At 47.9% G+C, this 141,501-nt stretch overlaps 4 protein-coding genes, 1 non-coding gene and 1 pseudogene across 14 annotated transcripts in view; 1 reads left to right on the top strand and 5 right to left on the bottom strand.

The window, feature by feature from the left end:
* The window catches only part of SRSF10 (serine and arginine rich splicing factor 10), a 13,341-nt gene extending 13,258 nt beyond the window's left edge, over positions 1–83 (bottom strand). For 3 of the 6 annotated variants that reach the window (XM_010957353.3, XM_010957356.3, XM_045518429.2), the window contains exon 1: positions 1–76. This exon is cut by the window's left edge and continues 135 nt beyond it. The gene's annotated coding sequence lies outside the window, so the exon portion shown is untranslated. The other 3 variants (XM_010957352.3, XM_010957355.3, XM_010957351.3) reach the window with 3 other exon arrangements.
* A 17,993-nt stretch (positions 84–18,076) lies between these two features.
* Positions 18,077–19,228, bottom strand: LOC105071119 (RNA transcription, translation and transport factor protein pseudogene; annotated as a pseudogene).
* Positions 19,229–40,523: 21,295 nt separating this feature from the next.
* Positions 40,524–40,629, top strand: LOC123617611 (U6 spliceosomal RNA). The gene has a single exon (XR_006725783.1). It is a non-coding gene; the product is annotated as a U6 spliceosomal RNA (small nuclear RNA).
* Positions 40,630–56,612: 15,983 nt separating this feature from the next.
* On the bottom strand, positions 56,613–101,135 carry MYOM3 (myomesin 3). The gene is made up of 37 exons (XM_010957348.3): positions 100,941–101,135; positions 97,783–97,961; positions 97,477–97,557; positions 96,587–96,746; positions 95,710–95,867; positions 91,707–91,802; positions 90,433–90,521; positions 88,648–88,692; positions 88,020–88,160; positions 86,396–86,557; positions 85,686–85,827; positions 84,402–84,601; positions 83,692–83,745; positions 83,186–83,313; positions 80,288–80,471; positions 78,477–78,651; positions 76,266–76,387; positions 75,680–75,867; positions 75,316–75,442; positions 74,028–74,206; positions 73,505–73,619; positions 72,346–72,502; positions 71,574–71,683; positions 70,038–70,082; positions 69,101–69,237; positions 67,348–67,492; positions 67,160–67,219; positions 66,710–66,777; positions 65,533–65,643; positions 63,876–63,963; positions 63,298–63,336; positions 62,945–63,053; positions 61,445–61,608; positions 61,188–61,224; positions 60,987–61,009; positions 59,299–59,354; positions 56,613–58,312 (listed from the first exon to the last, which is right to left on the bottom strand). The coding sequence occupies exons 2-37, from the start codon at positions 97,941–97,943 to the stop codon at positions 58,052–58,054; spliced, it is 4,317 nt and encodes a 1,438-aa protein (XP_010955650.1). The 5' UTR covers positions 97,944–97,961; positions 100,941–101,135; the 3' UTR covers positions 56,613–58,051.
* A 4,628-nt stretch (positions 101,136–105,763) lies between these two features.
* On the bottom strand, positions 105,764–125,198 carry IL22RA1 (interleukin 22 receptor subunit alpha 1). 2 transcript variants are annotated; one of them, XM_074377169.1, is made up of 7 exons: positions 124,915–125,198; positions 120,660–120,757; positions 119,595–119,773; positions 117,665–117,840; positions 112,421–112,559; positions 108,761–108,882; positions 105,764–107,740 (listed from the first exon to the last, which is right to left on the bottom strand). In XM_074377169.1, the coding sequence occupies exons 3-7, from the start codon at positions 119,701–119,703 to the stop codon at positions 106,787–106,789; spliced, it is 1,500 nt and encodes a 499-aa protein (XP_074233270.1). In that variant the 5' UTR covers positions 119,704–119,773; positions 120,660–120,757; positions 124,915–125,198; the 3' UTR covers positions 105,764–106,786. The 2 variants fall into 2 exon arrangements, with proteins under 2 accessions (XP_074233270.1, XP_010955648.1); XM_010957346.3 differs by having other exon boundaries at positions 120,660–120,792; positions 124,915–125,187.
* A 7,091-nt stretch (positions 125,199–132,289) lies between these two features.
* IFNLR1 (interferon lambda receptor 1) overlaps positions 132,290–141,501 on the bottom strand; it is a 22,128-nt gene continuing 12,916 nt past the window's right edge. For 3 of the 4 annotated variants that reach the window (XM_074377166.1, XM_074377167.1, XM_074377165.1), the window contains 4 exons: positions 138,920–139,062; positions 137,234–137,393; positions 136,797–136,930; positions 132,290–135,688 (listed from right to left, as the gene is read on the bottom strand). In XM_074377166.1, the coding sequence (XP_074233267.1) occupies positions 134,945–135,688; positions 136,797–136,930; positions 137,234–137,393; positions 138,920–139,062 (1,181 nt within the window). In that variant the 3' untranslated portion in view covers positions 132,290–134,944. Of the gene's footprint in view, positions 135,689–136,796; positions 136,931–137,233; positions 137,394–138,919; positions 139,063–141,231; positions 141,309–141,501 lie in introns of all 4 variants that reach the window. The other variant, XM_074377168.1, reaches the window with a different exon arrangement.

Below are 141,501 nucleotides of genomic sequence, written 5' to 3'. Positions count from 1 at the left end.
CTCAGACACACACAGCCAGAAGGCTCCGCTACAGCAACTGCTTCTTCTCGCGAGACTTTACTCCCGCCTCCCCCCACCCCCACCTGGGCCAACGCCGGGACCTGCAACGGTTCTTTCCCGCGAGATCACCCGGCGAACGCCTGCGCATGCGGGTGGCTGGAGTACGTGCTGCAGTCTCGGTCTCATTCATTGGCTTCTGCGCTGCCTCCTTTTCTGCCCCTAGCCCGCTCTTTCTTTCTTTAGTGCCTTATTTTCCCGCCCTTTTCTGCCTTGCACAACTTTCCCCCTCCCTCCCCACCATGCCAGGAAACAGATGTTTTAACCTGTACGCCAAACTGTATATTTGTTACAAGCTGGCGTAGTTTTTCCTGTCTGATCCACGTTATGCCCTAGCTTTTATTTGATCACTGACTCGCAAGAGAAGAATTTACAGCTTCTCCTATTACACACCTGTTAGGAGTGGGTGTCTTTGCAGAGCGATAAGGCCTGCCTCTCCGGTGCTTTCTGCACGCCGCGGCCTCACTCGCTCCCTGAGCGCCTTTGCCCTGGCTGCTTCTTGGTAGTTTCCTCCACCTCTCCAGCTGTTTCTTCCTGATTAAAGGCTCTTCCCAGCCAAAATGGGAAGCAAACCTCACATCTTAGTCTCCATTGTCATCTACAGTGTCTGTTGCTAAAGGCTTCCTGGATCTGCGTCGTTCCTGTATTGCGGTGTTTCTCCAACTTTTTGTTCTCAGAACCTATTTCCGCTCTTATAAATTGTGGGAAGACCCCAAAAGACTTGTTTATGTGGGTTATCACTATTAATGTTTACTTAAAAGCACACATTCCACCACTCTTCATCACATATGAAGCCTCTGGAAAACTCCACCTTACATTTGTGAGACTGAAAGTGAAAAGGGCTTGAATAACGTTTCCATAGAAAATAAGCAAGTTAACTAATTACAGATTTGTGATTTGAAAGAGACAGTAACATGATTCTTTTTTTAAAAAACAAGGTTGCTGAACAAGTGTCTCCCAACTCCCCCTCCCAAGTTCTTTTTAGTGTCTAGAAAACAGACTCCTGTAAGTTACCTTAAGTAATGGAGGAAATTAACATAGTTTTGTGGTGCTCCAGCCAGCGTTTAATAGGGATAAAGATTCAGAACAGAGTCTGGTGCATAGTAAGTGTTCTATAAATGTTAATAGGACTGGCTACATAATTTGGGTGACTCAGTATAAAATGGAAACTTTCAGAAATTAAGATGACAATAATAGAGCACTAAGCCAAGTGCAGGATTATTACCAGTATGGGGCCCTAGGCAACTGCACAGGTGGGACGGCTATGAAGCTGGCCCTGAATGTTAGCAATTATTATTATTACTCACAATGCCTCAAGAAATAATAGAAGCAAGTGAGGTACAAATATTTACTCACTGGAATTGCTTTCTGCCTCACATACCAAGTGCTGCTTTGGTCTTTTGTGCTTTAGGATTCCAGAGTCTTGAAAAAGATGATATTGGGGAAAGTAGAGAAAGTAAGAACCTTTCAGCTGGGGCTTGAGGTGGGCAGTTTACCAAACTATAAATCTGCTGCAGGTGGTGTTGGGGACCAGGGTTGGAGCCAGAGGAGGAAGTACATCAGGAATTTTGGACCTACAACACTTCCTCACAAAAGAGCTGCCGTGTGTGATTAAGAACACTGTATTTCATTCTGACCACAATACCAGGGCTGGTAATTCTTTTGAAAGCCAAATGTTAGTCTCTGAAAACGGTCTGGCACTGCACCTCTTCTTGAAGAAGTTATGTTCTGTTGGGGGTTTATGTCAGAAAACCACTTTCTTTGAGTCCCATTCTCAGAATTGCACAATGAGACCCAAATGTAAAATATATACTTGTGAATTTCCTTGATCCTGAAACTGCTTTTGCCTGGTTTGTGGGTGATGGCCAAGCTTGAGTGGGCTGTGCTACCTGCTGGAGGGAGACTCACAGGGACAAATCTGTGTGTTAAAGCCATGGATTTCTGAGCCTGTGTCCATAAGCAAAACCAAGACCTTGAGTCAGTACATCAAGCTTAATTTTATTGTTACAACTGTTTGATTCAGGCAGTTGCCTTGTTCATGCTAAGCATGCAGGATGATGCTCAGCCCTGTGTCTCTCTCTGTCTCCACCAGCAATCAGTTAGAAACCTGCCCTTAAAATGTGTTTAAATAAGAAATGCCTGTTGTTTCCTGGATGCCTTTTCACTCTAATGATTAGGCAGCAAACTACGTTCCCCAGACCGAAGAGGACTCAGTGTTCCCTTTTAGACATTCCTTACTTTTGGGTCAGAAACTTTTGGGGCACATACACATTAACACATTGTCAATTTACCTGTGTACAAACTGTTCTTTTAACCTCGAGCTCCCACTGGTTCTGCTTTGTGGGTGAATTCACCACTAATGCACATATTTGTTATTATTAGTTTTAACTTAGATGATCTATTCTAGCACATAGATTGCTACCTTGAATCTGCTAAAGGTAAAAATAACTTGTTATATCTTAGCCTTATTTTAATGTCTTAAAATAACATTTTTCCTAGGTATAAATGTCCTGTGTTTATTGTTAACTTTTAAGACATAAAACTAAGAAGACAACAAACATCATCTGTGATTGTACCACTCAGAACTAATTATTTCTAAAACTTCTCTGCGTTCCTAAGCATTTCTATAATTGTTAAAACTGGAGCCATGCCAGCTACACAATTTTATAATGTGTTTTTCTCTCACCAAACCTTTTTTAAAAATATTTTTTCTTTACATTTTCTAGGTGATATTATTTATTTGTTTTGTGTGTGTGTGTGTGGGGGGGTAATTAGGTTTATTTATTTATTTATTTATTTTTGGAGGCAGCAGTGGGGATTGAACCCAGGACCTTGTTCATGCTAAGCATGCACTCTACCATTTGAGCTATACCCCCCTACTTTTTTCTTTTTAATTGAAGTATAGTTGATTTACAATGTTGTGCTGGTTTCAGGTATACAGCAAAGAGATTCAGCTATATATATATTTTTTTTCTTTTTCTTTTTCAGGTTCTTTTCCATTATAGGTTATTACAAGATATTGAATGTGGTTCCCTGTGCTATACAGTAGGCCCTTGTTGGTTATCTATTTTATATATGTTAATCCCGAATGCCTAATTTATTGCTCCCCAACATTTTCCCCTTTGGTAACCGTAAGTTTGTTTTCTGTGTCTGTGAGTTTATTTGTTTTGTAAATAAGTTCATTTATATCATTTTTTAGAATCCACATATAAGTGATATCATATGATATTTGTCTTTTTCTGACTCACTTCACTTAGTATAATAATCTCTAGGTCCATCCATGTTGCTGCAAATGGCATTATTTCATTATTTTTTATGGCTGAGTAGTATTCCATTTTGGTATATATGCATGCATATGTGTGTGTGTGTGTGTGTGTATCACATCTTCTTTATCCAGTCATCTGTTGATGGGAATTTAGGTTAGATTCATGTCTTGGCTATCATAAATAGTGCTGTTATGTGCATTGGGGTGCATGTGTCTTTTCAGTTAGAGTTGGAGTTCTCTCTGGACATATACCTCAGGAGTGGGATTGCTGGATCATATGGTAAGTCCATTTTTAGATTTTTAAGGAACCTCCATACTATTTTCCATATTGGCTGCACCAATTTACATTCCCACCAACAGTTTACCAGGATCCCTTTTTCTCCACACCCTCTCAAGGATTATTATTTGTAGACTTTTTGATGATGGCCATTCTGACTGGTGTGAGGTGATACCTCATTGTAGTTTTGATTTGCATTTCTCTAACAATTAACAATATCAAGCATCTTTTCATGTGCCTGTTGGCCATCTGTATGTCTTCTTTGGAGAAATGTCTATTTAGATCTTCTGATTACTTTTTTGATTTTTTTTTTTTTTGATATTTAGCTGTATGAGCTGTTTCTGTATTTTGGAAATTAATCCCTTGTCAGTCCCATCATTTGCAAATATTTTCTCCTATTCTGTAGGTTGTCTTTTTGTTTTGTTTATGGTTTCCTTTGCTGTGCAAAAGCTTTTAAGTTTAATTGGTCCTATTTGTTTATTTTTGTTTTATTTCCATTTCTCTAGGAGACAGAGCCAAAAAAATATTGCTGTGATTTATGTCAAAAAGTGTTCTGCCTATGTTTTCCTCTAAGAGTTTTATAGTATCCAGTCTTACATTTAGGTCTTTAATCCATTTTAAATTTATTTTTGTATATGGTGTTAGAGAATGTTCTAATTTCATTCTTTTACATGTAGCTATCCAGTTTTCCTAACACCACTTATTGGAGAGACGGTCTTTTCTCCACTGTATATTCTTGCCTCCTTTGTTGTAGATTGGTTGACCATAGGTGCATCCCACCAAACATTTTATAAAGAATAGATTCTCTGGCCATGAGTTAGTTTTAATAAATGTAGTTTTAAATTGCTGCTGTATCGATTATAAGTTGGGTTCAATTGCCAGTAACAAAACTTGAAAAAATAATGTTGATCATTATAGCTAACACTTATTTTTGAGCATTTAAATGCCAGGCATTTTTTTTTACAAAAAAAGCAAGGGAAACAACTCAAGAAGTAGTAGAATGTTACAACCTTAGAGGTCATTCTGCTCAATTTTCAGTTAAGTCACATGTATTAACCCATTTAATCCTCACATGAAACCAATGAGATTGTTTACTATTATTCTTTCCATTTTATAGATTAGGAAACAGGTTTACAGAGTAGTCTAAACAAATTAGAAGTTCACTTATTTGTTTATTTTTTGTATAATAAGAAGTCAGAAATAGGGTGGGACTGGTATGGCAGCTTCTAGATATCCAGGCTCCTCCTCCTTTCTTTCTTCTCTGTTACCCCTACTGCTGGCTTCAATACTCAAATTACCTCATGGTCATATAATGGCTGCTGGAGCTGTAGGCATCATGTCTACATCCCAAGAAAAAAGAAACAGTAGGATGGTGTTCAAAAGGCCTTTGCTAGCTGAGTTACCTCCTATCACCAACACTTTAGGAACTAATTGTTAAGTTGGATGGAACAATTCCCACTGATACTTAATTGGCCAGAACTGAGTCTCATATCCAACCCTATCATCAAGGAAGGCTAACCACTGTTATTCTGAACAAAATCAGAGTTCTCTTTGTAAGGAAGCAGAGGGAAACAAAGGATGTTGTGGATACATAAAAAAGGTACACGTCATTGGTTGTTGCATAATTGATTTATGTAGAAATGATGGTGATGATGATGAATAACAACTAACTACATGCCAGATACTTATCATTTTATCTACATTATCTCATTTAATCTTTACTACTTTGAGGCAGGTATTATAACTCTCCCCATTATACAGATGAAGAGACTGAAACCTTGAGACACTATAAGGTTTTCTGACAATATACAAGGCTGAGGGGATAAAAGATAATTTAAGACAGTTCCTGTGTTTTCAAGGAGTTCTTAAGCCAACAAGGTACACAGTATTTGTAAAATTTAGTTTTAGGTTAGTTTTACATAGTTCATAACTGACTTGTTTTAATTTTAATCAGATTAGTTTTATATCAGCCAAGACGCCCATCAATTATTACCCAGTCCCAGAGTGCAAATGCTTGCTTAAATGTGTCTGCTTCTTTTATGAGTATCACTGAGCCTACAGTCAGAGACTGTGAAACACAACAGACAAGTAGGCAAACACAGTAAACTTAACTGGGCTTTGGGGTGCTAGACATTTGGTCAAACGTTATTCTGTGTGTGTGTGTGGAGGTGATTTGGGATGAGATTAACATTTGAATAGGTAGACTGAGTAAAGCAGATTGTCCTCCCTAATGTGAGTGGCCTTCGTCCAATCAATGGAAGACCTGAACAGAACAAAGAGGCTGGGTAAGACGGAACTTTACCTGCCTAATTGATGGAGCTGGGACACTGGTCTTCTCCTGAATCCTGAAGGCGCTGTGGCTGAGGCTGTTAGCTTAACTTCACACACTGTGATTGGTCACTCTTTTTTTTTTTTTGATATTTTCTTTTAAATTTTTTTTTTATTTTTTGAGGGGGAGGTAATTAGGTTCATTTATTTATTTATTTTTAGAGGAGATACTGGGGATTGAACCCAAGACCTTGTGGATGCTAGGCATGCACCCTACCACTTGAACTATATGATAGGTCACTCTTGAAGGGAGATTTCAGTAGCACACTTCCATGGTGGCCAAAATCCATTCCTTGCTCCGTGCAGATCTATTACTGGGGGAGCAGGTGGCTCCCTCATGGGTCTCTCTTACTAAGGGGCAAACTTGGAAGAGGGAGGCTATTGGGATGAACTACAGCCCCGATAGCTGCACGGGGTCTTGGTCCACAGCTGGCACTCATCCTCTCCCTCCTGAGCTCTCCTCACACTCAGTGTCACTTCTTTAAATCTCGAGGGATTACCTGGTGGTGGTCTGAGCCCCTGATCACCAGGCCCTTCTCAGGCCAGGGTTGCAGCACTTGTCCATTCACAGTACAATTGTCAAGGGACATCAAGGGGGACCTGACTAGATCATCGGGGTTCCATGCACATTCCTCCCAACCCCGGTGGTAAAACAGTAACCCTACCTCTTTCTGCAGAAGGGGTCGGTTGGCCTGTCATGAGGCATTGTATCCGGGAGCTCAGCATTGATCTTTGTACCTGGCAGGTTGGCAGCAGCTGGGTTTGTCCTGGTAAGTGGGAATCTATGTCAGGTGTCAGAAAACTGCAGCCCTCGGGCCAAGTCTGGCTTGCAGCCTGTTTTTGTATGGCCTGCAAACTGAGGATGAATTTTACATTTTTAAATGATTGGAAAGAAATCAAAAGAAGATAATGTTTATTTACTTGTTTATTACAAAACTCCCTCTGAATGTCAGTTTCTTAGAAGCAGGGACTTCGTTTTATTCAAGCCAGGACAGACTCGCATTGCAAAAGCATGTAAAAAAATATTCATCTATGGAACTCTTGAGCATAGGAGTGTAAAATTTTGGTGCAGCCACTGTGGAAAAGTTTGGTGCTTCCTCAATAAATTTAACATAGAATTACTACAGAACATAAACAGAAATACCCAGCAATTTCACTCCTGGCGTATATACATCAAAGAATTGAAAACAGTGTTCAAACAAGAATTTGGACATGAATGTTCATGGTGGCACCATTCACAATAGCCAAACATAGTAACAACCCAAATGTTCATTAGCAGATGAATGGATAAATAAAATATGGTATATTCATACAATGGGATATTACTCAGCCGTATAACAGAATAAAGTACTACAACATGGATGAATCTTGAAAACATTCAGTAAGTGAAATAAGCCAGACACCAAAGACCACATACAATATTGTATGATTCCGTTTATATAAAATATCCAGAGTAGGTAAAATCACAGACACGGAAAGCAGATTGCCAAGCTCTGGGGGAGGGGGAAATGGGGAGTGACTGCTCGATGGGTATGAGGTTCCATTTTGGGGTGAAGAAAATGTGCTGAAACTAGAGAAAAGTGACAGTTGCATGACATTGTGAATGTATTAAATGTCACCGGGAGGGGGAGGGTATGGCTCAAGTAGTAGAGCGCATGCTGAGCATGTATGAGGCTCTGGGTTCAATCCCCAGTACCTTCTCTAAGAATAAATAAATAAATAAACTTAATTACCTCCCCCAACCAAAAAAAAAAAAAAAAAAGTCACTGAATTGCACACTTTAAAATGGTTAAAATGGTAAATTGTATGCTATGTATATTTTAGCACAATAAAAAGGTCATAAAATAGAAAAAAATTTAAAAATTTAAAAAATTCTACTACTGAATATTGGACATTTGCATTATTTCCAAGTTTTCATCATTGAAAGTAACCCTGAGATGAATATCATGGTACAGATTAGTTAGGACAAATTCCTAAGTGTTGAATTGCCGAGTCAAACAATACAAAAAATTTTAAGGACATGACATATGTAATCAAAATGCCCTCTGGAAAAGCTGTACCAATTTCACTCTTCTTATTCATTCAACAAACATAGACTAAGCGTGTGAAGAGTTTATACTCTTGTGACAGGTACGATGCTAGGACTGGGAACAGTGAGGAACAAGTTCTCAGGGTTTGAAATTTAACTGGATGATACAGTCATGTGAGTAGCCAGTAGCACTAAGGTAGAAGAGATGAAAGTTGAGGGTGACACTGAAACAGAAAGAGAACTAAATTCACCCTTGGTTAGGAAGGGAGCTGACATCTTGGAAGTCTAGGTGTTTTCTCAGCCTGGGTCAACCGCCCTCATCAATTCTGGATATTATCTTAGAAAAGAAGCTGCAATTTTTATAGATTTTTTTATACATTAAAACTTTCACTACTTAAAACTATATTTATTTGATTGCTAGTGAAGATGAAGATTTTTCTCATGTTTACTGATCATTTCTGTTTCTTCTTCAGCCTATTTTTCTATTGGGATGGAAACATTTTTCTCAGGATTTTGAAGAGTTCTTTATGTAGTGAGGATACCTCTATTCCAGTTATCTTCGTGGCAAATATATTCATCTAGTTTGTACTTTGTTTTCAAATCTTGTGTAGAGTGGTTTTTTAAGACAGCTTTATTGAGGTATAATTTACATAACACAAAGTATGCCCATAGTAAATGCACAGTTCAACAATTTTTAGTATAATTTTTAGTAAAATTTACTAAAAGCATCTAATCTAATGATTTATATACATATACATAAATTCTCTCTCTCCATATATATATATATATATATATATATGTATACAAACACATATATGGCATATAAATACATAGTAATATCATAGAATTGTGCAGGGTGTTTTAAAAATATTTAAACATATCATTGTATACAGTCATAGTGTTTTTATTATTTTTAAGTTCAAACTATTGTAGAGATGAAAAATACCAGTAAACAAGTTTTTAACATTCCTTTGGGGGCCATATTTCATAATCAATGGCTATTTATTTTCATGTCTGGAACGTGAGAGGAGGCACACAGTCCCGGGGGGTTTTTCTCACATGGAGAGACCTTAGGCATGAAAAGCAAAGATGCAGAGATTTAATTGTTTAGTGCCACTGCTGCTGTGCTTGCGACTGTGTGACGTGGTTAACAGGCAGCCTGCTGGCATGGGGGAGGATCAGATGACTTGGAGCCCTCAGCGAGAAGTTGACGCTGTTACCCAATCCTGATTTAGGGCAAGATGACCTTTGTTTTAGCACTGCCCTATGTTTTGACTTTCCTCCCTCTCTTGGCTCTGTGTGCATACAGCCTCCCACTTTAAAGCATCTTTTTTTCTTTCTTTTTCCTTTCTTTAAGTCTGACTCTTTCTAGAATCTTCTTGGCTCAGTGATAACTGTTGGAGAGGAATGACTTCTGGATGATTCCCACCTTTAGTGGGCATTTCAGCTCAGGTCCTTGCCTTGATCTGAACGTGATCACCTCCAGTCATGTTCCTTACAGCTCATCCCTCTCCTGGGATTCTGTCTCCCTTGGCTCCATCCTGCCACAACCCCGAGACCGGGAGGCTAGGTCGCCTAGGTTGGCCTTTGTCTCCAGGGCTTTCAGTCTGTGAAGTCAGTGTCATTATCCCTATATTCAGTTGAGGAAGCTGAGGCTGAGAGGACAAAGAGTTTCGCCAAGGTCCCTGCCCATGCCCTGTTTGGGGAATCCTCTACTTTCCTTGGCTCAGTAAGAGGCAGTTTCCTCACAGTATAGGTGCTTGTTTGCAGTGATCTAAGGTTCACCAATCACATGCCCCTTTCCCAGACTTAGATAGCAGACTGGAGCCACACAGAAGCAGGGACCACAGAGAATTCTTCCTGGTGGCTGTGGCAGTTACAAGAGTGGCAGAGACCAGTGCCCAGCCACCATGCACCATTCCAAGACGGGCTGCTGCTCTGTTGGAAGTGATGCATAGAACCCTTGGGTTCAGACCCCAAGCATCAGTGAAGTCCTGGCAGTGAGTGAGGTCCCTGGGGCTGGGTTATGAACTGTCATCTTTTTATAGGCCACGTGGTTTTGGGTGATGAGTCTCTTACTGTCAATCTTAATAGACAGAAGGTCAGAGAAGTTTCTCCCAAATTTCAGGATTGCCTAAGTTCCCTGATACCCAAGTGCAATTCTGGTGGAAGGGGAAGGATGCCAGCCTCTCCATATAATGAAGATTATATTTTTCCCATTCAGATAGGTAAGAGTTCAGAGCCAGATATAATATGATATAGACAAACAAAAAAAGTATTATGTCTTGTATCCAAGCGTGATGGAACAGAAAATATTAGCTGTATTTGGGAAATAATTCACACATTTTAATTTTATTCAGATCTCTATTTTCCCCCACCCTCAAAATCATAGTCATAATGATTGTTCATATTAAGAAGGAAAACCTGATCTGGATCTGAAACTTTTATGGTTGCTCATTAGGACATCTTCTAGTTCTACTGAGTGATGCTGAGTCAAAAGACAGGGTCTGTGAAGGAACACAGCATCCATCCTTCCATTTCACCCACTGCTTGACCATAACTCTGACATCAGCCCTCTTTAAGTAGTACAATGCGTGATTCATTGGGAAATCCTGAAAGAGCTGGAGACATGAGAGGGAAAGAAACAAAGGCCGCTGATAATAAAAGCAAGTGTCTTAAAGCCTACAATCTATGTGGAATAAGCTCTCAGAACTGGGGTCTTGAGGATGAGGGGGAAGAAGTAACATGAGTGCCCTGAGGGAAGCACAGAGAAGCAGGGACCACAAGGAGCTCTCCTTGGTGGCTGAAGTGATCAGAAGAGGGTTTAGTTGGGGCCAAAAAGACCAACAAACTTAAAAATGCAGGGAATGCAAATGATTAAATGCTCATTGCTATAGGAATTGTTGGTAGTTAAATATCCTAAAAAAGATCGCAAGACATCACCCCTATTTGACAGATGAGAACACAGGCCCACAGAGAGGTAAGCACGTCTCTAATTAGTGACACCATCAGGATGGAAATGGGTGATGGCTGACTTCTGTCTGGTGTGATTATGTGACATCACTGCTGTTTCCAGTTAATTGAATATTTTAATTGCACTAGTTCACTGAGATCACAAGTGTCAAGCTTGTTGGGGGATTATGGAGCACAGAGAAGGTGTCACAGATGGTGGAGTGGAAAGAGGATGAGTTTTGGGGTCAGAAGTGGCTTTGAATCCTCATCTCAGCCACTTTGTAGCTTTGTTTAGGAGCCCCAGGGGCAGTTTACTTAATCCTCTTGAGCCTCAACTTTCTCATCCAATGGTACAGATGAAAAATTGATCCCTGGTAGGGTATCATAAGGATTAACTGTAGTAATATAGGTAAAGTATCTTACACATAGTACGTGACCAATACCAATGAGTGTATTAATGTTACTATTCTCATCTCATGTCCATGATTAAAAGTTAATCAATAAGAGAGTACTTAGCTCAGTACCAGATATTAATGTAGTTTCATCTCTGCTGGTAGGGACCCAAAGGCAGGAAACAATGGGTATTAAGAAAATAAAAGGCAAAAAAGCTTAAATATTTACAAAATTGAAGAACACAGTCAAGGCTGCTATGTTTGGATGTTCAGGTTGTGCACCACTCAACACAGGGGTATGGTTTCCACAGGCTATAATGTAGATGGTGCCCTCTGGATTTGTTCAGTGTGCAATCTGAACAGTCGTATGTGGTGACTCAGGATAATAGACGATTAATATAGCCTTCAATGGATAATTGGGTGTTTTGTAAAGGGAGAGCACAGGAGCTGGCATTCCAAACCACATCTTAAAACCTCCGAAGAGAAGGAGGACTTATAACTGCTTTGCTTCTTTCCACCTTTGTCAGGAGCAAACTCAGAACGACTAAGCAGAAATTTGTTTAGTTCTGAGTCTTTGCACTTCAGTGTCCTGCAAGTTTTCTCAGGGCACACAATTCCTGTTGAGCAGCATCCACCAAAAGCATTTTATTTGCTTCTGCTTTGACTTGATATTAGCTAGCAAGCTGCGTGGTGTAGTAATACCCTCGACCAGGTTGCTAGCTTGTTAGTAATCTGAGAACAGTGACTCTGGAGGCCAACAGAACTCCTTTGAAGTTTACTGTGGAGAATTGACGAACTGCTCCGAATTATGATTCAGAATCAAACAGGCGGAGCCTTGGTGGGGCCTCTGGGAGGCTGCAGGAAACTGATATTGGGAAGTAAGTGCCTTGGGTTTCAAATTAATAGCTGGCTGTGCGTTGCCAATTGATTTTCCCTATCCTCCACCACCAGAAATCAGCCAGTAAATAGACAGGTTGGAGGCAATATGCCACTAGGTGCACTGGGAATGCCAGGAAGGCTAGCTGGTCTCTGACAGTAGCATAGGCTAGAGGAATTCAGAGACTGGCAAGAGTCCTGAGGGTGGGGGCCTTTGGTAGGGGGCTGTGTGGAGAGACTGATCTGAGCCATGCCGTGAATATTGGGTAGGCTTGGACCAAAGGAGGAAGAAAAGAAAATGAGAAGGCAAATACAATTTGGGTGGGGAAAATGACAAGCTCAAAGCCTTAGAGGGAGAAATATGCAAGGTGTGTTAGGGAAATGAAATATGGATCAATCTAATTGGAGTAGTGAAAGTTATGAAAGGAACCTTGGTCTAGCTTGGTAGGTTCTTTTTATTCTATTTTTTTATTGAAGTATAGTCAGTTTACAATATTGTATCAAGTTCTGGCATACAGCATAATGTTTTAGTCATACATATACATATATTCTTTTTCATAATAGGTTACTACAAGATATTGAATATAGTTCCCTGTGCTATACAGTAGAAACTTGCTCTTTATCTATTTTGTATATAGTAGTTAGTATCTGCAGATCTCAAACTCTCAATCTATCCCTTCCCACCCCCTTTTCCCCCTAGTAACCATAAGTTTGTTTTCTATGTCTGTGAGTCTACTTCTGTTTTGTAAGTAAGTTCACGTGTGTCTTTTTTTTTTTTTTTTTTAGATTCTACATATAAATGACATCATGTGGTCTTCTTTTTCTCTTTCTGGCTTACTTCACTTAGAATGATGATCTCCAGGTCCATCCATGTTGCTGCAAATGGCATTATTGTTTTCTTTGTTATGGCTGAGTAGTATTCCATCATATAATTATACCACATCTTCTTTATCCGCTTGTAGTTTCTTAAACTCCAAGCTATGGGGTTTGACTTTACTCTGAAGATAATAGAGAGCTATGAAAGGTTTATGAACAAGAACATTATAAGATGAAAACAGCATTGGTAAGTAACTTCAATTTGGTCTTTTAGTTTTTTACCTAAATACAGGTTGAAGAATGAGAATGGATGCTGAGTAACCAAGGGGTACGCTGTGCTGGTCACCTGCCTATTGCTCTTAGCCCTTATCTGCCCTTCTGTGCATCAGAGAGACAAATTATATTTTCCAGACTCTCGTATTAGTTGGTTTCTGTTTAGGTTTTGTCAATGAAAGGCACGGGAAGATGGAAGGAGGAGATAATTGACTACCTTTCTGACTCTGGTTTCTTGTGGAATCTTTGGCCTCAGTGACAGCAGTACAGCTGAGATGACAGCCTTTGTGGTGGTGACAGCATTGGCTCTAATGACAATGGCAGCAGTGGTGGCTGCTTAGACAATTGGGCTCCAACAGCCAACAGGAGCCTTAGGGACACAGTGCCCCTGAGCATTGGGTAAAATTTTTGCTCCTCTAGCTCAGAGTGGTGATGGTTTCCTGAAGTTAATAATCTTTGAGTAATTGCTCCTCTCCTCTTTGCTCCTCCAACTCTTCTAATACTCTTGTAGCCAATTCTTTTTATTAATTTCTTCTGTTTGAAATCCCTAGAACTTTCCTTTCTTTCTTACTTCCTTTCTTTCTTGGAGGGAGGTAATTAGGTTTACTTGTTTGTTTTTTCAATGGAGGTATTTAGGACCTTTTGCATGCTAAGCACACACTCTATCATTAAGCTATACTCCTCCCCCCTTCGTTTTCTTTTTGATTGGACCCTGATTAACACAGTATCAAGTATACTTTCTTCACTTGGTTTCTAGGACACCACACGGTTTTCTCCTCATCCTAGTGGACACCCTTTTTCAGTCTCCCTTGCTGGCAGGTTCTCCCTTTTCAACTTGACTTTTCACACTGGAGTGCCCCAGGGCATGAGAACTGTGAATAACTCTCATGTGAATAGTCAGCTTTCCAGAGATCTAACCTTATCTGCATACAGCTCACCACCCAGGAGCACAGGGATTACTTTCACTTTATAGGAGGGGAAATTGAACATTTCTTGCTGTAGGGACTATTTCATTTATACCATCTTTAAAAATTTTTTTACTTATTTAAAAAAAAAATTCTTTGGTGGGAGGTAATTAGGTTTACCTATTAATTTTTTTAATGGAGATGCTGGGGATTGAACTCAGGACCTAATTCATGCTAGCTATACACTCTACCACTGAGCTATACCCTCATTCATACCATCTTAAGAGGTGATTTCACAAATTGCTTCTACCTCTGAAACTGAGGTCCAGTCCCAGATTGTTATAGCTGAAGAAGAGTCAGGATTTGCTCACTTCTGGGTTATTTCCTCAGTAAAAAACCCACAATCCAGGCTCTGGTCATCTTCTTTGCAGATTCAGAAAGTACTTTTTTGTTGAGCCCACCCTGAAGTTAATCAAATTCAACAACATAAAGTATCCAAGTAAAATGCTTACACTTTTCATATGATAGTAATAGAAAATGTAAATCACCATTTTAAGCAATGAATGACTGATAATGGGCTTTTGTTTTAAGATAACTAAAGTATTTCAACAATACTGAGTATTACAATCTATGAACGTGATATGTCTCTCTGTTTAATTAGGTCTTCTTTGTCTTGGCAATATTCTGTCAAAGAGTTTTCAGCATCACAGTCTTGCATGTGTTTTGTTAAATTTAGGAATATGAATTATTCAATTTTACCTCTAACTTGTTTTCTTCTTAGCATTATTTCCAAAGCATTCTATCATGTCCTTTAAGGTTTTATTAACATTTGTAATGGCTGCAATCTAGAAGGCAACTTTTAAACCACTAATATTACTGGTTTTGCTTAATACCCTTTCTTAATGATAATTTTTGCACCATGTTTTATAACATCAGCTTTACTGTATTAAGCAGAAGGTCTAGTGCTGCACTGAGCCCCTTCAGTAATACAGCCCAGAGTAATTGCAGGCTCAGTTCCCAAGCCAACACTTCAAATGAAGAGAGTTTTTAGTGAAAATATCAGTTTACCTTGAATATCTTCCTAATCACATAAACAGTCTTCATTTTCTTTCTAACATTAGATATGTTAGTTCATGATCTCTTAGCTACTTCACTGTGGTTAAAAATTGTCTACATTTTGACCACATCAAACTTAAAAACCTCTGTGCATCGAAGGACACAAGAGAGAGAAATGGCAACCAATGGAATGGGAGAAATTTTTTGCAAACCATATGTCTGATTAGGGATTAATATCTTGACTAAATAAAGAATTCCTAAAACTCAACAACAAAAACCCCCAAATACTCAAATTTAAAAGTGAACAAAAGACTTGAATAAACATTTCTCCAAAGATGATATACAAGGCACCAACAAGGACATGAAAAGATGCTCAACATCACTAATCATCAGAGAAATGCAAATCAAAACCACAAAGACAAACATTAGGAAGGCTATCAAAAAAAAAAAAAATCCAGAAAAAACCCCCCAGAAACTAAGAAAGGTTGATCAGGATGTGGTGAAACTGGAACCCTTGTGCACCATTGTGGAGATTGTACAATGGTACAACCACTATGGAAAACAGTATGGAAGTTCCTCAAAAATTTAAAAATAGAACCACCATGTGATCCAGCAATTCTACTTCTGAGTATGTATCCTAGAGAATTGAAAGCAGGGTTTCAAAGAGATGTTTGTACAACCATATTTATAGCAGCAGAGGCCCAGAGGCAGAAGCAACCCAAATGCCTATCAACAGATGAATGGATAAACAAAATATAGAATATACATACAATGGAATATTATTTAGCCTTAAAAAGAAAAGAAATTCTGTCATATGCTACAATATGGATGAACCTTGAGGATGTTATGCTAAACAAAATAAGCCAATCACAAAAGGATAAATACTGTACGATTCCACTTGTATGAGGTATGTAAAGTAGTCAAGTTCATAGAGACAGAAAGTGGAACGGTGGGTACCAGGTGCTGGTGGGGAGAGGGAAAAAGGGAGTTGTTTAATGAGTACAGAGTTTCAGATTTACAAGCCAAAAAATTTCTGGAGATCTGTTTCACAACAATGTGAATATACTTAACATGACTGAATGGCATCCTTAAAAATGGTTAAGATAGAAAGTCTTCTGTGAGGTGTCTTTTACTAGACACAGAAAAATAGCCTCCACTTTGCTGTATTTTGAGGATTTTGGAGGGGTGAATCCTACCGATTCAATCTTTACTCAAATCTGATCTTGAACTTAAATGTCTCTAATAATACTCTGTATTCCTAGATGGCTGTGCTAAATTCCATCACAACAGTCATTCCATCCAGTAATCATTCAATCAACAAGCATTTAGCAGGCATCCTGCTGGTATGTGCGATGGGCATCTGTTATATGCTGAGTAAACAGTTTTTGTCCACGGACTTCCGGGCTTACTCCTGTTGTGCTGTCTGATTCTGTGAGAAGCGAATCAATATAGGCCATTACTGACACATTCCTGGAGGCCTGAATCGTGTGCACTTTCGCCCTACCTCCGCTGTGTTCAACTGCTGAGAGAGTCCTGGGGACCACGTAAAACTATCACCGGTCAGTTTACCTGGATGAGACTGTCTTCAAAAGCCCAGTCAACTCAGGGGAAGACTAACTTCTTCCAGAATGCTCTGAATTTCTCCTGTCCATCAGAAGTACGCTATAACTGCTTCTATGCGAATGTGTGGCCAAACTTTCCCAAACTCTCTGATCCTTGGTTTAATGCTCAAAATGTAAACCTCCTATTATATATCTTGTTTTACACCCCCGTCTGCATTCTGCTCTGTGTGGCCTCTTCCTGCTGCACTGCTCCCCTGAAGCTTCCCACCGCTCCCCCTGGAGTCTCAAGCTACGCTAAGCAAACCCATGTAGGAGAGTGAGTTCCTCATGGAATTTTCCTCTACCTCTTGGCTAACAGAACTCCTCCAAGAGATTTCCCCGTATCTCTCTAAAAAGGATGCTACTCATTGCTCACATCTCAAATACCTGGAGTCAGGAAGTAGGTTAGGAGCCCTCCTTCCTTCCCAGGGTGACTTCTGAACTATTTCTAGTATTAAAGCCCTTGGTTCCACAACTACCACATAACCCAGTATACCAATCTCTGAACTCCCGTCTCCCCACTTCCTGGCCATCCCCTCTCATTCACTGACGAGTTTTCGAAGGTGTTATCATTAATAATGTGGACTTTGGAGTCCGATTTTCCTACGTTCCAGTCTCAGGTTTGCCACTTACTAGCTGTGTGCTCTTGGGCAAATCACTTAATGTCTGAGCTTCAATTTTCTTAGCTGTAAAATGGGATAGTGATAAAAACCTCCTCTTGGAGCGCAGTTACTGGCATTCAACACTCATTCAGCTACAAACCAAACAGAATAAAATCATAAACTGGTATATGTTCAGTGAAGGCTTTGAGACAGAGAATAAAGGAAGGCTATGATGGGGAAGGAGTTTAAGGAGGAGGTGCTTTTTAAGCTGAGACCTGAAGGAAGAGGAGGATGAAATGAGATAAAGCACGCGGAAGCACTCAGCACTGCGCTGGTCCCCTCAGCACATGGTAGTGACGGTGGTTACTTTTAGCGTTGCTGTATTTGGCACCTGGCTCTGAGCCTTCCTGTGCGTGTTAATGTCCACATAGATGACCCATTCCACATCCACACTGTCAGTTCTCTTTTCCTTTCTCCACTTTCCGGAACTTTATTAAAGAAAAAGTAATGTTGGTAAATCTCTAGACCATTATTCATTTTCTAGGACTCCCCCCTCAAAAATGTGATGTTTGATTTCCAAACACATGTCAGAGTGTACATGGTTCCCAGTTGCACTAAGTAGATGAAAAGCTGAAATCCTAAAATGTTCATCCTCTAATTTGCCCCAGTCTGTGGTCTATCTTTGGTTCAGCAAGAATCACCTAAACAGCCACTGTGGCTGCATTAATTTTTGTCTGCAGCTCTCTGAATTCTTCTCTATACAGCAGAATTTGAGCAGCTTCATTTAGAACTACATTTCCTGTGTCAAAACCAAGAATATGCTTGTCTACAGCAACAGGCAAATCTTCTGTCTGATTTGCTCCAGCAGCTGCATCCTGTGTCAGGAGCTCCTGGACCACAAAGCGAAGTGTCTTAAACATCACCACATTACCAGGTAATCACCGTGACCCTGAACCTGAATAAAGTTAGCAAAGCCTTGCAACTGGGATTATTTACATACAAATTGATCAACAGCTCTGCATTTTTAGTTGCACTGTCTGCCTGTTTTGCATTATCATGTCCCAAGTCCTTGTATTATTCAGCATTATCTCTGTATTCAAGGCTAACAGCTCAACCAAGAAGCTAGTCAATTGCTACTTGGTGAACTTGAATCTTGAAAAAACAGTTAATATCTCTGAGATACTTTTCAAAAGAACTTGGGCCAGTCACTGCTGTGAATGTTTCTTAAATTATTTCCGTCTTCAATCTCAATCATTTTCTGTCTTCGAGCCAAACAATAGTTTCTAAATTCTGTTGCAACTTTGCGGTATAGCTGGCAGGGCTGCAGTGATCATGGCTCCCGGATCTGGTCCCACAGGCTTCAGCCAGGAGAGGAGAAGGTGGTGCCAGCACTGGCAACGTGTTGAGAGCAGCCTGTTGGTTCTTTGGCCTCCTCAACTCCAGTGACTTTCACCTCTGCTCCACCTCAGGTACCCACCACTGTCATGGTCCCACTCTGGACCTCCCATCACCTAGGACTCCCTCATTTCTTAAACCTTTTTTTTTTTTTTTCATTTCTTAAATCTTGAATTCAGACATCTCCCTGTGACCACACCCCCACATCCTTCCACATTTTTTTCAGCCAGCTGCTCCCACTACACCTGTTTTTCAAATTTGTTAAAACTGCCAAGCCTCTGGCCTCTCTGTTGTCTCCCTTTCTATTCACCTCCTCTTTGGTAAGTTCCTCTCCTACCCAGGAAAGACTGAATGCCTTCACCATGTCTTTGCCAATCACTCCTCCTTTGCCCCATCGTCTTGTCATACCTGGATGCTTTTGGTGTTTGTGACACAACAAGGTCATGGTCTCCCTCTCAACTGCGTCTCCATTGCTGCCTGGCAATCTTTCTGTATTTTCCTGATCAGCTTTCTCTTTGGTACTTTAAATCTTCACTCTCCTTGGATGTCCCACCTATAGAAAAGAAGGGGATAGAGAACCTTTCATGTGTTAATCTCTTAATGTCCTGCCAACCCACATCTGGATAGCAGAGGCTGTCACAGCTCTCCCCATGTTGCCTCAGAGTCCTTCATTGTCTGGGGACACACCAGCTCCCTGTGTGCTGTCACTCCCCCCAGCTGTCACCTCTGTCTCTGCCTGAGGACTTCCCTCAGGCTGCCTCAATCACTGTGCCTGCACAGAGAACTGCAGGGAGCTGGAAATATACATCCCACCGCCCCCTACCACAAAGGGCAGCTCTTAACCTTTGGAAATATAAATACCCTGGCAACCTTGCCCCATGACTGGCACAACTCTGAGGTGCGAGAGCTCCCCAGGGAGCGGGCCCAAGTTAGGTACCCTTTGTGGCACTCTGCTGTCATGGCAGTCTTGCTCAGCCCCCTTCCCCTCCTGCTCTCTCTTCCCACATCCCTTCAGGCTATTCCTGGGAATGCTCCTGGGAACCCTCATCTCATCTGCACCCGGCTTTTCCTCCTTCCTCTCCCAGAGGAAGAGGTGACTTCCCTTCAATAGGTCCCCAAGTATCAGCCCTCCATCCCCTTCTCTGCCCTTCCCTTTGAATCAACACATCCTTCTTAGACAAACTTATCTAATTCCATGGCTTAATTTATCATCTGTATTTGTTTCCTAAGGCTGCTGTAACAAAACACCACGGGCTGAGTAGCTTTAGCAACAGAAATTCATTATCTTACAGTTCTGGGCCTCGAAGTCCAAGATAAAGGGATGGTGGGTTGGTTCCTTTGGAGGCCTGTGAGGGAAAATCTGTTCCACCCCTCTATCCTAGCTTCTCATGGTTTACTGGCCATCTTTGATGTTCCGCAGCTTACTGCCTTTATCTTTATATGCCATTCTCTCTGTGTCCAAATTTCCCCTTTTTCGAAGGACACCAGTCAATGTTGGAATAGGGCCCACCCTAGTGATCTCATTTTAACTTGATTACCTCTAGAAAGACCCTCTCTCCAAATAAGGACACATTCTGAGGTGCTGGAGATGAGGATATCAACATATAAACCTGAGGAAGATACAGATCAACCCACAACACCATCTCTATGCTCCCTTGCCTAGGGAGCCCTCCCGGACCGCAGACGGGCATACTCGTCGTCTATCAGATTGCTCCATTCGAGGGCCCCGCATAACCTTTCATGTTTTCAGGCTTCTCAGCACTTTCTGCTCTGTTTGGGGAATTTCCTGCCTCATGAGTCTCCTTTCCTCAGAAAGGTGTTTCCCAGTCTCCTCTGTGGTCAGGCTCAGTCTTGTGAGCTAGTCCCCGGTGCCTATATAGTAGGTTGAACAATGAGAAGCAATTGTGGAAAAGTAACTAAAATATAGGCGGAGACTAAAGGAAGGCGAGTTATTTTGACAAGATCATTTTGTCCCGATTTCTCCTGCCTCAACACCTCGCCCCGCCATCTCTGGTGGTAATAGTGTTTCTTTCCTCCTTGGCCTGTTTTTTCATAGGGGACCCATTTCGTCTCCTGGTTTCAGGAAGAAAAGTGCAGGGGGTGGGAGGTGGGTAGGGGTGATCACAGTGTCCTTTTTGGACCCGCTGTCTTTCACATGTCCTTAGCTCAAAATCATCCATATGCCAAAGTAGCATATTTGGCGTTGGCGTATTTTGCCAATCTTCATCTCTATCTGGACCAGGTCTTCTGATAAGGGTTATTCATCGAACTGAAGCAGATAGAGGAAGCCTGCCAAGATCTTGAAGATTTGGATTGTCGAGGGCCCCCAGGGCTGTTCAGCATAGACTGCAGCCCCAAGGCATTGATGGGGCCTGGTCTACATGGGCAGGAGTGTCTGCTGAAGCTGGGCAGCCTCCAGGAAGGATATTCTTCCCAGCGCCTGTCTCAGGCACAGCTGTAGGGAATATCTAACAAGGAGCATCCTTCCGGAGAACAGAACGAGGGGTGCCGGAGGGGCTAACCAACCAAAGAGTCCACTGCCAGGATAGCGGTGCTCACTGCTCATGCCCAGTGGGATTGTTTGGGCACCAAGGACCAGTGGCAACGGGGTGCTTTCCATGCTCCCCTCTTCCCAAAAAGGGTTTAAAGGAAGTGATTGATCAATGAACTAATCACCTGTATGAGTGATCACTTAAGTTATATGTATGTGTATATGTCCTGTTGGGGAGAGAAACTTGTCTTTTGGCTTATGTGTCCTTACTCAAGAGAAGCAACATCTTGACTAAACCTCTAGAGATTCTGTACTTTGTGCTGGAACCGAGACTAGACGGAATTTTGCAGCGGTATTTCTCAGAGGGGAGGGGAAATGCATTTTATTTATGGGAAGAAGGATGCATTTGAATGCTGGCTAGCTAAAGGGGTGGACTGTGACAGAAATTGTTAGTTTCCTATCCCCAATCTACTGTCTCTTTTTGTTTCTTTCTAACAGAGCCCTGATTATGTTCAAAGTGGCAACATGCCAACTAAAAGTGCTGTCCTCTTCAGTCTCCTTTGCAGGCAGGGTGGCCCGGTGACACACAGGCTTAGAATTTCTGGGATGTTGTTGGTTTTCTGACAGTTTCCTCCTGTTTTCACTTCCTCCTCTGCTGCTTGTCTGTGGTGCTGGAGTTGTACTAGCCTGTAGGTGACCGGGACACACAGACTGGAGGGTGAAGCTTTATACCACAAAGTTGGCAACTGGAAAGACAGAAGGACCAGCTCTGGACTGTGGACCTCTGGGCTTGCTTGTGGGAAAAGGAAACCCCCATCAGTTTAAGCTAGCCTGAGGTTTTTGGTTTTTTACAGCTGAACACATTCCTAAATTGACACACCTCCAAAATGAAACTCATCACCTTCTCCCTGAAATCCACTTCCCTTCCCTTGTTTCCTACTTGGTTCATTTGACCACCATCTATCCAGACATCAACGTGCAACCCTCAACTTCTTATCCTTTATTTGCTCCTCCCTCAAGACATAATCGATCTCTTAGTCTGATTGATTCAGTTTTTAAATCTCTCCCTGTTACAAGCTGAATTGTATCCCCACCCCAACAAAAGAAAGCTATCTTAAAATCCTAGCCCCCAGAACCTCAGAATGTGACTTTTTACAGATGTAATTAGTTGAGATGAGATCACACTGAAGCAGGGTGGGTCTTTAATCCAATACAACTGGTGTCATAAGAACAAGATGTGAAGAGACAGACCCACAGGGAGAACACCATGTGACGACGGAGGCAGAAATTAGAGAGATGCACCTGCAAGCCAAGGATCACCAAGGATCGATGGCCCCACCAGAAGCCACGGAGGAGGAAGTCAGATCCTACCCAGAGTCTCAGTGCAGCCCTGCTGACACCAACATTTTGGACTTCTAGCCTCCAGAACTGTGAGAGAACACATTTCTGTTACTTAAGCCACCAAATTTGTGGTACTTTGTTATGGCAGCTTCAGGGGACTTATCCATGCCCTTAATGATTCACCCTCTACCCTAGGTCACCAGACTCTCATTTTGCTGCAGGAGCCTCTGAACTGATCCCCCAGCTTCCAGTGTTGCTTCCTTTCCATCCCTGCTCCATATAATAGCCTGAATGAGCTTCCTAAACTCAAATGACTCTCCTGTTTACACACGTTTCGATGGTTTCCCGGTACCCTAAGGATAGATTCTGAACTCCCTTACCTGCTACAAAAGACCCTGTGTGCCTTCCCAGCAGCAATAGTGCCGTGCCTTTCAGCTACATTTCCTGCCTGCAATTCCCCAATGTTCCTACCCTGTTTGACAGCGGGGCTTTAATTCCCATTAGACAGCTCTTCTCCCAAGAAGCCATCCTTGTCTCTCCCAACACTGATGGTGCCCCTGCTGTGTGCTCTCTGAAAGCTGGTTCTTACTCCAGAGCATGGACATTTATTACGACTTGTCTGTCTCCTTAGTCTGTAAGCTCCTGGGAGCAGGGACTGTGCCTTCTTCAGCGTGATAACATCAGTGACCAGCAGTGCCTGCCCCATTTCAGGGACTCAGTACATTGGATTGATGGGAACAGAGGGCTGACTGCTTTTTTTTTTTTTTTTAATCTTTTCCTTGGATTTCAGATTTTGAAAGATTTTAACCACTAAACACAATTTATTACTTAAGTTAACCTATTTGGGCTTATCCAGGGTTCATGTTTGGTTTTCTTTTTTCCCCCCTAATATTGAAAATTGCATGAAGAACTTTCAAGCTGTTTTTTTCCTTTCTTTTAATTTATTGAAGTAGAGTTGGTGTGCAATATTATGTAAGTTACAGGTGTATAATATAGTAATTCACAATTTTTAAAGGTTATACCCCATTTATAGTTATTATAAAATATTGGCTATATTCCATGTTTTGTACAATGTATCATTGTAGCTTATTTTATACATAGTAGTTTGTATGTCTTCATCCTCTACCCCTATCTTTCCCCTCCCCTCACCCCTCTCCCCACTGGTAACCACCAGTTTGTTCTCTAAATCTGTGAGTCTGCTTTTTTTGTTATATTCACTAACTTGTTGTATTTTTTAGATTCCACATATAATGATATCATACAGTACTTGTCTTTCTCTGTCTGATTTATTTCACTTAGCATAATACCCTCCAGGTCCATTCATGTTTTTGCAAATGGCAAAATCTCATTCTTTGTTATGGCTGAGTAGTATCCCACTGTGTGTGTGTGTGTGTGTGATTTTTTTTTTTTTTGCAGATGAACACATTCCTAAATTGATACACATACAAAATGAGACTCACCACCTTCTCCCTGAAATCCACTTCCCTTCCTGTAATCTACTTCCCTTCCTGTGTTCCCTACTTGGCTCATTTGACCATCTTCTTTATCCATTCATCTGTTGATGGATACTTAGGTTGCTTCCACATCTTGGCAATTTTAAGTAATCAGGCTGTTTTCTTCATGAGGAATAACTCGGAACCTCACAATCCTGACTTTATATCTATAGTTAATCTCCCTCCATTTAATAGAAAAGGAAACTGAGGCCCAGAGAGGTGAGATGACTCATCTAAGTTGAAGTGAGCTGGTAATGTCGCCGGGCTAAAACTCAAGTTTTCTGACTTCTATCCAGAATTCTTTCTGCTCTTTCACAATAGCTAAGCCAGTTGTGTGTTGATGCAATGTTTAACAACCAGGTCTCTAGAGGGAAAAAAAGAGCCTTGATTTGCAGCATTTCTTGGTTTATGCCATATACTTTCACCTTGGCTAATTTCAAGCTACCTACATGAAGTCACTGAACACGAGAGTTGGTTTAAGCAGAGTCTGAATTCCACGCTCTCTGCTTTTATAAAGGTTTATGGTGTTGGAGGCTCTAGCCCCTCTGAAAGTTGCTGTTGCCAGAACATGCTAAGTTCTGGCAACGAACTGATGTAAAAGGCTATAAATAAAAATAAAGGATCCCAAAGGAGTGTCCTGCTGAAAATATGACAAGATGGAAAACTCATATGAATAGAAAGTGCCGTTCATTGTCACATGTTGGAACCAAAAGCCAATCCGCAAAGATGAGTTAATGAAACAGAAATACAAGTCCCAATGCAATCCCACCTCCTCACTGTAGCCTTTCTGATTATTTCTGGCAGAAATAATTCCTCCTTCTTTAGTAGTTTAAATATGTATTTATATTCAGTTGCTTTTTTTTATTTTTAGAATTGGCTACAGGATGTATCCAAAGTCCCTAGCTTGGCAAAGAGGCCTTTTACCAAATGAGTTTTCAAAGGAGGTGGGGGTGGGACCGCAGGAAGAACACATACTGTGGGGCTTGACAACTCTGGGTTCAGCTCCTGCCCCATGACTTAATGCTCTGAGCCCTCAGGCCAGTGTCCTGAGGTCAGTTTCCTCATTCTTAGATGCCTTCCTTGTAAGGCTGACATGGATGAAAAAACATCAAGATGTGTCAGGTGCCTTACACGCCACCTGGCACATTTTTGGGAGGCAAGAAATAACCTGTTTTCTTCGTTTACAGGTTAAACATTTCCTTCCTGTACAAATGGTCTGTACAGTTTTTAAGACCTTTCTTTTCTAAGAGTGAATTCATTCATTTGCTCAGTCTCCTGAAAATTTTTTTTAATTTTGAAAAATTTTCCTAGCAAATATTTAGAGAAAGAAAAATGCCTCTGTGGATGGAATCGCTGATTCCATAGTCTTTAATATCTAGCGGTTTTGCAGAACGAGGACACAAGTAAGTTCTTGGACTCCGGGGTCAGGGTGGCAAGGTAAGAGCCCAGGAAAGTTGTTCTTAAAAGCGGACCAAAGTGTGGAAGGGTGGTCACGAGGGTCCTGCTCAGGATCAAGCCTCACCAAACAAAGGTTGTAACTGTGAGTTGCACTAGTGCCCCCACTAAGGGCTGGGCACCAAACTCACAGCCTTAAACCCACTCCGTTAACCCTCATGTGAACCCTCTAGGGATAGAATTATTCCCATTTTGCTGATGAGGAAATGGATGTTCAGAGAAGTCCATGCTCTGTAATGTTTCTTGTGCACCTACTATATGCCAGACACTGTTCTAGGCATTGGGGAGAGAGCAGAGATGAATAGACCAAGATCTCTGCCTTGTGGAACTGACATTAACAAGGCAACAAACCAGATGAATAAGTAAAATATATCATATGTCAGGTGGTGCTAAATGCTGAAAAATAAAGCAGAGCAGGAGTTTGGGGCAATGGAGGCTGCAATTTGATGTAAGGTTATCAGGAAAGATCTCATGGAGAAGCTGACCTCTGTGCAAAGATGTGGAGGAGGGGAGGAAGTGGGCCAAATGGACAGCTAGTTCAGAAACTTGCCCGAGGTCACTAGGAAGTGTCACTGAGCACAGGAATGGCTGTTTGTCAGGCTCTAAAGCTAGGGCTCTCATTTCATCAAGCCTCTTTTTCAATAAGCAGCATTGTTGTCCTCCAAGCAGGATATGAGTGTGTGTGTGTGTGTGTCTATGAATGTGTTATATTTCCCTGGGTTGATCCTGTGAGGGGCCCCAGCTCCCCCACTGGCAGCTCCCAGGGCGAGAGACCTCACATTATTGGTTTTCATGGAAACTTGGCAACTTTCTCTCCACTCCGCCCTTTGCCCCACACCACATTCCAATGGCTTTATTTGTGTGCCTTGGAGCCTGGCCAGGGCTGGGCCTGGGACAGGTTGCCATGGTGATCTCCCACTCCTTCCAGATAGAACTTCTCAAGGATGTTGCCCTTGGGCCTGAAATAGTTCAGGCCTGCTCTCAGCTGCAGCCGGAGGAACTGAGTTAGAAAACCTCTTTCAATCAGCTTCTGAACTTGTACAAATCGAACCCTGGGTGGGAAAGACTTCTGGGCGTGGGTGGGTGGGGGTAGGGTGTTCTCCAGGGCACCCTAGATTTGGGATTGGGGATGGTTTCCCTTGGGACACTAGGATAACTCCTTTCAATTGTTTGGTTCCAGATGTTATATTTAGAGTCTGCCTCCGAGAGCCCCACAGAAACAGAATGGTTTTTTAAAAGCTGACTTTACTAAGGAATTTGCATACAATAAAATACACCCATTTTAGCTGTACAGTTCAATGAGTTTTGACAATGGGTTTTGACTTGGGTAAGGACCATTAAAATTAACAAAACTTTTTCATCAACTCCCAAAGTTTCTTCCTGCTGCTTTGCAGTTATGCTCCCCACCCCCCACCCCCATGCCTGGCTCCAGGCAGCCACTGATCAGCTGTCTGTCACCATGGATTCATTTTGCTTTTTCTTGTTCATGTAGATGGAATCATCTAGTACATGCACTTTTGTGGCAGGCTTTTTTTTGGTTTGGCATAAGGTTTTTGAGATTCATCGGTGGGGTTGCCTGTTTGTGCTTTTTTATTGCTAGTGCTACTGTACGGAATGAATGTAACAGGGAACAACCTGACTCCATCTATTCTGTAACTCTAACTCTTGGGCTGTGTTGCCTGCACTTAGTGACCTGGGCTCTGCACCTTTGTAAAACAGTGTTGCCTATAGATTGAAATATGCAGCACAGCCCATTCTCAAGTCTCTGACCTTTAAAGATGTAACACTTTTCCATCCATATAGAGGTAAAAAGTTGCAGAACAGAGACTAACATTTGTGTTGTTGGAAGTTTATAGGAGCACTGTGGACAGCTGCAAGTACAAAGGGTTCCAGTAGGAAGAAGTTTGCAACAGTCAGCCACATCCCCTTCCCTTTTAGTATATAAGAAGCCTGAATTCTAACTTGGGTAAGATGGCTCTTTGGGACGCTAGCTCACCATCTTCTCAGTCTGCTGGCTTTCTGAATAAAGTAGCTATTCCTTGCCTCAATAACTCCTCTCTCGATTTGTTGGCCTGTGGTGTGGTGAGCAGTACAAGCTTGGACTCAGTAACATGACCATAGCTTGTCTCTTCTCTTGTTGATAGACATCTGGGTTGCTTTCCATCTTCAGTTATTGCAAATAAAGTTGCTATGTACACTTGTGCGCAAATCTTTGTGTGAACATATACTTCCATTTCTCTTGGGTAATACCAGGAGAGGAATGGCTGTGTCATGTGGTAAATCCGTATTAAACTTTAGAAGAAACTGCCACAAAGCATGATTTGAGGCAGCCCTGACTGGGTGTGATTGGTTTTTGCTCACAGGAACCAGAGCTACTGAAACCCAGCTCCCCTAAAACTGCATTCCCCTGCCAAGTTTATGATTAACCTCTCTGTCCAAAATGATATTCCCTTTGTTGTCCCACTCTGTCCCCTCAGGATTGAGGAAAAGGGGAGATTGAAATTGAGTAGGACTCTGCCTTTCCAAGTATAAAAGCCCCTCTGTGTCCCGCATTTCCTGTTTGTAGAAAAAGGCTTTAGTCTCCCAGCCCTTCCCTGAGTTCCAAAGAGCAGACTCAAGCAGTTCTTAACTAAGGAAGTGAAGAAATGCAGAAACAAATGAAAAGCAGTCAAGAAACAATAGTTCAGCCAATAAAACAGAATCCAAGTGCCTCCTCAAGGAATATACATAACAATCTGACACAGATCTTTGAATTGTTCTGTAGAATTGTTCCACTCAGATGGAAGATGTTGATTACATGCTGACCACAATCACGTAGACCCCAGATTGGTGGAACCAGGAGATTGATGATTAAGATTCCAGAAACATCATCCTGTTACCACACCACCAACCAATCAGAAGAAAGTCCACGAGCTGCAACCCTCACCCCAAATGTTGCCTTTACAAACCCTTCCCTGAAAGCCATCCTGGAGTTCAGGTCTTTTGAGCATAAGCTTCCCATTCTACTTGCTTGGCCCCCTGCAATAAATACTGTATTTTCCTTCACCACAACCTGGTGTCAGTAGATTAGCTTTGCTGTGTGTCTGGTGAGTGAACCCAAATTGGCTTTGGTAACACTACCAATATCTTGTGAGAAGGGTAGAGTGGGGATTTCAAGGCAACAAGAAGGGGGAGCAGGGTCCTTTATCAGTGAGCAACTTGCCTGCCTATTTAGGGAAGTCTATGAACATCTACCACTAGGTAGCTAAGAACAGGTGGGGAAAGAATCAGATAAGGAAGTGACTGCAAAGAGGAATGTTTGAGGGCAGTACGGTGACGGGGTGAAGGGGGATTGTGGGGACTTTGGAAAGATGTGTGTGTGTGGGAGGGTGGGTAGAGGACTCAATCACAGACCCTAAAATCTCAGTACAAAGTCTGGTTTCCAGTGATCGACAGTTCTCCTTAGGGCAGAGTTCTTTTCTGCCCCATTCTCCACATCTGAACATCCACGACTGTCCAAGAGAAAGGAAGGCAAAAGAGGAACATATACGTGCTGAGTCTGCTCTGTTTGGGCACTAGACTTACTTTTCTCATTTAATCTTCCCAAAGACTTGGCGAGGTCTATGTTCTTCCCCCAGTTTTTGAGACCAAAAATATTTTAATGATTATTTGTAATCATCTAGAGAGGGGGTTAGGTGGAGTCACTGCTCTTCATAAGAAAAGGCTAGCTGGACTTTGAGGGTAAGGCTGGAGAGGGATCAGCAGCTGAGAGGGTGAAGAGGAGCTGGAAGGTGAGAGGCAGAGAGAGAGAGAGAGAGAAGGAGAGACAGAGGAAAAGACTGAGAGAGAAACAACTCTGGCAGCTGCTAAAGGGACAGGAACTTGAGGAAAGAGCTGAAGGGCTGCAGGACCTGCCACCCCAAAATATGACTGTAGGCATTCAGGACATGCCACATCCCAAAGTATGCTGCTTTAGAACATTATTTTGAGCTGTAAGGACTTGAGAAACAAATGCACTGAGAGGCTTTCTCTGAACTCCCTTATCTGCCGTAAGCTAAATCCTCCAAAGGAACTCGATTGTCATAAATCCCTTCCCTGGGAGTTTCATCAATCAGGGAAGACTTATTCTTATCACAGGAGAGGAGCCTGGCTGTCAATACCACACCTGGACAACTTTGTCGCCAACTATCTTACCACCCATATATTCTTCTGAGAGCATATTCATCCTTCCTAAAAATCACTACTCTCCCCTAAGCAGCCTACATCTCCTCACCTCTTTCTCTATTAAGACGATATTTAATCTTGAATTCTAAAGCCATCTCTTTGGGGTACTCATTTTTCCTGGGTATCTCCCGTGTCTATAAGCTACCATGTTTATAAACTTCTGCTTGCTTTTCTCTTTTATGTTTTTCTCTGTCTTTTATTACAGGGGTCTCAGCTAAGAACTTGTAAGTATAAAAGGAAAATTACTTTCTTCCTCTACAAAGCCAAGATTTTTGGAGAAGTTTTGCTATGGCATATGTACTATAATTCCCTCCTGAAAACTTTTGGGAAAAACACTCATTGCTCATCTTTTGTCTTTGGAGGTGTGTGTGCATGAGTGTTTGTGTATGTTTGTGTTTTAATGTGATTATGTATGAAATTGATTTTTAGTCTTGGGTAGGTGCATGGAGGCTCAGTAACTTATAAATTATATGTAAAAGGAGAAACAGAATAATTTGGAGAATAATTTGCCCAAGATCGCATCTGGATCCAGATTTGAACTCAGTTTCCTGACTCTAGTGTTCTTTCCCATCTCGCTGCATGATTTTGCTGACCTTCTAGGAACTGGCCATGGGTGTGTGAAGGAAAAGTCGGGCTGGGCTAACAAGCTAACTCACAAATCTAAGTGTAACAAGTGTCGGATTACTGATTTGAGATCTGCTGGGCTAACTCGTAAATCTAAGTTAATTAGTGTTGGTTTGCTGTTTCCCTGTTCATGTATTTTTTGCTAGCCAGCTGGATTTTCAAAGAGACATATCTGGCCTTGAAATGTTGTTTTGCTGCCTCCCTGCCTCTACTTTTGTGATAATGATGCTGCTAAGGCTGTTTCATGCCTATTGGCCAAATATCCCAAGCTTGTAATTAACCCTATAAAACTTCATGCACACGTCTTGGAGGTGCTCAGAGCTTCGGAGCAGAAGCCCCTCTGAGCCCGCCGGCGTAATACCTCTGAGTACTCCTACCCTCCGAGTGGTGCTTGTTTCTTGGCTGGCCTGTCATTTCCGTAACAGGTGCCAGGATAAGACACTGTCCTGTTTTATAATATCTAATTTTTTTTTCAGTGATTCCATCTACAGATGGGTGGATAGTCCGCATAACTTGTGAAGTAAACCAGAATATGTCAAAATACACCTTTTTAACGTAAGAATAATTTTGAGCTGAAGGCAATTAAGAAATAACAAATGTAGGGAAAGCTCTCTATATCTTCCCCCTCTCTGCCTAAAGGCAGGATATATATTTTCCTTTACTGTAAGACTCTAGACTCTTATCAGCCCAGAGGCAGCACCAGAGGAATCTGCAAACAAACCCTATTCCATTAATTTTCCCCCCATATATTTACCTTCGCACAGTTTGCTGCCCTTTAAAGTCTAAAATTTTTTCCTTTGTCCTGCCATTGCTCTACAGATTTATTATTCTTTGTTGAAGGTGCTATGTATGCCACGTAAGCCTGAGTTCTAAGCCACCTCTTTGAGTTATGCATCTCTGAGTTTCTCCCGTGTTTATATGAAATACACTTGTTAACAAAGTTCTGTTTGCTTTCCCTTGTTAATCTGTCTTGTGTTACAGAGCTCCAGCTGAGGAACTTAAGTAAGATAGTTAGAGGAAACACTTTTCTTCCCTACACCTGACCTCTGAAATTCACATATGTGGCATTTGAGTCACAGAAGACAAACCAATATTTGTCTGCAGAAGTCTGCTTAAGAGTCCTGATTACAGCTCTGTCCACATGTTGAGCTTCCCTGGATATATCAGTTTTGTAATTTTCACTGTGTGATGAATATGCTACCTGAACAGAGAGAGAGAGAAGGTGAAGGAAGGCTAGGGCTTCAGACCTGGTAGTGGTGCCCAAGATAGCTTAGCCCAATTCCCTCATTTTAGAGATGAAGATCCGAAGTCCAGAGTGGGGAAGTGTCACCCCCTCCACCCCTACTCTCAGGTCCTCCCCCACTTATTCAACCAGGATTTACTTATTTTAAAGCCCCCTCTGTGAACTTTTTCAGTCTGTCCTGGTGTGCTCATTCCCTGCCCTGCTTCGTAGGATTGTCCACTTGCTTCTTTGTGCCTTTCCGCTCTCTGTTCAGAGTGCTCTCAGTGGTCTGTTTGCATGGCTGGCACTGTTAGGCTGGGAACTTTCTGAGGGTAGGGACAGTATCTAGCTCATTTTTTGATCCTAATGCCTAGCAGAGTGCCTGGTACATAGCCAAGTGCTCAATGAATTTTCTTTTATTATAAATGTAATGCACATTTGTAAATTCTCAAACATATGGAAGTTACGCTTCCTTCTTCCACAGCTCCTCTCTCCAAACACTATTCAGTCTCTTGTGTGATCTTCCAGACATTTTCTCTGCATATAGAAAGCATACATGGGTATACCCATCTTCAAAAACATAACACTCATGGAATAGAAATGATTATGTTTTTTATTTTTCCCAGTAAGTATTTTGAGCAAATAAAGTGACTTGTCCAAATTCACTGTATCAGTGGAATTGTGTTCCAGGGAGAGCTGACAACACAGAAGAATGAATCTGGCCACGCCAGGCTTAGATATGGGGACTTGGATGGGTGCGTGCAGTGGTCCTCCGCGTAGGGTGAGGCTGTAGCTGGAACACTTTGGTGGTGGCTCCTGGTTATTCTGGAGAAGGAGAATGCTCTGGGTGTAAAACCTGAGAGAGTTGTAGCACCAGAAACCCAAGCGAAAGTTGGGTCCTTCCCCTGCCAGCAGCAGACAGGCAGGCAGCAGGGTCAGATGTATAAGTGGCAACTGGGGGTGGTGCTGTTGGCAGCTTGTGGACAAGAATTGAGGTGGGTGGCAGGCAGGTAAGTGGCAACAGCAAGGTCAGTAGCCCAAGGGTGGCATCTGGGGGATGGTAGTGAGAAATGCAAGGGCTCTTGGCACATGGTGACTGCATCTAAACCCCTACACAAGAGACATGACCAGTCCTAGTGTGGCTTCTGGCAGCGTAAGGCATGTCCCTGAGACCTTTGAGCCTTCTTTTGAGTTCCTGCCTGGAAAAGTTCGGGGCTGTCAAAAGAATTTACTGTTTGTTTTAGCCAACACCACACCTCCCTTTCTTGGTGCATTTACTAAAAAGAGTTTATTCTCCCTCAGTTTCTTTGAGATGTATATGTATCTCCTACAACTCCAGAGTGTCTTTCCTAAGGACTTGAGAGTCATCTCTTTGAAAGGTAATCATCGGGAAGGAGAGGGCCTTCCTTTCCCAGTCTGTCCCCTCCCTACTCCCTCACTCTCCCTTTAAAATGTCCTAGTCATCTCTGTGCAAAGTGGACAGATCTCAGCAATATTTCTACTGTCGGTAGTTACTGAATAAAATCTGTTTTTGCTCTTTTAACTCTGGTCCTGCTTTGTTTATCTTTGTCAGTTGCTAAGGAGTTGGCAATGGGGGGGGGGGATGTCAAAGCTGCAGAAGGGAAGCGGGGCGCTGGTGTCCAGGTCAGTGTGATGATGATCGATAGACTGGTGCCTCAGGCAGCAGTGGTTTGGGCGGCATTTGAGGCCACATTAGGGACTGTCACACGGGGAGACGGGAGCTTTGGTCCAAGAGGGACAACAAGATGTGCAGTTCGGAGTGGTTGGATGTGGGCAGAGAACCTGGGAGATACCTTCTGGCAGCCCCCAGAGAGATACAAGTTGGGGCCAGGAACCCTAGAAAGGAGGCAGCTGGCATCCTGTCCCTTCACACATGTTAGCTGTTGGACCACAATCTTTCTATCTGTTGATGGGACCACATTTGTGCACACAAACCACAGAAGCAAATCACTTCTTACTGTGCATTATTGTGGTAATTCTTGGAGATTCCTGTTCACCCACGAGTCTCTTTACTAAGGACCATTTCTGGAGGTCATGATCACAGACCTCTTGCTGGAAAGGAATTTTATTTTCTTTTTTCCATCAAGAGGGAAAATTTCCTTTTGAGGGGAGAAAACAGTGAAAAGAAAATTCTAGTAAATGGAAAATGATATGAAAGGCCCCTCTTGTACTTGATAAGGAGGTGAATTGGCTCTCAGGATGAGGTCAGACTTTTGGAAAATTAAGGAAACACCATCAGGGAATAGGGCTGGAAAAAGGGCACAAAGCAGAGAACTCAGGACCGGAAGGCTCCCTGCCTGCCCCTTTAGTGACCAAGGGCGGTAATGTCAAATGTGAATTTCAAGTGATGTTCAATTTTTATTTGTGGGCTTCATATTTGCTATAGAATTTGCTGTTAATTAAGTTTCCTTCTATATTTTTGTGTTAAGATGAATCATTATTCCAGATATTTTTTCCCAGATAAGTGGAATGGGGCATAAACTAAGTGAAGTGGGTTACCCCCAAAGTAAATGGTACTTACCTGACTCAAGTAGATGAGTTTAGCCATCCTACAACCTATCTTCAAAAGTAAACTTTTTTTTTTTTTAAGATTTCAAAATACATTTAGGGTTGCACGAAAGAAGCATGATACAAAAGGGTAATACTCTGTATGATTCCACTGATATAAAGTTCAAGAACAGGTAGAAATTAATATATGGTTGTAAAAATCAGAACCATGGTCACCTCTGAAGGGGCTTGACTGTCAAGGGTTCATGAACGTTCATGAAGGTTCATGAAGAAATCTTCTGGGTTGATAAAAATGTCCTACATCTTGTTTTAGATATTGGTATTCTTGTTTCATACATTTGTCAAAACTCATCAAACTATGCACTTAAGAGCTATGTGTTTTTTTCTGCATGCAAATTATATTTCAACAATAATTTATAATAATTTTAGATGGTGAACTAGCTTGGATTACTAGTTCCCTTCCTTAAAATCAAGCCTGGAGAAATTATGGAAGGCAGAGGGAAACATGAATTCCAGAACCAATGGAAAATAACCACAAGGCCACCAAATTAACCATGAGTCCTCTTTGCACTGCCACCCCCACCCCCAGATGGAGGCTGTCTTGAACTTGAATTTGGGAGGTAGGTACCTGCAGCCTGGGTGGAGGAAGCCTGCAGTGGCGGTGGGGGTGGGTCTGGAGGAAAATGATTTTGCTTCCTTTTTTTTTTTTTTGATTTGTATGTGTGTTTGGATAACTGTTTCATCAGGACTTGTTAAGTTTGGTTTATGGGTCTGCTTTGCTTCTGCCTGCACCCTCCATGGTATCTTAGGACAAATCTTCACCTTCCTCTGAGGCAGGTACCTGGGAGGTGATGTTGGCCATACAAAAGCCCTACACCAGGGTTAGGATGCAAGCAGAAACATTTTTTATTCTTATTTTTTATTGAAGTGTAGTTGATTTACAATGTTAGTTTCACATGTACAGCAAAGAGATTCAGTTATGCATACACATACATACGTACATTTTTTTCAGATTCTTTTCCATTACAGCTCATTTCAAGAAATTGAATATAGTTCCCTGTGCTATACAGTAAGTCCTTGTTGTTTATTTGTTTAATATATAATGATGTGTATCTGTTAATCCCAAACTCCTAATCTATCCCCCTGCCCCTTTTTCCCCCTCGGTAAACACAGTTTTTCTATGTCTGTGAGTCTATTTCTGCCAGAAATATTATTTACTATTCCCTCTTTCTCCAAGCCTCAGGGCTGTGGAATCAATTTAGGAAGACTGCCTCCTCTCAGTGTTTTTTCTCTCTAGGGGGTTGAGGGACACCTTGAGCAGTGGAGCTGCTTGGTGGAGTGAGCAGTCACCAGGAACCATCCTTGGTTACCCAGGGTTACCTGGGGATGGGGTTCTCCTGGCCCTGGGGCTCATCCCTTTTCTTCTCCTTAAATTCATAAGGGCTAATGTAAATTTGGGCTTAAACTTTAACCCTTCCCACTACCTTACCTCCAGACAAATTAGTTGGTTGATATCTGATTCGATTCTGATTCCTTAGCCACAGATTGAAACTTTTTCCCATTTCATCAGTCTCACTTTTCCTTTTTTGCTTCCTGCTTAGTTTTGCCTGAATAGACCCAGCTCTTTTCTTCTATTGCATCCTTTATTTTTGGTGCTTTAAAATCATTCCCACTGTGACAATTCCTTCCAGATGCTCATGTAAAATTCTATTCCTCATTTTCTCACTGCTTTTCAAATAAATGTTATTTCTACTTTTGCTTCTTTTGTAATTGTTTGCCTGTTATGAGTGCTTTCAAGATTCTCATTGGCTTTATGTTAATTGGTTAGTATGGAGTTGATAACGGTGAAAAGTTCCTTGGGCACAAGGACGACAACAGTCAGTAATGAACAGTGTTGTTCATTGTTCAATGGAAAACAACCTTTCACTGTAGCCGGCGCCATCTGTTGGTGGAAGGAATGGTTGACATTCTTTTCTCTGGCGTTTTTACTTCTGTGAGTCTGTAAACATTGAAATTTAAGTGGAAAAGCTTCTCTATACGTATTTTTCTGTGGCTTTGAAAATAATTCATTATATATAATAGATATCTTTCTTTGTCAAAGCACATAGATCTACTTCAACTTTGTTGTTCCATTTAGTATTCCATAGTATGGGTACATCATAACTTATTCAATCATTCCCCTATGGATGGACATTTAGGTTGTTCCTAGACTTGTTTTTTTCCCACAGATAATCTTATAAAATACATTTCTTTGAGTTTAAATGTACATTTCTTTGATTTTCATTGAAGCTGAGCATATTTTTATGTGTTTATTGGCCATGTCAACAAGTAGATTTCTACTTCATAATTTTTAAGGGTCACTCAATATTACAAGATATGGCTATATTGCAACTTACCCAGGTAGCCCCTGATGTTGGACATTGTGTTGCTCCTTTACGAATCAAACGTTTTTTATATTCCTGAACTGTCCTTCAGCAGGAGTTGGGGTGGGAGGAACTTGTGTGGCTGGCCAGCTGTCTGAAAAATATCTTGCAGTTAATGAACTGGCTTTTGTCATCAACTTGGTTAGGTGGTTTCAGATGTTTATATTTTATTGTGGAGACAGAGAAGCATAATTTTTGAATTGTTTTCTCAAACACTGAGTGCCAGCCAAACTTCCACATCCTCCTTTATTATTCTAAAGAATAATGATCACATTTCTAGTTGGATAAGCACTATCTCCAAACCATTTGTTTCCTTTTTTCTTTTTGATTTATGTGTATTTGGTAAACTGCCTTTTTGATTAGGACCTGCTTTAGTTTGTCCATGGGGAGATGTACAGCCCCACCACTTGTCATGTAAGACAAAACACAGGCATAAAACTAAGAGGACAAATTTTTAGTATTTCAGGGGTTTTCCTTCTTAGTGTCCATCCAGGGCGCTTGTCCAGTTTGTGGAGCTGACTAGAATAACCTTTAAAGATTTTATGGCAGCTTGAATTTTGTTTATAATTGGTTCATTCTAATGTGTTTCTCTTGGTTGATGAAGCCACGTCATATGTGATAGATTTAAGCACAGAGTTCTCTTTGAGCAGTCAGCAGGTTATTATACACTACTTGATTTCTTACTGTTCTTCCTAAGGAAGGATGCTTGGTCCCCTCCCTTCCTCTCTTTTTCGTTTTTTCTATTAAGGGATAAGCATACATATTACAACATCCAGACCCATGACAATCTTAAATGCTTGATGGATTTTCACACATGTACACATCCATGTGACCATCACCCAGCTCAAGACAGAGAATGTTTTCAGCAACCCAGCCAGCTTCCTCGTGCCCTTCCCAGTCTGTACCAGCCCCTGCTGGAGGAGGTAACCACAGTTCTGACTTCTGTGATCATCAGTTTTGCCTGCTCTTGCATGTATGGTGTGTACTCTTGCGTGGGGCTCCTTTTGCTCAACATTTCTTTTTCTGAGATTCAGTGAAGCTGTCGAGTGTGTTACTGAACCAAACTTGAGGCTGCTTGCTTGTGTACAGTAAAGCCAGTCTACTGACACCGCGTTGTAGCGAAGTAAAGTGCGGCGTTTACTGCAGGTGCCAAGCACTAGTCCAGGTAGCTAGTGCTCAAAAAGCCTAAACTCCCCAATGGCTTTCAGGGAAAGGTTTTTAAAGACAGGGTGATGGGTGTGTGATCAGCTCGTGGACATTCTTCTGATTGGCTGGGGGTGAGGTAATTGAGGGTCAACATAATCAACCTTCTGGTTCCAACCAGTCTAGGGTCTATGTGCTTGTGGGCAGCATACAATTAACTTCTTCCACCTGCTGGGGATTTCAGTATCTGCAAAACAGCTCAAAAGATATGGCTCAGAATATTATCTATACCCCTGAGGAGGAACTAAAGTTCCTGGACTTTGTTTAATGGCTAAACTATTATTATTTTGTCTAGCTTGATTGTGCTCCTTTGCTTCTGCATTTTCTCACTTCTCTGATTGGGTTTATTCTTTGGAACTCGGGGAAGGCCTAGGAGGCTAAAGTTTTTCTACAAACAAGAGGCAGGCGGAGGGCATGGGGTGGTCTGTTCAGAAAGGCCCCCTAGGGTCCTGCTGGGTTCCAAGTGTGCAGACAGCTGCTTTGTTGTTGGTGGTGTTGAGTAGCAGCCCATTGCAGGCCTCTGCTGCAATTTACTTATCTGTTTATCATTCGATAAATTTGAATTGTTCCCAGTCATTGGCTATTACAAATCAAGCTACTAGGAACATTTCTGTGCATGTCTTTTTGTCCAGACTTTCCCTTGGGTATATACTTAGGATTGGATTGCTGAATGAGAAGGTAGCCATATATTTAACTTTAGAAAAATCTGTTCAACGGGTTTCCAAAGAGGTTGCACCACTTTATATTCCCACCAGCAAGATACGAGCATTCCAGTTGCTCCGGATCCTTGTGAACACTTGTTGACAGTCTTTCAATTCAGCTGTTCTGATGGGAGTGTTGTGGTGTCTCCTCGTGGTTCTGATTTGTATTTTAAAGGTATTTGACTCTGTGGGTCATTCCACTCAGGCTTTTACTTTTTATCAGAAAAGACCTTATATTTCATGTAGTGGAATATGCCTATGTTTAAAATGGTTTCTGATGTAACTGGACAGATTTTACCAATTTGTTTATACCCAGCCTTGGCATCTGTATTCTCATAGATTTAAGAATATCTTTGTGCGTGTGTATGTGTTTGTACCTAGTAAGTCTCTGTTTCAGATAAGAAGCTATCTCTAGGACGTTCTTGGAATATGGAGTCATGCCAGGTGACTCTACCTGTGTTAAGTCCCTCAGATCAGGTATCTTTTCAGTATTAGGAGAGGACTTTGTAAGCCCATGTCCCTGAGAGTCAGTTTAAAGCACCTGTTTACATAGGATTAGTAAGGGAAATGTGAGAAACTGGAGCAGTTCTGTCTCTTAAATATAAATCTGGGTAAGAAAAACCTGAAGGAGTGAATTTTGCTGGTCCTGGACAGTGGCTACCTTGAGGGCACCTTGGAGAGGATCCTTGTTAGATCAGTGGCAAATCTCATCCCTCTAAGTTATAGCTCAAATATCACCTTCTCAATGAGGCCCACCCTGATCACCCTATTAAAATGTGACACCCACCCCAGCTCCTGATTCTCTTTACTTTGTTCTTTTCTTCCCCTCGTAGCCCTTATCATCTTCTAACCTAAATTATCTGTTTATTATTGTGCCAGTTACAAGCTATTTTGGCTCCAACTTACCTTCCTATATTCTTTGTGATGCTGGGGCTGGGATTCTGCAAATGATATTTCTGCTTTTCCAGCTGGTCCCTGTTAAACTCTGCATAGACAATGCCTGAAGGAGGTTGCAGGGATGGAGGGATGTTGCAGGGATGGAGGAGGGAGGTTGCAGTGATGGAGGGGGGAAATTTCAGGGATGGAGGAGGGAGAGGGGACTTGCTCCTCCCGGTTTCCCGTGAGCACCTCTCCAGCTACAGATCTTCACCCCAGCAGTGGCAGTTCCTTTCTGTAGCAGCAACCGAATCCACTCTGCAGTATTTTTAATACTTGCAGAAGCAGCTTCAGCGCACCCTCATCAGAGATACCGGCACCAGCCAAGCAGCACCCACCTCCTGTTCCCCTCCCCTCCCCCATCTCCACTACTATGGTGGCTTCATAAGGGCAGGGATTTTGTCTGCTTTGATCATGGAGCTGTTCCAAGCAATTAGTATAGTGCCTGGGGACTTTGTAAATGTTGGGTAATATTTGTGGGCTGAGTGAATGGGTGGGGGCATGGGTGGATGATTGTAGGTTTATGAATTTATTTGAATTACTTATTTGACTGAGTTTTTTATTTAGGTTTTTGTTAGTTCTGAGCCAAGCTTAACTGTGAAATGATGTTTAGTGTATTACAATATTAAAATAAATTAGAATGTCATATTCTTTTTTGAGATAGAGACAGTCACCAGAACTTGGGTGTTTTGACTTAAGGTTCATCCCGTGACGTTTTGGGGACAGCCCTGGATTGGGAGATAGAAAAGCAGGGTAAAGCTACTAATGACAGTGACAGCAGAACATTACTCTAGTCAGTGGTCAGCTCAGGAAATCAACGTATTTAACAAAACAGGCTTTGGGACAAGCTCACTCTGGACCAACGAATAACCTTGCAAGCTGTTTTAGAAACTAGTATTTTACAGTCAGGGCAAGATCACTGGTAGAAGCGTCTGCGTTGTGGAGATAAGACTAGGGAACAATCTCTCTAGCAAGAAGCAACAAGAGCATGTGCGGTCATAGTGACAACTAGTCCAAACAGAATTAATGTGGTGGTTTTTCCATTTGATCAGAGAACAAGTGAGGATTGGGATCCAAATGTGTCTTGGAGTACACATACTGCTAAAATTGGATCCATACAGAGAGGATTAGCATGACCCCTGCACAAGGATGAGATGAAAATTCGTGGAGTGTTCCATATTTTTGAGCTCCCTCACCCTCTCCAAGGACACAGCAGAAGACAGCCCTCTAGGAACCAGGAAGTGGGTTCTCACCAGACACCTCGTCTGCAGACATCTTGATCTTGGATTTCACAGCCTCCAGATCTGTGGGAAATGGAAGTTTGTTGTTTAAACCCAGAACAAAACAAAGCAAACCAAAAGACACCTGCAAAGGTATCCTGGAGACAACAGTGACTCAGAAAGTCACTGTTCATTAAAATCACTTTTTATAAAACCTAAGTTTTTAGTTTATCAAACACCATTTGGATAGCACCAAATATTTGGTTTGGACCTCCAAAAATTATTTTTAAGATCTTATCGTCCATTTTTAGAGAGTTGTAAACACTGTCACAGTCTTCAGGGACCATCTAGACTGAAAATAAATGATCAGCAGTAGGGGTCATGGAGTTCCTTCTTTAAGTTTTGGCTTCCCATGAAGAAAATGAGATTATTGAGTAATTTTGATCGTTTTTTAAATGTACGTATGTGTGAAGTTTTAACTGATAGTGATGTTGCACAGAGAGGTGTTAGGTGCACTCCTTTCTATTACTAGTGTTGTTATGTTTACTAAATGCTTTAAGAAAAGAGTCTGGTCCTCCAAGTCTTTGCTTGTGGTAGATATCTTCCTGGAGGTTGACTTGCGTACCCACACCATAAAGTCCTGGGTGCTTCTCAGCAGTCTATGGACTCAGGAGAACAAGGTAAGGTCTTTTCTAGCATGAATCTGAAGAAGTTTTCATTTATGGGTCTTGAAAGTGGGTCCACCATCTGGGGTATAAATTGATGGCAGAAGCAGGGAGGGATATGTAAAATTATAAGTGCTTTTTAAGGTCTTTTTGGCTTGTTTTCATCTTTCTTATTCTTCTCCTTATTAAGTAATATGGGTGAATCAGGATTTTTAAAATATATCTTCCTCTGATAAGACGGTCCGAGTTCAGATTAGATTCCGGGCAGGAATTCCTGCAATGTTTATTAGCCAAAGGGGAGCCTTTTTGGCTACTTAATGTTTGTGGTGGCACGTATTTTAGCTACATTTGTCTTTTAGAAAAAATTTTTTAAATGCTTCTGACCTCTGGGGATCACAGAGACAATATAAACTATGTTGAATCAGGAAGAATTCTGAGATTTTTAAAAACAATCTTTCATGTGAAAAAAGCAACTCTATTGTTTGACATGGAGAGGGTAGGTCTCCAGTGGAGATTAATATCACAAAAGTGTTTCTTAGCAACAGTGGCAGAAACAATATTTGTGCATAGGAAGGCTTTAATCCTTCCAAGAAAAAACCCTGCAAAGCACTTCACTTAATGATGAAAAAGGATTGATAGAAATCAGCCTTAGGAAAATTGAATGAATGTTGTTTGGAGATGCAGGAAAGGGCCAGGAGGCACATGTCTCATTATTCACCATCTTTATGAGCTAGCCTCATGGTGGGTTTTGCAGACAGGGTAATAAAAAGTCCCAGTCCAGTCTGATATAAAAACTTCAGACTCTCAACCAATTTAAAGTTTCCCTTTCCCCAGGCTCAGAAGCCTGCAGAGGGGGCGGGGTGGAGGGTAGGCATCTTCTCTTGTTCTCCTTCCTCTTCCTCCCCACCCCCTGGCAGCTGTTTTGGGTCCCTCTAGGGCTGGGGAAGGGGGAGGAAAGGTCTTTCTTGGTGGCTTCAGTAGTAATCTGGGGTTGGTGCCTCCAGGGGTGGTGGAAGTCTAAGGATACCTGTCCTGTGAGGTGATTTTGTGGATTCTTTTGAGGTCCCCTTTCTGGGGAGCCCACCTGCAGTTCCACGCGGTGGAGGATGCCTCCTCTGGCCGGCCACCCCATCTCGCTTCTGTGTTTGATCATCTGAAATCCAGCCTTTCTGTTGATGTCATCTGACTTCTGGCAGGACACTCTCTAGGGCAGATTTCTTTGTGGGCATCTCATTCCTGGCAGCTCCCCTTCTCCTCCTCCAGATAACCACTCTCCTGGCTTCACTTATAGTTTTAGTACATACGTATGCGTCTGGTTGTTAGCATAACTGACACCATCTTGGGCCCGTTCAGTTCCTCCAGTCCGTCCGCTGACCCTACATAGGGCTGTACTGTGTTGTAAATCTCTTCTCTGTCATCGGGGGTTCTGTAGTTATAGACACCATTTAATGGTCGTTAGGTCCAGGTGCCCTCTACGCTCTGCTCAATGATGAAGTCCTTCACTGATGGATTCCTGGCGCCCGCGAGACTAGTTACTCATTCAAAAATCTTGATTTAGGAATGCATCCTGTGTTTCCGAGCACATACCCCCATACCCTAGGTTAACTATAAAATTGTCCCTGTGGTCCCTAGGTGCTGCGGAGTGCAGCTGCGAATGCTTCCAGATTGTCATCTGCCCAGTCCTACTCTGTAAGTTACCCGGTAATAAACTGATCCACTGAGTATGGGGATCTGCCTGCCTTGTGTTTCGGCCTCAGGATGCCTTCTCAGTTCAGTGGGCATTTTTCATTTCCTCTGCCTGCCAACAGTATGCATCCTCAAACAATGCAATTATGTTCTTTTAAAATTTTATATGAATACAGCCTTCCTGGATGTGTTCTTTTATAACTGATGTTTGTGAGATTCATCCATGTCATTGTGTATAGTCCTAACTCGTTGCTGTATAGTATTTCGTTGTGTGATTATATAACAAACATATAATGTGTCCATTTTACTGGTGATGGACAACAGAGTTGTTCATAGTTTTTAGCTATTATGAACCATATAAATATGAATATTTTAGAACAAGTCTGCTGCACTGGGCTCCTTCAACTCCCAGAGAGCCCCTCCCTGGCTGTTGTCTCTGCCTGCAGTATCCTCCCCCCGGGACATTCCCTGCATGGTTGGCCTCTCTCACATTTGAAGTCTCAGTTCAAATGTCACCTTCTCAAAGAGACTCGCCTTGATAATGTGTCCTGAAATAGCTCCATCCTCGCCCTTAGCCTCTATCGCCTCACCCCATCCACAGGCTGCTATCTGAGATTGCTGGGTTTTTTAAATTGATTTTTTATTCTGGTAAAATATACAGAACATAAAATTGATCATTTTAACCACTTTTCAGTGTACAATTCAGTGGCATTGTACTTTCACAATGTTGTGTAACCATCTCCAGTATCTATTTCTGGAAATTGTCATCATTCCCAAACAGAAACTCTATACCCATTAAATAGTAACTCCTGTTTCCTTCCTCCTCTCAACCCTTTGTAACCTTGATACCACTTTTTGTATTTATCAATTTGCCTGGTTTTAGTTGTCCTCATAGAAATGAAATCATACCTTTGCCCTTTTGCGTATAGCTTTCAAGATTCATTTATACTGCAGCCTGTGTTAGAATTTCATTCCTCTTAAAGGCTAAATAATATTCCATCATATATACGTACTACATTTAGCTTATCTAGTCATCTGTTGATGGACACTTTGGTTGTTTCTGCCTTTTGGCTATTGTGAATAATGCTGCTACGAAGTGTAGAAGTTTCTGCTGGAGTCTTTGTTTTCTGTTGTTTTGGGTATACATTTATATATATATATATGTTTCGGGAGTGGAATCAATATTCTTATTTATTTGTTCATTTGTTTATTATCTCCCTTTCATTAGACTATAGACCCCAATGCCTAGAACAGTGTTTGAATCACCGTAGGAGCTCAAAACACATTTTTTTCTGTTTACTTTGTTTTAAAATTGAAGTACAGTCAGTTACAATGTGACAATTTCTGGTGTACAGCACAATGTCCCAGTCACGCATATGTGTACATATGTTCATTTTCATATTCTTTTTCATTAAAGGTTATTACAACATATTGAACATAGTTCCCAGTGCTATGCAGAAGAAACTGTTTTTAAAATCTATTTTTATATATAGTAGCTAACATTTGTAAATCTCAAACCCCAAATTTATCCCTTCCCACCCCTTTTCCCTGGTAGCTATAAGATTGTTCACTGTGTCTGCGAGTCTGTTTCTGCTCAAAACACATTTTTGAAATGAACACGTTTCTCAGGTGAACTGAACGGGGCATGATAATAGTGACCTACATCACAGAGTGGTTACAAGGATTAAATGCCACATGTCTTAGCGCAGGGCCCTAGCATCTGGCCGCAGTTCAGTTTGTTAGCTCTAAATGAAGACTTCACTCAGCCCCAGTTCCTGAAGTTGATGACTGCTTTTTTTTTTTTTTGGCTTCTATTTAACTCTCTGTTGCCAGCAAAGCTTTTTTTGACATTCTATAATTTGCCCGATATCATGCAGGCACCAAATCTCAAGATGATCAAGGCCCTGCTCCTGTTCTCAGGCAATTTCTAACTTAATTAAATTCAGAACATAGTCTTAAAAGCAGAAACTAGAGAAACAGTTCTTGAAGCAAATTCACTTGTGTTTTAATTTTAATCAGATTGGTTTCATAATTGACACCGTGACTTGGGAGGCCTATTCAAAAAAGGTCAAAACAGATTCAGAACAACAAGTCGTCCACTCATTTGTGTCCTCCTGTGACCTCTGATGATCCCAGTGCGACCTGAAGTCCTGGGCTAGAAGATGACACTCACCCTTCAGCTTTCACTTCGCCTGTTGTGTATCGGGTAACAAGAAGTTGCCTAAGCTTTTGCGAAACCACACTGTTATTTCATGCTCCTTGGAACTGTACTGTGTGAATCTCTGGGGAAATCCTGGGGGCAGAGAATGGAGAGATGAAGGAAAAGGAAGCAGGGACTATTAATAACAGACTTTAAACAAGTCTCAAACCACCAGCAAGTTATTGCAAAGGGCCCACTATGTGCTTGCTACAGTGCAGTGAGGCTGGGGTTGGGGGACAGAGGGGCAGTAACTGACTGTTGCTCTATCCTCAAGGAGTTTATGATCAAGATGGGGCAGGCCGAACTCCCAGCTGAGAAATTCCCACAAGACAAGGCTGTCAGTAAGTGCTGAGAGCCAAGAGAGTTGCTGGTACAAACGCAGGCTGTCAGGGTGGAAGGGCTCATTGAAATAATCTGATCTAGTCCCTTATGTTAGAGAGGGGAAACCAAGGCTCAGAGAGGGTGAGAGGTTTGCTTAAGACCACACAACTAGATGATCCCAAAGCTAGGACTTGAACTCCAGTGTTTTTACTGTTGACCCACAGATGTCTCTGTTAATTGAACAATCTAGTTTGCCCAATAGACAGATAAAATTCTATTACATGAGCCACATACAGAATTTAAAAATTTCTGATAGCCACATTGAAAAAACCAAAAAGAAATTAATTTTCATATCATTATTATTTGACCCAATGTATCTGGAATATTATTTCATCATGTAAGCAATATGAAAATTACTAATGAGCTATTCTGTATTTTTCTCATTGTACTAAGTCCTAGATACTGGTGTATATTTTAAACTTCTGCACATTTCAATTTGGACCAACCACATTCAAGTGTTCAATAGTCAGTGTGTGGCTAGTGGCTGCTGCACTGGCCAGGGCCAGCGAGCTATTTGAATTTAATGATTTATGTGCCAGATTTTCAGGGGAAATATTGAAGAGTGTGAAAGGTGTCACATAGACTTCATGGTATACAGTCAGGAGAGTCTTAGAGTTGACAGCCTGGGTTTTGGGCCTTAGTTCAACCATTTACTAGCTGTGTGGTCTCAGGTGAATCAATCAACAGCCTCCTTGATCGTCCTTTGGCTTACATCTGCCGAAGGGCAACTGTAAAGATCAGTTGAGCAGCATATATGAAATATATTTCTGTATATGTACAGAAATATGTATGGATGTATATGTGTGTATGTATGAAAATGACCTCCTCGTGTAGCATCTGGTACTCAAAGTCTTATTCTTATTTCCTGGGAATACGAACAGTTTGGAAATATTGTCACGTGGTGAGCACCAGATGGATGAGACCACTTTAATAAGCATGTTTAGTATCCTTTGAAATCAGTACAAAAGCAAGTGGGATATAACTAAAGATGACACAGGATGTTAGAGCTGGGAAAGCCAGCTCGTCTGGTCCAAGTCAGGAGGAGCAAATCTTGCTGAGCCACCAGTCCGTCTGCCCACTGGGCCCGGCCCCAGCTGACAGCCCGTGTGAGGTACAACTGCCGGGGAGATCTGAGCTTGTCGGCCAGCGAGCCGCAGGCTTTTGTAATCTGCCATGTATTCCCTTCAATTTCTGAGTCAGACTTAAATAGGGAAAAAGCTCTGCTGGAAGCTGAATTGCCTCCAAACCGAGCTCCACCCAATCTTCTGAGAATGGAGAGGAAAACAGTCACTTGGCTAGGGAGGCACGCTCGTTGTCACCACTTGGCAGATGAAAATACTGAGTTCTGGAGAGGTTAAATGATTGGGCCAAGATAAGTGAGCTGAGATTTGAACCCATGTAGCCTGACCCTGAGGCTGCTTTAGGGACCAGAGATAGTTATTAGGGAAATACTAAATAGACTAAATGCTATTAATTGCTCTCCCATCTTTGGAAAGTAATCTGGAATTGACCACGTCAAATGGTTCTGCTTTTAGTTTTTCTAATGATCGCCCTGCACCTCCAAAGATAGGTTTGTGTGGTTACTTCTCAATGCATTGATTTTTAGACATTTCTTCTGGCTTCTTGTTGTGCGTTATACAACCTCCATTTCCTTTCTTCCTGTTCTCATTTTGATATGTTACATGCATTTGAGCTTCATAAACGCCTTTCTTTTTCCATCAACTTTCAGCAGTTTTTTTTTACCTCTGTTAAACAGAGGTTATATATTATCATTATATAGGTAGAGACAAGTCATGTGCTAGGATAGCATTTCCTTCTCTACTAATTCAATGCCTTCCTAGGAGAATGTCCCCAGAGCCAATTTCAAATGAATTCTTCTTTCATACACATCACCAATTGTTTAAAATCATGACATACTTTATTTTTTTGGATTATGTCTTTCCCATACCATTTCTGCCCCTCCGGGCACTTCTGAGCCTCTATTTTCTTGTCTGGAGTAGCTAATAAAAATTGCTAATCTTTTTTGAGCAAATACTGCATGCTGGGCTATTGCAAAGTGCCTTACACATAATAATTAATTTAGTCCTCACAGCTACCCAAAGAGGAAAGTGCAGTAGTGTCCCCATTTTATGGACAAGGAAATTGAACCCCAGAGAGGTTAAGTGGTGGAGCTGGGATTTAATGCAGACTCTGCCGGGCGCCCATGTCCCCGCACTTACCTGCTGTACTCTTCTCAAAAGGGACACAGGGACACGTGCCATCTTCACCACATGCCTAATCCATTCTAGCTCCCTGCTCACTCTGTGTATTGCTTCTCTGTTCTAATTTAGATCTGTTTCTTTACATTTGGTCCACGTATTTCTTGTCCAACTATTACAATTTATTTTAAATGGACATTTTGGGGGGTCCATTACTTTGCCTTCATATCTGGGGAGGAGGTCCATGCAGGTCCTGGAAGTGAGTTGGGATCATTTGGTCAGAGAATTCTGGGTTCTGGGTACTGTGTTCATAGTTTGGAAAGGGGAGATGCTACAGACTCTCTGTGGTCATGTTCCTTTGCCTCCAAGGACCCCTTGACCCATGGAGAAGGGTGCAGCCAGCAGAGGATCTGAGTGCCCACCAAAGCATGGGGTTCACAGAAGAAGACCCTCTGCCTTGAGTCGAAGGTCAATACTGTTTTCTCCAAGTGTTTTTTTTTTTTTTTTTTAAACAGGTTTTGGAAATAAACTCATCCTCAAAGCTTAGTGATTTGCTACCACTAAGATGATTAGAAAAAAATGTCCCTTGAATTCTGACAGTCCCGTTGTGGGTAGGCACTTAAGGGTGAAAACTGCTGGGCAGTCCCTGGAATGCCAAGGCAAAGGGTGCCCAAGCCTATCCAAAATCTGATCAGAGGCAGATGCCAGAAATCAAAGATGCATTTCCCAGGAGGAGGGGATGTTCTGAGTGGCACATCCTCTTGGCCATGGGGACTCCTTGTCTAGAAGGGGTTACTGAAGATTGAAGCCAGGAAAGTAATTCACAATGAGAATTTCCACCCATAGTATGCCCAAGTAAGCTCCAACTAGACTGATCCTCCTGCAGGCAGTTATTAACCTCTGGACAAAAAATAAAATAAAATAAAATAAAATAAAATAAAATAAAATAAAATAAAATAAAATATCTGAAGCACTGGAGAATAAACAAAAACAGACAGATTCTGGAGAGGAGTCAACACCTGGAAGAGAGAAATGGCATACGATGAGTTTCTCTCTCTCTCTCTTTTTTAAAATGGCTTTCATCATACTGCAGTCAGCATGATTTGAGGGTGTCTAAAATTTCAATAGAAAACCTGCAGTATTTCTGGCCTGAAAACCCAGGGGACAGAGTTGAGGGCAATCATAGCCACTGGAAAGTGAGGGGGAAATCCTGGAAAGGTGTAAGTCAGAGAGAAAAGTTCTTTATAAACTTGTTATGAATCTCCGGGAAGCTTCTTAAGTCACATGTGTATAGGACAGACTACAAGCAGATCAGCTAAAGATAAAAGAAACGAACTGACATTTGAGCTGCTTACCCAAAGACAGTGTTTGTGTTTTGAATCCAACTAAGTTAATTTTCTGACAAAACAACAACCACAAAAATCAGCACTCTGTTGGGGAATATAACACAATCCAGGGTCATCACAATGTAGTATTCACAATGAAATCCAAAATTATTAGACATACAAAGAAAAGGAAAATGTGATCCATTTTCAAGGGAAAAGATAATCAACAGAGACTGACCCTGAGATGACCAGATGATGATTTCAAAGCAGCTATTATAGCTATGCTTTTTGCTGTAAAGGAAAGTATGTTCACAATGAAAAAAAAAAAAAAAAAAAAGGAAAATCTTGATAGAGATAGAGAAACTATAAAAAAGAACCAAATGGAAATTCCAAAACTGTGAAATTCAGTATCTGAAATTTAAAGTTATTGGATAGGCTTATGTCTCAAAGGATTATGAAGTAAGGGTGCTAGGTAACATTGATGAATGAAGTACAAAAGCAAAATAAACAGAGTCTTGGAGCCAGGAACACAGAGAATAAGGAGAGGCTAGTTTGGTAGAGATGGGGCAGATATTTGTGATAGCTTTTAAACATTCAAAAGTCTTGTTTCTCCTTTCTGTTTTAAATATAATGCAAGTTTATTATAGAGAGTTTACAAATGCAGATAAGAAAATAAACATCAATTATAACCCCACTCCTAGACAATTCACTGTCAATCTTTTGATGTTTATTCTTTTAGTCTTCTAAAATATATATAATTTTAATTTTCAGTAAATAAGATCACACTCTATTAACTGCTTGAAATCTGCCTTTTGATTTTAAAAACCTATCCTGAACATCTTTCCATGCCTCTAAATATTTTTTTGCAACATTTTTGATGATGGCATACCAGTCGTGATAAAACTGGATTGTAATTGTATATTAAATATATTAGCCTTATATTTTTCCATAGGTCACAAATATTTTTCTCAGTTGGTTTTTGCTTTTTAGCTTTATGGTGAGCCTCTTCTTTCATCAGTTGACCATGGTCTGGTAAAAACCAGTTACCATCTCTCTGGGTGGCCAATGGATACATGGTGTTTCCTATGTGGGCAAGACTCATGTCTGTTTTGGTCATCACTATATTGCCAGTGTCTAGCACAGTGCCTGGAGTAAAATAGCTACTCAATATACATGTGTTGACTGACTGACTTAAGTTCTGTCCCTGAGGGGCAGGTCCAGGATACCATCACTGGTTGCTGGCTTCCACTCCTGCCATGTAGCTAGTCTGCTTCCAACCTAGTAATTCATGTCCTTTGACTCAGCAATTCTTCTTCTAGAATCTATCCTAGAGAACTTTGCAGAGATGCAAGCAAAGATTTATATATGAGGATGTTCATTCCAGTCTTACTTACGATAGGGAAAAATTGGAAACTATTTCTGGCAACATGGGAAAGGTAAGTAATTACATTATAGACAAATGCTAATATGAGGTTTTAGAATGCTTTTTTGTGATATGAGAAAGCTTTCATGATTTTATAGCATAGGAAAAAAAAAACCCCACTGAGAATGTAAAATTATTTGTAAGATTTCCCAACTCTGTTAAGACAAGTAGGAAATACACCAAAAAAAAAAAAAAAAAAAGTTAACAAGTGAATTGGGAAAGCTTTTAGATACAAGGATTTGAAAACCTGACTTATGGTGCCTTAAGCATAGAGGGGTTAATTTTTCTCTCGTAAGTTGTCTGAGGGTCTGAGGATCTGAGGGCCTGGCATCAGCTGCTGGGTGATGTCAGGGCTGGCATCTCTGCAGTTCTCTTTTATGGTCACAAGATGGCTGCCCCAGCTCCAGGCATCACGTCCACATTTGAGGAAGGGGAGTATCCTGGTGCCTGCAGTATCTGTCCCTTCTATCAAGAACATGAGGAGCCTACCAAAGGGTCCCAGCAGATTCCTCTTTAGTTCTCTTTGACCAGAACCATGTACTGTGGTTGCCCCCAGCTACAAGGAAGCCTGGGAAAGTGAACATTTCAATTCCCAGTCTCTAGAACAAAGATGGCAACGGGAAAGGGCTGGGAATATCTGTTAGGTAAGTTAATTATCTTCCATTCTACTTATTTCTGGTTGGCAGGCTTATGGATGGATATTTTTACTTTTCTTTTTGGTTCTTTTCTGTCTTGTCCAATTTTTCTGCAACAATCATTTATAATTCCTATTGTTGGAAAAAAATACAACAGATGCTACTTTAAAAATCCCTTGTGAGGTGGTGGGCTCCTATCTCTGGAAGTGTCCGTATTGTTGTCAGTCAAAAAATTGCTGAAAGAACTGTTGAATTCTGTGGGGACTGGAACTATCTTCCCCAGTGACTGTGACCACAGGGAATGGGTGGGTGGGAAAATCTGTCATTTATTTCCATCCTCTCAGGCACCAACGTTGATTACTTGACAAGCGTCCTCTCATCTAATTCTCACAGCCGCTGTCCTTTACAGATGAGATGCAGAAACTTTAAATCGCTTAACTAAATCACACCCATCAAGTCAAGCAAAGCTGGATCTCAGATTATAGCACCCAGCTTGAACTTTGTATGTTCCTGCCACATAGTCAGCTCAGCAAAGCTTGCACTGAATGAATGCAGAGTCAATGAATCATTTGGATGTGTAATTAAAAAAAAAACTACAACCATTACTTGATAATTATTTCCTACAGGACATCTACACTACCATTCATTTTAATTAGTGTGATTGAAAAATAGCAGGCTTGTATAAACTGGCTGCAAGAGATGAATGCTGTGCTTGCTTGCCTGTATCTAACGTCCTGGAGTAATTGCTGGATAAATAACTAATATGACTCCAGAAGAAAAGACAGCCAAGGGTTTGTTTCCATGGAGTCTTTAAATGTTTTTTATTATGAAAAAATTCCCAACATATACGAAAATAGAGAAAATGATAGTGTGAACCCCTATGGACCCATCACCCAGCTTTAAGAATCATCAATATTTTGCTAACTTTTTCATTTATTTCTCTTCCTCTTCCCCCCCCCCCCACCAAACTGGAGTATTTTAAAGCAAACCCAAATACTCATTTCACCATGAACATTTCTATAATTGGAATGAGAAGGCTTTTGTGTGGCCCCGTGTTTCTCTTTCTTTAGATCTGCTACACGGGAAGCGGTGATAAAAAACCAGCCCAGGGACAGGTGGGTTTCTGGGGGGTCCAGGGGAGGGGGGGCCCCTTTCTCGCAGGCTCTGCCACTTGTTTTGTTCTCAACCCAGGGCACTCTTGACTGAAACTCCTCCTGCTTCAGAATTGAAACTTTCTCAAATGCTGAAAATAAAATCTCTGGCTTCCTCTAGCTAGAGACATCTGGGGAGTGTTGTTTCTGAAACTATTTTTGGCATGAAAATGTCACCCAAGTTGCTTGAAGTGGGCTGGAAGTTTTAAGGTATTGAAAGCATCTGACGGGGGGTGGGGGAGGCTGAGTGGGTAGAGGTTAATTATCACACAGGCCGGGCATTTCCCATAGCAGGGTTCTTGCTCCTTGTGCTCTTTCTGTTTACGGCTCTCAATGCTTCAGGCCAAGGATTGCACCTGGGATTGGTATGTGGAAGGTGTCAGCACAGGTGTCTGGAAGGGTGGCTGGGGGTGTGCTAAAGGGGCAACAACTGGCTGGCTGTCCTTCCTTCAACCTGCACACCCTGCCTGGCTCCCCGGGAGTCCAGCATGCCGGGAGCCCCACGGAGGGTTCCTGGAGACTGCTGGGACCATGTGTTTGCTGATTGGCTTCGCCAGATAACAAAGTGCCTGACTTTTGAGTCCCGTGCAGAGTACCAGGGATCAGGCTGGACCAGCTGAGATGCTTCCCAGGATAAGCCTGGAAAAGAAGAACCCAAGGAGCAAGTGGGAACTGTAGCTACAGAAGAACCAGAGGGATTCAGCAAATGGTTTGCCGGAAGTAGCCCAGGCTGGGGCAGGAGTGGAGGCCACTGGGAACAGGTCAAGGAGCGGAGAATAAGGTCAAGGCCAGAGTGTTCAGGCTGCAGAGTGTGAATGAGGTGGAGCTGGGGAGCCTGACTTTGTTGGATGGTGGTGCGCCATCCACACCTACTCTGGGCTCAGGAAATACTGAGATGAAGATGGAAAAGACCCCATGGGGAGGTGGTTGGTTTACAACTCTGAGCTGCTTTGGCTTACAACACTTCTGACACCAAATGTGTGGGTTTTTTCAACACCAACAACCAGCTCTCCAAACCTCCAGATGCCAACCGGGGGTCTTCTGATTCAATTCAGTTCTGACACTGACCACCCAGAGGTAGTCAGATTCCACAGATTTCAGGGCTCAGTTCCACAAAATGGCCTTCACTTCAGACCCCGGTCACAAGTCCTCAGTTGCCACCTGTGCTTCTGACCCATTGGCTGTAAATTGAGGGTTCATATGACTCTCTCCTCAGATTCAGTAATTTGCTGGTTGGGCTCACAAAACTCAGGGAAACATTTTACTTACAGCTACTGGTTTATTATAAAGGATACAAATGAACAGCCAAATGAAGAGATACACAGGGCAAGGACTGTGGGGAGTGGGGAGCTTCCACGCCCTCTCTGAGCAGACCACCCTCCTAGCGCCTTGATGTGTCTGCAAACCCAGAAGGCCTCCAAATCCTATCACTCAGGAATTTTAATGGTGGCCTCACTACTTAGGCACGATTGATTGAATCATTGGCCGTTCGTGATTAGCTCAATCTCTAGCCCCTCTCCTGTCTCCAGAGGTGGGGTGGGTGGGGGCAATTGTGCCTAGGTCTTTCTGGTGACCAGCTCACATCCTGAATCTATCTAAGCACCCCTCCCCTACCAGTGATCTCATTAGCATACAAAAGATGCTCTTATCACCCTGGAGATTCCAAGGAGCTGTGGGTCAGGAACCAGGAACAAAGACCAAATAATAATTTTTTAAAAATTATATCGCAATATCCTTTAGCAAGGTTAGCCCCACTTTCTCCCACCTGAGTGGTACTTGAGGTTTCATTGGGATTAAGTGGGAGGAGCTGAGAGAGAGAACAATGAAAGGTCTTCGGGACCTCCACCCCCTACTGCCCAACCCTTGACCTGCCCTGTCCACAGTCCTCCTAGGTAAGACCCTAGTGGAAAAACCAGCTGAGCCCGGGGTTCTGTGAGATGGGAGCAGGGAAAAGAGAGCAGAGTAAATGAGGGCCAACGGGGATGCTCGTCTTCAGCAAGACTGCTCCATGATGCAGGGCCTTCTGTCCAGGAGGACTGGACAAAGAGACACTGTCTATATGCAGCACAGCAGGGACCAACTCCCAAATTGGCTTGTCACCGAATCAAGAAGCTCTCAGCATCTCCAACCCCCTGATGCACTGCTTCTGAGCGTCTTCTTAGGCTGTAAAACCAACACCCCATCAACAGGGGGCGCTCACACCATATTCCATCAGGGCCAATGGGCAGGATAGCTGCTTCTCAGGGAAGAACTCATGACAAGTTGCTGTGTACCTTTCTCCCCTTCCAACGCCTCCCCGCCCATTCCCCTTGGAGAAAATTTTACCCTTCTGGACACTGGGGCCAAGAAGCCACCTCCATTTACCCGCCTGCTCACTGATTTGCTCACTCATTACTTACAGGGGTTTATTGAGAACTTAGACATAGTTCACATCTAGGCTCCGCATACGGTCTGCATTGATCATGGGCAGTGTGGCAGAACAGAATGTCCTCTGAATCAGGACCCAGGGACTTGTCCTGACTCTGCCATGCACTGCTTGGGTTCTCAACTGTCACATCTGTAAAAATGGGGCCAATGATGCTGCCCTATTTGCTCTGATGAGCACTGAGCTAAGAGAATGCTTCGTAACCTTTTAAGTGCTGCGCCTATGTGACTTACTGTCATCATCACAATCTCTGCCTCCCTCCCTGTATTGGAGTGAAGATCACATGAAAGAGAAGGGGGGTGCTGTGTGTGTGGGGATGAAGTCCATATGTAAGGCTGCTATGGTTTTAAGGGTAGAGTGCATGGAGACTGTGCTTCTCGCTTTCTTTGAAATTCATGACATTTTTCACTGACATGTAGGAGAAGCCAAGTCTCTCCTCTGAGATTCCAAGTATGAGAATAGAAGGGACAGCTAGAGTGGAATCTTTTTCTTCATCACATCATCATAAGAAGAGAAAAGCAAAGGAGAATCAAGTTCTGGGAAGTAAAAATCTTACTGTCAACTGAAAAGGCCCTCATAAATGACCTTTCAGACAAATACTGTATGATATCACTTATATGTGGAATCAAAAAAAAAAAAAAAAAACCACAACAAACTAGTGAATTTAACAAAAAAGAAGCAGACTCACAGATACAGAGAACAAATTAGTGGTTACCAGTGGGGAGAAGGAAAAGGGGTGGGGCAATGTATGGGTAGGTAAAAACTACTATGTATATAATAAGTTACAAGGATATTGAGGTGGGAAGCCTCATGAAGAAGACTGGCAGGACCCCCAGGCAGGGCCACTACTCTCCTGCCAGCGCCGTCCGGTTCCCTGGCCCAGAGGCTCTACCTCACTTTGTGCTTCTGAAACGGCTTACTTCTAGGAAAGTGGAACTTACCCCTAAAATTCTATTGGTTCCCTGAGATAACTCCTGATTGGTCCATTTGTAGTGCTTCATTTGCATGGAGCTCACTCCTGATTGGTTACTTCTCTCCCTCCTGATTGGTTATTTCTATCACTCCTGATTGGGCCATTTCTACAAAGCTTGTTCCTAATTAGTCAACTATTATTATACCTTATTTGCATAAGATGTTGCGTATTGTAAACTGGCAGCCTATAAAAGCCTGTGTAAACCTACAGACCGGGTCCAGAGCTTGGAGTGTTAACTCTTCTGGGCCCGCTGGTGCTGGCGTAATAAACCTGAGTTCTCCAACTCTCCGAGTGCTGCTTGGTCTCTCGCCCAGATCTAGGTTGCTGTCACAACTGAGCTGTAACACTGAGCTGTAACACACTTTTCTGCAACAATATATTGTACAACACAGGGAATATAGCCAATAGTTTATGACTATAAATGGAGCATAAACTTCAAAAATTGTGAATCACTATATTATAAACCTTGAACTTATATAATATTGTACATTTGACTATACTTTAATAAAAAATATAGTAAAAGAAAAAAAAGATCTTTCAGCTTTCTTGTTTTATAGATGGGAAATCAAGGCCCAGAGAAAGAAGAAAAAATGTCCAAGATCACATAGTGAGTGCATGGCTTCAAGTCTGGGTGTATTTGCTTTCAAGACCTGCCCAATTCCCCATACTTCTTGTCAGCCAGGGCATGGTCAGGTCCCCTAGCCTCCCAGCAACCCCAAGTCTCCCTCATTGAACATGTGGCCTGACTGCACCTGCAGCCTGGAACAGGAGCTACTGGGGATATAAATTACCCATCACGCCTTGATGCATGTGTAGGTGGTGGATGGAGCAGTGATTCATTTTATCTTTAAATTCGGAAACCATTTCAGAAACCAGAGGTGGGTGTTATGTTCTGGTGTTGGGCGTAGAGATGATTTTTATTTTCTCCTTCATAATTTTCAGGGTTTTCCAAAATTGTACCACAAACATCTATCACTTTATAAACCCCACCCCCTCCAAATATTATTTAAAAAAAAAAAGGAAACTGGAGGGTGGCGAAACACCCAGCTCTGTATTGAGGTCCATCAAGTAATGCCAACCAGTGTCTGTCATGCTGGCAGAGGCCCTGAGCAGGAAGCGGACCTGAACTCATCCAACTCTCCAGCCTGGTACCCAAGGCTGCCTAGGCACGTTACCCAGCCTCCTCATATTTGCTCTCACATTCCCTGCCCTTGAAATCTCCTCCTCCTGTGACCATCACCAAATCGGACTCATTTTTCAGGGTCCAACACCGATTCTACTAGTTCCATGAAGATGTTTTAAGGCCCAACGTCCCTAGTTGGGAAGAACACCTGTCTCCTGCCTCTGACCACTAGTGGAAGTTTATTTGGACCTGTTTTATGATCCTTGTCATCTGACTTGGCCTGGAATCATTTGCACCCAGGTCCGACTCTCCTACTGCACTGAGGCCTCCTTGAGGGCGGAGCCTGCCTGTTATGTATCTCTGTGCTCCCAAGGCCATCCTCCACTTGGCACATGCTGGACTTCACATGCATGTTTGTTGAACTTCAGCAGATGGAAAATATAGTATCCTAAGGAGGGATGCTGTGATGCGTCAGTTTCTGGCAGGGCTCATCAACCTTGGTGCTGCGGCCATTTGGGGTTGGATGATCCTGTCGATGAGGGGGCTGTGGTGTTTAGCAGCATCCTTAGCCTCTACCCACTAGATGCCAGTGGACACCCCTAGCCCTAACAACCAAAAATTTGGACTTTGCCAAATGTTCCCTGGGAGATAAAAATTTCCTCTTGTCGAGAACCACTGGTGCATGGCTTTAAAGGGTTTTCATGAACACTCCCTAGGAGTAAGAATTCCCATTTGATGGATGAGAAAGACAAGGCTCACAGAGTTTAGAGTTGAAACAGTTTTGCACGTAGGTCGCCCATTCCAAGTCCAGGGCTGACCCCGCTCTTCCGGAGGCTTCTCAGGACCCCAGCAAGGTCTTTACTTCTCCACTTCAGTGTGTCGACTCCACCCCACTCCCATGTCCCAGGTTCCACCCTGTTCCCTTCCCCCTGACTCAACCCAGGGCCTGTGCCAGTCTATGACCCACTGGTTGGCCCTACTGGTCCATGCAGACCAGACCTCGGGCTGTGCCTGAACCCGTCCGTCACATCTCCAGCACCTTGACCTCCTCCCCGGTCGACTCCACCCCACTCCCATGTCCCAGGTTCCACCCTGTTCCCTTCCCCCTGACTCAACCCAGGGCCTGTGCCAGTCTATGACCCACTGGTTGGCCCTACTGGTCCATGCAGACCAGACCTCGGGCTGTGCCTGAACCCGTCCGTCACATCTCCAGCACCTTGACCTCCTCCCCGTGCTTGAACACGCTGATGGTGACCTGGCCCGTCTCGGAGCCATATTTGTTCTTGACAAAGACGCCGTAGCGCCCGCTGTCCTCACTGGTGACCCTCTCGATGGTGATGGTGACCTCTGTCCCCTTCACCTCCATGTGGTAGCGGTCAAGGAAGGTGACAGGCTGGTCATTCTTCAGCCAAGAGACTTCGGGTATAGGATCTCCTGAGATGACGCAGGTCAGGCACAGGGTCTGTTTGAAGGGACAGGAAGGGAACGTTCAGTCTTACCTCCTTGTAATCCCCATTGGCACTCACCTCCACTCTCCCAGGGAGCCCCCAGGATTAGTTGTGCCTTGTGATAAATTCATCATGTGTGTTTTATTGTAACCCATAAAGTAATAACACTAAAGGGAGATGTTTTTCTTTATCCCCACATCCTCCATCCTCAACTTTTCTGACTACTCACTAATTAGAATTTCAGACCATTATTACTCTAGCAATCACCTGCCCCAGAACAGCCTGAACTTTGTCATTTATTGCTTTCAGTTGTACATTTCATTATAATTTTACCATGCAAATAAGGCTATATTGCTTTAACATAAAGATTTATGAACTGAGTTTGAAAATTCTGGAACAAGCTCAATGCAGAGCACTCTAGTGTAGTGATCAAATACTCAGAGCCTGGAGCTGGGCTGCCTGGGTGTGAATCTCAGCTCTGCTCCTTTAAGCTGTGTGACCTTAGGGAAGTCCCTTAACCTCTCTGGGCCTCAGTTTCCTCAGCTTAAAGGGCCTCTTGTGATAACACACAATTTCATGTGGTTGCCTTGACGCTTAAAGAATGGAATAGTGCCTAGCACAAAGTAAACAACATAGAAATGTGAGCTATCATTTTCTGGAATATTAGACTTGCATAATTGCAGTACTGAAGGGGCTTCTAGGGATCATATAGTCAAACTCCTGTGGAAACTGAAGTTCACAAACAGAAGTCCATGACACCCAGAACCGCCCAGAGAGATGGAGTAGAGCTGGGAGAGCACCCCCGGGGGCCTGACCCCAGGCTCAGTGTCCTTCTTTCATACTGCACGTGACCAATGAGGTGTGGTCACTTGGCCAGACTCGGGTGGATCCAGCCCCTTTGGCTCCGGAATCCACAGTGCTTCATTGTTTGGTGCTCTTTGAGGGACAAAGGAGGGAACCCACGTGGGACTGCTGGCTGTAGGCTGAGGACTGTCAGTACCTTATCTTCCATGATCGTGGCCACGTCTGGCAGGCCCCTCACCACTTTGGCACGATCTGGAAGGGAAAAATGAGACCCTTAGTGATGAAGGTTTTTCCCACCAGCTGCTTCCCACAAGCCGGTTCCACAGAGTTGAGGTTTATTTTTAAGCAATGCTTCTTTTTCCTATTTTTGTCATTTTGCGTGGAAATCTTTAAACTTGTATTACGTATTTCCTTGCCTTCATAAACACAGGATAGGGAACATAACGTGTTTCTGTCATTGACTTGAGTTTATTGTCATGATTGGTGATAACTAGAGGTGACAGTGAGGTGCCCTCCCCTTGGGAACTGGGAAAGAAGGTAAATATGATCCTCTGAGCCTTAAACTTGCAAAAGGCTCATAATAGGTGTGACAAACCAGCTAAGGGAGCAAGCTTTTGGGACCTGACTCTGGCCAAGGGGGACCTGGTGGCCATGGCGGTTGGGCAGCAAGAGAATGTGGTTGCAAGTCACTAAGTAGGAAGTCTATATACTTTCTGTATGTCACAATCAAGGTTTGGGAAAGGACTCTAGACCATGGATCAGGGACACGCAAAAAGCCGGAAGGGGGTGTTGGCTGTGCAACAGATGTAGGGGAACAGGACCCTGAAACGGGTCTCAAGGTGGGGAAGACCCAGAGATGGATGCTGTTGTGGGCAGAAATGTATACAAGGCCCTTCACAGTGGAGTGCTACGATCCGTTTCCCTTGACTTTCAATTCCACGAGTCCCACCAACCAGATACGGTGAGTTCAGACCTGCTCTGTTAGGGTCCTGGAGGGGGCATTCTGTCCAGGGCATTCCAGGATGAGGGGCGAGTGGCAAGTGTTTAGCTGGTGGTGTAATGACAAGGGCGGTCTCTGGGCTGAGCTCCCCCCATGGTGGCCACGCCCCCTGCGAGGGGTCCTAATGCACTTAGATCCTGAAAGCCCCCTTCTAGATCTCAGTTACAGACGCCGAGGCCTGCACTTCCTGCCAAGGAAGGACATTCAGGGACAGGACGCCATATAGGGCGAATTTCCTCTCCCACAAAAGGCCCTAAGCTAGCGGGGTTCCAGGTCTGTTTCTCACAGTGTGTCAGTTTCCTTCCCCGTTGTCAGGTTGTCCTGGGCTGCTTGCTCTGCTGCCAGGAGTCCTTCCCGCATGGAAAGTCCTACACTGAGCCGCTGGGTCCGTGAGACCAGAAAGCCAGCCTCCTAGAACTGCGTGGTTTAGAACGGGCTGGGGGAGACCCGGTGAAATCCAGCGCGTGGACTTGGCGGTACCCCCAGGCAGCTCAGAAGCTGTGCCCTGCGTTAGATGAGGTTCCAGTGCCCTGACAGCCAGAACTAGCTTTAGCTTAAAGTCGTCCCCTCCCAGAGACACTCAGAAAGTCCAGCCCAGCCTGGGTTCTGTCTGTCCCCTGCCTTTGGGGTCTTACTGACGTCGCCCACGTGCCTACCCAGCACCAGGCCCACGCTGGGCGCATCCACACCCATGGTCTCAGGTATCCCGGGACTCCTAATCTTCGTGCTGCCACCACCCAGGGCTCCAGGCATCTCTGTGATAGCCCAGAGCCACACAGACCCCACCGGGAACCAGGACTCCAGCCACCTGCCAGGAGGCATGAATTCCTTGGAAGCTGCCCCAAACTCAGAAATGGAAACAACAGAAATATGGCTGGACTTACTCTTCTCGATGATGGCCAGGGCTCTGAAAAACAGAAATGGGAAAAAGGCTTGGGGTTCCATCTGTTAAAGGACAGTCCTGCCCGGGCGAAGGTGAGGGGGTGACAGGGAAATGGTGGGGCTGGCTGGCCTCCCAGGAAGGGGTCCTGTGCTCGTGTACCCAAGGGGCTTGCTTCACACTGAGAAATGCAGAGGGAACTTACTTCAGTCTCTGGTGCTCGGCCATGGCGTCCTCAAAAGCTGTGAGAAGGAAAAGGGGAAAAGGAGCATCAGGGCATCTGCACCCCCCACCCCCACCCCCGCAGGTACGGGGACTCAGCGCTGACTGTTCCTCCACTCTCTCCATTCTAGCATTCTCCTGGGGCAGTGCCAGGACTGGGTGGGGAGATGGGAGTCCCTGTAAAAGACCATGGGGTTTTCTATATAGGTTTCACTGAGGGCAGACGGGCAGAAAGCTCACCTTGCCCTGAGAGATCAGTTGAGAGCTGCCGGACTTCCTTCCCAGCTGCTATCTCTAGGGTGTATTTGCCCTTGTCTGAGTCTTTGGGGTCCAGGATGTGAAGCCAGATCTCATCCAGGGTGGTGCCAGCCCTCACCCGATCACCACTCTCCAGGCGTTTCTCTCTACATGTGAGGGCAAAGAAATGGTTAACGTGGCTCAGCCCAGGACAGGTTGGCTGTCTGCCCATCTTGCAGGCACCACTGCCCCAAACTCTTCTTCTGGGGTTTTATTTCCAGATATGTGGGCTGAAAGCAAGTGACCTTCCATGAGATGTTTGAGAAACGTCCATGTACTCATCCATTTATCATGCATTCATTCATCAAGCCTTGTGCCAGTGTGGAGCCTGTATTTGTGACATGTTCTGCAGGCTGGGACTCTGAGGAAATGGTGCTTCAGGGTCAGTGACCACCTTCCCACCCCCCACCCATGGGAGTCACTGCCTGACTTCATCCTTTTCCTCATCTTAAAACCTCCCAGTACTAGAAATTGACACCTTGTAAACTGACTATAACTTAATTAAAAAAAAAAACAAACCTCTCAGGATTTATTCCCACAATCACTCTCCCTTAGCTCTTAGAAACTACATAAATTCCTTTCCTTCTTTACTTAAATTTCATTCCTGGAGACACCTGGCCCATGTCCTCAGCGTTGTGTTGCAGAAGTGACAACTGGGCTTAGTCATGGGGCTCAGAAATTCTAGAGAAGGAGCCTCGTTGTTCTGAAATTCAGATTGGCCTTGGTCTCACCCATATGACAAATCTGACTAAGTCACTCTGGCCTTCTCCACAGAGTGAGTACAGTAATGTCTGCTTCACAAGGCTGAGGTGTGCAAATAAGAAGCTTTGGGAGGTGGTGAGGGTATAGCTCAGTGGTAGAGCAGGTGCTTAGCATGCACGAGGTCTTGGGTTCAATTCCCAGTGCCTCCATTAGAAAACAAACAAATAAATAAATAAAACTAATTACCCCCCCCCAAAAAAAACCCCCACAAACAAACAAACAAAAGAAGCACTAGGAAATTTTGCTCTCAAACTCTCTGGGGTCATTTAGCTCCTGGCTGAGTCTCTGACACCCGATCCTGCCTTCAAGCCCTGGCCCCACAGGTTCCTCTGCCCGAACCTCTCCCCTCAGCCTGGCTGCCTGAGTTTCCTAAGGCTGCAAAGACCCCAAGGGCACCATGACCCACATGACCTGGTTTTCCCTGGTCCCTGCATCCTTCCCTCCCCTAGTTCCCAGATGCTGCTGTGAGACAGTGGTCCTTCTGTGGCCATGGATATTCTGGAAAAGTGATCTCAGCACAGGGTTCCCACCTTCCCTGGGAGCCTCCTTGCTGTGCCTCTGACAGCTGTTCCCTGTCCCTGACTCCATCTGTGGACAGCAGGTCTGTTCTCTGCCAAGCCCTTGGGACTGGACGCTGGGCCCCTCCAGCCTGGCTAGGGCTCCAGGGCCAGGCCAACCTACTTGTGGAACCAGGTGGTCTTCATGTACTTCCCGTTGTAGTACTTGACCCTGCTGAAGATCCGGATCCCCTCCTCAGTCCCCTGGATTTTCAGTGGGGTCGCAGAGAGGGCTGGGGAGGCAGAGGAGAAGGGTGAGTCTTCCCTGAGGCCCTTGGGACAGCACATGTGAGGGGCAGTCAGCTCGCCCCTGCTCTGGGGCATGGTGGGGGGATGCAGTGTGGTGAGGAGTATGAACGTCTCCCCCAGTCTTTGAGGTGGAAAGTAAACCCACCCCTGGCAGCCAAGGCTGGCTGGAGGTCCCCTGGGGGCTCTGTGGCGTCAGGACAGGGCTGGGCAAAGAGGGGGCTTGCTTACCGCCAATCTTGCCCAGCTCAGTGAAGATGTCGTCCAGGGCTGGAGGGAGACAGAGAATGGTCAGTTGATGGAGGGCTCCCCTGGGGAGGCATCAGGGTGGGGACGGCCTTGGAAAAGGCTGGTGGAGCTTCTGAGCAGCACTCGGGGCACAGGCTTGGGGGCAAAGGGGATCCGGGGCACTCCGTGACTGACAGGGCTCGGTGGGGGGAACAATGGGCAACATGGATGGGGGACAAGTGGCCGACTTGACAGTTTTCTTGCAGGCTAAGCCAACAAGCCTGGTGAGGAGCCTGGGGTCCACTGTGGGGCAGAGCAGAGAACTCAGGCTCCAGGTTGTGAAGCCTGGAGTCACTGTGGGATATTGCAGTGAACACGGGTGTCAGTGTCACACAGACCAGTTCCCGGCCACTGACCAGCTGTGCAGCCATGAGCAGGTCACTTAACCCCCTTGTGCCTCTGTTGCCCCAAGTGACATGGGGATCCCATAAAATTTCCCGCACAGGTCATGGCACATCTCCCGGTGCAGTGGGAACCCCCTGAGGCCCTGCTGGCCCATATCTAACGTCTCCGGCTCCTACCTTCGCCTGTGAGGTCCAGGATGGTGTCGTCCTCCCCTCGGTTGTCGGAAACCTCTGCTCTGTAAATTCCCCTGTCCTCTTTGGACAGCTGGAAAGGAGGATGAGAGACGGTGGTGTTGGCATGGATCCTAGAAGGAGCGCTGGTCAGCAAACCACGAGGCCTGGTGCCAGGCCTGCCCCTGACTCTGTGTGTGACCTCAGGCAACCCGCTTCTCCTCCTTGGGCCTCAGTTTACCCTCCTGCAATGGGTGATTGCTAAGGCTCCTTCCAGCTCCACAGCCCTAAGCTCAGGGCTTGTCTGGGCCTGGGGGTGTGTGGGGGTGGGGAACTGAGGGCAGAAATAGACACTCAGCACGTGGATTCTCAGGCAGCTGCTCTGAGCAGAGCAGAGTGAGCCCCCCTTGCAGAGCTGGGCTGAGCAGGATGCACCCTCCAGCAGAGCTGCCCTGCTCCCCAGTGCCCTGGATGGAGGGACCCCTCTGCATCTCTCAGAAGGAAGTGTGCTCTCTTTTGCTCAGGACAAAGTCCTTACCGGCACATGCTTGTCAACCCCACATGAAGCCTGAGTCAACAAAGCAAGTACTTGGATTATACTTTGAAAGCAAGGTCAGAGGTCAGCAGTGCCCTCTTGTTACACGGTGTCTCCTTCAGGGCCTGGGGAGAGATATCTGCTTCCCTGTTCCCTCAAAGAGCTCCTCTCACCCTGACCATCTCTACATAACCTGCTTTGAGGCAAGAGTCAAGGTAGAAGCATCTCTGAACACGGGGATCAAAGAGCTGAACCCCAACAGTCCTCTCCTACATCCACTCCCCGCTCCCTCAGTGAAGGCTCCAAAGTCCCAGCCAGACTCTGGGGAGGGTGATTGGAGAGACTGTGGCCCCACTCTTTAAACTTGTATTTTGGTGTTTAAACCCTTTGAGCCTCAGTTTACTCATCTGTAAAATGGTGGCATAATCCTTGCCCTGGCTACGTGCTACAATTGCTGTGAGGATCAAGGGAGATAACTCTTGGGAAGCCAGAAAGTTCCACACCAGCAGGCGGGATGATTATGGCAAGACTCAGTAGCTACTAAGCACCTAGTTGATGCCAAACCCTGTGCGAGGAGTTTGTACTGTGATGACAAAGGCCAACTTGGCATCATCTTGGCTGGGATTTGGGAGAAGATCCTGAAATCATTATTTCCTTCCTAGTCAGCAAACTGCTTTTGTCTCTGTCACACAGTGAAGCTACAGAAATCAGCAACAGGGCAGAAAAACACTGCCTATTTAAGAATAAGCCTTGCGTTTCTATCTTAACCAGGTCCCACTCCTCCGAGGGCCACGGGAAGGACGTGGGTGGGAGAAGTGAGCTCCAGGCCCACTTTGCTCTGCCCAGACCTGCCTCTCCTGGAGACAACCGTCCTGTCCCCAGTCTGAGACAACACCAAAACAATACCAAATTTATTTAAAAATTTGATGTTGTTTTCCCCATGGTCTTTTTTGACATTAACTTGGATTTTTAAAAATACTGCATAAAATATTATTTATCTTAATTATTGAGCTATTTAGTGCCCCCTTTAAATCTTGTGCACGAGATGCGTGCCTCACTTGCCTCACCCTGGTCCTGACTCCCTGCCCAGTGCCCCTGGCGCTGCCCTGAAGTCAGAGCTGCACTTACCTCTTCGATGCGGAGAAGCCCTGTTCCCGTCTGCGGGTCATACTGACCGTTTGGGATCTCTTTCTTCTGGAAGAACCACTGGAAGCGGGTTTCTTTCTTGGTATTGGTCGCCTGAGGAAGGTGGGGAGTGAGGAGTCTCCATCAGGCTTTCTCTTTTAAGTGAAGACTCAGTTCATCAGAACTTTTTTTTACAAACATGACTTCTTTCCCTGCACACACACTCTCGTGCTAAATCTCAGCCAACTCCTTCCTCACCATATGTCTCCCCTGATGGCTTCCGGACTCTGGACTTTTGCTAATGGTATTCCCTCTGCTTCTTGATCCCTTTCCTATCCTATTTTTCCTTGTAGATACGTGTGTCACCTCCTCTAGGAAGTCTTCCTCCATGCACCCCAGAGTGCCTCCTTATCAGGAGTAATCAATTTCCTGCACATCTCCACCACAGTGGGAGGCACGATGTTCTCTCATGATCTTGCTTTGGACTGTGGGATCCTAGAGGCCTAAGGAGACCACTTTTTCATCCTTGTGTGCCCAGTGCTGGCAGTGTCTAGTGCAGAGTAGGTGCTTTGAGTTTGCTACAGACATGCGTCTAGGAGTGCACCCTCCCCTACATCGTCCTCCAGCTATCTAAAAGGCTGCAGGGTGCTGAGAAGGAGCGCCAGCTTTGGTTAAAACCCAGGTTCTTGGCTCTACCTTTTACCATGTGGTCTTGAGCTACTGGTCCCCACTTGCTTTCTCATTTGTAAAGTGGGGACCATAATGCCCATCTCACAAGTGCTGTGAGGCAGATGAGTAGAATGCTCTGAAGTGCTGAGCACAGTGTCTGGCAGGGCTACTAACAGAAACAGGGAATCCCCCTCGACATATAGAGACCCCAATATCACAGAGACCCCTGGCCCCTAGAGCCCCTCCCAGAGCAGCTGGGAGATCCAGCTCAGGGCTGACCCAGCTCACACCAACTCCGCTCCCTGAGCCCCGCAAGGGAAGGCTTTGTTTTCCAATTATAAGCAGAATCCCTGGTTAAACTCCTCCCCACCCACCCCGCTGTGGGATCAGCCAAGCGTAGGGTATGGGATTTAGAGGAGTGGGGCAAGGACAGCCACCAGGTTTGGGGACATCCACAGATCTGGCTCCACTGGGCCTGGGGGCAGGGCTGGAGGCGGGGGGAGGGATTTGCCTTGCATGTCAGCAGCACTTGGCAGTCCTCCGTGACCTTCCACTGCAAAGGCTCCTCGAAATACGGACCTGGGAGTGCAAAATAAACACGCCCACCGGTCAGAGCGCCAGGTTCGGCTGGGGCGCCATCTGGTGGCAAGACGAAGGAAGGCAGCTGGGGAGGGGCACCTAAAGACCAAGGACCCTTCAGATTCTGTCCCCATCAGGGAGGATACTGGGGTGAGGCAAGGGAAGCACCTAGGGTGTAAAATTTAAGCTGACGCTCACTCTCGGGGTTGGGCAAATGCTGTTTCGTTCTGGCACGGGGAAAGCCTTGGATCGAATGGCAGTGGCCCTCCCTCAGGGGCCCAGCTGGGTGGAGGAATCTATTAACCCACAGCCCAGAAGTTGCCCAGCACTGCACGCTGGCCTGGTGGCCGAGGCTTCTGAACTTCATCCCAGCAGCTCTTACCCTGTTTTCTCTTCCAGTCTCTTCTCTTAGCATCTGCCTTCCTCAGAAGTTTGTCGAACTCTGTGAACACAAAGTGGGGAACTGGTGTGAGCCAAGAGGGGTGCAGGTCCAGAGGGGGGCTTCAGGATGGGCAAACACCCCCGGGCTGAGAGCTGAGGCCCGGTGCATGGGGCGGGGGCACGGCTGACCGTCATCCACCAAGGCCAGGGTGATCTGGTTCTTGGCTTTTCCATCTCGGAGCTGAGCAGTGTATGACCCTTTGTCATCTTCAGACAAGTTCTCGATGATAACTTCTACCAGGCCCTTCTCTGGGACAAAATTGATTTTGCGGTTCTGGGGAGAACAAACACAGAGACTCTTTCCTGACCTTTTCCAATCCCAGGGAATTTGTGTTGTGGGGCGCAAATAGGGGTGTTGTCAGACTTGGGGGTGATACATGCTGAGTTAGAAGCCTTCAGAGACTGGGGAGGGGGGCCCCGGGTAGCCCTGTCCTGTGTATAGACTGGACTCTCCCCAAACCCAGCCCCTAAGAACACCCTGGGTCCACGCAGGCACGAGAAGAAGTCTTCCGTGCTTGAATCAACTGCAATTACTAATAATCCCGCAACTCTTCCTGCACCACATTTTTAGGTTATTTTCTATCTCTTTTGCAATTTAATAGGGAAAAATATCCCATAAAACTATAAAAGATAATATAAAAAAGCCTAAGTACCTACTACTCAGAATTAACACTCATTAACATTTTGTCATATTCTAGCAGTTTTCAAACATTTTATTTTCCACATTTAGGCCCTTACGCCTTCTGGATTTATTTGTATGTATGATTTGAGAGAATTGCCTAGTTTTGTTTTTCTTTTTCTATAGGGGCATCTGATAGTCCCAATGTATACTAAGAGCCCAGGCTGTGTAACACTTCTTCTACCATAAGCCAAGGTCACACGTAAGCTCTATGCAGAGATTTCAAGTCTATTTTCTCAATTGCTTCTCCTGATCCTCAATTGCTTCTCCAACCCCATTGTACAGATGCAGAAACTGAGTCATGAAGAGATGAAGAGACCTGCCCAATGGCACACAACCCACAGAGGATGGACATGAGCCTTCTGACATCTAGCTCTGAGCAGTTTGTCCTCTGTCTGAACAGCTCTCCTCTTTATAACACACATTTAGTGATGGCCACTCGGCCCTCTGGAGATTAGACTCACAAATAACAGAAAAAGAAGACTGAAGCTTTCATGAGATTTAAATTGCCATGTTTGTAAGTAAAAATAGTTGAATGTGGGCAACTCCTATGGTTCGACTAATATAATTTATCTGTACACATGATTTTTAAAAAAGCAGTGTAATACCCCAACTGTAATAGGAAGAGGAAATGAAAGTAGTGATTTTCAATATGCAGATGCTCTGACACAACCCCACGCATGCCGCACTGATTTATAATGAATTGGTTTGAATTTAAGAGAAGTAAGAAACGCAAAAATATCAAGACTATTCTGTACAAGAACAGGAAAATGAATGAAAGTTCATAGGTAATGTGGCTAATAGAATAAAAACTCTATTCAGTGTATATCAAAACTGCAAAAAATACAAAAAAATTCCTTGTGTTTACATCTCAGTTACGGTCTAGGATTGCATAATTATAAGCATGAATGTAAGTTTTTTCATCTTAAGAATGTCTGGAAGAACATTCAAAAATTGTGGGGGCATGGGAAATTCTCTGTGGGAGTGTCCCTTGCATTGATGAGTGTCTAATGGCCCTACCACCTGCCCCCCAGGTACTAGAATCCAGGTGTCCCCACCCCTAAACCATCACCGTGACAGCCAAAGCAGGTGGCAATTACTGAAACGTCCACTAGGGGGAGGTGGTGGCCAGTGGAGACCACTGTCCATGAGGCCACCTCCTGGGCTGGGAACCTCACTTAGGAATTCTGAGCCCCCAGTTACCGGTGAGCTGAAGATTTCCTTCTCGTTGAAGATGAGATGCAGCTCAGCAGCCGGAGACAACTTTTCTACTTCCAGCCAAAGCCGCACTTCTCCTCGCTCGAGGATGTCAACGTTCCAGCCGGAGATCAGCTTGATCACTGGGAGACAGAGGAAAGGAATGGGTGGGCAGGGCACCCTCCTCCCTTCCCGATCAGCCTCGCCTTGACCACACCGTGGACATTTGACGTGCAGTGCTCCAGAGTCTGAAGGGGACACTGCTGGGGTGCTGGGGTGAAGGCCTGGGGATGGCTTTCTGCATTCAGTCACCCCAAGTTGAATTCATCTCAGGGAAGCGTTTCCTTGTCCCATGGCTTTGAGGCTGTACTTCTCGCCCCTGGTGGGGCACTGAGCACTGGCTCCCTGAGGCCTTTTAAACACCAGTGTCTTGGGGGAGGGGACAGCTAAGGGTAGAGCACGTGCTCAGCATGCACGTGGTCCTGGGTTCAGTCCCCAGTGCCTCCAGTAAAATAAACAAACAAAACAAACAAAACAAAACACCCGTGTCTGGCTCCAGTCCCAGTGGTTCTGGTTTATCTGGGGTGTCGCCTGGGCATGGGGATTTTGAAAAGCTCCTGGGGTGATTCCAGTATGCACCCCAGTTTGTGCCCCTGCCCTGGGGACAGCACGCTACTCCTCGTCAATGGAGGGAAGCAGGGGTTTTGAGGATCCAAACTCCAAGAAGGAACCATCCACTCTGTCCTCCCTCGCACCCCAGGTGCTCCCTGCTGGCTGCTCGTTTCCCTGCAGGGATGGTGGACTCCCTGGATCTCTGACCCTCCCCGACGCCCCCATCCTCTGCCCCTAGGCTAGTTCCTGGCTCTTGGCCAACTCAGCTCTGCTCAGGACACCCCAGTGGGCCTGGCTGAATTGCCTACAGCTGGCAGCTTGGAATGCTTACCTGGGTTTCTGATCTCATGACTCAACTTCTTCAGCTTGTTCAGCTCTGGAACAGGGAAGAGCAAGGAAGAAAGCAGAGAGACTGAGATACCTGGGCCAGCGGGGTCTGTGGGAGCCACCCCAGCGTCCATGCTGGGGAAAGTCCCGAGAGGCTCCCCCTCAGCTTGGGGCCACTTGGCTACTGAAGGGTGGATGACGAGCACTGGGGGCCTTGGCTCTGGGGCACTGGGTGGGGGGTGAGGGGGCTACCACAGGCCACCCTGAGATTGCTTATTCTCCCTGTCCTTCCAGGCCTAGATTGAGTGCCCCTCCCCAGAGAAGCACCTACTGTGTGCAGGCTCTGGACCCTCTCAGCAGTCCTCACACGATGCTATGGGGTGAGCATTGCTGTCCACCTCCTGAGCATGTTGGGCCCCTTGTTCCTAAGCCTCCTCGTTATCCCGCTGTAACGTGCTGTCCTAGGATCTGAGGGTCTGGTCCCCGCACTGAGCACTTCAGTCTTTGCGTGTCTAGGGCAGGCCTGCAGGTGCTGTCTCATGGCTAACTGCTTCCATGTGTTAGGTTGGTCTCTCCTGCTCAGCTGAGCAGACCTGAGTGTCTGGCACACAGCAAGTGCCCAATAAATGTGTGCTGTGTGGATGAACTGGCAGGGCAGGGCCCGTATCTCATTTTCCCTGGTAAGCTCCAGAGTGCTTAGTAGGATAAATCTGGACTCAGGGCAAACATCCAGTCCAAAAACAAAAAACAAAGCCCATTACTTTTGTGAATGGCTTTAGTTTGCACAGACGCATCTCAGTGTGTCCGCATAACAACACCCTTACACTTGGGGCAGCAGGGATTATAATCCCCCCTTTACAGATGAGGAGGCTGAGGCCCAGAGAGGTGTCATGACTTGAAACTGTGGAACTAAAATTGGAATCTGGACTTATCTGGCTACTGCTTCTTAATGAAATCAAAGGGCTTCATGTGCAATCAGCAGGGAGGACAATGCGCTGTCCCTTAGCTGCTAGGGGGATGGCAGAGGGCTGGTCGTCAGCACCGATTCCACTTCAGTTTAAATCATCAAACACGGATGACCATTTAGACCTGCATCCCTTGTCTGGTTTGCCACAGTCCCCACTGCTCCCTATTGCCACCCTCATTCCTCAGACCAACTGCCATTGGCAATTTACACTTACACTGTTGTTCTTCTTAAACTACGGAAGTAAGTGAAATAATTCACTGGTACCTTTGCTTTTCTCAGAAGTAGATAAAAAGAAGGAGAGAGAGAGATGAGAAGAGTGTGAACTCCATTCTGCCTGTGTGAGGATGTCTGCCTGTTGAGCTCACAGGTGTAATCAGGCCCCAGTGCCTAGGACAGTCTCTGGCATATGGCAGATGTATTCATTGACTGAATGGGTGGATAAGGACCTACTTCCCTGGAAATCTCTGCTTTACTTATTTTTGTTGCTTCTGCTGGCCTCTGGGGTATTTGTGTTTGGGACTCTTGGTCTGGGTCTGTCTCTCTGGGGAGGCGGCAGTGGAATGGGGGCATCACCTTCCTCAGTCAGTGTGTGGCTGGCTGAGATGTCTTCATCAGCATCGGTGACCACCACCGAGTAGGTGCCCAGATCCTCGAGGCCGGGATCGTTCAGGATGATCTTGGACCTGGCAGAGACAGGGAAGCAGAGGGTCCTTGTGCCTGGAGGCCTGGGAGCTGGGGAGTCTCCATCGTTTTCAGAGGCCCTACACCCCTGCCCCAGGCCCCGGCCAAGCAGAGGTGGCTGCCTCCTGGAGTCCCCCACCCAGGGCGAGCTTGGCCTGCCACCGTCAATGGCCCCCGTTATCTGGGCTTTCTGGAACAATCTTCATACTGCCTGCCTCTCCCTCCAGGGTTCAGGTGATCAGTTGTGTCTCCTGCTGGACAGGGCTGAGGCCAGAGCTGCTGGGGCCGAGGAGTGGGACCTGGGGGTCCTTGACACCCTAACCCCTCTTTCACTGATGGGGAAGCTGAGCCCAGAGAACTTGCAAGAGCAAGTCGCTGGCATGCAGGCTGGAAACCATGTCCCAAGTGTCCCTTCAGAGGCACCCATATTGGGTCACACGCGTTCCTTCTCCAAAAGAATGCCAGCATTTCAGCTGCTCAAATACGCTCTCCCTCACTTCCCCCCGACGTGGCAGTCAGCATCCCTTGTGAGAGACCAAGCAGCCCTCACAAGCTCATTATCTGGGGGTCCTGCTGGGGGGTCTCACCCACGAGCTTCTGCAGACTCATCCGACAACATCTGGGACCCGTGGGTTAGTGGGGCTGCCCCGCCATCCCCACTTACTTGTTAGGTTCATCCTCGACCTTGACCCTCTGTGGGTCCGGTGGGCCCTTGTAGTCCTTGGACCACTGAAACTCTGCGGAGTCGGGGGCCTCAGGGGCTTCGAAAGCCATGTAGATAAAGCCCTCATCATCCACACCGACCTTGATCTCCCGGGCATCTGTGGGTGGAATCCAACACAGGGCACCGGACATTTAGAAATAATAAACCAAGTCAGGCCCCTCCCCTGCTCTAACCCTGCAGTGGCTGCCCATTGCACCTGAGTGAAATAATAAACCCCACACTCTTTGCTGTGGCCTCCAAAGGCCTGGCATGATCTGGGTCCTTCTTAGCTCAAAAGTCACCTCCTCAGAGAGGCCCTCCTTAACCGCTCTGGCTAAAGGAATGCCCACCCCAGCCCATCACCCTGTTTGATTTTGTTTACAGCACTTGCCACTGTCTTCTTCACCATTTACTTGTTTACTGTTCATTCGTCCTGCCCCCCCACCCCCAGACTAGAGCAGGGACCTAGCTTTCTCCTCACTGCCGTGTCCCCAGTGCAGTGTGGGCGTCACCAAATACTTGCTGAATGAATGAACAGTTAGAAGAATGGAAAGAAGAACAGGCTTTATAGAGAGGAGGGCTGAGTGATTCTGTCATATACTAGTTGTGTGACCTGGTCACTTAACTTCTCTGAGCTACAGTGAAGTCAGTTCTAAAGTGGGGACAATGACGGCGCCCTCGGGGGCTGGTTGGGAGGGCCAGGCAGTGTAAGGACCTAGCCCAGCATCAGGCATGTGTGGTAGGAGGTGACCCTGGGAGTGGTGACTGCAAGACAGGCAAAGCCATGTGAGGTGTCTGAAACGAAGCTGGATATTATTTTAAATATCCATGAAGAGCTGTATGAGTTTGTGCCTGTGGCATATAAAAGATGGGAGATCCCTCAAATAGATGGAAATGATATGTTCATATCTCGGGATCCCACAGCAGTCGACGAGAGTGGGAGGTGGGCGAGAAACAGGCGGGAGGGAAGGAGTGTGGGGTGGGGGCGGAGAGGAGGCCGCAGGTCCTGTCCTTCTGCTGCAGATCCATATGCTTCTCCGTATCCCCTTCCGAGCCCACCCACCTTTGCCCTCGATGGCACGGCCCACAGGGGTGCCTGGCATCCTCTGCCCGCCCCTACCTGGCTTGTCCTCCAGGAGTACAGGGTCAGTGGGCATGGACGGCTGCCCTGGACCAGCTGAATTCACAGCCTGTACCTGGAATATGTAAGTCTTCCCCGGCTGCAAGTCAGAAATCTGGGGGAAAGGCAGGGCAAGGGTGAACATTGAGGACGGCAAAGACCCACCCTTTCTGCAACCCTAGCCGAGGAGTCCAGGGAACTGCACATTGTGGACCCCTAGAAGGGCTAAGCTGCCCTGAGGGGGGACAGGCTTGGAGCACGTTGCTCTCCTGGGTTCCAGTTTCCAGTGTGCCTTTCCTTTGATAGTAGGTCTGGCTGGTTAGTGGTCTTAATCTGCTCCATGTACCTACTACCCAGTTGCTGTGTGACCCTGGCTAAGCCACTCTCCCTCTCTGGTCCTCTCCTGCCATTCAGTGAGGACAGTGATCCCTGAGGGTCATTCCCAGTTTTGATGTTCTATAGTCTTGCCATCTCCTGTGGCAGGAAAGGCTTAGGGTTAGAGGATGAAGGGGCAGGGACTCACCCTCAGGTGGGTGCCAGAGATGGGGTCTGGAGTGACTGGCTTCCACTGCTCAGAGCCTTCCTCCTGGAAACTGATGCGATAGCCGGTGATGGGTCCAGCTCCTTTGTAGAGTGGGGGCTCCCACTTCAGCATCAGGGAGGTGGCCCGGACCTCAAACACCTGCACGTCATATGGGGGGCCTGTGGGAAGATGGGCAGCTGGGCAAGCAGCCGGACAGCCAGATGGCCAGCCAGACGGTCAGGCAGTGAGCTGGGTGCGAGGTCAGCAAGCTTGTCAATCTTTCAGTCCCAGCCAGGCCTGGAAGTGCCTGCTCTGGTGGGGACCTGGCCGGCCTTGGCCTCATGACAAAGCTAGGTCTGAAACAGTTAACTCTTCAGAGTGTGCTCAGTGTCAGTTCCTCTCGGAAACATTCTTAATCCTCCCCACCCCATCCCAGGCAGCATTAATCCTTCTAATCTCTTTGCCATTTCAGTGTTTAATGTCGAGGCTAAGGGTGTGACCTCCAGAGTTGGGTCACCAGGGTTCATGTCCCTGCTCCGCCCTTTCAGGCTATGGAGACTCTGGGCAAGTTACTTAGCCTACGTGTAAAATGGGGATAATAATAGAGTTTATAAAAGAGTGCTGTTGTGAGCATTAATGACATAATTTATAGAAGGTGTCAATACACAGTAAGTACCCAATAGATATCAGTTGTTTGTAAGTGGTTTTGCCTAAAGCATCACACACAGTAATGATCTGCCATTCAGGTAAAGGTTTTGTGCAGAAAACAGAACTGAGTGGAACGGAATGATGGAAGTCTGTGGCCCCTCCTTCCCAAGGGGGAGGTGAGGGCCTCGTGGGGAGAAAGCTAATGGGGCCATCTGTGGGAGTGGTGTGTGGGCAACCAGTCCACCCTGTGTGTCCAGGACTGGGACATGGGACTTTCAGTGGTAATACTGGGAAAGTCCTGGGCCAACTGGGACAAGTTTGTATGCCTTTGGGGTTTGGGATGAAGTCTGTGGTGAGAATCAAAGCTCAGATGGCGTGTTGAGCTAGAGGGTAATTTGGATGGGGGTTCAGGGCCAGTTCAGTGATCAAGATCGGGGCTCTTGATTTGGCCAGGTTAAGACTGTCTGTGTCAGGGATTACAGGGTCAGTCGGTGGACGGGGCCAGGGGTCTGGGGTTCGGGACCAACAAAGCAAGCCTGAACGCACAGAGAGCTCGGTTGTGTTCATCTCATAGGTTAGATCTGGGGAGGGAGGGAAGGCCAGGGCAGGTGCTGGAATTTGGCGGCTCCCGGCCTCTCACCTGGCTGGGGCATCGTCCACTCTTCACACTCAAACAGGCCGCTGGGCGCCGACAGCTCGCCAACACCTGCCCAGTTTACTGCCCGGGCACGGAACTCATAGAAGTGGCCCTCATGAAGGTTACTGACCTTGAAGAGCAGAAACAGACTGTGAAGGCTGAGGCTGGGGGGGGCAGGGGGCGAGATGCCCAGCAGTGCCCAGTCTATGGGGGCTGTGAACAAAATTGGTCCTCAAGTGACAATTAGCTGGATTATCAGAGGCAAGGAAACTGAAGTTCTCTGAGCCTCAGGACCTCCAACCCCGATCTCTGGTCTCCCTGCCATGCAAGTCAGGACACCAGGCTGGTGGCCACATGCTAGCCTTACCTTGCAAAACTTGGTGGGGACAGGCTGCTGGTTGACTGCATGCCAGTCCAGCTCCTCCGAGTCGTGCTGGTCCAGGAAGTAGCCCAGGATCTTGCCGCCTCCACGACGCTTGGGGGGTTTCCACCCAATGACCATATCATCTTTCCCACAGCTCAGGAGGATGAAATCATATGGGGCAGATGGTGTAGCTATGGGGAGGCAAGGAGGTGAGGGCCACTGCTCCCTAGTGGTGGCCAGACTGGGCAGTGTGGCCTGAGGGTGGCAATGAGCCTCCCCCGGTGGGTGCCCACCCTGCTCTGGGGGTCTAACAGCCGGTGGCATCCACTGGTAACCCTGACTCTGCCATGTGGAGGGCACCACCCTGGCCTCCGAGCTGGTCAGGCTTCACCCCATGGCTTCAGGCCATGGTTACTTCCTCCCCAAAGGAAGGGGTGGTCAGGTTAACTACAGATTCCCTGAGGAGGCTTCTGCCCCTGTGGCTTCTGGAATTAGACTCTCCAAGAAGTGGTCTGTAAGGCCCTGGCTCTCTGCCCAGCCCAGGACTGCCCCCAGAAGCTTGCAGGCTACACCCATCCCGGAGTCTTACCCAGAGCCTGCTTGACCCTGATGGGTTCAGTGATGGCCGAGCTCTCGCCCACTCCAGCCTCGCTGACTGACCTGATACAAAACTCATACTCCTTCCCCGTCCTCAGCCCAGGAACCGTAAACCTGGGAGAGAAATGTGCAGCCTTCAGGGATGACCAAAGAGCTCAGAGATATTTCTGAACTTTCTAGAACCTTGTAGGGTAAGTGGCCACCAGTATGGTAGGATTTGAGGCCTCTGGGGCAGTTCTTACCTAAAGACCTTGTCCTTGGCCCCAAAGTGATGCCTGCACCCTGGAGGATGAGGTCCTTAAGGTTATAAAGGATGTGGCTTCTGGAACCCATCATTAAAATGCATACACTGGGAAAGGTACCAATTGAAGGCCCAGGTGGCCAGCTCCTGAACTGTGCAGCCTGGTACATCTCTAGGACTTTGGACCTTGTCCTTGAAACACGACACCTGGCTCTTCCTATCTGCACAGGTGCTGTGACTCTAAAACACAGAGTCCTTTTAAAGATCCCCCCAAAGAGAATTGTCAGCCAGAGACAAATAAGGACACTCTGGCTTAGAGAAAAATGTCCTTCCCATCCGACGCCTTCTTCGTAAGACCCAAACTGTGGGTTTCTTTTTCCCTTTTCACTTATCAACATTTTCCTGTAGCAAATTTTGTTCTACAGGGAGCTTCTCTGGGCCAGTTGACCCCGAGGGGTCCCGAGGACTTAAATCAAGTGTTGATGGCTGACACAGTGTCAGGGACATGCACACGTAACGGGCCAGGCCTTTCTGGGAGGGACGAAGCACCGGGCAGAATGAGGCTGAGGGTGACTTCCCAGACCAGCCCCTGTTGACAGAGATGAGTTGAACCGAATGCTAGAATGTTGGAGGGGCCTTCATGGATCAAACCGCCCAGTTTCTTCATTATAGAGGTAGGGAAGGGCTCCCCCAGAAGGAATGAGCTGAGCCCACAGCACAGGGCCAATTAGGAGCACAACCTGGACCGCAGCCCCGAATCCCAGCACAGTGCCTGCCCACGGGTTATTCATTCGTTCTTTCAGATCTTTTTGGAGCATCTCTTCTAAGCCAGGTTCTGTGGAGCTCGTGGTCCAGGGGTGAACGGGACCGCACTGCCCAGCCAAGCTCCCTTTGCGCCATCAGCCCGGGCAGCGCTCCTGGGCAGCAGTGTTTAGCCTCCTTTCAGCTCGGACACATGTAACTGATGGCATGCACACACGAGACAAGTTCTTTGGACATACCAGAGGAGCGTGCCATGCCCCACGTGTGACACGTTCTTCAGACGTGCCACTCTCTTCACGTGGCTCTCCTCAACCCCTGGCCCCCACTCAGGGAAGGACCTCTGAATGCAAGTCAGGGGAGAGATGTCGTTCCAGGGAGAACCTGGACTCTGAACTAACTTGTCCAAAACTCGATCATTTTCCCACTTGAGAACTTTAACAGCGACAAACTATGAGTGACCATGAGGCACAAGGTCCTGTCCCTTTTTCTGGGTAAGATGATCTTGGGGCTTGGGGCGCAGGGTGAGGGGACCTCACAGATGTGCTCAGAGCTTGGCTCGTTGTCTGATGTAAAGGGAGGGGAGGAGTGTCACCACCCAAGCCCCTGACCCCATGGAGCCTCAACACTGAGAGACGTCCTGAGCCCAGAAGCCTTGAGGCTTCTGCCTGCAAGGACCAGGGCCACCGAGTGAGGAGGGAGACTCCAAGGGGAGTGGGAGCTGGAAAGGCAGGAGGGGCTCAGAGAGGGCATGTCTCTGTGCAGGGGCACTGGGTGAGTGAGAGGTGGGTGTGGAGCCTGAATCACAGCCTCCCTGGCCGCACTTCCTGCCTATCTCTGTCTCTAAGCTCCTGGAGGGACAAGACCTAGCCAGTCACTGCTATCTGCAAACAGCATGCCCTTAGCAAGCGCTTGCTGACAAAGAGGTCACCTGGGTTAAGTCTCGGCTCCTCCACTTACTAGCAAAAGGAGTCTAGGCAAGCCACTTACCTGCTCTGTGCCTCAGTTTCTTCATCTGTACAACAATAATGAAAGTAGTAGTCCTAAGCTCATAGGATTGCAGCTAAAACTAAATGACCTAATATTTGAAAAGAGCTTCAAACAGTGCCCAGTGCCCAACCAGATTGTGAACGGGAGGCTTCATCAAGATTGCGGCCCCTCCTTTGGGGTGGCCTGCTGCAGGAAGGGATGGGGCACACTCACCTGTTGCCCTGGATGGGTTTGTTGTTAACCGTTTGCCACTCGGATGATCCTGCTTCCCGGGAGTAGATGTAATAACCCAGGAGCTCTGGGCTGTCCTTCACAGGCTCCCAGGTCAGGGAGACAGAGGTCTGTGTGTCTCGGAAAGCTTGAACTTGAGTTGGAGGAGGGAGAGTGGCTAAAAAACAGAAATGTGGGCTGAGTGAAGATGATGAGTTACGGGGCTGGGGAGAGGGTGGAGTGTGTGAGAGGCGGGGAGGGACCCCCCACAGCAATCCAGGGCGGGGCATGCATTCCAGACATGCCCTCAGGCTTTGGGCAGGTCTTTCCTAGTCCCAGAGGTGTGCCCCAGACTCCCGGATTCTAGAAGTCCTCTCCCCTTTTACCTCTAAACATCTTCCCTTCCTCACTAAAATCCCCATTCATTAATCTTTACAATCCACCTCCCCCCCTTTAGAAGTCACCAAGTCTGACAGTTTTCCTGTCTTTATCTTCAGTCTCTGGGAAACTTCATTTTTTTCCTTGAAGCTTCAACTTTGGCTCCCTGAGACTATGCTCCTTGAGATAGGGGCTGCCATGGCTAGATGATGGGTGGATGGTTGGATGAATGGCAAATACAGGAGCTTCCTACTTCTCTTTTTACTTCCCTTCCCTTCCTCCCTCCCTCCCTTCCTTCCTTCTTTTCTGTCTCACTCTCTCGCTTCTTTTATATTTTCCCATTTTTGTACAATCATTTCACTTTTATAATACAAGTAAATGCCTTTTCTTTTTTCCTCACCTCTTCTTTCTTCTTTTTCTCTCCTTTCCTTTTCTGAACTGTACCAGAACCTTGCCCCAAGGCTGCCTTGTGGTCCAGAGATTGCCACATCCAATCACAAACCACTCACTGGCCCCTGAATCAAGCCTAAACGTTAACCAAGTCAGAATTAAAGAAAAACACCATTTGCCCACCAACCTATTTATACTTGAGATATCTATCTATCTGTCTGTCTGTCTGTCTGTCTATGTATGTATGTATGTATCTATCTATCTTTTCTACATTATTGAAGCAGTGCAAACAAATCTAGGACTTTGAAATCTTCTCCAAATGGGCCCTGCAGTGTATCAGGCTCTTCTCGGATGGGTACTGCTACAGCTGGGCCCCTTAAAGGACTAGTTGGTGATGGCAGCTTCAGGGAACCCTCTGATCTGATCTGATCAAAAAGGGAAGAACTCCAGACCTCAGAGGCCTCAGAGGAGAGAGGGAACCCTGGGAAGTCAGGACCAGGATGGACCTGCTGCTGAGAGACTCAGGAAGGAGCCAGAGGTGGGGCGAGGAGGACACCAAGGTTTGCAGCACAGAAATGACCTGCCCAGGCCCACGCTGTGTGGATGAGAGGTGTCCCACCTACCTGGTGAGCCAGGCTAGGGACTGCTTAGCCTCCACCCCGAGAGGGAGGAAGAGGGTGGGAGGCCTGCTCAGGGGCTCCCTCCTGGCCGCACCAGGCAGGATCAGGCTCTGGCTGGAGACCTTTAGAACTGAGGGACGGCTTGATCACCCTCGGCTCCTGTGCTGGACCCAGCTGGATTCTGCAACTTGTGAATTGCTGATCTAGAAAAAAAAATGTCTAGAGCTTCCTGCCCAGAGAAATGTGATTCCTGATGTCCTAAAACTTTACAGGCCTGCAATCATGTTCCTTTTCAGCTTCATGGTAGATAGACGTGGTCGAGGACAGAGAAATGGGCGTGGCTCTGTCCCTGAAGCCATGGGGTCCTGAGCCTGGGTGCTGACAGCCTGGCCTGGCCTGCCCCCGTCTCCGGCATCACACAGGTACCTGGCTTCCCCCTCAAGGCGATGGGCTCGCTGGGCTCCGAGGGATCGCTCATGCCATACTGGTTTATCGTTCGCACTCTGAAGACATACGACTTCCCTTTCTCCAGATCCATAAGGGCAAATCTCGGGGATTTCACAGGTGTTTCAGAGTTGATGGCTTCCCAGGTGCCACTACCTATGACCGACTGTGACAAAGAGAGAAACCTGCATTGGTTAAGTGTTGCCTGGGCCAGGCTCTGGGCTGGGCTCTTCCCACACGTTTTCATTATCTTTTCTCTCTGGCCCAGGCTGCCCCTCACCACCGGAGCTCTAGACCCACTTGCCTTCACCATGTCTCTACCTGGGTGCCTGCTGAGCAGCCCACATCCAGCATGCCCAGAACTCTACCTGGGTGCCTGCTGGGCATCCCACATCCAGCATGTCCAGAACTCAGCCCTGGAGCTCGCCCCCTCACCAGCGCTGCCCACATCCAGCAAGTGGCTCCAGATCTTCCAGTTGCTCAGGCCAAAATCCCTGGAGCCATCCTGGACTCTTTCTCACCCCTGCCCCCTCACAATATGTGCCATCAACAAATCCAGTTGGCTTTACCTTCAAAATCTACCCAGAATCCAAGCAAGGCTTACCACCCTCATGCTCCCCTCCACGACCTTGGTCCAAGCCACCATCGTCTCTCACCTGAGTTATTTCAATAGCCTCTTCACTGCTTGTTTCTGCCTTTAGCTTAGTCTTTCTCCAAATGACAAGCAGAGGGAACCTTTTACAACATGTCAGATCACATCCCTGTCTGCCCAGAACCCTCCCAAGCCCCACATCTCCTCAGAGCCTAAGCTTCTCCCTGGCCTGACTCCTGCCACCTGTGTGGCCACTATCCATGCCCTCTTTGTTCACGCACCAGGCTCATGACCCGCTGCTGCCCCTTGATGGTGCCAGGCCCAACCTCTGCCTCTGGGCCTTTGTACTTGCTGGTCCCTTATCCTGGAATATTCTTCCCCCAGAAATCTCTGGCTGGCTCCTCATTTCCTTTAGGCCTTTATTCAAAATGCACCTTCTCAGGGAGGTCTCGCCAGCCAGCCCCCATCTAAAATGTCAGCAGCCCCTCACCTCGACACTTCAAATCACCTCCAGCCTTTTTGTGTTTCTCATAAGCACCTACCATTTGTGAATGTGCCAAATACTTCACTGATTCATCTTTTTTGACATGCGTCCCCCACCCTCTACTGACATCTCAGCTCTGGAGGCAGGGGTTTGTCTATTTTTCCCACGTCTGAGAAGAGTACTGGCACGTGGGAGGTGCTCAGTCTGTTTGTGGGACGAATGCACGAGTTCATGGCTGAAATCTCACAATAACCCTGCAAGGTGGGTGTTAATTTCCCCACTGATGAGGGAACACGGGTCCAGGGAGTTTTGGTAACTTGGCCTGCTTACTCTGCACCACATCAGGGGCCCCAAAGGCAGCCATGAGTCCTGGGTCTCTGGGTAGGTCGAGGGCAAAGAGCTGAGGGTGGTGAGGTGAGTGAGGCCACTTCTGCTGAGTCTGGGAGTGACAGTTAAAACCTCGAAGCACCGGGGGACCCACGGACCCTGACCTTGTGCTTTCCCCTCCCAAGGCCCACCTGGCTGTCAGTAGCCTAGAACCCAGCTAGGCTAAGAAACCGCTATAAAATCCAGTGAACACTGCTGAGCACCCACCGGGAGCAGGTTATGTTCTAAGTCCCAATGTGCTTTGGGTAATCCGATCCTCACATTAGCCCTATAGGGTATACAATTATTTCTATTTTATGGAAGAAGAAATGGAGGCTCAGAGAGATTATATCTTGGCCAGGGTCACACAGCTAGTAAGTAGCAGAGACAAGGTCAGAACCCAGGCAGTCTGACTCCAAGGTCTTAACCATTGTACTCTGCAGCCTCCCCAAACAGATCTTCAACAGCTTTCCCATTTCGGAGAAATACGATCACCTGTGAATGTGCAGAGAGGCCCATTGGGACAACCAGAGCCAGAAACTCCTCCCTGGAACTTCTTCATTTGTTGATTCACTAAGCCTGTACTGTCCACCTACTATGTGCCAGGCTCCGTGCTGGGCACAGTGCGTAATGAGAAGATAAACCTGGTCTCTTCCTTTAGGGAGATCAGAGTGAAGAACATCTCCTTGGGAAGGGTTTACAGTCCAGGGCTGCTGGCCCTGGCTGTGTGAGGCAACTTATCTCATCCTCACAGGGTAGGGTCTCCGTTTTATGCTGGAGGAAACCGGGGCTCAGAGAACTTAGCAAACCAGCTCACACAGCAGAAGCAGGATTGGAATGGATTTTAACACCATGTTGGTTTTGACTCTGCCACACTGCCTCCTGTCGACTGTGAAATCCATTCCACGGGAGCTGCCCCCCCCACCAAACTCCTGCCCCCAGTTTCCCAGTGAGTACCCCTTCCTGGTGCTAACTGCTGCCCCCAGGCCCTATAAATGCTGCTTCTCAGTGACCCTGGGGTGTAGGCACCAGCCTAGCTTGCCTCCCACTGTGACCCGGGCCAGGAAGAGGTGTTTGACCCAATGTGTGACCAGATGCCAGCCAGACTTGGAGTGGGGAGGTACCCAGGAAATGGGGATCTTACTGTTGTTATTGTCTGTCTCTTAATTTTGTGTATTTCCGTGAACAGCTTCAGAAATTGCCATCAGTGACTGGCCTCTTGGGGTAGTCTCAAAGGTCATTTAATCCATCCTCTGCCACTGTGGAGGGCTCTGCTCAGGCCCTTCCAGGCAGAAAATTCTCTTCTCTTCTCTGAAGGTCTCCCAAGCAGACACTGCTGGGCTCTCCCCTCACCTCCCTGAACTCCCCCACATCCTTGTCCCACAGCGTGTCTATTTCTCAGGTGGGCCTGGGCCTGGGGCCCCTGGGGTCTCCGTACCTTCTCCAGGAAGTACGTCAGCGGGGCTTTGCCCCGGGGTCTCGGCTCCTCCCAGTCCAGAACCACGTAGGCCTCTTTGATCTCACTGGCATGGACATTGGTCGGGGGTGAGGGGATGGTCACAAAGTCTGGAATCAGAGCCATCCGGGGCAGAGATGAGTGGGCCCTCAGAGACCCCGAATCTCAGCCCCTCACTTCATAGAGGAGGGAACTGGGGCCCAGAGAGGGGCAGGAACTTGCTCCAGTCACCCAGCAAGGCCAGGCAGAGCTGGGGCCAGAACCCGGGTCTCCTGATGTCCTGCTGGGGAGCTTCCCCAATATCTGCCTTCTCCACGAGGGGCGTAGTCACTCACCCAAGAACCTGGCCTCCTCAGGATGGATCCCACCCACACTTGCCTCCCCACACCCTGCACACGGACAGCTCCTGTCTCTTGGCCAGTTTGTGTCCCAGAGTTTCTAGCACCACAAAGAGGGCTGGTGTCTGGAGGCAGGAGGTTCACACGTACCTTCAAAATCGTCTGTGCTGACGGTGATCGTTCTTCCCAGATCAAAGGGGATCTCTAGGGTGGAGAATGGAGCCCGTTGAGGGAGAAGTAGGGGTGAGGGGTGTGTGTGGAGGGCTGGGTCAGGAGGGGACGGGCGGGCCTGCCCGGCTCTGGGTGCTGGTTTCTCCCCGCTCCTGGTCCTGGCCTTCTGGCCCCTCGCTTTGTGTCCCCAGGCAGGTCCACTCTGGGCCCCAGCATTCTCAGCGGTTCAAAGTGCTGCAGGGCCACTCTCAGACCCCAGAGATGGGACAAATGCGGACAGAGAGGAGAAGGGATGGGGTCAGATCTCTGGGGCACAGTGAACCCAAGTCAGGCTGACTCCTCGGGGCTGAGAGGGCTGTGTCCTCCACTGCCTCCCAGGCTGGGGGCTCCTGAGGCAGGGCCGTTTTATTCCTTCAGATTAAGGGCATCTGAAGAAACTGCTGTGGTTCTTGTGTGGACAGGTTTGTGTTTCTTCCATCAGATGAGCTGTACCTTGCCCCTCAGGCTAGGGGTAGCTAAAGACAGCACTGTCTCCTCCATCAGACTAGGGGTTCCCGAGGGCTGGGCTGTGTCTACCCCTTGGAACAGGGCTTGGAATGGGGCCTGTTCTGCCTGTCTCCTGTGTGAGGCAGTCCTGAGTGTGCCCCGACTGATGCTCTGGAGTGTCCCTTCAGGGCCTCTGTACCCACCTGTCTTCCTCTGGGCTTCATCATGGTCGCTCATGACAACTGGTTCTGAAGCCTTGGAGGGGAGGCTGCTGCCTGCTCTGCTTATGGCTCTCACCCGGAACCGATAGGTCTGGCCTTCGAGGAGGCCTTGGATTGGGCACCGACAGGTCCCGCCGGGGGCCTGGTGGCAGGGCACCCATTGCTCAGACTCACCCTGGCACCTGTGGGAGAGGCCCTGGCTTCAGCCCCTGCCCACGACTCACATCTTCCCAGTCTGAGCCTCTACCTGGGCTAGTCCCCAGCCCTGGGCTGCTAGCCCAGCTCATCTCAATTAAAGTCCTGCTTTCCATTTAAAAGCCCAGCTCCAACCTCAGGCCCCCAGGAGGTCTTTTCACCATCCTCCACCAACCATCATGCTGATCAGAATAGCTAGTGCCTTTCCTGGAGCTCTCCTGTGTGCCCAGAACTGTGCTGGGCCCTTCACCTCCATCATCTTGTTTAACTGAGGCAGTCCTCGTCCTTAGGCATGATCACTGTCTTCACTCTACAAATGGATCTGTGATCTGCGTTTACAGAGTGAGATGGATTGCCCAAGGTCGCTCGGCTTGTGAGTGGGAGAGTTGGAATTTCACCCAAGGGCTGTCCACTTCCTGTTGGTATGCATTCCAGAGTGACCCTCAGAGTCTCTTTGCGCTCTCTGGGCACCACTGTCCTCCGGCAGTGCCCCAGCACACAGTACTGGCTGGATGGGGCAGTGGTCACGTATGGGTCCAAACCCTAACTCTGCCACTGGGGGCATGTACCTCAGTTTCCTCATCTGTAGAATGGGGCATGAAGGATTCCCCCTCCCCCTTAGCTAGGGGTTGTTGCAAGTATGCAGGTGGCTGGATGAGGTGTTACCTCCAGCTAGGACCTCGGAGCTGGCAGCAGGTGAAGGAGGCGGGATGTCCCAGGCTCCCCCCTTCCTCATGTGCCCCCTCCGTCCTGAGTCAGTGCTGCTCTGTCTCTGTCACTCAGGGAGGAAAGCAGCCAACAAATCCACACGTGCTCAGATTTAAAGTATTAATGTTTGTCCCTCCCATGGTCAGCTTGTGCTGTAAAGGGTCCAGAGGGCAGCAGCTGACTCCCGCGGTGGGGTTCCAGGTATCAGTGGACACACTTCTATGGCCCCTAAATAATATAACACAGTCTACCTCCTGCCCTGTTCTGAGGAGAAACATGGGGCCCCCTTTATCTTATGGTCCCACTCTTGTCCTCACAGAGCCATCTGCACCCATGGGCTCTGCACTCAAGAGACCGACTCACAGCTCGATGGAGTAGCCAGTGATGGGATTGCCCCGGGTGTCGCTGGGTGGAGTCCATGTCAGGATGAGGCAGTCTCTCTTCACGTCCAGGCATCGAACATTCAAGGGGGAGCCTGGAGCCCCTGGCTTCTCAGCTGCAGCATCTGAAACCCAGGATGGGGCAGAGGGAGGGAAGAGAGGTGTGGGGAGGACCCTTCTAGTCAATGTCCACTTGGCAACAAACTCCCTCTTACTCCCACCCAACATCCTCTTCTCATTAACCCTCCAGGAGCTTGGCTTTGGTCTTGAGGACCAGGACCAGGACCAGGACCTCTTTCTTTTAAACGAGAGAATCTAGGGAGGTCATGGGGCCCTGTTGTTTTTAGGGACCTATTCTGTACCACACACCTGAACAATCAGCACAATTAATCTGAGTCCCAGAGCAACCCCCTCATTTGGCAGATGGGAAAACTGAGTCTCATAGAGGAAAAGTAAATTGCTCAAGGTCGCCCAGCTAGTGAAATGACATAGCCAGGAGACAGAAATCAATCAGGGACTAGAATGATCCCAGCCCACAGGCTCTCAGGCTCTGTCCTTTTGGAGGGTCATAGGATGCCACCAAGGCCCCAAGGAGCAGGGGACCTGCCAAGTGTCCTTTAGCCAATCAGTCAAGGGCAGAGCCCTGGTCTCTGGGCTCCAGCTGCGCCCCCTGCCCCCACCCCACCCTCTCACCTCTCACAAACACATAGGCGCTCTGCTCCCGGAGCCCAGAAGGCGAAGGCACCTGGACCGTGTACAGCCCTTCGTCCTCCTTGTAGGCACAGGACACCTTCAGGGATGCCTGGCGGTCTGCGTAGAGCATCTGCCGGCGGCTGGAGGACCTCAATAGCCTCCCTGCAAAGAGAGGGTCTGGTGTTAGCTCCTGGGGGATCCGGGCCTCACTGTGGATGCTCTGAGGATCTAGGTGGAGGTAGGGCCAGCATGGTTATAGCCTGAGGCTCTGCTGGGGAGTTGGGGAAGGGGTGGTGACCTCTAGGACTCTCCTCTGCAGAAGGCTTGGGGTAGGGGTGGGGCAGGGCCCAGGGAAGGGGCTTGGGGCTCAGTGAGGGAACGAGCATTTAGGGAAATGGTCGGCAGCTCCGTGAGGAGTGGGAGGTTCTGTGTGGAAGTAGGAATGATAGAGATGGGGTCTGGTGTGAGGGTCAGGGGCTCTTTGGGAGGTTGGAGGCTCTAGGAAGGGGGTAGGGCTCAGTGGGTGGGGACTGTGAACTAAATGAGTGGGGGGTAGTTGTTGAGGAGGGTGGGGATGCAGGAAAGGGCCAGGGGGGCTCATTGAAATGGGGTGTCAGGGAGGGTAGAGGGGTCGTTGAGGGGTCGAGGTCGGTGAGGACAGTGGGGACTCAGTAGGTGGGACCTTAGTGGGAGGGATGGGGCTCAGTGAAGGGGCTCTGGGGCTCTAGGCCTCCCCCCGAGGCCATGCTGTGGGACCATCCTGCTCTTTGCCCCAAGCAAAGGCCCCTCCCTCCTGTCAGCACCTCTGTTCTGGAAGATCTACAGGTTTGGGCAAACATCTCGGTCTGTAATTGCAGCTGTTCCTCAGGGCTCATGGCTTCCCCCTCCTCCGTCCCCAGGCCCGGCCCAAGCAGCCTCCCCAGGCTCAGGCAGGAGGGTCCCCGGGGGGAGAGGGGCTGTACTTCTTGTCCTTTGGCTGCAGGCCTGGTCATGAATGGGGCAGGGGGTCCGGCCGTCCTTCTCTGCCCTGCCTGGGCCACCTCTTCCTGTGTTAGCTGCCCCGGCCCAGGCCTGTGATCCCCCAGCGGTCTTCCGGCTCATGAGGAGCAATTATTTATTTGCACCCACAACCCTGACTCTGAAAAGCCTTTAGGCGACTGTCACCACCTGCCCTGACACTCCTGGGCTGACCTGCCTCCCGGCCTCTGTTCTCATTGCTTCAAATGTCATCTCTTACCCTAGGGTGCTGAGGGGATCCACAGATATAAAGGGCTGAGACAACGCCTGACCAACTGCAGGCTCTCAGTGGGCAGTGGCTGCAGTTCCAGACGGAGAACCCCATGAGCTCCTGCGTGTCTGTGCCCACCCCGCCCTGGCACAGGGCCTGGCACTGTGGGTGCTCAGTGACCCTTTGCAGGTGACTTGATCTGACCCCACCTGGCTGTGTAGCTTCCTTCTGTCTCCTCAGCACCTGGGACTCAGCTCGCAGTAGTTGGGGGAGAGGCATATCTGAGTTCCTCTCTCCAGTGGAGGTCCCGGGGTTGGGGTGGAGCCAGGGTTCTAGCCCCTCTCTGGCTTCCACCTCTGCCTCTGAAGGCTGGGGGCCAGGACTAGGGGTCCTCACCGTCTCGGAACCACTGGATGTTCTGCTCGGCGTCTAACACATCTTCCGAAAATAGGCAGGACAGGGAGAAGGGTTCCTTCTCACGGGCAAAGACTGGCTTCAGCACTGATGTGAATTCCACGCTGCGGCCAAACATCAATCCTAGGTGGGAACAGAAATTTAGGGCAGAAGTATTCTGAGGCCTCCAGCCTAGCCTGGGGCTTGGATGGGAGCGAGGACCCTTATGGGGCAGCCCCACTCCTCTGGGTCAGGATTCACAGTGCCTGAGGTGATCTTAACAAGGGGAAGAGGGCCTGATCCTGGGGCTGGGGCTGGGGAGATTTATCTAGGTGGGACCAGATGAGCCAAAATGGCAAATATCCAAAGGGCCATGTCTGTTTGTCTTTTTGGCTTTGCCTTTCTTATTGTTCCGGCCACTGGACAGCTCAGTATCTGGTGGCAGCTCTGGGGTGCCTACAGACCCCCAGGAGCCAGCCTACAAGTATTACCAGCTTACAGGCAAACCCCATGTGGACATCCCTTTGTGCACAATGGGTGGCTATATTACAAAGGGGGCTATGTGGGTGCCCGACGAGGAGTCCCAGACACTCTCCTCCCCAAAGGCCCGTCCCTCCTCCAGCCTCCTTACTTTTAAACATCTCCGAATCAAAGCCAGCATCCTTCCCCAGGTAAGCTGAAAAACACAGAGCAAATGGAGTTTGAAAAGGTTCAGCCCCTACATTCCTATTAAATTTGGGAGGCATGACCTTTGGATGTGGGTTTGAGTCCTGGTCTATTAGTGGCTCTCCCTTTGGCTTGGAGAAAGTTCCCTCACCTCTCTGTGCCTTGGTTTCTTCATGGGTAAAATGAGGACAGTGATTCCTACCTGATGGTGGTGGCAGGGTTTCAATAAGTAAGTTCACGTGAACAAAGTCCTCAGCTGGAGCCTGACAGTCAGTGCTCAATAAAGAGTGGTTTCCTTCCTTTACCCAAACCCATCGCCAGATCCCACAGTCCTAGAGGTCGAGCCTAGTCAGACTGGGATTTCTGGTGGGGTCGGGGAGAGCTGGCAGGGCCAGGGCAGTGCAAGAGGGCCTCCTGGAGGCTTCAGTGTGAGATCCAAGGTGGCGTGGACACAGACCACCAGGGAAGAAAGAGAATCGCTTTCGTTCACAAAGTGCACACCGTGTGCTGCTTATTAACACATTTAAACCTCACAGCAGCCCTGTCTGTTGCTGCCATTATTATCCTCTCATGAACAGATGAGGAAACTGAGGCCTGATCACCTAGCATGCCCCCTAGTAGCCTGAAGCCATGACATGACACCGGTCCCTGGAAAGACCTTGATGGAAGGAGGCATGGGGACGTGGATGAAAGGATGGGAAGGATGATGGACAGAGGGAGGCAGGCCCCCATGCCTGACCTTGCTTCTGACTCTGGGCACCGCCTATAGGGACAGCTCAAATTCTGCAGAGAGCCTGGCCTGGCAGCAGGACAGCTGCCTCTCAAGAGCTATTTGGGGAAGAGGGCAGAGGGGTGGAGAGGCTGTGAAAGACATTTTAACAAGGTCTGATGAGAGGTGGGAAGAGGGTTGGACTCCAGCCTGTTAGCAGCCCAGTGTGTGCACGCACGTGTGTGTGTGTGTGTGTGTGTGTGCATGAACCCTCACACACACAGCGTCTCTCTCAGGGCCCTGAGGGCAAGACCCTCATTCTCCAGGGCTCAGAAGTGAGGCCTCCTGGGCTGGGATCTGCCCTGGTCATGGGGTGGGGGAGGGAAAGTTATCCTTCCCCAAGAGCCTGCTCCAGCCAAGCTTTAGCTAAATCATCTCATTAAATCAGCAGGAGTGTCAGAGGGCAGGAGTGGGATTCCCGCTTTGCAGGTGGGAGGCTCTGGGAAGTGGGTGGCCCCCAAGCTCATACAGCCAGTGGGTAGCAGAGCCAGTGTGCAGACTTGGTCTGGCTGACTCCTGCACATCTTCTGTGCACTAGGCTGTGATTTCAGATGCCCCCGGGGAACCTCCAGGAGGCGCCTGAACCAGCTGGGAAACACTCACCAGAAGCCAAATGGGGCTGTGGGGTCAGGAGGGGAGTTGGTGGGACTCAGCCTTTGCCACTGAGGACCCGTGGTGGCCAGGTTGCCCTCCCAGAGGCCCTGAGCTGGATTTGGACCCAAGCCCAACACGATGGGATGAGCATTCTCTTTGGGGATAGGGAGGTGGGGTCCCCTTGAACAGGAGTGTGGGTTGTACAGTCTGAGAGCGGAAGGTCCCAGGGAGGCGGGAGTCCCCAAGGCTGCCCTGGTCACTGGATCCCAGGCCAAATACCCCCGGTCTGGGAGCCCCTCCCCAAGTCTGATGGCAGACCCATGTCCTCATCTGCTCATCCTGGGTTTGCTGTGGGCAGCCTGGCCTGCTGGGGGCAGGGGGACTTACTGCGGACAAGGACTTTGGCGAAGGCGGAGGCCTGGCCGAAGGCGTTCTTGACCACCACGGTGTAGGTGGCTGCATCCTCAATGGTGCATCTGAAAAGGAGAGAGGGAGACGTTCCCCCAGAGACTGCTGGGCTCCAGGGAAACGCAAGTCTCTGTGTAGACACAGAGGAAAGCCTGGGGGAAGACTTTAGGTTCTAGGCCAGGGCCTGCCTCCACAAAGCTGGGTGCCTTTGGACTGCCACTGTCCCTCTCCATGCCTCCATGTCCTCCTCTGAAAAGCTCAGGATATAACGAGCCTAACCCACCTCAAGGGAAAGGCCTTTGCAAGTATTGTTGTTACTGCCCCTGCAGGATCAGAGAGCTTAGGTGACTTGACCAGAGTCACAGAGCAGCTGGAATTCTACCCAGCTTCAAGGTGACAAGCCCTCTCCCAGGCATGGCCTCCCGCCCTGTCAGCACCTCCAGGGCAGAATCCTGGAGCAGGAGTTGCCCAAGGCACGCGGCCAGTCTGTGCCAGCGCTCGGCCAGATGCCCAGGTCATCTCAACCTCAGGCCCAGGTCTCACCACCAGCCTGGCCAACCCTGTCTTGTTCCCAGTAGAGGCCTGGGCCAGCTCCATCCAGGGACAGTGTGGTAGCAAAGAGGGTAGATGGTAGCACGTGGCACATTTGGTCCCATCAGCAAGCAGAGAGGCCCCTTGGTGCCCCCTCTCCTCCCCTGGATGCTGGGGCAGGAATCCCTCTTGTTTCAAAGGCCTACCGCACCTGCCCCTCCAGGCTGCCTTCCCTGACTGCACAGCCCCCATGCTTAAGACTCACCACCTCCTGAAAGGCCTTTCTCACTCTCTCTCTTCCAACGGCTTCTCCTGGCATGTGTGTTTGTGTGTTTGTGTGTGTGTGTACATGTGTGTGTGTAAGTGTGTTTTCTCTCCCCCAGCAAGGAGTTCTCCCAATATGCCTAGCTCAGCGTGCATTCAGTCTTGGCTTCTAGCCTCTGAGTCCCAGTTCCTCACTGTGTGTTCCAAGGCATTGGAACCACATGGGAGTGTCTGTTAAATACCCGTTCCTGGGCCCCACTTCAGACCTATTTAATCAGCCTCTCTAGGGGTGAGAGGAGGGTCCAGTCCACGAATCAGTATTTTCACAAGCACCCTAGAGACTTCTGAAGATGAGCTGCCTGGGTTAACAGCTCTGAGGAAGGGTTTGGAATCCTGCTCTGGCCTCAGTCGTGCTGGGGCCTGGAGGCCGTGGGTCCCTCTGAGGCTCATGGTCTTACCTCCTAATCTCCAGCGTCAGCAGCCCGTAGTTGTTGGTGATTTTGTACTTCCCGGCGGGAAAGAGGCGGGGATCAATTCGCATGTCATTTTTGTACCTGAGGAGACAAGTAGTCTGTGGCAGGCAGTGTGGTTCCGAGTAGGAAGGATCTGGACCCTCACTTAGGTGACCCAGGGCGGCACTTTCACTGCTCTGAACCTCAGTTTTCCTCATCTGTGAAATGGGAGTAATAATTGCACTGTTCTCTAAGGGTTGCTGTGATAATCAAATGGGAGAAGGCATGTAAAGCCTGAATGCTGTAGATGCTCAAGGGTTCATTCCCTTCTGAGGAACAGAGCAGAGGGAGCCCGGAATTTGCAGTAGCTGCCCCTCCTCCAACCACCAGGTCCCAAATTTTTCCTCCTCTCTGAGGGCGATTGCCGAGGAGGATTCCCCATCCCTACCTCCTTTGTCAACCCCCGGGACAGAAGTTCTTTATCTTGGCTCCTGTTAAAATCACTAGTGGGGAAGCATTAAAAATCTCTATGTCCAGATTTTGAACATAAGCCTTTGGGAATTTGCATCAGAAACTGCTAATTGTTCTCTAATAACCATTCTCCCTCTGATGCTAAGGTAATAGAATTTGTCACTAAGCCACCTGACATAGAGCATGCTTCCTAGCCGCTCTCTCTGCGAGGTGTGGCCATGTGACTGATCTAAGTCTCGTCAGCAGAAAGTAAGTACAAGCATCATGTGGCTGCTTCTGATAACACCTTTTGCCCTTGTTTACATCCTCTTTCCCTCCATCCTATGGCAAGAATATGACCACGACGGCTGCCATCTGGAAGTGGGAAGAGGCCTGAGGAACCTGCGGGGTGGAGTTGCCTTAGCAGCTGTCTACATCAGACATTTACATGAAAGAAAAAAACCTTCTATTTTAGTTAAGCCATTAGACAAAATCTCCATGCCCAGGCTGCAGCCCAGATCAATGAAATCAGAGTTTCCGGGTGTGGGACCTGGGTATCAGTGTTGTTAAAACTTCCCAGGCGATTCCCAGGGATGGCCCATCAGTTTTCCCCGCCCCACTGCACCCTGGAGATTTCCTTCTGTTCTCTGTGAACCCTGGGTTCTTGATCTCTCTGCCACAGGCACTGGGCAGTGAGGTGGCCTTGCCCACTGAGGGATGTTCTGGAGGCTTAAGGAGTCAGGGCTGGCAACTGAATGTCTGTGAAAGCTAGGTCTGAGTTCTTGACACAGCCTGCTGTGTGACATTGAGCAAGTAAGTGCCCCTCTCTGAGCCTCCGTGTCCTTGAGGCCTTTGCATGGACAGTCAGCCTCAGCGGTGGCTGAGATTGAAGAGGAGGACTTGGCCAAGAAAGGGCACCCCAGCTTCAGTTCATCACCTTCCTTGGACCCACCCCTCATGCCCGGTTTGTCTCCATGGCAACCAAACAGTGCTGAGCCCTCTTCTGAAAGTCTCCTGTGGGGAGGGTGGTACCTAATCTGGGCGCCCAATCTTTCCACCTCTCCCAGGCCTGGGGGCCAAGGTCAAAACCCACCCCCACCTCCCAGCTGTCAGGAACATTCCAGACACCTCAGCCTGGCCGGCCTCTGCCTTTTCCAGAAAAAGCAGCAGCTGCAGCTCTGGGCACAACCTGGGCAGCCTCTCATCTTGTCCCCTCTGGGTTTCAGTCTCCTGCCTGTACCGGACCTTTGAAGGCATGGGCGGTGTGGATGCAGCTAAGAGGCAGCCAATCAGAAAGCAGCATTAAATGAGACAGCTGAGGCGAAATGCCCAGCCCAGAGCCTGGCTCAGAGACACCCATATTAAAGAGTGAGATTATTGTTATTTACCTAAATTAATTTTCCCCTTACATATTGTGGTGTTAGATTTTACTTTTTAAGGCTGCTTGGCCTGGGAGATTGATTCTGACATCGATGAATCATGGCCAGGGCCCACTCTGCAGTGTGAACTTAGCCAGACTGGGCCTTGCTGAACTTGCCCTGTTGTTGCCCCTGCATTCAGCAAGTGCTCAATAACTGCTGAATGAATCGACTCCTCAGCCAAGTGAGCCAGGATCTTCCTCCTGACCTGGGGGCTGGGTGTCTACCAGGGCCTGGGCAGAGCTCTGGAGGCCAATCCTAGGATGATATGTGGCCCTCCGGGTGGTGATTAATGATGGAAAACCCGATCCCCAGGGGCCACCTGAGTCCCTCCGGCTGGAGGCGGGCCTGGCCTTGGCTTCTGCCACTTACAAGGAATGCTCAGCTCCTTGTTGTGGAAGCCTTCCCCGGAGGCTTCCATGGAATGCCTGAGATGTGGGCCTCAGCGCCAGTGCAGGGCAGGGCTTGGCTACCAGGCCGGGACAGCTGAGGTGGTGACCCCCACTTCACCCAGGCTGGCTGGTGGGAGCGGCCCTCTTACCAGACCAGCAATTTGCAGGAAAGAACTGCCCTGGTCCCCATGGAATTTGAATGAATGCCATCTGGCAATGACCAGCCCCAAAGCCACCTCCCTCAGGACACTTTTCTTGAGTGCTCCTCACCTGAACTCTTTCTCTTTCTCTGCCTTTTTAGTCATTAAATATGCTTTAAGGAAAAGAACAGCTAATGATTATCTTCCTACTCTCTCGGCCAGTAAAAGGAGCTCTGGGCTGGGAGGCAAGAAGCATGAGTTTGAATCCTGGCTCACGCTGGCTGTGTGACCTTAGACAAGTCACATCACCTCTCTGAGCCTTGATAGCCTCACCTGTGAAATGGGATATAGTCCCAACCTCATGAATGGCCCTGAGGCTCAAATAAGAGGAAAGTGCTGGGTCAGTGTAAAGGGGGTTCAAGTATAAGATGTTGCTTTTCTGTGTGGCCTCAGTTATTTGTGTGCTTATCTTCTCTCTGCTACCAGACCATGGTCTGTTCACTCTCAAGAGCAGGCGTACATGTCACCTCCTCCAAGAAGCCTTCCTGGATCCTCCAGGAAGAGGCAGGTACTGCTTCCTCTTCACTTTCACTCTTTAATCTCAAATACCGCCCAGTGAAGGTACTTCTCTGTATGTTAACGTTTCTCTTCTGGGCTGAGGGTTCCTTGAGGCCAGGTTGTGTCTGGGTCATTTCTATGCCTCAGTGCCTGAGTCGAGGCCTGGGACAGATTACACTCCTGGTAAATATTTGTTGAAATCTCTTCCTCATCTCCCCACGTGCCTGGCAATGGGCCTTAGACCTCAGGGAACTCAGTGAACAGTGGACTCAGCTGTGTGAATGACAGCCGTCCGTCTGTGGTAGAACTGAGACCCAGACTTGGCGGTGCCCACCCCTATTTCCTCCACACCAGCTCAGGAGACACCTGCCTCCCCGCCCCTCAGCCAGCAAGGCCTCAACTCCGTGGCTCTGTTATGGGCAAACTCCCAGGAAAAGCACCTCCTACTGTCCCAGCGCCTTTCAAGCTCTGAGGGCTTCTGTATTTTTGAGGTATTAAATCCTCAACGCATGCAAGTTGGACAGGAGATCTTCAACTCATTTTACAGAACAGGAAACTGAGGCAGGATCAGAGAGGTTAAGAGATGTAGTTGACACCATACACTGAGTTAGTAGAGAGCGTGCGAGCTAGGCCTGGGGTGCGGGGCTCCCACTGCAGGCCTGAGCTCCTTCGCGCTGTAGGGCCCCTGCCTCTCTGTCTCCTCTCCTGCACACCTGCCCTGACCTTTCTCCCACTACCATCCCGCAACCCCGGGGGTGCCCAGCTCAGAGCAGCTGCCTTCTCATGACATCAGAATCATATTTTCACAAGTGCTGGCTCCCCGGGGCCCAGTCCTCCAGCCCCAGGCTGGCTGGGAGGCAGCTGAGAATAGCCCCTCCTGAGCTTCCCAGCAGCTGCTGCTCTGTTTGGGGGTGGGCGGAGCTCAGGGTCTGTGGGTCTGCAGCTCTTCTAAGTCAGAGAAACTTCTAGGGGAGGGACTGGGCCCCCGGAAGGGAGCTGTTGGGCACTCACGGAATCCTGGAGGCCCTCCTCTCCTGCCGCAGTGGCTTACCAGGTGACCTGGGGTGGAGGCGAGGCCTTGACAGTGCAGGTCAGCAGGACCGTGGTATGTTCCCAGACAGCGTGGGAGCGCAGCGGGATCCAGAACCAGGGCCCCCGGCCGGCGCACAGCTCCCTCAGCTCCTTGGCCTCCCGGACCTTCTCCTCTGTCTGGAAGCGGGAGGGGGTCTATGACTCCCTTGGGCCAGGGCACCACATCTTCCCCATCTTTGCTGTAGCCTTTCCCCTGACACCCAGGCTCTGGAGTTGGACCCATGTGGGTTGGGGCCCCCTCACTGGTGGCTGAGAGGCAGTGTGACGTGGCCCAGAGGGCAGGGTGTGGGCTTTGGAACTGGCTGGCCTGGGGTCAAAGCCAAATTCTGTCACTTACTAGCTGTGAGACCAAAGGCGAGTCCTCCACTTCCTTCTCTGTAAAATGGGGATGGTAATAACATTTCCCCCTCCTGTGGGGTTGCAGTGAGGACTAAATGAGTTACATGTGAAAACGTGGGTGCTGATAAAGCCCAGGTAAATATTGTAGCTATTGCTGTCCTGCCCAGGGAGGGGTTATGGAAGTGGCTTAGATCCCTGACATTTGTCAGGAATAGCATTTCCTAAAGGGCATCTGTGTTCTAAGCACTGGGAAAGTGACTTGACAAGCCCAGTCTCATTTACTTCCCACCTCAATCATGAGAATCGATGCCACATCTACCCATTTTACGGATGAGAAGACTGAGGCTCAGAATCAGTTGCTTGCCCAAGGTCACACAACTAGAGGGTGGGGGCCCTGGGATGCCCAGCTCTTTTTGAGCCAAGGGTAGGGTGAGGTGGGCGGCATGTGAAGGGTCCCTGGCTCCAGGGCCCAGGGAGCCCCATTCCACCCCCCTCACCCGCCGTCTTAGCGCCTTCCGATCTCGTCTCTGGCGCAGCAGCCACTGGGTCCGTAGGAAGGCGATCTCTGTCCTCTCCCACTCGTTACCGAAGCCCACCCGCTTCTGCCCTCGCTCCTCCAGCTCCACGGTGTGGGTCTGGCGCCTCAGCTGGGCCTCCCTGCGGTAACAGAGGCCATCACAGGTGGAGAGCATGGGGGTGGTGTCATGGGGGACATCCCAGCCGTGCCTTCCCTGCACCCAGCAATGCCAGCTGCACCTTAAGCTTCTTGAGGACAAGAGCAACCTTAACCCTCTCTTGCGTCCAAAACACCCTGAATGGGTCTGGCTTTTAGAGGATGCGTAGTAAATATTATCGATATAGCTCATAAGGCTCTCAAACCCTTGTTCCTCTTATTTTCACTACAACCAAGTGGACAGGCCTTAGTCTCCCCCATTTTACTGGGTAGGGACTTGAGGTTGCGTGACTGGCTCCAGGCCAGCCAGGACCAGAACCCCGGCTCCTAGCCCCCTACGCGGCTTCCGGATGCTCTCGAGCTCAGAGGCCTTCCCACCTCGGGACTCACGTCCAAAACTTGGGCTGGTTTACTTGTTCTTCCTTTCCCCACCCCCTGCCTCCTCCCAGACCATGTGAAGCCGGGTGGTGATGTGCAGACCCCCACCCTCTCCCTTGGGGCCAGGGCCTCACTGCTGCCTGTGGGCCCATCCAGAGGGTGGTGCAGTGAGTGGGCTTTGTGGTCAGACAGCCCCAGGCTTGAACCTCCAAGGAGCCCCTCACTCCAGGTGTGTAACTTTGGGCAGGTTCTTTCAGCTGAGTGTGGGAGCCCAACAGGGAGGCAGGGGACTGGACAGAATGACCCAGGGTTCTCTGGAAAGGTCAGCTGACTTACCACGATGTCTCTGAGGAGGCCGTCAGAGCCAGGGCTGCAGCCAGCGCGTAGTCTGCGTCGCTGAACTGATACTCTTCCTCACTGGCCCCAGAGAAAGAGAGAGAACGGCTCCTGCAGGTTTGGCTGGGGGATCTGGCTGGGGGCTCCCAGAGATCAGGGCTGCATCAACCCACCTCGGGGTACTAGCCCGCATGGCCGTGCCTCCCTCCTCACACTGGGGTCTCAGAAAGCAGGGCCAGGCCTCCCCCTTCAGTCTGGGGGCCCTGGGGGTAGGGCAGTGGCCGGGGTGGGGCCCTGACGCCCCACCTGCTGCGGAAGGTCCGTTTCCGCGTGGAGGAGCCCATGTGCAGGCTGTGCTGCCGCTCCTCCTTCTGCTCTTCCTCCTGGCGGCGCTCCAGCCTGTGCACCTCCATGGCCTGCGCCGGCTGGGGCTCCCCTACGCTTCCCGAGCTGCGAGGCAGAGTCATGGCTGCGAGAGCAACAACCTGCCAAGCCAAGGTGCACGGTCACTCCACCAGGCGTCTGCCTATCCCTTCCCTGTGTGGTCCTCCAGCATCTCTGGGAGGTTTGCCGGTCGGGGGTTCTCTCTCCAGTGGGCAGACAGGGTCACTCAGGCTCAAGGGAGAGAGGGACCTGCCCCAGGTGACGGGGCGGGCTTCACACTCTCAGCCTGGCTTGTCCACCACCCCACGCGCTGCCCCTGAGTGTGCAGATTTCTGCAGTGGGGAGCAGCCCCTGGCTGCGGGCTCACCCTACCCGTGTCCCTCCGCGTGACCCGGGTGAGGCCTTCCCTTTTATGTGCCTCAGCTTCCCAGACTGTGGGTGATTGAACATTGTGATGTCCAGGGATATTCTGTGGCTCCAGACGGGCCCGCGTCCTCACTCTGCCTGCACATGCCACACTCAGTCCTACCTCTGAGCCTGTGCCTGGGCTGCTTTCCTCATCTGGAGACCCCGTCTCCTCCTCCTGGCCTGCTTAATGCTCTTCATGCTTCAAAGCCCGAGCTGAGATGCCTAAGTTAGTGCCACGGTTGAGACTGGAGACTCTGGGTCCCATCCGTGGGGGTGAGCCCAACTTCTCATTCCAGTTTACAAGTGTATGATCTTGGGCAAGACTCTAGGCCTTGGTTTCCTCATCTATAAAATGGGCCTGCAGACCCCTAGGGTGGTCATAAAGAGTAGATGAGTGCCTGGCATTTAGTAAGTATTATATAAGCATTAGACATTAACGTTATTTTTCTAAGCTCTGCTGAGAAACTACAGGTCACCTAAAATTCTCCCTTTTTTTAATTCCTTCTATATTTTCTACCTGCACCCCACAATTTAGCTCTGATTCAGAAAATGCCTCCTTTTATTATTTAATTATGTCGTATCTGTGTATCTTGACTCTTGAATAAAAGCATGAGTGAATTAAAAGTCCCAACAGTGAGTGTTTGCTGTGGGCCAGGTCCCGTGTTAGGAGTTTTCAAATGCATTGACCCTGGTTCCTACAATGACCCATCTGACACAGTGCCATTATTATCCCATTTTACTCATGAGGAGGAGGAGTGCTGGCCCAAGGTCACCAAAGCTGGCTGGCGGTGGGGTTATGACTGGCACCCAGGTCTCTTGACCTCTGTTTCGCATCCACTCCTGGCCAGGCCATGGCTGAGGCCGGGGACACAGTGCACAACACTTTCTTCACAGCGATGGGACCCTCCCTCATATTCCTGAAGCTCAGGTCTGGGCCCCCCAGGTGGTGCCCGGTAAGGTTGGATCAAATGGGTCTGGAGCAGGAGCGAAACGGTGGACGTGGGGAGGGAGGTGAGGAGAGTAGGGGCCCTCAAGCCAGCCAGCTTTGTGTTCTTCACTAAGTCCTTTCCCAGATCTGGGGCTTGGTGTCACCACCAGGCCTCTGAGGCCCCCTGATGCTGAAGCTCTGGGATGCTGGGTGGAACCCCTGGAATGGCCCTGACCTGGGAGGGTCCTTGCCGGACTTGGCCCTGACGTAGACCCTGGGCATGAAGAAGGAGGCAGAAGAGGAGACCACCGCCTGAGCACTGTCCTGTCTGCTTCTGTGAGGTCCAGCTCTGCCCAGGCGCCTGCTGGCTGGGCAAAGTGTGTGTGTGTGTGGACTGTGTTCTGACCTGGGTGTGAACATGCACATGGGGGACCATTTCTCTAAGTCCATGACGTGGGAGGTAGGCCCGCTGGCCTCGTTGGAGATCCGTGGCCCAGAAGGGCCTGTTTTGGGGTGTTGGGGGCTCAGGATCTCAAGGGTCAATCTTAGTGGGAATTTGTTCCTTCAGGTTCCAAAAAGTTTGCCCTCTTTGAGTGTCCACAAAGGATACCCAAGGGTTACCGCAGAGTACTAGCCAGGACCCAGGGCTGCCCCTGAGGCTCCCTTGACTTCCTGAGAGATGACCTGGGCAGAATGTAACGGGACTGTCACTACTTGGGCTTCCCATCTGGTCCCTCCTGAGGAAGAGGGTCTGCCTGCACCCAGGGAATGACTGGCCGGCTCATTCTGCTCCTTCCTCCTCGCAGCCCGAGAAGAGAGCTGCTGGGTACCACCCTAGGTGGGGAGGCCCTCCAGCTGTCCCGGGACGCCATGGCCCTGGCCCCAGCAGCTGAGGGTTAACGTTCTCTGGCGTCAGCTGCTGGCTCCCTTCTGTGGATGCTCTGTTCCTGATTAGCACAGCGATGGGCCTGGCGCTCATCCCTGACCTCCTGGGCCTCCCGCAACCAGAACCCTGTCTTTAGTGGATGAGCCATCGATTCTTTTTAAAGCACTGACTGAAGCTTGGGATTAAGCAGTGAGGAGATCGCAGCTTCCCCTGTCCTCTTTCCAGAACGCCGTGTGTGTGGGTCCGAGTAGGCCAGGACAGGCTCTAAGTGCCCCACCAGATTCTGAGGCCGGAGTTCTGAACCCACCACTGAGGAGGTGAGGCAGCTCCTTCCCTCCTGGGCCTCGGTTTCGTGCCGGTGAGCTCAGCCTGGATAAATGCCCTCCCTGTCCTGTGATGCGGACCCTGTAGGTTTGCTCTTGTCCCCTGCCTGCTGGGCCAGCCAAGCGGGGCTCTGCCAGCACTGCTCTAGGTTTGCTGGACCTGCCAGCCCCTCTGTTCCCTGCTGATTCCTGCTCGACTGCAGGAAAGCCTCTACTTCCTAGGACATCCCTAAATGGTTTGGGTTTTTTGTAGCTTTCATATCTCAGAAGGCTCAGCTCAGAAGACACTGGGCCACAGAGAACAGTGAGATGGGGCAGGGATTTTTTCCTAGAACCCTCTCCCATTTCCACTTGGGGTGATGCCGAAGCACGTCTACTTCTTCCCAAATTTTTTAGGATCCTTTCCCAATATGTGGGCATGCGCACACCCACACACACACACACAGACACACAAACACTATTTCCCAATGGAAAGCCGAGGGTCTCACTGTCCGGAGGTCTCCCTCCCCAACCCTGATCCCTGGAAGTGACTCACAGAAGCAGCCGTGCCCACTGAGGTGTCTCTGGGGAGAAGATTCCGGAGGATAAGAGGGTCCTAGTTTTCTTCTTGCCCTGGGCTCAGCAGAGACTGGGAGAAGAATGTGATCTTGGAGCCTGCACGGGCCTTAAATATAGCAGCGCTGAGACAGTGTGATGACAATGGATGAGAACTATGGGGAGGGGGGTGGAGGATAGGAGGGGCCGGTCCCTGGGTCCAGCATAGCTGAGGCGGCAGCAGCAGGTGGAGCTGTCCCCACCCCGACCCCACCTCCCCAGACAGCTCCTCCCCTCAGCCCTGTCCCTTCTGCCCAGCTCGAGCCCCTCGTTAAAGTGGAAAGAAGGTCACAGCTCAGGCCTGCTTGTATGGAAAACAGATTAGGGGTGGTTTTCTCAGCTGCTGGGAATTCTGATCTGAATTCTTCCCCCAACTGACAGGTGCCTTGGGGAAGACACTCAGTATCTCTGATCTGACTCTTCTGAAAATGAAAACAGTTAGGCTGGGCACCCAGACGTCATGAAGACATGGAAGGGGTGCGACTTAAAAATAAGAGTCTTTAGTGCTTAGAAGTTGTCACTGGCTAAAATGGAAGTAGGTTTCTTCTCATTTCTACAACCCCCCCCCACCAGCAGTTGCCCACCAGCCCTCGCCCAGCCACGGTCACGTGTGTGGGGGCATGGCACAGGCAGGAGAGGAGGGGAAGCCAGACTTTCTTCACTGTCCTAGTTTCTCAGGCTTCCGGAGTGGCCACCCTGGGAACTTTCTTCTTGACCTTTGCTCCCGCCTCCCATCTCAATTCTTTCCCCCACATTCATTCAAACCTACCCTCTGCCAGGCCTGGTGGGCACTTGATGCAGAATGGAAAATGTAAGACCCTTGACCTTGGAGAAGTTCTGATTTAGACAGGGAGACTGGCAACAGGGGATGATCAGGAAGGTACAGGGGAGCCAGGTCTCAGAGGATGAGCAGGTTTGGGGAAGCCTGTGCCAGCTCCAGTCCAGAGATACAGCCCACCCTCCCCTCCAGGGGACAAGCAACACTGTGCCTGTCATTCTTCCTAGTGCCTCAGGGACTACTCATGAGGGAGAGAGAGAGGGAACACACAAGTGAGCTCTTCAGTTAAAATCTCAGTCTCCTAAAAAGGAACCCTCGTACACTACTGACAAGAATGTAAATTGGTGCAGCTGCTATGGAAAAACATACAAAGGTTTCTCAAAAAACTAGGAATAGAAATACCATATGACCCTGCAATTCCACTCCTGGGTATATACCCTCAAAAAATAAAAACATTAATTCAAAAAAATGCATGCACCCCAATGTTCGTAGCAGAATTATTTACAATTGCCAAGATATGGGAGCAACCTAAATGTTCATCGACAGATGAGTGGATAAAGAAAATGTGAGATATATATATATATATATATATATATATATATATATATATATATATATATAGATATATATATATAGATAGATAGATAGATAGATAGATAGATAGATATAGATATAGCCAATGGAATACTACTCAGCCATAAAAAAGATTGAAATAATACCATTTTCAACAACATGGACGGACTTGGAGGGTATTATACTAAGTGAAATATGTCAGACAGAGAAAGACAAATACTGTATGATATCACTTATATATGGACTCTAAAAAATAAAACAAACTAGTGATATAACAAAAAAGAATGGGTGTGGAGTTCCCAGGTATCCCTCCCCTGACCAAGCCCCAGGGATGCCCTAATTCTTCCTGATGTGCCTTAACATGAGGCTATGTTGAGTAGAGTTTGGACTTGGAGCTATATGAACTTTAGTTTAAATCCCAGCCTCTGGCACCTGTTCTCACTAACAGGGGGAACTTGGCCTCCTTTCTGGGCTCCATTTCTTTGTCTGTAAATTGTATGTAGGCTCTACGATGAGAGGGAACTTGTCCGCCTGTTTTGTTCACTGTCTCCTTAGCCCCAAGAGCAGTGCCTGGCATACAGCTGGGCCCTTGATCAATGCATGTTTAAAAGTGAATAAATGAATGCCTGTCTTGCAGAATGTTTGTGAGATTCGAATGTGGTTAAAATGGGTGACGTGCGTGATAAACTACCTCGCTCATGGCTAGTACTTTTCAAAATGTTTCCTTATTTCTCTCCTTTCCTTTTCCCTTTCATTTCTCTCTTTGGACTTATGAATATGAAGGACAGTCTCTTGAACCCTATTTCACCTGCCAACCACCTTGAACCTCCACACCACTTTTTCAGGCAGCAACCAAACTGTCTTTGGCTACTGACTCCACCTGGTGGCCAAGTGGAGAACTGTCTGGTCCAGTGCTTTCCCCCTCCACCACTACCCTCCTTCTCTCTGCTTCAGTCTCCCCTCCCTTTGTCACTCTCATACTTCAGTTAATTCCAATTACTGTTCTTCTCGTACTAAGAGGTCAAAATGCACCTTCTTTATGCCCATTCCTCCTTAGAATGGGAAGAGGGAATTGGACTTGAGCAGCCAAGTTGGGGTATCAGAGCTATGTCCCACCAGCACCAGCGCCAGCAGGTGAGGCAGGGGCTGACTGTATCACTCTGGCCATTCCTGCCTCAGCTCATTGTTTCTGTCCTACTTTCTGTAAGCTGGGGCAGGGTTGGGGAGGTGGATAGCAATAGGGGACAAGCCCTGGTGGTGACACCTGGCCTCCTTGTCCAGGCTGACTCAGACTGGGGAGGAGCAGAGCGATTCGGCTCTCGGGGACGCTGGGGGACCCCTAGTCCTATTGGCCCTATTCTCTGGGTGGAAACTCAGGCAACCCCTGTGTGCTCCTGGGGTGGGGGCTTGGGAGGCCAGGGGTCTGCTGGCATCACAGGTTGAAATACCACCCCTACGTGCAGCTCGCCCACCCCCATCAGGGGGCAGATGGGCGTGGCTCTAGGGAAGTGATATGAGGCCAATGGATAGGAAAACTGCTGCAATAAGAGTATGGGTCTTGCCACTTGCCTGAGAGGATTCACCAAAGGAGTTTATTACAAACCCAGATTCCCCAGGAGCTGCGGATGCAGCAGGTCTGGGCTGGGGTTGAGGAAGCTGTATTTTTAGGGAGCTCTCCAGGGGATTCTCACGGTGAGGCAAGTTTAGGAAACCGACTTGGGCAAGAAACCCTTTGGCCGTATTTTCCTCCTTTGGAAAATACCAGTATTGCAGCCTGTCATGGAAGGTTAACAGAAGAAAGAGTGATGAAGTGCAGGAACTCTCCAGCAGCATGGCTGAGTTCCTCCTCTTACTGCTCCCAGTACTGCCACTGCTGCTCTGCTGGTCTTCCACCCCCAGGCTGGGCTCTGTATGCCCTGGAGGCAGGTGACGTCTCGCAAGACTCACCTGACTCTGGCTGGGTGGGGCTGGGCTGTGGAAAGTCCTGGAGTGGGGTCAAGGCCGAGGACACTCAGGAATGCCAAGGCCCTAGCCCAGCCCTGGGGCCTTGGACACCCTGCCTCCTAGCTGGTTCCAGCCGTATCCATAGCCTGGGCTGCCTGCCTGTCTGGGAGAGCTGAGGAGGGACGCAGCCTGGGGTCTGTCCCTTAGTGGGGACAGGGCCAGTCCAGCGAGGGTCACAGGACTCAGAGTCATGGACTGGTAGGAACGTCTATCACCTGAGGACCTTAGAGAGCTCTGTGGACTTGTGAGTTGGAAGAGATGTTTATGGCTTTTAATTAAAAAAAAATAAATAAAAAGCTTTGTGACAGCCCGTCTCGCTTACCTGGTGAGAACAGTCCAGCTGTTAAGTTGCTTTCCTTTACGAAACAAGATGAACCTTTGGCCAAGTTCACCCCAAGTGACAGGAAGCAGACTTGTTTGCAGTGTGCGGGAAGGGAGCAGCCATTAGGGCCAACTTAGCAGCTGCTGGGAGGAAAATGGGCCCCCAGGTGCTCAGGAGGGCGGCCCACCCTTCCTCTAAGGACGTGTTGGGTCTAAGTCAGTGACCCTGAAGCGATGTTAAATATTAATTACAAGCAGATAAGGACAGCACTACCTGGTGCTGTGTCGCAGGGAGGGGAGGGGTTAGGAAGAGAGGGGCAGACATACTAGGCACAGAGAAGGGGGACATTGCACACTGCGGAAAGGGGCACACTGAGGCCACTGGACTGTGACCCTGTTTCTCAGAAATGTTCAGACAGGGCTTTGGGGCAGGAGGGTGATGGGGGTGCCTGGCCCCCAAGGACCCCACTGGGGTCCTCCCCTCCTTATGCCGCCAAGAATCTCATCTTTTGAGAACCCAAACTGGTATGGAAATTTCCTTACCTTGGTGAGGAGAAAAAGTGCTAGGTTTGAGCTCCACCTGTGTCAGAGCCTTGGTGGAGGCCCATGGGGCAGTCCCTTCTCTTCTCTGGGCCTCGGTTCCCTCATCCCTGAGGTCACATGAGAGGCAAACGTTGCAAAGAATGTGACAGCACACGCTGAACGCACAGACAAGGGCCCTGCCTTAATGTCAGAGCAGACACAGGGCAGGAGGGCAGGGGAGCCCGGTGCTGCCTCTGGTGGGCTGTTGGGGAGGCGGGCCTGGGGGGCTTCGTGCAAAGCAAGTCCTCCGACAGTGCCACCACCTGCCCCAAACAGCTTCCACCTATAAGCTCAGGGAGAAGATTCCATTTGTTTCTGGTCCCTATTTCCAGAAGGCCCTTCCCTCGCCCCCTCCTAGACAGTCGCATCCCTCCGGCTTGGTCTGGAGCAATCCTGAGGAAATCAGGATAATCTGAGCCCATGGGAAAATGATCCAAAACCAACCTGAGTTGAGGGAGTGGGTCATTCCTGTACCATCAGATTTAAAAAAAAAAAATCACAACAGGAAATAGCTACTGTTTATTGGGCTCTGCCCAGGTGCCAGCACTATTAAATACTTTATAGACATGATTTAATTTCATCCTCACCATCCGTGAGGTAGGTGTTACCTCCATTACACAGATGAGGAAACTGAGGTTTTGAGCAGGGATTCATCTGCTTGAAGTCACACAGCTGGTAAGTAGTAAGGTTGGAATTTCAACCCATATGGGCTGAACCCAGGGCTGAGCTTCCAAAGCTGTGAAGTAAGTACAGTTTATAATTGTGTCTCCTTCAGGCTCCACATGGCCCCGTATTTCTTTCAAACCCTGCTCCCAGGATAGAGCCTGAAACTCCTGCCAACAGTAAAGGGTCATGTGTTCTCCCTCGCTGGTGGACCTGCGCTTTATGTGGGGTAAAGCCTCAGCCAGGGAATGAAGCTGACATGGTGCCATGTTAGGCAGTAGCCTGGGTTGGGATGAGCCACAGGCTGCACCCCACCCTGCAGTCTTGCCATTCTGCTGCCCCTGGTCTTGGCAGACATGCAGGTTGTTCTGGTTCTGCCCCATCTGCTATGAGGCATCCTTTCCCAGGCTCCTTTCTTCCTCTTCGGGGAATCACCGAGGAGGCAGAGACCTCATTCTGCTGAATTAGATGATGAAACTAGCCAGGAATGGAGTGCAGATAGGTGGGCCCCTGGAGAGCTCTGTGTCCAGCATAGTAGGAGCTGGGGCCCTGGATCCCTGGGAAGTCTCCCTGCATTAACTCCTGCCCTCTGACTGTCCCATCCTGCCCTGCAGGGCTTGGTGTGCACACGCTTATTTGCACAAACTCATGTGCACAAGATACACTTCAGTATCCCCTCTGGCTGGCGTTCTTCTCATGCCCTTTTGCTGCCATGGGAGCTTGGCCACAGCAGGGCCCCAGGGTCCTCCTTCTGCTGGTTCCTCAAGGGCACGTGCCTGGGGATGGGCAGCAGAGTGTGGGAGGGGTGGCTGAGGATGGAGGCGGGTGGCGGCAAGAGGAAGCCCCAGGCCTGCCCAGTTCTCCGTTCAGGACTCCCACTGCACAGTCAGGGCCAGGCCTCTGAAAAGAGAGTCCAGCTCCGTGGGCGGCTCCAGGTCTGGGGCCTGAGGGCCTGGGCTCTTGACCTCAGTCTCCGACACTGGACCCTCATCACTGGGACACACAAGGGACTCCAGCAGGCCCCAGGGCCTTGGACTCTCATTAGTAGGGGAACATGGTGGGGAAGGAGTGTGCAATGGGAGGGACACGGGGTGGCCCTCGATCTGGACAGAGGAGAGGAGGGGTAGCTGGCCCTTTAGGTACCTGGGTGTCCCTGGCTCCCCTCTGTGTATGACGTTAGAGTCAGGTACTCTGTCCATGTGAACCCCCAGATGCTGGTGGAAGGGTTTTGCTTCTTCAGGGTCCTCCAGAGCCAAGGAGGTTACCTGCTGCAGAGAAAGGCCACCGGAGATGCAGCTTCCAGCTAGTGCCTCTTTCTGGGGCTGACCTTTGGTTCTGAGCTGTTTGGGACTGGAGAATGTCACAGGTGGGGAGTCGCTACCAGAGCCTTGCAGGCATATCCCGTAGGAAGTGGGCCAACTGTCTGGAGCATCCTGAGGGGTGTAGGAAGGAGGCTGGACCTCAGAAATGGCCTGTGGAGTGTAGAGCGGGGGCTGAACTTCAGAGGATACCTGAGGTGCATAGCATGGGGGCTTGCCCTCAGAGGCTGCCTGTGGGGCATAGGACAGTGGGGGGACAGTCTGATGAGCTTGCCCTCTGGCGGGCTGGAGGCTGGAGAGGTCCGGCTGCCCGAGGTAGGTGATCTCAGATAGGCTGGGCTGTGGTGGGGCTCCTGGGGACTCCCTGGGCCCAGAGACCTTGACTTGGGAGTACCGGACAGGCTGGGCCAGACTGCTGGGGCCGCCGAGGTCAAAGACAGGGATCAGGACGTGCTCCTGGATGAACCGCAGAGGCTGGAAGGTGAGTACACGCTGGACATCCTGTGTAGGGGGAACAGCCCACCCATTAGAGCACATTCTAAGCTCCCGGCAGTGCCTCAGTCCTCCACGGCGGGGAGGGGAGCAGAGGGGAAGCGGTAGACCATCTGGGGGTTTTTCCAAGATGTATAAGCCCTACATCCCCATTGCTTCCCAAAGATTTTGCTAAGTGCTGGGGACTCCGTGAAGGGTCGGAGCTCCCAGCCTGTTAGCCGAGAGCCACTTCTAAAGTCTGGGTTATCTGGGGAGAGAGATTTGGGCTGTGGACTCTCTAGGCGGTGGATACTCAGAAACTAGTTGACTCAGATTTGGGGTTGCATTGGAGGGGGGTGCCTTCAAGGTGGTGGTTCAAGTGCTTTTCAGCTCCTGGGTCCCTAAGGGCCTAATGTAGGGGGCATGGTGGGGATGAATGGGGGACAGGGGGAGGCCCAGAGAGTTTTACAGGAAATGGCTCTTTGGGCTTTGACAGTGAGCACAATGCTCTTGGAGGGGCAAGGGGCATGAGCCGGCTCCTGGAGCCCCGGGCCTCTGGGCTCTGCAGCTGTGGCCAAGATGCAGCGCTGGTGGCTGAACTCAGGCTGTGGGGACTTGTATAGTTTGCTAGGGCCTAATTTTTACAAATTAGTTGCCAAGATTTGGAAAGTGGGAGATTTCAAATTACAATCTGAAATCCTGACTTTGCTTGTGAAGATGCGGCAACACTGGGCCTGCGTTTCCAGGTGGCAGTACCCGGGCTGCCCGTTTGGACGGGGTGTGTGCCCCTAGGCTCTCCGCGGTACCCACCTCTCCTTGGTCCCTGGCAGTGGCCGGCTCTCTCGGGTCCCGGTCACCTGCCTGGCCTGGATGCTTTCAAGCCACATGGGATTTCTATTCCATGCCTACTCCTCCTGGTCACCTGTCTCCAGTACACCCTGACCTGCTGGCCAGGTCTTTAGTTTGGAGGGGAGAAAGAAGAGCCGGGGTCCTCCCCTGGGCCCGTGTCCTCCCCTTGACCTCTCCTCCTGCCCCAGGGCGCCTGCTCACCAGAGAGCTGGGAGGCGGTGGCGGCTTGGTGACGTATCTGTAGCTCAGGTAGCAGAGCCCTGCGACCAGGAAGCCCATGGAGAACAGGAAGGCGCCGGAGAAGGAGTAGGTCCACGTCCGATCTGGGTGAGCAGGAGGCCAGAACAGAAGGGGTGAGGCTGCTGCGAACTCCGGCCTCTCCCTCCCCTGCCTCTCGGGCCAGGCTCCGGAAGGCCTCTCCCACCCCCAACACTGTGCTGGCAGGGATGAGGACACAGATGGAGGGCCACACACCATGTCTCTAAATATGCAGAATTTCTAAACCATGCTTTCACATTGTTAGGCAAATGCTCCCACCTTGACAAACATACCTTTCATAACAGCCTGAGAGGCCAGGTTTGAATTTTGACTCTTGGACTCCTTGGGGTACTGTGCTGAGATGTGGAGGTGCAGGGAGAGCCCGCCACAGCCCCTCACTCAGCCTGGCTCCAGCCCACAATGCCAAGGCCTCATGCACATCCAGTGTCTTCCCTTGGGAAAGACCCAAGGAAGAGCTCTGCCTAGGCTGGACGTGGGCTCTGGCCATTTGTACAGGGAAATTCAGGGTCACAGGTTCTCAGGGGGATCTGCCCACTTGGACCTAAGGACTATTCATCTTGTGGGGAGGGCCATGGCCAGAGCAGGGCCAGATGGGGCCTTCTAAAATGCGGGGCTCAGACAAGGACCACCCTTGCCTGGGTCTAAGGACAGTTCTGCCTTCCTGGTGGGGGCAGGGGAAAGAGGCAAATGGGAGGCAGATGGGACAGTGGGAGGGGCCCGTCCTCACTACCTCTCTACCCAGGTGTGAGCTGGGTATCCGGAAGACCTCACTCAGGAGGGAGCCTGGGGAGGGGCTACACTTTCTAAAAGGGAAGGAGAGGATGGCTCAGGGCTTCAGTGCCGAGCCTCCTCCCTATGGTCCTGCATCTCTGGGGTGAGTAGATGCAGCCAGTTCTTGGCATGACACGCTTCCTGTTGCCGACCCAAGTGGGACTGGCCAGGGGCTTGGGAAGGAAGAGGTAGCTGGAGTTTTTGTTGAAACTGGCGATTTGTTTTACCCAAGGGTCTTAACTCTCAAAGTCACCCTCCTTCTATTCCTGGCCCCTGTATGGCTTCAGCTTGGGGAGTTGATCACCAGTTGCCAATGACCTTGGCAATGGCCATAAACCCTGGGAATCGCTGGCGCCTTTGCTCCTAGCTCACTCCTTGCTCCTCCCCCAGCCCTTGTGGCTCAGGCCTCCCTGGGTGGGCTTCCCACTTTAGGGATACCCTGTCCCCTGTCACATGATACTCCCATCGCTGTTCCAGGGAGAAGACACGACCCAAATGTCTCTACATGACATGCCTAATGTCACTGGAAAAACCACTGCTCCCTGTTCCAGGACAGGACAAGAACTTGGAATATTTTCCTGCCATTTCACTCATGGTAAAGCAGGAAGAAATAATAGAAACAAACTGGAATGTGGGGTATTAGAGGTCTGGCTCAGCCACTGATATGCTGACCCTTCTCTCTTCTGCATGACTCTCTTTGGTCTACCATTTATTCAATCATCAGGAATGACTGAACTCTTACTATATGCCCCGCACTGCATGGGGTACTCTACCAATGTCATCCCATTCCACCAAACAGAGGGCCAGGGCCCTTCTTACAGATAATGAAGCTGAGTCTCAGAGAGGTTAATTGAATTGAACAAGGTCACACAGCTACTCAGTGGAGAAGCCAGAATTAACGTATACAATGCCAAAGCTCATCCTCACAGCCACTACACAATGATGCCTCATCAGTAAAATTAGGATATGGGGTGAGGTGACCCCTAGAGCCCTTTCCAGTGTCAAGATGCTAGGAAGATGCTCCACCACGAGGCAGATAAAGGAGGGATTCTGGGCTCTGGGGATAAGACAGACCCCAGGATACAGGGTCAAGGGCAGGACATTTCATTCTGAGGTGGAAGTGAGAGGAATAAGGGATGGGCTGTAAACACAATTGCAAAGTGGTGGTTAGAGCCCAGGCTTCAGGTTCACTGACTAGCTGTGTGGTCACCGGCAAGTTGCTTAACCTCTCTGAGCCAGAGTTCCTCCTCTATAAAATGGGAATTATGTTACCCAACTTGCATCTTATTGTTATAAAGATTCAATGGGATAATATATGTAAAGCCTTTAACATAGTGTTTGACAATAGAACAGGTACTTAAAAATGAAAGGAATTGTCATTAATATACTTGATTATAAAGGATATGGCGTTTTCTATGTGTCACCAAGAAATAGCCACCAAGAAATATGATTTATATAAAAATAGCTAATCTTAGAAAAAAATGGTATCATATCTTGGGCTAGATCAGGTAAGGACAAGCCAACAGCATGATACGAGTGGAGTGGTCTGCACATTGTCAATAAGCAATAAGTTTGGGGGGGGCAGGAATGGATGAGCTCTATCTAGCATGGTCAGGGGAGAGGGTCACAGATCACATATGCACTCCCAGCCCAGTGCCTGTAGAGCTGGTTTCCTTTTTCTAGCTCTACTCTTGCCAAGTTCTATTCTGGTCTTTGCATGTGGCCATTTCCCCGGGAAGGGCATGCCCCATACAAGTGGCCAGTGCTGGCCGCTCCACCAGGCAGAGCTTCCCATGGAAACACATGCGCTGGGACTCGGGTGGAGAAATCAGTCTCTTGTGGGCTCTTGAGGAAACTGGCGAGTTGAGTTTCCAAACAAAGCTGAGGACTGAAACCTACCCAATGAGGATTCTACCAAGCTGCAGTTATATCCTCGGGCCCAGCCTCCAGCAACCGCCTCGCCTCTATTCCTCAGAAGAGAAATCACCTACTGACATCACCAACCTAAACATGATGACTAAGTTGGAGACTGTTTCCCCAAATCCATCCAATCCAATGCTATCATTTTCATCCTCTAAATTTGCAGCTTTGAGCATTAGAACATTTCTATCTCTGTGAAAATAAACACTAGTAAAAATATCATGATGCTTATGATGAGAGTCGAGTTTCAAAGTGCTGGAGGAAGGGAGCATGGGACACCATCTCACTGAGCCAATGACTCACAACTGTTTCTATAGTAGCGCAGTGATGAGAACATGTTCTCCGGAACTCGGCCTAGTTCTCTCTCTCCTCACCTGCGCTATCTTGGGAAAGTTACTTAATCACTCTGAACCTCAGTTTCTACAGTGGAATGGAGATGCTTCATTGATTGCTCATGAGGACTGTGTTTCCTATTGCCTTGGTCCCCGGTTGGCACCGGAGAAATGCTATTATAATCACTGTAATTTTTATTTGACTCTGGAAGGTATTGAGGGATCTTTTTATCTTCTCCGTTCACCCATCTGCAGATTATTTCCCAGGATATCTCACTTGAGTTAATATTAAGGTGAATTTGCTTTGCCAAGGTACACACACAACTTGCTGGAGAGAGGAAATTCAGACATACGCTGGAGGGTGGAGTCAAACATTTGTTATAATAACCCACCAGCTAACTCGTTTATGGATAAACAAAGATTGACTCTAATAATACACTAATAACCCTTCTGTAGTTGTTTAGGACACTGCCAAGCCTCACCATGGTTACAGGGAGGAAAGCACAGTGAGGTTTGAATTCAGGAGTCCCAACCACCCTCTGGATTCAGCTGAACTTACCTGGCAGCGTCTTCACTCGGCACATGTAGGGGGCACTCTCCTTGGACCAGGTTGGAACCAAAATCATAATGGTCCCAAGGTACTCTGTGTCAGGGGTCAGGCCAAAGAACTCAAATTCTCTCTGCTTCCCTCCGAGGTGCTGAATTTGACAGAGAACCCAGAGTAACGTCTCTTATACACCAACCTCCATATGGAGCCCAAGTGAGCCCGCTTACACCTCTGGCTAGGTTACTGCACTTAATAAAACAATCCCACCAGCTGCCCAAACCATAAACCGGTAGATCAGTCTGCAGTGCTCCATTCCCATTCCTCTACCTTCTGCTTTCTCCCCAAATCCAGTTAGTTGCAAGCTTCATGTACTTTCCCTTGGAACAGTGTCTGGTACATAGTAAGCACTCTATAAATACTAGCTGCACCAGCATCAGCACCACCACCACCACCATCACCACCACCATCACCACCATCACTACCACCACCACCACCACCACCATCAATACCACCATCACGATATCACCATCACCACCACCATCACTACCACTATCACCATCACCACCACCATTACTACCACCATCACCGCCACCACCACCATCACCACCACCATTACCACCACCATCACTACCACCACCATCATCATCATCACCATCACTACCGCCATCACGATATCACCATCACCACCATCACCACCACCATCACTACCACCATCACGAAATCAACACCACCACCACCACCACTACCACCATCATGATATCACCATCACCACCACTATTCTTCCTTCTTCTAGTTATCTTCTGCCTCCTTCTTCTTTATCAAATATCAAAAACCCTTTGAATATCTATCCTTGTCTTGAGTCCTCATTGTGTCTACCCTAACTGGGCCTCAATATCTTCAATTTGGACTCTTGCAGTGGCCTCCTTACTATTCACCTGTCTCTGGTTTTGTTCCTGTCCACTTCCATATTTGTCCTAGTGCCACAGTGATCTTTCTAAAAGATTAATACACTTACAATGCTCCTGTACTCAATATCCTTTGATGGCCCGGCTCATACTAAAGGATAAAAGCCTGGTCCATGATCCCTTGTTCACTCATTTCTCCCTACAGCCCACTTGGCAATGTGGAATGACTGTCGCTCCTGCAAACACTTTGCTTCTGAAATAAGCCCTTGCTCCTTTGCTTCTGCTGATCTGTCTGCTGGAGCTGCTTGTCAGGTCTTGCCCTCCTGTATGTCACTAAACTCTTTGACCTTGAACTCCCCTCTTGGCTGCCTCATTCCATCATTCTGGTTCTCCTCCTACCTCTCTGATTGCTGTAATTGGTTTCAGGCCCTTAGTGTTGTTGTTCTGCAAGATTCGCTCTTTATCCACTTTTTTTTCCTTCTCTCTCCACTATTTTCTCACTTAGTGATCTTTTCTGGACCCCTGACCCCTGTGATCACCAATGTGATAACTCCCAAACTGATCTCAGTAAGAGCTATGGGGTTTCTGATGCACACTGCCAGATCCCTGCTAGACAGCAGTCTGTGGGCATCTCTAACTCAACATGTCCAACCATTCTGATCTCCAACCTCTGGGTCCTGCCCATGCCTAACCCCAAACTCGCACCTGCATTTGATCCCCTAATTCTGTTAAAAATATCTTTCTTGTTTTAATATCCAAGGCCCAAAACTTAAAGCCATTTTTGACAAACTCTGTTTCATACCTCATGTATCTAATTGCCCTGAAAGAATCCATAAACTTTTCTTTAAAGATCCAGGAGCTGTATTCTTGGGAGTTCGAAAGCTAAGAATTTTCTTCTTTGGTTCTTTGTGTTTCAGCAATGCCTTCTCTTTTCTAGGCACACAGAGGCTAAGGTTTAGGATTATTTGGTAGTTTTTCTTTTGAAGGGAGTGAAGATGTGCATAAATGGATTTAACAACTTATTGTTTTGTGACACTCATGTGGTTGAAATTACACCCAATAAATATCAGGTGATACAACTCCAGTAGGGTTGTCAAGGCCCCAAGACCCTCCTTTCCTCAATTTTTTACTGCCTCCATCCTGGTTCAGGCCCTTATCATTTCCAGCCTATACCATTGCAATTGCCCTCTGACTTCTCACCTTGATTGCTTTCATTTCCACAGTGATCTCCCTGCTCTCTGCTCCCAGAAATTTATAGCTTCTGTTGGACCAAACTTCCTTAAAATAACAACTATCAACTCTGGTCAAAATAAAAATCACCTACAAGCATCGGAAAGTAAGTAAAAAGCAGGCAGATACTGGAGAAGGGAGGAAAGGAATGGCACTGAATGAATTTCTCCCTCTTTTTAAAAGTCTTTTAGCCTGAAGGCAGGCCCCTATTTATACCACGTGGGGTGGCTAAGAACTAGATAAAAACCCTGTAATCTTACTGGTTTGAGTAATCCGAAGACAGACACAGGGCAATTATAAAAGTTGGAAAGTAGGGTAGAAACCACAGGTAAGAGAGGTTTATAGAGAGGGAGGCTTGAATTCTGCATAAATTCCTGGCTGGTGCCTAAAGGCTGCATGAATGGGGTAGACTCCCAGCAGCCCAGGAAAAGTTTCAACTGAACTTTACTGAACTGAGATTTTGAACTCTGAAGCTCAGTCAAGTTAACCGCCTACTAAGACAAACAAACACACACACATACACAAAATCAATACCCTTTGGAGGAATAGAACAGAGTCCAGAGTCCTTTCAACATATCGTTCACAGTGTCCAGGATGCATTCCAAAATTTTTAGACATATAAAGAGAAAATGTAACCCATATTCAGGAGAAAAGACAGTCAATGGTAACCTACCCCAAGATGACTAAAATTTTTGAATTAAAAGATAATGATTTTAAAGTGGTTAGGATAACTCTGCTCAAGGAAGTGAAGGAAAATGTGCTTAGAATGAATGAATGACTAGGAATTCTTAGTAGCATATAGAAAGTATAAAAATTAGAGACTTTAGAACAGAAAAATACAATATCTAAAATAAAAAATGTCACTGAATGTCTTACCAACAGGTTGGAGATGTTGGAAGAGTCAGAGAACTTGAAATGAGATCAATAGAAAGACAGAATTAGTGGTGATGGTTGGACAATTTTTGACTATACTGAAAACCACTGAATTCTACACTTTAAAGGGGTGAATTTTGTGGTATGTGAATTATATCTCCATTTTTTAAAAAGGGAAAGATTGTCAGAATGCTGTCTGCAAGATATACTTCAAATATAAAGGCATAGATAGGTTGAAAAATAAATGGGTGTAAAAAGATACACCATGAAAATTCTAAGTATAAGAAGGCTGGGGTCACTATATTAACATCAGATAAGGTAGAGTTCAATAAAAAGAGTATTACTAGAGATAAAAAGGGACATTTCATAACCATAAAAGGGTCAATTCACCAGGAGGCTGTAACAGCCATAAAGGTGTATGTGTATTTGTCTGATAATAGAGTTTCAAATATGCACAGAATTAAAAGGGAAAACAAAGCCATAGTCAAAGCTGGAGATTGTAACACTCTGATCAATTAAAAGAACAATCGACCTCCCTCGAATCAGGAAAGACATAGGAGATCTGAGTAGCACTATTAGCCACCTTTATCTAATTGATATTTATAGAGCACTCCACCAAACACCTGCAAAATACATATTCTTTTCAAGTGCACATGGAACATTCACCAGGAGAGGCCATATGCTGGGCCATAAACAGGTCTCCATAAATTTAAAAGGACTGAAATCATACAGAGTATGTTCTCTGACCATCAATTGAATTAAATTGTAAACCAATAACAATAAAATATTCAGTAAAGCCCCAAATATTTACCAAAAATTAGCTGTGATTAGGTCTCTCCCGGCTCAGTAATCTCTAATTGCTCCCCCCACCCCACCGTGACCACTGAAATAAATAAAGATTCCTCCAGCCACCATCCAAACCTCTAGAGCATGGCCCCAGCCTGTCTTCTAGGGTTCATCTCCCATTGCTCCTCTCCACCAGTATTTCTCAAACTTCAGGGTGGGTAAGAAGCACTGGGCTGCTCACTAAAATTCAGATCCTAAAGATGCAACTCTAGAATTTGATGAAGCAGATTATAAGGGGGGCCCCAGAACCTGCATTTTAAACAAATGCTGCAAGAGATTTTGCTGCTGTTGGTTTGGGACTGTATTTTGAGAAACTGTTCTGTATGTCCCTGTGCTCCAGCCCAAATAGGCAGTTTTGTGCTTTCCAACAATATTCTCTCTCTGATCACAGTGGGGCAGTGTAGGCCAGTGTGGGGACATGGGGTGGGGGTGGGGAATCTGGGCTTGGAGCAGAGCTGGATTTGAATCTTGATTATGCCATTACTTGCTGAACAATCTTGAGCAAGTGACTTAAACTCTCTGAGCCTCTGTTTTCTCATTCAGAAAATGGAGATAATAACACCTACCTCATAGGGTTGTGGTGAAGATTAAATGACATATGAGTATATATCCCCTGACACACCCAGGAATTGGTATTGGCACCAGGAAGTTCTGTTCTTAGAGGTCTTTCCAGAAACCTCTGAACTGACATCTCTCTCCCCTCCTGGCTCTGCTCTGTCCCACACAATACCCTTATTTTCCTCTGCCTATAGCTGTTTGAATTCTTGTTTTAACTCTCTCCCCATCCATTAGATTATAAGCCCCTTGAATGCAGGAATTCAATGGAACAATGGATCAGTGGCACATGCTGGGGGGCGGGGCGGGGAACACTCTATTTTCTGAATACAAAAAAGAAGCAACTTGTAGATCATTTTACAATTTACGTCCTTGCCTTCCACCTTTCATTACTGATCTTAAGACACTACCGGTATCCAGTTCCTACAAAAAGTGAAGAACCAGCAAAAAGAGTTACAACAGTAGAAATTGGTTCCAGCATTTTCCAAAGTGGACACCTGAGGATGTTAACAGAAAATTTTCCCCAGGATGTTAGAAGGCAACAGCCAAGAGAGGGGGAAAAATAAATATATATATATATATATATATATATATATATATATAATGCAAAATAAAAGGAATTGTCTGATCAAGTAAATGTGAGAGAAGTTGTATTAAACATATTGAAACTGAGTCTTGGCTTTGCAGGACTTGACAGAGCTTTAGCATGTTATTGTATATGTGACTCTACAAGAGGGAGGCTGATTTATATAGCACATCTCCTTCTACTTAATGCAATGCAGAGAGGAAAGTGGGTTTCTGAGTCAGGGAAGGACCATGGTGGCAGATATATTTACCATTTATTTACCATTTGGTAGGTGTCGTTGATGTGCAGCTCTAAGCGGTAGAAGAGGTCCTGGAAGATGTCCTCCAGGGTTAGCCGGTGGCCATTCTTTGCATGGATGGGCGTGTAGGTGGGATGGACAATCATCTGGATGGATCTCACCTTGGGGATACAGGTCACATCGGGTGGTTTGATGATAGCTGGGAGAAGGAAGAGAAAAAAGAAATGAAAAAGTTGGAATCAGCCAGAAGTGGCTGAGAGGCTGCCTTGGCCCAAGGGAAATGACTGCTTTCCCTCCCTTCCTACCCCAAACCCAGCTTATGCTTCTAAAGGCACCAGCCAGACAAACAGGTGAGAAGAGAAAAATTCTGCACGCAACTGGTGTAGGGTGTAAGGCTGGCAAAGGAGTTACCAAGGATGAGTGGGAAGGGCCCAGGGAGAGGGGCCCTGGCCCCCCAGGTTGATCACACCCTTGCCCCAGCATCCACGCATCCCCACCTAGAGTCTTCTGGGAGCACCCTAACCCCTAGTCTACCGGCAATGACAGCTTTGGGGACTGATGGCTCAACTACATATCCTGAATAATGTTTGCAGTGCCCAATATTATTGATTCAGCCTCAAAGGCCAGGCCTCAGACTTCGGTCTCTCTCAAGATGGAATTTTCTAAATAACCACATGACCTTTACTGGTTTCTAGACCCCTTTGGGAATTTGATGAATGCTCTGGCTCTTTCCCCCCAAAATGTACATATACAAAAATCTCGCACTCAATTTCAGGGATTCAGGAGCCTCATTCTCCCTGAAGCTAATTTATAAAAAGCCCTCAAGGGTCAATTGACCTCCAAGATTAAAAGCATCTGACTAGAAGAATGTTTGCTTCAGTGCTGTTTATAAAATTGGAAAACTGAGTTAAATGTCCTCAAGAAGGGAATTAGGGAGGTTAGAGTCCTCCATAGAATGGATTATTTTTGCAGCCGTGAAACATCATGTTGTAGAAAAATATTTAATGACATTAGCAAATGTTCATGATCCTATTACATGAAAAGCAAGCAACCAACCAGATTACAGAAGAGTAGATACTTTTTTGTAAAAGCTCTAGTAACTGTGGTTATGTTTAAGTGTTCAAGTTATTGGGGCCTATTTTATTTTTCTTTGTGTATTTCTATGTTTTCCAAATTTTGTACAATAAACATCCATTAACTGAACAAGCCAAGGAAAAATATAAAATAATTTGCTTAATTTTATTTTTTATTTTCTTAAAAAACCATGTGGCGGTTAAGTCAGTCAGTGCACATCATCACCTGCTTTAACTTGTGTGGGGAGTTTGGTAACTCATGCATGCATGCATGCATGCATCCATACATTCATTTTTTTCCTTCATCATACATATTGAGCATCTCCCATGTGCCTGGCGCTATGCTAAGGGGCTGGGAATACAGTGGATTCCAAGCTCTCACACATCTTCACGGAGCTTATGTTTCAGTGGGGCAGGCAGATGATACATATGCAAGCAAACACAGTAATTGCAGATTGGCATCTGAGCTCTGAAGACAGTGAATGGTTTATTGTGATGGAGAACAAGAGGCAGTGACCTCGTGAAAAGGGGTTGTTGGGGCTGGGAGTAGGGATGCTTGCTCAGGAAATGATGTTGAAGCGGAGACCAAGACTGAGGATTGAGGAAGAGTCGAGGGAAGAGTAGGGGGACCGAGTTAGGAGGCCATGGTTGTAGTCAAGAGGCGAGATGAAGGTGGTCTGAATAGGGAGGTCGGGGTGGAGACAGAGAAAGATGAACAACTGCGCTGGAGATGCTGTCTAGTCGGGGTACCTTCCCTAAAAGCCACCTCCCTAACTGCCCCTGGGAGGCTGAGCCCTTCTGGACCCTCCACTCACTCTGGAGGGGAAGAGGCCATCCTTCTCCTGCCCCTTGTCCCGGGCACCAGGGGGCTCCCACTCACTGTGCTGCAGTGAGTTGAACCGGTCGGTCATCTTGGTGGCTGACTGGCCTTCCCCGTCGATGGCCGTGACCTGGGCGTAGTAGAACTCCGTGAGGTTGCCTGTCTCCATGGTCAGGTTGCAGGATTTCCTGGTGATCCGTTGGCAGCCCTCCTTCACCAGCCACTCTCCCTCTCCGTAGCTGCAGACAAGGGAGGGGCCGGAGCACACCTTTAATGAACAGGCTTGGCACCAGGCCTGTGGTTTATTAACAGTGATAACGTTATCTAATATTTACTTAGCACGTGTCCCTGGCCCTTTACGCGGGTGATCTGTTAGTCTTACAACAATGCCGTGAGGTTCATGCGTTACTCTCTCTCCTTTTCAAGTAAGGGAGCTGAGGCTTAAAGAAGTAAAATTTGCCCAGGTGTTTGAAGCACACAAGTGGGGAGCCAGGATTTGAACCCAGTCTGAGTCCGCGTTCTGGGCACTGTTAGCCACATTTACACATGAGGGAACTGGGGCTTGGAGAGGGCAAGTGGCTTGCCACAGGATGAAGGGGCAGGACCAGGAACAGAACCCAGGTTTGCAGACACCTGAGCACCTGCTACCCTCCTCCCCTGCTTGGGAAGGGAGAGCAGGAACGGAGTGGGGGGTGGGCTCGGCTTTTTGTTGGCCTAGTCTCACCAGAATAATAAAACAACCATTGGGAGCCGACTCATTGCCAGGCACAACTGCCAATGATTATTGTCTTGAACCCACCTAACAACCCTATGAAGAAGGTACTGTGGCTGCCTTTACGTCATGGATGGGGACACTGAGGCTTGGTGAGGTTACCCAACTGCCCAGGGTTATAAGGTGAGAGCCTGAACGCAAGCCTGCGCAGTCTGACCCCAGAGTCCACACTTGTAACCACTACTTTAACCTCCCTCTGCAAAAGAAACATAAAGGAGCTCAGCTTTATCTGGGGAGGGCTGCCGTGTAACACCCGCCTGGATAGAGGGGGGGTGTGGGGAAATAGGGAAGAAGAGGGATCGTTTTTGGTTTCAGAGCAGAGTCAAAAGAGGTCATGTTGCCAGGAAGCCTACGTCTTATACTGGACGCTGTAGACGGTGTCTGGGGAGCTCTCCAGCCTGCTGTCCCACGTCAGGATGTTCTCAAAGTTGCTGGACTGGAATTTCACGTGCTGAAGGAGATTAGAGGTGTCCTCAGTGTTGTGAGCTGTAGGATGTGGGGGCAGGGTGAGCAGATGGACACAGAGACCCCCTGCCCTCTGCCCCAGGCCTCTAACGAGCTGTCCACTGAGGGCGCGAGAGGCAGCACCCACGCACCGAGACTGCGCTAAATGACCAGCGCCACTCCCCTTCATTTCTGTTTCCCCTTTTTATTGAGCTATGATTCACAGTGCATAACATTCACCACTTTAAAGCAAACAATTCAGTGGTTTCCCAGTATATTCACCAAGTTGTGCAACTATTACCACTATCTAGTTCCAGAATGTTTTCATCACCCCCCCAAAAATCCTTGTATCCATTAGCAGTCGCTCCTCATCCCTATCCATCCCCTCCTCCCAGCCCCAGGCCACCAATACTCTGCTTTCTGAGTCTATGGATTTGCCTATTTGGACATTTCCTATACATGGAGTCATGCAATATATGGCCTTTTGTGTCCGGCTTCTTTCACTTAGGGTAATGTTCTCAAAGCTCATCCATATTGTAGCATGAATTAGTGCTTATTTCCTTCTTATGGCTGAATAATATTCCGTTGTGTGGATAGGCCACATTTTGTTCATCCTATCCTCAGCTGATGGACATTTAGGTTGTTTCCACTTTTTGGCTATTTTTTTTATTGAGGTATAGTCAACTTACAATGTTGTATTAATTTCTGGTGTACAGTATAGTGATTCAGTTTTATATGTATATATATATATATATTCCTTTTCATATTCTTTTTCATTATAGGCTATTACAAGGTAATGAACATATTTCCCTGTGCTATACAGTAGGACCTTTTTGTTGATCTATTTTATATATAGTAGTGTGTATCTGCAAATCCTGAACTACCAGTTTATCCCTGTCCCCTTGTATAACACTGCTGTGAACATTTGTGTACAAGTTTTTAAGTGGACGTGTGTTTTCAGTTCTCTGGGGTATACAGCAGTGGGATTGCTGGGTCCTATGGTGATTCGATGTTCAACTTTTTGAGAGCTGCCTAACTGTGTGCCACATTGTTTTCCAAAGAGGCTGCACCATTTCGCATTCCCTCCAACAACACTCGAGTGGTGCGATTATTCCACATCCTTGCCAACACTTGCTGTTGTTTTCTCATTTATTTCTCAAACCCACCTGAAGTGAGTGTCCTCACCATCGAAATACTTTAGATAGTCAACTAAACATTGAATGTCTAAGAAGTAACTTGCCCAGAGTCAGTAATTTCAGACAAGGGTGGAGAAGATGATTGTGAATTCCTGCCTCTCTGCTGATCAAACCGACCCCTGCTCACCCACCACACGCCTTCGGAGGAGGGCAAAGGCAACTTCTGCAGCCACATGGCTTTTATACAGAGAGGATGCTGACTGAGACCACATATGGGCAGCCCGACCATATCTGGGGAGGCTGTTTAAACAACTAGAACTTCAATTTCTTCATCTCTAAAATGAGAATAATTGGACTGACCTAAAGATAAGCAGTAATGACAACAGCAGCAGCTGATACTGCGACATGCACAGCAAGTGCCAGGCATTGGGCTCAGTCTCGTCATTCAATTCTCCTGACAACCTGATGATGCAGCTACTATCGTTACCCCCATTTTATGGATGAGAAAAACCGAGGCTCAGAGAGGCAGCCTGCAATAGTCATCACAGTGCTAGACTGCTCAGGGGGTGGATACAATGGAGCAAGGAAGGGGCAGCAAAGGCCAGAGCCCCAGGAAGAGGACCCAGGAGGGGCCACTGCCCCTGAAGCAATTTTCACTGTAAATCTCTTTTCTCAGGCCTCCAAGCTTGGTCTGTGGGAAGGAAGAGAGTGCAGGCGGCCAGAGCTGGCAGCTGGCCCTGAACGTGCTCAGAGGGCCTGGCTGGCTAGGGTGGGAAATCAACAGGTGCAGACCCAGTCAAGACCTTGAGGCCTTGTGTGTACAGGCATTTTTGATGTGATGTGTGTGTTGCCTCCACTCCACCCCAGTGTGACCGTGACCACCAGCAGGTCCAGAGTGTGAGGGAGTGGACAGCTATTGAGTCTTCCACTCCGAGTCCACATATAGTATTTCTGCAAGAAGGGTCCATGGGCTTCGGAGGCATCTGTGGGGCTGGGGAAGTATCCCCATCAGTATTAGGACAGCCTGGCCCCGCTGTGCATCCACTGGCTAAATCTAAGGCCATGTTCCTCTTTGAATCTGGGTTGGTCAGGCCCTGTAGCTGCAGAAATCTTTGTGCTCCAGGCTTCCTGGAGCCTCCAGAATGAGGCCAAGGGGACTAGGGGGTTCTCACTGCCCAGCCCCAAAGTGTGGCTGATATCTTGTTTGGATCTGAGTCTGGGCAGAACTGGGGTCTGTTCTGGAGGGAGGGGGCCTGGATTCAGGGCTGGCCTTAAGTTGAGGGAAGAAATCTCCTTGAGGTCAGAACTGAATGGTGGCTTTGGGTGAGGTGGTGAGGTTCAGGTAAGGCCAGAGAGAGGGTGGGATTTGAGATGGGCCAGGGTGATCTGGGGGTGGACTTGGTTAGGGTCTGCAGTGGGAAGGTTGCTGGGGGGGGGGTCAGTGTCCTGGGTGGCCTACATGGGTTTGGAGGAGCCTGGTGGCTGAGGCTGGCACATGCTTGGGAGATAAAAGGCCCAGGTTGGGCAGAGTTTGGCACCACTTTTCAGGAGGGAACTGAAGTTGGCTTCTTGATGTGGAGTAGGTGGACCTTGGCTGGCCCCCCTCTTTTAGAGGGTGTCGAGGGCTAACGAGATCTTCCCTCTCCTCTTGCCTGCTCCTGCCTCTTCCTCCTCAAATTCATCACCAATTCTTCAGACTGCGTGGTTTCTGCACTTCCTGGGTGAAAGTCTACATTGTGAAATCCTGGGGAGACGTGTATTATCTACAGACTGACAGACTGGTACGCCTGATCAAAGGAAGTTTTCGCATTTGCTTGGAAAAACAATTTTATGTCACCCAGTTGGGAAGCTAAGGACAAACAAACAAAAACAATTCAACATGCTCTGGAATCAGCCTAAGAATGCTAGGAGTGAAGGGACCTGCGTCTCCAGAGTGACCCTACCCACTCTTAACAATCTCCTAAGGGCTGGTTACCCCGGGGCCCCATTGTAAGGGGCTGACAGCCTCTAAGACTTCCAACTAGAGTGGGTGGAGGGTCCAAAGGGCCATATCTTGGGATCTCCTGGGGGAATGCATCAAGTCTCCCTGGCTCATCATGAGTCCAGGGTGCTGGGGCTGCCCTGTTTGAGGCCAGGGGGAGGACAGACCGAGGGCCCGGGCGGCAGCTGGAAGTGCTGAGGATGCAGGCAGCATCACAGGGCACAGCCACAGATGGGGCTGGGAAGCTCTGGCCCTTTATGGCCTTCATCCTGCACTTGAGCTAGAAGGGGCCTTGCAGCCCTCCTCCTTCTGTCGTCAGGACTCTGCTTTCACTTCCTAAGAAAGTCCCCTGATTTTTATTAAACATCTCAGGGAGCAGAGAGACAATCTAGGACTTCAAACATCAGTCTGAAAGTTCTCCATAATGACACATCAAAAAAGCCCACTTTATTCAATTTGAAAAGGACATATTCAATTCAATATGTCCTTTAGTCCCATTTTCAAAAGAGCGCTGGTGTTTTAAGACCTACTGATGCAACAGACCTGGCCATTCTGGGAAAGTGCTCTTTCAAATCTAGCACAAAGGACTGGAAGGTCTCTTCCAGGCAATGGCTAGAACCAAGCTTTGCCATCTTGACGCTCCCTCGCCTCCCTACGTCAGGACAGTGCCAGCCAGAAGCAGAGGGACAGAGGTACTACTTCTACCAGAATGATCTGAATGGTCAAAGGATGTCCATCTCCCTTAGGCTAATTCTCCATCCACTGGGGTGGGGGTTCCCAGCACTCTCAGACAGGTGGCTGCATCCCCCAGTCTTCAGGTTCAGTTTAGTCTCTGGAAGAACCCAGGGTCTGAGGGACCCCCTTGTGCTCCCCAGCAACCTGAGCTGGCATCTACTTCACCAGGGAAACCCGGCACCCAGTTTGGACCAGCAGAGAAGAAACTGAAACTGGTAGTGCTGGGGCTGGATGGGGTTCCTGGGGAGGTGATTCTGATCATAGGCTCCTGGGGTCAGGGGGCGTTCTGACCACCAGGCGACAGGGACTTACCGACCAGGGATCCCGCAGCCAGGATGGTCAGTAGGGTCCTCATCGGGGCTGGGCACAGAGCCCTCTTTTGGCCTCCAGTCTGGGCTGAGCACAGAGGGAGGACTGGGAAGCTTTGGCGCCTTGGCAGCTGGCTCCACCCAGGCACGGGGCGGGGAAAGGAGGGGAAGGTGGGACCCGAGCAGTGGGGAGCTGGGTACAAAGGTGCCTGGCCGGTGTGCTTCGGAATTCCAGGTCCTGGGCAGGATCCAAGGGAGTTCCCTTCTTAGTTGCAGAAAGCAGCAGTGGTGACAGGCCGGCTTGTTTATCTGGTCTGGTGGCTGACTCACCCCAAGGCTCTTCAATGCTTTATTAGGGAGCCGAGAGGCAGAAAAGGCAAAAATAATCCATGATGTACAGCCTTATCAGAGAGCAATCTGGCTCTATGTATCAGAAGCCTGCAACCCACAATAACTTTTGCTCCAAGTATTCCATTTTTAGAGATTCACCCAAGGGAAACAACTGGAGCAGGTGAAGAAGCAGAAAATATATTCCAGAATGTTCCTTGTGGCAGAGGAGAAGCTAGACTGCTTGGCTTTGTTCTGGCCGGAGCAGACAGAGGGTGTCTGCTGCCCCTCCTTGTGCCCCACACTGAAGTAGGTTGGCCATGCTGGGTGGTGGGCTTGGGGATCGCTTTCCTCCTACAGAGGCCGCTGGGTGAGACACTCCCACATCAAACCTTTGGGGTCTAGGACCTGCAAAACATTAGGAAAAAAAAATGGATCTGAAATTTCAGTGACTCTTTCTACTGTGCTAGAGATGGGGGGAAAATCATGAATGGGCCTTTGGTTTGGGACAGTGAGGATCTGACCTGCTCACCCAAGCGGTCCTGCCTTGTAGAACTGTATCTACAGGAATAATAGGAAATCCACGGGGATGAACATTTAGGAAATGATTTTCCCCTTCTCGCCTGGCCTCAGAGAAAGTTGAGTTGAAGGGGCCTCGACTCTGGTGAGGGTGGACATGATCAGAGATCTCTGCCCCTGGGGAGGGTCTGGCTGGCCCCAGTCACAGCACAGCAGGCTGAGGCCTCTAGCAGGAGAGCAGGCTCCTAAGGGACCTGGCTTTAGGATGTAATAGGCTGTGATATCCAGGGACCTGTATTTCAGCTTTTCTTTTCTGTGTTGTAATTGTTTTCTGTCAGCTCTGAGTCTCTGGTAAAGTCAAATTTGAGCTGTGCTTTGGGGAAATTAAGGTATGGCTGGTGCCAGTCCTTTCCTGTTACTTGCAGGAAACTACATTTCCCAGGCTCCTTCGTCAACTGCTTCCTGATAGGTTCAGCCAGTGGGAGGCACTGGAGGAAGACTGCTGAGCAGGAGGAGAGACGCCAGGGTATTTCTCCCCCTCTTTCTCTGCCTTGAGTGGACCCTGCACAATGGCTGTGTCTCCTCTGGAGCTCCAGCTCCCTCCCGCCAGGCAGACGGCACCATCTTTCTGTCAGGTGCCCTGAGTTCTGATAACAACATCTCCCATTTTTCCCTTTAGCTCAAAGGATGGAGCCACTTCCTGGTGAATCTCGAGGCTGCTCCCCAGGCCCTGACTGGCTTCTCAGCTCTTCCATCACCTGAGTAACCAACTCCCTTGTATAAAAGTCCCTGGATTTGAAAAACTTCAGGGGTTTCTGTGCTCCCGAATGGACCATGATGGATACAGGGCCTTTAATGACTTTAGGGACAACGGGGTGTGGGGAGATCATGGCCAGAGAAACAGTTACAAAATACCAAGAAGGGACCACAGGGAGAGGAGCAGTCGCTGGAGCAATCTGGGCTGGCTGGGTGGGAGGACAAGCTGCAGCTCCACAGATCCGTGGAACGTGGGGTCTTCCTGGGGCACTCTCAGAAGCACCTGGAGGAAGGTACCTGGTAAAAGAACAAGACTCCCTCTGGTTATGAGGGACTATGATTATGGGACTATTAATGAGAAGGAAGACACCTGGATTGTTAAAGAACTTGGGAACATCCAGACATCATTTCTAACAGTTAAAAAAAAAAAGAGAGAGAAAGAGAGAGAACAGCATCCTTGTCTGACAATAGGGGTTTGGTTAAATGCATAATGTCCACTCAGTGCAAGATGAATGCAACCTTCAAAATAATGCTAGAGAAAACTGTTTTGTGGCCTGATAAAGATTCATCATATTCTGTCAAATGCAAAGAAGCCTGACGCAAACTACGTACAGTACAAGCGTCATTAAAACACATACACACGTAGAGAAAAAAAAGTCCTGAGCGATATATGTGAAAATACTCATGGCGTTATCTCTGGGTGGTAGTAGAATTACAGGTATGTTTACTTTCCTTCCTTTGCTCATCTGCATTTCCTGAAGTTCTTATAGCAAATGGATTATTTTCAATTAGGGAAAAGTAAGATCACTGAATAAAACAAGCTGATGCTGAAGACGTGCCTTTGTCTGGGCTGTACCATCTCTGGGAATACTATTTCTTCTCCCTCTGCCAAAGTCCCTCTTCTTCCAAGCCGGCTGGGATGGTTTCTCCTCCTGTAAGAAGTTCAGGACGACTGCAGCCCACCACAGATTCGCTCTAACAAGTCCTCCTGGAGCTCTGGTCTGCAGTGCCTTTGGCATCACCCAGTGTTATTCCTCAGCTGTGCTCACGTTTACCACGGGAAAGGAGAGACCTGGGTTGGGGGCAAGATGAGGTATCGGCACCATCTTCCAAATATTGGAGGGGCTGTTGGAGGGAGAAGGGTTGAGCCCCCTTTTATGCCATTACCTCTAAACAAAAAAACCACAGGGGTTGGGGGAGCATATTAAGGAGGCAGATTTCTTTTGATTTAAGGAAACAGCTCTCTCTACAAAAACGTGGCTGACTTCAGGATGGGCTGCTCTTGGTTACTGGGGGTATTCAGTGAGAAGCTGTGACCATAAGTAGATGTCCCCTAGATAACCTCATGCTCTGCTCCCCAAAATTCAATTGTTTTGTCTCCCCAGTGAGGAGGACATGTTCTGAGTGCAAAGAGCACCCCTTGCTTTTCTCTGCACCTCCATGTGGTTGAACACAGAGCAGCTGTCCAACCCTGACCATGGAACTGATCTTTATGGCAGCAGATTGACCTTGCTCATTCTCCAGTGCAGACTGCCAGGAAAATGTACTTGTTTTCGCTCTGATAAATTTTTTCCAACACACCTTGCACTGTCTTGCCTCTGAGCCTTTGTACAAGCTGTACCCGCTGCCCAGAACACCATTTCCACCCCCTTCCCCCCTAATTCCTATTCCTTCTTCAGATCACTTCTCTAACTCACTTCCTCCAGGAAGCCTTCCCTGGGTGAGCGCACCCGGGTGGGTGAAGAGCCCCAGCTCTGTGCTCCCGTGGCCTGCTGTCTCTCCCCCATCCCAGTATGTATCTCACCACATTCTTCATTTCCCACTTTGGGGGACAAAGCATGTAACTTGCTCTCTTTGAGATCTCAGCATCCAGCACAAACTGACACAGAGCGGGTACCCAGTAATATTTTCTGAATGAATGAGTGTGCTGGAGGGAGCTGGCCAGGGCATCAGTCCTGGCTGTGGAACATCCCTAGGCTGTATTTGTCCTAAAATGACAAATACTCAGGAGTGTGACCTGCTCCTGTCCCTTCTCTCAGCACCCAGGGATGCCAGAACCTGTTCTACAGAAGCAAGAACATCTGAAGGCAGTGGGGTGTGCTTTGGGGGAGGGCAGAGGGCTGTTTCCTGGCCGGTGACTCAGCAGTGAGAGAGCCTGAGGGGGGTCCCTGGCCATTTGAGGATAGGAGGAGCAAGGAATGAGGCTCTGACAACTCGGGCCAGAGCCTTTTCTTAAAGAAAAACCTGAGAGTCAGATTTATTCTGGAGTCCATCTGACTCCAAGCCTGGCTGTGTCAGTCAGGGACATTGACTTGGATGGTCCAGGCTGGGAGCCTGGGTCTGGCCCGAACCCTGTGTCTGACTCCAGGTGAACTTTGCAGGGTCTTGGTCCTTCTCAGAGCCTCAGTTTATCTGTCTGTAAAGGAAGCTGGGTCTGGAAGTCCTCTAAGGGCCCTTGGAGCTCAAATGGCCTCTGCTTCTATGTCGTTTTGGGGTTGGAAACCTCTCCTGACATCCTGGAAATCCCTGCATGGCTGTTGTCAGTGACACCAGCACAAATTCAGCTCAACATTCATTGACTCTGCTTCAAATTTCAGGTCTCTCTCAGGGTAAGGAGGCCCAGAAGCTTATTGCATGCTTATACGATCATGCTTCCTTATAAAAACATTAAGAAGACCCTACGTCTCTTGCCAGGATTGGGGAAACAGTTTCATGTATACACTGGGAGCCAGGAAATGCACAGATTACTGGCTTTGGGCGTGAAGACCTGGGTTCGAATCCTAGCAGAGCCACTTGCCTGCAGTGTGCAGGTGGCTTAATCTCTCACCCTCAGTTTTCTCATCTATAAAAGTGAAGTAACAATCTCTACTCCTCAGTGTTGCTGGCGGGATTAAACAAGCTGATGTCTCTGGACAGTTTCCGAGGAGGAGACCTCATACAGTGAGTCTCCTCTGTTACAAAATGAGAAACCAAGGACTAAGTAAGGTCCCTTCAAAACCTTTGCAAAAACCCAGCCTCCTGGGTGTGTAGGTATGGAGGTGGCAGGAGGTGGCAAGGAGGACAGTGATAAGTGTGCCCTTAGAAGTTTGAGTTGGTGGTAGTTTTCTGAGACCAGATTCCAGGGATGGGAGAACTAAGGGCATTGCATTGTGCAGTTTAGTCTTTGAGGCTGGTTGAGAGCTATTTGGAGGAGGGGCGTTCCCTGAAAGGGCCTGGAACTCAGAGATGGGAGTTAGAGTGGGGGATTCTGAGCCCCTGTTGGAATCTGGCTTCCAGGACATCCATTTAGTGCCCAGAGAAGCCAAGGCTTGGAGCGGGGTCGCATATGTCGTGTAAGAATGGATGAGACTCACCCTGGAGGCATAGACTCCTGGAAGAGGGCCTCCTACCACCTGCTGATAGTTTTTTTCACCAGGATGGGCTACTCTGAGGCATTCTTACCTTGGGATCCCCACCTCCTCCTTACCCACTTAGGCCGTAAGGGGGGAAAAGACCCTTGATAGTTTATAAAAGGCAGTCACACTTCTGCATCTATATCATCGCATGCCAAGGGGTGGGGCTCCCTGGGCTGGACTAGGTCCTGGCGCCAACCAGTATTTCTTGAGTAATTGACTCATGGAACTGACTCACTCATTTAAATATAGCTATAACTTCTGGTCTGTTTTTTTTTTTTAAACCCCGACACGGTCATCACTTTAGCCCAATTTTGTGTACACAGGAACGAGCTCAAGGAAGCTGTAAGCAAGCAGTCATTGACCAAGTGCTAAGTCATACAGAAAACAACGTGTTACAGTTAGAGGATGAAGGGTCAGTTTGTCTCCCACTTCGGACCCCTCCCTCGCCATTTCACTTACTGAGCAGCACTGATTCCCCGCCCCCAAGCAGATGCTGGGTTGAGAGAGGGCAGCCAACCACATGCAACAGGATTTGGGATCTGGGATGGTATCTAATGCAAGATCTCTGGCTACTTTATGTGTAAGTCAGCCCCAGCCAGCCCCTTACTGACTCCAGTTCATACATCAATTCACTCATCCATCCATCTATCCATTCATTCCTTCATTCATTTATTCAATACCAAGTTTCCATCCTGTGCCAGATGCTGGTACCAGGAGGGAAACAGTCCCTTCCCTAAAGGAGTTCTCCATTACCTCAGTGCTGCCCACCGTCAGACATACCCTGAGCACTGTTCTAAGAACCTATGCCATGTGGCAGCCCTACCATCCCACCACTGTCCAGAAGGTGGCAGAAAACAGGCCAAGAGGAGCTCAAAAGGTGACCTGGCATCAAAGGGCAGGGTGGGAGACAGTTGGGGATCACCTGGAAAGGAAGTTCTGCCCACCTCTCTGAAAAGGACCTACTGAACATCCATTCGAGAGGGCAGATGCCCCAACCTGACCATAAGCTGCAATATGCACTCAATGTGAGCTGGCAAGGATACTGGGTTACAAGTAATAGAATGCCCTGGGAGTTGGCTTAAAACTAGGATGCAGGGAAGCCAAGGACAGGGCTGCAGGGGGGCCTCGAATGGACTGGGTCCGGAGTTTATCATTTCTCATCCTGGCAGCTCACATGGAGGCCCCATTCTTGTCTTGTCTGTATCCTGGACTTTCCTGGTCCTTGGGGTGGGAAATAGTGTTATAGCAGGTGGGATTCCAGAGAAAGGGACTTGTTAGATCAGCTCATCTTGGGTATGGAGCTTGCCCTGGCACCAACCAGTAAATGATGACAGTCTGCAAGCACAGTCCTGGGCAGTGTGAAAATTAATAAACAGAAACCTCATTTAAGCTGGAGTTGGGAGGAGAGAAGGGGAGCTCTCATGCCCTCTAGCTGTCAATTGCAGACTCAACAGTTAGAGACATACCTTTGCATCTCCAACAGGAATAGGGTTACTACCTTACTATCCAGCAGGAGGAAAAAATTTCTCCTTGCCTGGCAACAGCCTAGCCAATGAGACACTGTCATAACCCAGCCAATGAAAAGCCACTACACTTCGAACTCCCGGTTTCCTCCAATGGACTCTTGGTTTATAATAGCCACTCCCAAACCTCATTTCCCCTCTGAAAGAACTCATTTCCTCTTCTCTGGACTTGCCTGTGGCTCACCATAGAGTGAATGTTCCGAATTGTAGTTTTTGCTGTTCCCGAGTAAACTGATTTTGCTGGTAAAATACCTGGCTGTTTTATTTTATTTAAATCACCAGCAGTTACCCCATGGGAGAATCAGTGGGAACTGGGAGACCCTTGGGGGTAGAGAGCTACTAGAATGAGTTTGGGTTTGCAAGGCCTCTGCATAGAATGTTCTGTATCCTTCCATAGACCTCTGTTGCAAAAGGGTGAGCTGCCAGGGGTGAGGTTCAGCTCTGGCCTCACTGCAGCACCTTTCTCCTGCACTCAGCTTGATGGATTCCAACTGCTGGTACCTGCGACTCTGTGGAAGGGAGTGGCCTTCTACACAGGCCTGATGGGATAAATTCCCAGCTCCCGCCCCTGGCGCGGGAACAAATCTGGAGGGTCCAACGCTGAACTCCCAAAGCTCCCCAGGAGGACTGAGTCCCAGTGGCCCAGAGCGATGACCTGTTTGATTATGCCCCTGGACTGGCTGCCTCCCCTCCCTCTCGTCCCACTTTCCTAGCAATACTTTCTGGAATCGCTGTGCTGCTTTGTACCCCGCAATTGTTTCTGGGTCTGCTTTTGGGGACCCAACCCAAGAGCCTTCTAGTCTTAACAGTGAGATGAGTGGTGAGACGCCTTTGAGAAACGAGAGCACACACTTTTCCATTCAATTCTGCCTTTTTTTTTTCTCTAAAAATAGAGCTCTTTATTAAAAATGGTTTAAGGTAGGTTCCAACAAGCATTAGAAAATTATTTAAATATGGTATAAACATAAAATAAAATTAGAAATAAATATAAATATCCAAGAACAATATGCAGGCTTCTCAGTACCCTGAGGAACTGTAATGTGGCTTTCATCTAGGGTGTCACCCGCTCTCCCCTGATGCCCTTCAAGCGTGGCCCTGGAGCTGGTGCTAGTTCCTGGCTGCTGGGGACGGGAAAGGGCTTTGTAAACAGTTAAGTGCTGAGCACACCTGACAAATGATTCTACTGATTGGCATGCTCTTTCCTAATGTTTCCCACAGTTTTTTATTTATAACTTAATGACTATAAAGAAGCTGGAATTTAGAATTAATAGAAAGCCCCGCCTATGTGAGAAATTAAACTTTGGAAAAATGCTTTAAAAAACCTCACAAGGTTTCCAAATAGAGATAAGGTGGTTCCTTCACACAAGCCGAAGACAATAGAGCTGATAGCTGTTAGTTATTTGGAATTACCTCCTTGAAGCAACTTGGCTGGTTCCAGAAAGGACATTAGGCTTGGTCTGGGTAAGGGCATTTTCCTGGAAACTGGCCCTGAGCCACAGCCTTCTCCAGCTCCATGGTTTCAGTTTGTTCTTCCTCTTCTGCCCTCAGTGATGTATGTGGAACAAGCCTCACTGCAGGCAGACCCTTGCAGAAACGCAAAGTGTATGCACGGGTGTGTGCTGTCATGTGCCTGAGTCCCAGCGGTGGTGAAGGCCCTTTGCCAGCCTAGTGCCCCTTGGAAATCCTTGCTGAGAACTCGGCACTGTGTTGACATGGCCGAGGGGACAGGGGCTGGCCCAGCTGGTGAGACCAAAGATCTCACCTTTAGGGACATACGCAGTAAGTCAGCATTTCAGCTCCTTCATTTGAAACAAAAGGCAGGTGTTCAGTTTCAAAAGGGGTTTGCTCACTTTTTCTTTAGCAGTGGGAACTCCTAAGCACAACGTCACGGGGGAGGCCGCTGGGGAGTCAGGCCACAGCGAGGCTGCTCTGGGTGAACCGGGGGCATCCGACAGCCCATGGCTCCCCCCTAAATTGAGACTCCTCCCGTGAAGCCTGGGGCCTTTTTGAGAGCACTGCTTGGGAACCGCTAGACCAAATGCCCTGGAGAAGCTTTTCCAGATCTTTCCCTTTATGCTGTATCCTCATGTTGGCTTCAAAACAACACAGCCCTGTGGCTAAAATGGCTATGAAGATGCTTTTTACACAAATGGAAAAGCGTTAAGTCCTGGCAGGTTAAGCGGCAGACCCCAGGTCATAGAGCCAAGGACTGACTGTTCCGATCCCTGGTCACAAAGCTCACAGAAAGCTTGGTCTAGTGGGGGAAAATTCAGCTATGCTCATCCACATACTGTTGGGTGTAGGTTAACAAAGCAGTTGTTTGAGAACATCGATCACGACCCCCAGGGAAGGACAGTCACTTGTTTCCAGGAGACACTGGTTTCTCACTCCTGGAAGGGGAAATGGGACTCCTTGACAAACACAATGTTCAACCGAAGGGTCTACAGTGCTAAGATGGGGATCACAGGCCCAGCCTCACGAGTTAATCAGACGCCCTGGAAGGTGGACCGTTAGTTCTTGCTTTGCTGGGAAAAGGGAGAGGGACCAGGGTCCCCCTTGGCTGGGCTCTGGCTCTGAGAGTTCAGTGTCCTGACCAGGAGGCGGGGGCAGCGAGGGCAGGAGGCAGACCAGAAGTGAGAAGCTGACAGGTGGACGCTTCCAGTCGCTCTGAGTTTAGGGTCACAGGTGGTCCCCTCAGAGCCTGGGTGGATGGAGAGACCTACCAGCCACCAGGTGACATGTGCCAGTGGTGTGGCAGGCATGGCGCTACACACATCTCTGTGGAAACCCTCCCCTTGCCCCAGGTGGTACCTGCAAACATGGAAACTCAGGTAGAGAAGGAAGGTGTCTCCCCCAAGGCCACACAACCAGTAAAGGGCAGCGCTGGGATTTGGACCCAGGTCTGTCTGATATCAAAAACTGTGCAACATGTGACTCAGGACTGGGATTTGAATGATGACGCCCTCCCACATCCTCTCCAACACCCTCAGCCAACTGGGTTTTTCTTCACCGAGGCCCACCGTAGGGGGCTTATAAATCAGGATGCTGAGACTCAGGGAGGAGGGAGCCCAGTGGGTGCTGGAGAAGGGTGTAAGACTCTGCTATACCAGGTGTGCCTCCAGATTTCCTCCCCTCCTCCAAATCCAGATGGGCCCTTATGGTATCAGCCTTCAGCGTCCACTGTGGCCTGACCTCACCTGCTTCATGTTGTCCAGGGATGATTTTTCCAACTGGCTTGTCACCCCCGGGACAGTGGGGGTGATCTGACACCCAACCAACCTCTGACTTCAGCCCATCCTCAGCTCTACACTTCTTGGCAATCAGCCCAAAGCTGGCAGGTCACAGGACAAGGGGGCTTCTGGCTGCTTAACCTAGCAGACAGCCTCCAGCTGGGGTTCCCCAAAGGGCTGCAAGAACTCCCTGCTGCCCCAGCAATGATGCTCTCAGGCTTTCAAGTCTAGGGGGCTTCTTGAGTCCCCAGGAAGCTTGGCAGCACCAAGAAGCCAGGGGCAGCTCACCTGGCCAAGTAATGCCCCAGTGTCTGACCTCTGGTCTCGGCCCTCCGGAGGCTCTCAGCTGCCCAGGTGCTGGCTCGGCTGTCCTCGCTTTCTGATTCCCTTCCATCTTCTTCCTCCTCATCTTCCTCCTCCTCCTCTTCCTCAGGGCTGCTGTCCCAGCAGAAGGTCAGTGTCCGAAGAGAAACTAGGGGCTCTCTGGGGACCAGATTCAGCCCTGATGATAAGCCCCAGCTCGCCCAGGAGGAGAGGTCGTCTTTCAGGGGCTCTTCCAGGGAGCTCGAATCCTCAGGGAACTCAGATGATGGGAGAGGCCCTTGGCCTGGCCCCTTCTTGGTCAAATAGCCAGAGGACCCAGCCTCGTCCCAGGGGGAGGAGCCTGCAGTGCTGGCCCAGCTTCTGTCTGAGGAATCACAAGCAGAGGAGACTTCGACCTGGACCAGAGGAGGTCCAGTGTGTCCTGGAATCTGGTGCTCCCCACCCAAGAAGAGGGGCGTTTCGATGTAGGGCTGGAAGCTGACATCGTCGTCTGTGTCCTCCTTGTCCGTGTCCTCCTTGTGGTCCTGCTCCTCCTTGGCACTGTCCTTCTCTGATCTTGCCTGGACGGTGGCAGGGGCCCTGACTCTAGGGGTCAGCCTGACTCTTCCAGTCAGGTCCTTCTGGGGACAGAGGATCAAGTCATGCAGGCACTCTGGGCCACTGGGTTGAAATGTTGCCTCGGGGTGTCTGTGTCCAGAGAAATCCTAATTTGGGGAAGGGAGAGAAGAAAATTCAGCCTTTCCTGAAGCATGGCTGTTCTGATTTGGGCTCCCCTGGAAATAGCCCCCGAGACAAATGTAAGTAGTTTCTTTGGGAAGCAATCCCAGGAAGTGGCAGCAAGGGAGAGCAGCCGATAGTGGGTGTAATCAGGCAAGTGACCCCCTAGGGCAGCTGGAGCTTAGCCCTGCTGGGGACTCGGAGCCACTGCAGCATGTGCGCCTCAGAGCACTGTTGGGTGAGGAGTGGAAGCACTATGGCGGCGCGAATTCCCCGGCACTTGCAGCCTGTCGTGTGCAGGGGCAGAGTGGACCCCAGAGGCCAGAGAAAGCCCCAGGTTGCAGGTGCCCACTGCAGAGGTCGAGCTGGTGACTTTTCACATAATGGGAAGGTGGAGGGATAGGGCAAGATGCAGACGCATCTAACACAGAGGTGGTCCTGCAGTGAGTGGGAGTTCCCTGCAGGTCCCGGAGCCGGGAATGTTGCAAACACTCTCGTGTGGCAGGGACACTCAGAGTCCATCCTTAAAGCTTCCACTTGACCTGAGGGCCCACTGAGCCTCCTATGGCCCAGCCTCCCTTTCCTGGCCTTCATGTGAACAAGTCTGACACCTCCGACCTCTCCAGGCATCCCCTGTCCCAGCTGGCTCCCAGGTTCTAAGCGAGTGAGCTAGCAGACTGGCGAGGAAGTTCCAGGGTCTGCCGAGGCAAGACTCACCCTCGGTTAGATTATGAAATAAGTGCTGGGACCCTTTTAAGATGTCCCCTTTTGGTGCCATCCTCCTCGCCTCCCCTCTGGGTATCTCTCCTGAGTCCCAAGGCTGGGGGCTCTGCTCTCAGCACCTAACAAATCCTTAGCAGAGATGAAGTTATTTTAAAAAGGGACTTAAGGCATGTGTCCCTCCCAGGCATATTTACTATTTTAATTTGGTGCCAAAGGAATGAATTACTAATGGTGAAAATTTAGACAGGAAGATAGATGTTTTACAGTCAGGACAATCTCAATATTCTATCTGAACTACCTCTAAGTCTAGCTTCACTTCCTTACTCTTCAACAACCCTCCTTCTCTGTTGCACACCCCCAGATTTGCCATACCAGGGCCTGTGGCATCTTTGCACGCTGAAACCAGGGGTTCCCCTTGAAGCTCTTCCAGATCACACACCCTGTGGCAACCACCACCAGCAGTGGCAGCAGAAGTGGTAGGAGCACCAGGAATGCCCAGTTGGAGCCTAGGAAGAAAAAAATAATAACAACTGGAGAAACAGGGGGTCCTATCTATCAACTGCATATGTGCTGAGGGCTTCACATACATTATCCTATTTAATACTCATAAGAAAGAACCCATCCTATATACTGTGGAAGCCAAGGTTCAGAGAGGTTATGTAAGCTGCTCAAAGACACACAGCAAGTGGGGCGAGCTGGGATTTTAATTGAGGTGAGTCTGTTTCTAGACTTGTGGTCTTCACTACCATATTATGAGGATCCTAAGGGCCTGTGGAGAAGTCCCCACTTCTGTACCACTCTGCACTCACCTGGGGCCTCCAGGAAGAAGCAAGTAGGCTCGGAGAACTCGCTGTATTTAGGGTCACCAAAGGTGTAGATGGTTCTGGCGCTGAGGCAGTGGTGTCCGCTGGTGGCTGGCTGGAGGGGAATCTGGACTGGCTGGCCATGGGGAGTGACTGGAAATCGGGTCTGTTCGGAGAGAGAAGCAGAGGTGGGTAGACCTGCTGTGGGGACTGCCCTGTACAACCAGGACAGGGTGGGGTTGGCAGGCGGGACACAGCTGTGATTCCCACATCTTCTTTTCTTGCATTCAGGTTTAAACATTAAGGGAGAACTTCCCAACTCTCTTCCACTGAGTCTTGACGTAGAGATGGTCTGGGGTCAAAAGTAGCCGTGCTACTCGGGGTCAGTCCCATGCACACCCCACCAGGGCCCTCTGGTCCTCACTTTCAGGGGCAGATTCCTCAGGCTTCCTACCCTCAGGTCCTCCCCATCAATTGCAGGGGAGGTGGGAGTGGTCATTCAGCCACTACCGACACAGAGAACTCTAGGGCTGCCTGTCCAGCAGAGTAGCCACTGTCCACATGTGGTTACTGAGCATTTGAAGGGCGGCTGGGACAAATCGAGATGTGCTCTAAGTGTAAAATATGCACTGGCTTTCAAAGACTAAGTGAAAAATGAATGTAAAACAGATCAATAATTTTTACAGGGAATTATATGTTGAGATGATAATGTTCTATTGGATGAAATAAAATCCATTTTGAAAATTAAATTCCCCTGCTTCCTTTTACTTCCTTTAATGTGTAACATTTAAAATTACACATTGTGGCTTGCATTATATTTCTACTGGAGTGTTTGAAAGTATCTGTGAGGTTCTTAAAGGCAGGGACCACATCAGATGAAGATCTACATCCCTGGGAGCCAGAGTGTGCAGGAAGTCAGGTGTGTGAGCCTTGGTTCAGTAAAAGAAGGAATGAATAAGAACAGGGGTCAGTAGACTACAGCCCCACCTGTTTTTGAAAAGAGAGTTTTACTGGAACACAGCTACGCCTGTTCACCTACTTACTTACTTAGGGCTCCTTTCATGTTACAGATGGAGTTGAATACATGTGACAGACTGTATGGCCCGCAAAGCCAGAAATATTTACTATCTGGCCAATTACAGAAAAAGTTTGCCAACCCCTGCCACAAATAAATATATACAGACATGTGCACATGCATACACAGAACAAGTCTGAAATTGGAAATACCCCAGAGTTATTTGCGATCATCTCTGGGTACTTCCGGTTGTCTTCCCAGAACTTATTAGCGTATTCTAGTGTTTTTCTGATGAATCTGGTGGCTTGGCAAGTAGGTCTTCTGGAGCCCATCATACTTCAATCAGATTTTATTTTTTAAAAAAGAAGTTTTCATAAGTAAAAGAAAAAGATAGAAAACCACTGTGCTATTACTACCTGTTATGTGCAGGGGCAAGATGCCCTGAACTTGGCCTCTCAGGTGGAGAGGGGCAGAGGTGGGGTGGAGAGGGGCAGAGGTGGGGCACAGGCCAGTCACACTGTGCAAAGTCAGCGGGTGACTGTCAGGAGTGAGAGGTATGTGGGGAAGGCTTCCTGGAGGAGGCATTCAGGGAATAGGCTGGGAGGGTGAGGAGCACTGGGGTTTGCTGGGAAGTAAGGAAGGGAACCCAGCCTGGGGGTGTGAAAGGGGCTTCTCACCTTGTTCCTGGTCCCCTCCTTCCAGAAATCCACCTCATAGTTCAGATCCGGTGGGGGCACACAGTGGGGTAGCCGGTATGTGGCATTGACACTCAGGATCTCCTCTGTCTGGGTGAGTACCAGGACAGGCGGGGCCGGCTCCACTGACAGAAACAGAAAGGACCTGTCAGTACCATCTGGGGCCACAGAGCATCCATCCGCCTGCCCCCAGGCAGGCCTGCTTCTCACCCAGCCCAGAGACAGTGACTCCTGCCGTCCCTTCCACCTGGCGGCCCTTCACACATCATTGATCTGGCAGAATCCTGCTCATTTGTGTAAGTTTTCTATTGCTGCCATAACACGTGGCTTAAAACAACACAGATTTATTATCTCACAGTTCTGTAGGTTAGAGTCTGGGTCGGCTCGATGGGGTCCTCAACTCTTAGTCTCACAGGTTGGAAATCAAGGTGTCAGCTGGCCTGGACTCTTACTGGAACGTCTGGGGGAGACTTCACTTCCAGGCTCATTCAGGTTGTCCACAGAATTCAGTTCCTTGTGGTTGTCAGGCAGAGATCTGTTTCCATGCTGGTTGTTGGCTGGGAGCCTCTCTCAGCTCCTGAAAGCATCTACATTTCCAATCACATTGCCCCTCATCTTCCAGTGAGGAACACCATGGCTGAATCCTTCTCACTTCAAATCTCTCTGACTTTCCCTTCTTCAACATCTCTTCTGCTTCCAGCTGGAGTGAGTTCTCTGCTTTTAAGGGTTCATGGGATTAGACTGGGCCCATTTAGATAATCCAAGATAATCTCGCTATTTTAAGGTCCATAAACTTAATTAAAATCCTTTTGCCATGTAATAGAAACACCTAACATATTCAGAGGTTCCAGGGATTAGGGCATGAACATCTTTAGGGGAGTCATTCTGCCTATCATGGTCCGGACTCCCCCAGATTCACGTCCCTCCCAACTGCAACATCCATTCACCCCATCCCAAGGTCCCCCAAGGTCTCATCCCATTACAGCATCAACTCAAATTCCAAAATCCCATCACCTGAAGTATCTACACCAGGTTCAGGTGAGACTCTGGGTACAATCCATTCAGTGTGACTCCTGGGGCACAACTGCCATCCACTTGTGGGCCAGTGAAAAGAAAGTACACGTTATCTGCTCCCAACATGAGATGGTGGCAAAGGCACAGGATAATCGTTTTAGACATTCTGGTTCAAACAGGGAGAAATAGAAGGTAAAAAGGAATCACTGGGCGAAAGCAGTTTTGAAATGTTGCCAGGTGAACTCCATTAGATGTTAAGGTCTGGGAAGTACTTCTTGGCTCTCAGCACTGCTCTCTGGGCTCTTGGTCCCACCCTCTGAATCATCCTTCCTTTTCACGGAAGGTAGCAGCTACTTGCAAGCTAGGTCGTTTTACCAGTCTGCTTCTTTCCAGTGAAAACTGGGACGGGGGGATGGGTAACAGCCTTCTTTCATTTCATATTCTCTCTGTCCCTTTTTGTCCAAGCTGGCAGTGTTTCTGCTGATATAAAATTCTCAAGAATTTCATGGGTCTCCTGTGGATGTCACGGGGACCCACTCCATTAGACAGACGCTAGTTCCACAAATTGTTCTGAAATAAGCCCCTCTCGATTTTTGGCTTTTGCCGAGCTGGTTGAGGGGTGCCACGTTAGCTTTCAAGAGGCCCCTCGATTTGACTGAGGGAAACTGAGTCACACCCTTAAATCCGCTTCAAAGAGCCATTTTTTGACTGAACATTTTTGATCTTTCTGGGGTCTTAGTAAATGGCTGTACAACCACCCACTTGGCTACTTCTCTCCTTCACACTCTTGGAAGCAATTTTTTCATTTTAATCTCTCTGGCCATCCGGATAGGTTGAGAATTTCCCAAATTTTAAAGTCCTGGTTCCTTTTTGTTTAGGCTCTGTTTTCAATTTCTCTCTCTCTTTCTCCTTGTGTTTTGCTATAATTACCAAGAATAGACCAGTATTTTACTTGGAAATCACCTTGATTAAATATCCAAATTCACCATTTACAAGTTCTGCTTTCCATAAACCTGCAGGACAATTCTGCTAATCTTTTTGCCAGTATGTAAGAGGCATTCTCGTTCCTCAAATTTTCTTTCTTTTTTTTTTTTTCAATTAAGTTATAGTCAGTTTACAGTGTTGTGTCAACTTCTCCCTTCCTCAAATTTTCAACAACACATTCCTCACTTCCTTCTTTGAGGCAGTGCCTTTAACATCCATAATTCTACTAACAGTCTGTTCAGGGTGATTTAAGTATTCTTGAAGGAGATTTAGGTTTTCTCTAGGATGCTACTCACTTCCTTGTGAGCCCTCACTGGCAGTCTTTAATGTCCATATTTCTACTGACAGTCTGTTCAAGGTCATCTAGGTGTGACTGATGGTTTGAAGATGCAGGAGGCAAGGAATAAAGCAATAAGAGAAAATTAATACACCACTGTTCAAGGTCCAGCTGAAATGCCACTTTTTCCATACAGCCCTCCCTGATTACCAGCCTGCATGAGCTCTGACCACACTGGTCATCCCTACCCTGCATTTCTGCTCAGGGAAAACATGTGGCTTCCCCTAGA

The sequence above is a fragment of the Camelus bactrianus genome, chromosome 13, assembly GCF_048773025.1.
Source record: "Camelus bactrianus isolate YW-2024 breed Bactrian camel chromosome 13, ASM4877302v1, whole genome shotgun sequence".
Lineage (NCBI taxonomy): Eukaryota > Metazoa > Chordata > Mammalia > Artiodactyla > Camelidae > Camelus > Camelus bactrianus.
Note: the sequence above shows the minus strand (reverse complement) of the source record. Positions and strands in the feature narration are given on the sequence as shown.

Excerpts from the sequence above, each read along its gene's own strand:
- MYOM3 (XM_010957348.3), bottom strand. The coding sequence starts at position 97,943 with ATGACTCTGCCTCGCAGCTCGGGAAGCGTAGGGGAGCCCCAGCCGGCG. Across the intron at positions 96,747-97,476 it reads GCCTCCTCAGAGACATCGTG|GGAGGCCCAGCTGAGGCGCC; the intron begins GTAAGTCAGCTG and ends CTGTTACCGCAG. Across the intron at positions 71,684-72,345 it reads GTCGAGGATGAACCTAACAA|GTCCAAGATCATCCTGAACG; the intron begins GTAAGTGGGGAT and ends TGTCTCTGCCAG.
- IL22RA1 (XM_010957346.3), bottom strand. The coding sequence starts at position 124,957 with ATGAGGACCCTACTGACCATCCTGGCTGCGGGATCCCTGGTCG. Across the intron at positions 112,560-117,664 it reads TCAACGACACCTACCAAATG|CACCTCGGAGGGAAGCAGAG; the intron begins GTAAATAAATGG and ends TGTCAAATTCAG. Across the intron at positions 107,741-108,760 it reads CACCGCCTCCCAGCTCTCTG|GATGTCCAGCGTGTACTCAC; the intron begins GTGAGCAGGCGC and ends CCCCCTACACAG.